The sequence below is a fragment of the Lonchura striata genome, chromosome 4, assembly GCF_046129695.1.
Source record: "Lonchura striata isolate bLonStr1 chromosome 4, bLonStr1.mat, whole genome shotgun sequence".
NCBI lineage: Eukaryota > Metazoa > Chordata > Aves > Passeriformes > Estrildidae > Lonchura > Lonchura striata.
Genome location: NC_134606.1, coordinates 58680688 through 58824866, shown reverse-complemented (window position 1 = coordinate 58824866; position 144179 = coordinate 58680688). Strand labels below are relative to the sequence as shown.

The following is a 144179-nucleotide window of genomic DNA, read 5'->3' as shown; positions in this document are numbered from 1 at the left end:
TGAAGATTGGGGCACAGCAGTCATATGCTCTGACCTGTGACATGAGCACATATAAATGGTTCTGAAGTCTCCCTTTTCTTGGCTACACAGACAGTGGCAGCAGGAGAGCTCATGCCTTGCCCTCCTGCTCTAAATGTTCTTAGACCTTTCTAAGTACAACCTCATTGGTGATCTGACTGAAGGTCTTTAGCAAGGTTTATTATTTTCTTCATCTTTGGCCTGAGTTGGTGAGATGAGTAATTAATTATAGTTTATCCATTTGTCAAAATTATTAAAGCAGCTCTGCTGTGTAGCTTGACCTTCAGGTAACCGGAGAATTCTTTTCACTTAACACTCTCCTACCACTGCATGAAATTTGTGCAGCCTCTTGCACCTAATATTTTCTTCTACATTTTTCTGAATGTTTTGTATTCTTCTAGTATGAATTTTTTTTTAATCTAGAAAATACATAGAATCATTCTCACTAGGATTGGAAGAATTTTTGAGACCCACAAGAACATTCATATTGAATATTGTGAGCAGTCTTGTAGGTTTATTAGCTTTTATACAGATCTGCATCCCTTTTATTGAAACTAATATATAAAACTTCCCTGCCTCCTAGTGATTTGTTCTCTCTTTCTTTACTGAAGCTAAAGATAAATCTTTTGTGATCCTACTCTCTGAGGTTTTATTGAAAACCACACTTTTGCTTATAGAGGTTCCTGAGAGAACCAGTTTAAATACCTCCCAGAGTGGTGGAGGGTACTGAGGGTTTTGTACTGAGACCCCAGACTGACGCTGGAAAGGGTATTCCTCCGATCTTGCTTGTGCTGTAACAGTAAAATAAACTAAGGATATCTTTCAGATTTTGTTTGCCTTTACCATTACTTGGCTTGAAAAGTCTCTCCAATCCTTCCTCTTTCAACTGGTCTAACTAGAAAATTCCAGCACATATTCCTGTTTCTGTCCTGGGAAGGACTTTGGATCTTGGATCCTAAATTGTAATGGTACAGGACTGGCAGCATGATGGAGGACAGGAAGCCTGGAACTTGGCCACCTTCCTTCTGGTGTCCTCTTGAGAAGTGCCTACTATTTACTCCCTGGTGACTTTTCTCACAGCACCATTGTCTCTTAGTTCACCACATGTCAAAGGAAAATGTTCTAATTTAAAATATAATAGTGCCTGGTGCTGATACTGTACTTGTGTGTTCATAGATCACTTCAGAAAATTCCAATACTTGGCAGTGTATTGTGAGCAAAGTTTCCATAAATCATGAGATTGCCTTAAAATCCTGAGACTCCAAGGTATGTGGACGTGTATTTCTCTTGGGTATTTCTTTAGGGTTTATATTTTTCAAGCTTTCCCCTCTCAGCTGAAAAGCAAGTCACTTATGAATAAAAGAAAACTGAGAATTTCCTTCATGTTAGAGGGCTTCAGGAGCCACAACTTGAGTATGAAATGTCACTGGGTTTGTAATGAAATCATAGGAGCTGGCAGGACTACCAGCTTTCTCTCCTTTGCCTACTTCTTAAAAACAAAACCCTTTAAAGTTGAACTACTGTTCCTATAATAATTATAATTAAATATCACTGTGCTTTAATACATACCTCCTATTCTGTGACCTCATGTAATTATTTTGCATTAAACATACGATTAACAAGAGATAGAAGTGCTTGATAATGATAAATAGCTGAGGATTTGGTGTATGTCAGGTGTGAGTCCACCTCTTTTTTTGTGTTGATGTTTTTTAGCTGCAGTTACACATCTGCAATCAAGCTGTAGTAAATACATTGAGGAAACTTTTGCATTGTTCCTTCCAAAATAGGTTTTTCTCAGCAGCCCAAACTTTGCTAATTTAAAACCAAACATATGCATTGTCCGCACATTTCAAGAAGCAGCTGGATTAAAAACTTTTGGATGAGATTTTAATGAATGATTGTGTTCTCTCACTGAATCAGTGCAGGGAGTAAATTTTTAATGACTCATTTAAAAAGTTAATAGTTTTCAAAATCATTACAGTGCAATTCCATTATTTTGTTTCTTTTTGCAGTGGGACTAATGCTCCATACATCATAGTAATGTTTTTCTTTTGGTGCTTCCAACAAAAGTTGTTCTGACTCAGAGTTCCTCTAGGAAATGTGTTATGAAAATAGAAATTTAGAAATATTCTGAGATGCTTAGGAGTTGGATTTAGGATCACAATAGAGGGCCAGACACTACAGTCTATATGGGCCCCTTTAGAAGGAGATATATACCTAGTATGTTTTTCCAGAAGTATTTGAGTAGCCTAACATCTTGATTTAAGTATGAATCAGAGGCCAAATTTCTATAAGCTCTCTATATAACCCTATAAGCTGCCTAGATTTTTTTTTTCCTTCCTTCACTGTTTGAAATATTTTAGATGGTCCTAGGTCTGAATTCATATGCCCACTGACCAGCAGCCTTAGACTGGCATGATAAGAGATTTATGCACATTACTGTGTATTCCCTTGTATCTACAGGCAGCACTTCCTATTGGCTATATTTTATGTACAGGCATAACTTTTATAGGAGCCTTTTTGCTACAGCTGTCGCCATGAAAATAATTCTGTTTCATTCAGTTCAGATCGACTGCTTTGAGTGGATAAAAAAATACCTAAAATTATTTTCTGTAATTTATCTCCTAGTCAAATGCCTGTATAGTCCACTGCCTGCTGAGTGAAGAGAATTTATAATATATGTTAGCTAACAAGCTTCTTCCTTGCTAACTAGAGCATTAAATTCATTGACAAATGTTGTCATGAGTTGGTTTGTGAGGAAATAAATGGAGTTCAGAAGTAAGGAGAAGAAATATGAGGTCACAGAAAGGGACCTGAAGAAATTTGAAAGCTTAGGACTTGTCAGCATTAGAGAAGACCTTTGTCCTGATAAAACTATATAGAAAAATATTTAATAAAGTGAATAATGGAGGTACTACTATCCCTCAAATCATACTAAAAAGTATATAGGGGTTCAGAGATAGCAAAAGGGGTGAATTTAAAACTAAAGCTATGATTCCTATTGATTTGAGGGCAATTCATGGCACTAAATGAGATAAATACAGGTGATCTTACTGTTTGTGAACATTACCTCCCATAGAGTTCATGGCCAGGCTACCCAAGGTGTCTGAAAGCAGCAGGGGATGGTATTTACTGTTTTACAGACAACACCAGTATTGAAACCTGCACTTAGGCAACCTTGCAGCTTGAGCCTAAATGTAAAATAAACCTAAGCAGAAGTGACTTCCTCTCTTGCCTATCAAGCCCCAGACAAGCATTTTGTAATTTTGACCCTTACAAGATCATTGAAATTAAGGAACCTCTTAGCCTGCAGCACAGATTTCTAGTGAGGCCTTAAGGTGCTGTTCTGGGGGCATTACATTTCTGAAAGAATCTAAAGACACGTCATCTCTATTTTGCATGTTCCCTGCTTGTCTTTCATATGCATCTGTGCAATGATGGGGACTGTGATCCGGGAGATTTCACAGATTATATTTCCTTAGCCTGCAGGCAATAGACACTGCAATAGCCTCAGTCTTGAGGTTATTATAATTGGTTTTTATTTATGAGGCTATTATAATTGTTTTGCAGGGACTAAAATCTGCTGTCATAAGAGTGAACTGGGTTACTAGCAGAAATTAAGTGCCCTCAAGGACAGGACTACCGGGAATCAGGGTTTTGTGAACCACCATGGTTTCTACCTACCCAAAAACTGTTTGCAGATCCCACCATTTCAGTTAAACATGGCAAGTTACCCATGTGTCACTTATCCTATCTCATTCCTGCTCCTGGTGCTCCCCAAGTTTGTACCCCTTTGACAGGGACACAGATTTCCTTATCAGTCTCATGGTGGTTGTGCCTAAAACTCAGGCTGGCACTGCCTGTGCCAGGAGCTGGCATGACTGAACAGGTCTTCAGGCAGATTGCTTTCAAAGGAACAAATTTATTTTTTACGTTGGAAGTGTCCCCTGATTTTAAGGACAAAAATAGGATCCATGGAAATAGAGTAACCATCTTGAGGGGTTAGACCTTGCTAAGCAGCACAGACAAAGAAAGGGAATCAAGATTTTTGAGCACCAGCCTGGAACCATCAGGCCTGGCTGTTTCTGCAGGTGCTTTGTAGTTTCATAACAGGTTGTTGCTGTATTATTGTAGGTACTGATACAGGCTGTAGTCAATCTATGCAAACTATCATAAAAGTTGGATTTAGGTGCATGTATGTTTAGGACAATGCAGAGTGAGAGCAATCAGCATTTGGCAGGGAGGCTGCTTCATATGTGCTTCCTGTTACTGGATGTTTATTTCAAGGGGAAATCCAGTGCTTTGTCCTCACCAGAAATCAGTAAACTATACTATACACTAGAAGTTCAGTGTAGAACTGTTTTTAGAATTAGCAGTGCAGAAAAATAAAATGAGCTGATATTATCAGTGGCTCATTCAGCTCTGCTGTATTTTTAATGGTACTTATTGATAATATATAGATTCTAATTGGTAATTCCCACTTTTAATTATCTTACATTTAGTTGCAGCAATGGTCCCCTCGTTCTTTAATGTAAATAAAATTGTGTGAGCATGTGTTTAATGGCCTCTTTCATATTTTCCTTTTAGCCAACACTGGAATTTGTTCTGCTCAAGCTAAGCACCTACATATTTTGTGGCAGTTTACTTATCTATCATTCTTCTGAAAATACCACAGACAAGATAATTGTATTGGCACCAATTTGGTACTTGGGTGATTAATGTCAAAGCTATTTCTAAACCATTCGTTTGTTATACATGGCATTTTATCTTTGTTTAGAAAAATAGATGCACTAAGTACAGATGCTAACTATAGATTAAGAAAATTTATTTTGAAATGTAATGAACTTTGAGAGGGGATTGCCTCCAAAAGTAATGTCCTCACCCTTAGCTGCTCAGTGTTAAAAATTTTTATTTTAAATCCTCTTTTACTCATTAGTTTGAGGTGATTGTCTAAATAACAATACACTACAGAAATACTGATTTATGTCTTGTTTAAAAAAAACCAAACACCACCACTACTCAAAATGCCTTTTTATTCCTGCACATCCCCAGCAACTGAGGGGGCTGAACAATTTGATACTCCAATTCCAGTATCAGATTTTTTATATGTCACTTCTGAGTGAAAATACTTCATCCCCAGCAAAAACTGAAGGCTGTCCTTTAGTGCTTTTTTCACTGATTTAAGTTACATATGTTATTTTATGTCTGTATACAGCCTGGGTAAAAGTTTGGGTCTGGGTCCCATGGGGCCTTCTGTTTTACCAGCTGCAATTTCTACTGAAAGAAGCTAAATTTCCAGCCAGTTCATGCAGAACAAATTTCAGTCCTCACCATGCAGGTGATCAGTGGAAGTCACAATGGTCAGCCAAGGGTGTCACACATTGCAAAATGCCTGGGAGGGAATGGTTCTGAGGAATGCAAACTATGAAACAGACACACATTCACTGTGTGTAGTATGTCACCTGAACCTGCAGAGCAATAAAGCACGGAAAGAGAGCTATGAATTACTGTGGGGAGGGAAGGATGGTCAATAGTGTGATATTAATGAGATTCATGGTATGGATTTCCATTTGCAGCCACAGTGCTGATAGAGAAGTAGTAACAACTCTGATACATCTCATGGAGTCTACATCTTGTGTGCTATTTAAAAACAAATTCTGCCGTCCAAGCCAGTTCTTGGTAGCTATAAAGTTATCCAACAGCGCAAAGAGACCCAAGTCCTTGATTAGCTGGAAAATCGAATGTGGGGTGATGTCCATGGCAAACCAATCCTATGGTTTGGAATAGCACACTCTATTTTGACTTCTACCCTTAAATATTAGTTTTTTCCTTCTGTATTGTGTCCAAAAACACTTTCATATTTAACTCTTGGGGATTGAAATGGCTTAGTTCTTGGAAGTGTTCTCCTAGCAGCAGCCAGGGAGATTGGAGAAGAGTACCAAGTAACTTGATGACATATAATTAGCGCTGTCAAGCACTTTTCTCCAAGGATAGGCCTCTTTAAAAGCATTGATTTCCAGGAATCCCTATGGAAATCAACTTGTGTGTCCCAAGCACTTTTGCAAATTTGGCTGCTTATATTGTCAATGAGGTATCCTTGTGCAAATTTGAAAGGTTGATAGATGTATATCAGGTTTCTGCAGGAATCTTGCATGGTGACTCCTGTGGACTTTGGCCATTCAAAGAATGCACTGACAACAAGAAATGTTTCAGTGTGTCCCACGGTCTGTCTGCATGTGGCATCTCATGTGACAGTAACTGAGAAAATTTTTCAATTGAATACAAATAATTTTGCAAAATGAGAGCTAGTGAGAAAGAAAACTGAACACAGGAAGATAGAAAATGCCATGACAAAATTGATACAGTAATCTGTTCATAAATTACTGTTTGAAGAATATGTCAAGTTTTATTTTGATTTGTATCAGATGTATCAGCACTGCTTCCAGGAATAAAATCATCATATTTTTGTTCTTTTTGCTTTCCTTCCTTTCCTGGCCACATAATCAATATCTATAAATTTCTTCATTTTTAACATTCTGATGTGATTTTTTAAAAAAATACTTTTAATTAAGTCTTAATAAGCAAAACACTTTTTTTCCTAGTGATCACCTTAAGGCATGTTGATCATCTTTCCTGCTCAACACTTGGAGTGAAACCTTCATCTGATAAGAAAGCTAAGAAGAATTGATGACAACGGTGTACTTTAATCTCTATGCAGGAACCTCCTTATTTCTGGATAGGAAATGCTGCAAATGCACTTTCACTAGCTTTCTTGATATAAAATTTTAGGGTTTTCATTTAAAAACTGGCAGCCAAAACATATATATGTTCAAACTTGCTATATGTGTTCCTGCTTTTGGTAGGAATCATACAATTGTAGTAGAATAGTTTAGGACCTCCCTGCCATGGGCACAGACTTCTGTCACTAAATACATCAGTTTACTTAAAGCTATGTCCAATTTGACTTTGAACAATTCCAATGATGAGACACCTACAATTTCTCTGGGCAACCTGTTTCCGTCTCTCCCCCTACACTGTAAAAAAAAAAAAAAAAAGTCTTGTTTACATCTAGTCTATGCCCTTTCAGACATAGAGGTTTTGAATCTTTGTATTTGCATTGCAAACTTGAGCACATTAAATTAAGAACAAAAGCATATAAGCATTTCCAATTACTTGGGTGTCATTAATCTTTGGATTAATTTTCTTTGAGCAGCTATAATTTCCACAGGATGCTATCAAATAGCAGTTGTCTGGGCTGTTGCTCCTAAGAAGGGATCTGCTGCAGGAGTAGATGTGGTAGATGTGAGCTGGAGCACAGGTCATTGTTTGGCTTGATGAACAAAACCTGAGTCATGCTTGGCATGCTGGGAGGAGGAAAACAGGGTGAAGAGCATGCATTTACTGCATTGTGGAATATAAAACAGAGAAAATAGAAGTGAGAGAGCATGAACATGTTCATGTCTGCAGGTGTACTTGTGTTTGCAGACCTCTAACTCTAAAACTATTCATTCTTTGTCGTCTGAATAAGGGTATTCAGGAGGTGTACAAAACACCATTCAGCTGTGAGATAGCTTCAGTTCACTGCTCCTCAGCAGAACACTTGACCTATCTACTTTTAAACTGAGTTGTTTTATCCTGTTCTCCTTCTGATTGCACTGTTCCACTTTGAATGCATAAACAGAGCCTGTTTCTCTCTGGCATGTCAGGTCATTCTTAATTCATGCCATAGGAACATCTGGGAAAGCATTTGCCTGAGAAAGACTGCAAACACATGTGAATTCTCTAGTTACTCAATAGGTTAACTAGTTTTTTTTTGCTGTCCTGTGTTCCATCAATATTTGAAGTTTCCATTGGTTTCAGTTCCTGCTTGAGGATTTTCCCAGTGTAAAAGAAGGAGAATGTACTGCAGAGTTGCAGCATTTCTGGTTGATATTTTCTTCTTGGAGGGGCAGTACTTGGATGTGAATTACTTGTAAAAGGCAGGATTGTGACAGTATGCCTTAGGGCTGACTATCAGACTGGAATGAATGAGAGCATATATGCATTAGCTGTGTGAAACACTGCAGTGCTGAAGCCTATGCTTGTGCATTTGTACAAGATATACAGAAGGCTTTCTTGGACAAGGGGTTACTGAGGTTTTGGACAGGGAGCTCTTATGTGTATTGATAGCTCGCTCAGGAGCTGTACTTGGACCTCCTGGCTTGCACTCTGCGAGAAATTCCATGTACTGCCTTATTCTGCATGGGAGCTGTGAAACCACTGAGGCCGTAAAAGCAAACATAAATGAAAAGCAGGGTGGAAGAGTTCTGTGCTGTAATTTGCTGATCTTTTTGCTGCAAGGGCTGGTAACAGGTCAGCTTGAGGGTATTCCTTTCCTCTTTCCACTATATATGGCCAAAGGCAGTCCTCAGTAGTAATAGCTCTTGTGAAAAATTAATTTACTGTTGCCAGTCCCACTGTATGGGCTCTGCAGGTGGCATTTCCTGGCAGTATCTTTTGGGATCTTTGAAGAACTCAGGTGCCACAAAGGAATGCACTCAAATAGTAGGAATAAATATCAAGTTATCAATAGGCATTTGCTTTCTTCTTTTTTTCATAACCCTTTAACTGCAAATACAGACTGAGTTTTGTGCTGCAGTGCTGCTGAGGTTTGGGTCTGGACTATGGGCAGGCTCATTTATACATCTGTATGTGTGTGTGTGTGTACCCCATAAAGGGTTCAAGTCAGCTCATTCCCTGGTGGGCACAGTTTTGTTCCAGCTCACATTCCAACAACCTTCAAAACAGACTATGAAGTTCTAGGCCAAGAAATAAAAAGGGGCACTTGAACACTTTTAATTTCTAATTTGATCTGACTTTTTGGTGCATGTGGATGTAAGACATTGTATTATCCTATATGGGAGCTGATCAAAGAAGTGATAGATCCCTCACTGTCACTCACGGAGCACAAGATTTCAGGATGCAACACCAGACTTGACAGCTTCTGGGAGAGAAGGTGGGTATCTGCAGCAGATGGGAATCAAGCTGTAATTTTGATTTCCCCATCCTGGGCCATCAGCCCAAACCGAGAAGGGAACTGCTGCAGGCCAAGGCTGCAGGGCCACGTTTGCTGAATTAAAAAGGACTGGAGGAGAGATCAACTGGGGCAGAAACACCCTGCTTTATGCCTCCACACACACTTCTTGAGGGAATGGAGTAATGCTTTGTGTGTGACTGAGGCCCCTCTACAGTCTTGTTCAGAGTTTTCAACTTTGATGTAGTGTATTTGCACTGGATCCTGATAAATTTATTTAGAGCCTTATTGTAAGAAATGTGGTTTGGCTAAAATTCTAGTACTTTACCAGATCATAGCTGATCAAAACACACTTCTGCAAAGCAAAAGAGATATGGAACCTTTTTAGAAATGTGTGGTTTTGATCAAGAAGAGGTTAAAATATACATTTACCAGCATTTCATTTCTCAATTTACAAAGATCTTTTTTAATGGCTTTCAAACAAGCAACAAAATTGAAACAAAAGTCAGGTTCACAGAAGATGTATGATTCCAGAAGTAATTATAGAGAGTGTTACTAAGAGCACCTCAAACAATGCAACTTAATTATCCCAAGATAGATGTATTACAAATCCTCGCAAGATTAATTAAGGTCAACAAACACATTGAAAAGTCTCACAGAGGGTAAAAAAATAGGAAGGTTCTTTAGTCATTAATCCAGTTTTGAACCTGAAGGATCCTATAGAAACAAACTCAATAAGAGAGGGAGACAAAAAGTAGAAGAATGATTTACCCATGGAGCACAAAAGCTGCAATTTAGAGTTTGAAGGTTTTGGTTTAGAGTCACTTTGATGACAGAATAAACCATTTCTATTCTTAACTCTGCAAGAAATGAAAATGCAGGTATTATTAGCATCTTTAAAAAGACATAAGTTTTGGGGCTAAAAATACAATGTAAAAAAGTCTGAAAACAGGGATCAATGTTAGTAATCATGTTTGTCTGCTACCAGGACTGTCCTTTGCTCTCCTTCAGTCTGTTCATGGTAGTGCCACAAGATTTAGTATCCCCTCTTTCCTATCCCTTCTCCACCAAACATGCTTGGAGATGTGGAAGCTCCTTTTATTCATTCAGGTCAGAGCTGCATGTTGGCTAAGAACTTGTGTCTCAGAAGGAGCAGCCACCAGGATTGTTGAGTCAAGTTCCCAGCATCATGAGATTCAGAGTCATGATCATGGACAAGTGTGTGGTAGCCAGTCCTCTCTACATCTTGGGGTTTTTTTGCCCTGTAAATTAACAGTCATGCTATTTGCCATTTTCTGCATGCAGGGTGTATGCCCAATAATGCACTGTGTAGGTGCCAAATCTCTTCACTCTGTTGCTTGGCTATAAATATTAATAGGGCAGAACACTTGACTTGGTGACCTTAAATGGGCATTAACTCAACAGGTTCTCTGCTAATAGCATTAGAATATTAACTCCTTTAGAAGCTTGACCTTTTAATCACATAACATTTTATCGGTTAAATAATAACCTTTTGATGGGTAGAAGAGACTTGGGGTGGTCTAGGTTTTAAAATTCCCTTTGGTGTCTTCAGTGACAGATTTTCATTCAGCTTAGAATGAGATCCTTATCTGCCCTAGCTGAAAATGAAATTATTTTGGCAAATGAGAGGACATTTGCTTGTGTGTTAATATGGACAGAAACTCTGTAGGATAAAGCAGTCTAAAAACATCAGTGAAATACTGGATTCATCAATGTAATGTCATTGGACATTTGCAAAAAGCCTCAACTGAGTTGATGAGTTGGAAAAGGAAGTACAAGACTGTAGGAAAGCCTGTTGATAAACTGTGTTGTGTTTAATGATGTTGTATCTGGAATTTGGGATGGCCACATTCTGATACAGACTTTTTGTGACAGTTACAAAGATTGGTGCTACTAAATCCCCATCAACACACCTCAGTGGCACCCATTAAAAATGCTGTAGCTCTCAAAATTCAACTAAGCAGGGAAATTTCCCAGGAATGATCTGAGAATCTCATGACAGCTATTTGTACTTTGAGGTAAAAGGAGCTGTTGCAGATGATAGATAGATATGATTGTTCTCTCAGCTAGCCGGATGTCACTTCTGCCCTTGGATGAATCCTGGAGTGAAATGGACTGTTCCATCCCACCCCCCAAAAGATTGTGGCTCATCCCACACCTCTATACCTGCCCCTAAAACATCAGCGTCTGTAACCCCATTGGCCCATGCCTTGTCCCAGCCCACCTGGGAACTCCTGATAAGGGAACTCTGAAGGGCCATGCAGCCTCTTGGAACCTCTACCCCCTCTTGGAACCTCTCCCCCCTCTTGGACCTCTCCCCCTCTCTTGGACTTCCTCCCCTCCTGGGGCTTCCCCTCTCCTAAACCCTCCTTTTGTCTCTCCCCTCCCCCGTACTCTTAGGCCCGGCCACGTGCTACGCCTGAGAACACGAAGCACGGACCTTCCTGCACCCCCAATAAACCTCTTTCCCAAGAGCAATCTTCAGAGATCTCTGCCTCCCTCCACCCACACCGTGCTGGAGCGTGATCCCTTCCCGCAAGGAGCCATTTTTCAAAGGTGTTTTTCACCATTTTCCAGCTTCCATTGTTCAGGTAAGAGCTGCAAAACCAGAGGCTCTTGCAGTCATCACCAATTTGCTTACCCAAGAACACAGCAGTGAAGCCCTTTTTTTGCAGTAACAGACTCCATATTTTATATATGCAAATCAGAAACATGTCAAAACAAGGGTTTTCCAGTGGAATAGTGCAGTTTCAGAAAGCAGAAACTTCCCGGGCACATATGTAATTTGATGCCTTTTTCAATTGGAGGGTTTGGAAGCAAATAGTTTGTTCATGTCATTTAAGTACTGCTGAATTGTTTCTCTCAATTGGTTAAAATATTTAATTTCCATGCTGTTTCATTTCATTCCATTGGTACTTTTGTACTGTAACATTCTTTTTAAGCTAAAATGTTCTTTATTTTCTCTTATATTGCTTCAATGTTCATTTTAAGCATCCTCTTCTCTTTTTAAACAGAAAATATTAATCTATATGAAAACGCAGCCTTTTGGTATTTCACAAGTTTTGCGAGCGTTTTTAAGTATTTTTAAGGTTCACAAAAAACATCAACTCTTGTGCTATTTTGCAATACAAATGCATTTCAAAATGACATAAGATCTCACTGAACAGAAATATTTTCTTCACGGTTCTAGTCGATAAATTGCTTTTGGACTGTTACAAGTACTGACAGGATGTATTATTACTTTTACTGGGTGGTATTTTTTCATTATGTCTTCAGTCTGAGTTCTCTCTAGAATGTGTTTAAATACTCATTCTATTGATCTTGTATCACAGGCTCATTTAAAAAAAATAAAAGACTTATGCATTATTCAATTTTCAGTCATCGTGACCACACACTGTATACAAAGGAGGGGGGGTCAATGTCTTTCCAAAGAGGGACTTGATGCAATTCCTATTCAGGTTATCCTATCATAGCATTCTGCTATTTGGTTTTTGTGGTTTGTTCATTGTTGTTTTGGTTTGGCTTTTTTTTGTTGTTGTTGTTTTTTGGTTTTTTTTGTTGCTTCCTCTGGGTGGCCTGTTACTATTTCTAATCACAAATTAAACAGGTATTCCCATTAGTGAGCCATGTGGGCTTTCTGGTTTTGTTTGTGGAGGGTTTGGTAAGGTTACTCACATTCCTGGGTTTTGTCATTCATCTACCTGACACCTTAGGATAGCTGGGGTAGTAGATATGGTGTATGGGGTATTTCAAAGCAAGTTTAGGCAGCACAACCAACATCCTGAGCTAACACCCTGGGTGTTTAGATGTGTGCATACTTTGGAGTGTTCTGCAGCCTACAGTCAGCTCAAAGCCACAGACACCATCCCAACCCCTTTATCTGCAGATGGTGTTTGCCCCAGCCCTGAGGACCATGAGTATTTTGTGAATCACACTTTTGTCTTAGATAAACCAAATCAAATGTATTTAGTGAGGCATATGATTTACATGCTGACCAGTGCTAGTAACTCTTTTGTACTCTCTCAGATCAAAGATAATCAGAGAAGCACTGGGGCAGAGTGGAGAGGAAGTGTTTTACATGAAGCAGCTGAGCAGAACCGACTCTAGCAGGTAGACATCCACTAAATCTCGGTTGGTAGGCTGTTGGCAGGTTGGCCAAGGCTAAAGCCATAAAAACAGCTTTCTGCTAGACTGCTCACACATGACATTTTGATAGTGAGGACTAAGTATTAGCAGTTTGAGAATAGTTTGATTTCAAAATTGCATTTTGAAGTTTAGTGTTCATGCAGTAACTGTGACTGAAGACTTCTGGAGTGATTTAGACTTGTGGTGGGCAAGAACACAGACTTCCCTCTCCCCCATGCTGCCCCAGTGGTTGATGAGAAGAAAATCTACATAAGGTGTGCTCCAAGTGTACTTTCTATACTTACTTTTGTAATCCTTGTAATATGTGAATGCATTTTGTTGTTTTTATTAACTGCAATTAACAAGAAAGGACGAATCTGGTCTCCTCTCTGATTCTCAGAATGGGAAGAAATGTTGCAGGTTTGTTTTCTCTCAAACTAGCTCAGAGCAGTGCAACCAGCCAGGCTTTTAGTGAAATGTGCAGCTAGATGTCCAACCCTTTCCCTGTGTTCCTGCTGTGAAGTCTATCCCTAAGGCTCCTGTGTGTAATGGTAGGGCACAGAAGAGGGAAAAGAGTGGCTGTGAATGTAACTCTTATCCCTGCATGACAGAGTATTTGTAATGCACCTCTCTGTTGTCAAAAACCAAGTACCAGAGATTATATGCTCCCAAATTACTGGGAAATTGTTTTCCTATTTATTTTATGTCCTGAGTGCTCTTAGGATTCAGTATCAGGACTCTGCATTAAATAGGAAGGCTAAAGAAATATATAGTATTTTGATTTGTTATTAATAAATTCAGTTTTATATTAAAAATGTTAATTAAAATGCTTTAAACTGTTCAAACCCCATTAAAATCCCCTTATGTGCACCCCTGTTATGTTTCCCCCTTGCCCCCACTTGCCCTTCACTTTGTGACCGCCGGGATGTTATCGCCACTGCTCCCCAAAATGGCGGCTGTGCCAACTCCGGCAAATATGCAAATCGCGAACCGAGTGCAAAACCCCAAAAAAAGCCCCAAGGACAACGAGCCACACCAAATTCGGGGCCGCGGACTGGACTGGACGATCGGCAAAAGGTCCCCGGACATTGCCGGACCCGAGGAATAACCGCCAACGTGCCACCCTAATATAAACAGCGTGACTGCAGAATCAGGACCCCGGGCAACGACCCGCAAATCGCCTTCCTGGGCACGCCCTTGAGGACGGAAGCCCTGGCTCTGCTGCCTAGCGGACCCTCCTTTGCGTCGCTACGTGGGAGCAGTGGTGGTGCGCGCGACCCCTCGGGCCCCCACCCCAGAGCTGGTCACTCAATAAAGGCCTTAAAAAGGAGCAGGTCTCCTGGCCCATTTATTTCAGCTGGGGGCTCATCCGGGATTTGTGCCACACCTGAAGAGGGCGCCAGGATCGGGACGGCCGCCCATCCTGGGCCTCCAGGACTGCTGGACAGACCCAGACAGCGAGGGACCAGCTCAGGGCAGACGACGGGGCAGAGCCCTGGAGGGTGAGAACCCCGGTGGCGGGCATGGGAGACGAGCGAGTGAGGTGTGAATGAGACGAGGGCCGGCAGCTCGGATCCTCGAAGTGAGTGAGAACCCCCAGTACCGTGGCTCCAGACTCCCGCGAGGGGAGGAGTGAGACAGGCGTCTCCCAGGGTTATTAAGGGCCCCTCCCCGAGCGTGCAGGGGATAGCCGGTGTGAGTGGCACGTGAGGGGTTAGGTTCCCCCGAAGGAACCGGAGCGGCTTGGGTAGGTCCGGGCGTGGGGACTACCCAGGCATTGTGTGGGTCCCACGCAGTCTCAGGGTGCCCCCAGGCACTGCTGGCGTCGAGCGCTCACGAGGGCCCTGACTTCCTAGGGTCGAGACAGAAGCGCCGTAGGTGGCGTGCTGCCACGGTCCCAGGGAGGGGGGCCGTAAACCCACGCCCGAGGGCACTGTGGGGTGGGGAGTCCAGTGGAGGGCGAGGATAGGCGCCACACACACCCGCAGGCGTCCCTATCAGCTAGGCCACTCTGCTGGGGAGGGGTGGTCAAGCCCGTTCGGGCGGACGGCGATAGGGGGAGCAGACCGGAGTCTCCTGGGCCCTTCCTGCCTCCGTGATCAAATCGAGGAAGGGGCCGTACCAGAACAGGGCAGTCTGACCCGGGGGAGGATCCGTCCGACCCGGCGGGAGGTCAGGTCAAGGAAGGTCCTGGCGCAGGCGGCTTCTGGTACGGGGTACCCTGGCTGGTGCGGCCTAACAAGTGCCCAGGAGTAGGCAAGGCATGGGGGTACCTGGGGGGTCATACCACTAGGGTGGGCCCTGTCATGGGACTGGCCTAGGGGGTGGGCCTAGGGAGTCGGTGCCGAAGGAGTGAGTGCGGGGCATCGGGCTGGCCTAGGGGGTAGGCCTAGGGAGTCGGTGCCATAGTTCCCTCCCTCATCTTGTAAAACAAACGGGCAAATCCGTGGGGGCGCCTGCCTCATAGAAGAGGACGGAGGGAAGAGGTGTGAGTGTGATCACCCAGGTGAGTGAGAGTGAGTGTATTTTTGTGTGTGTTTGTTCCCTGGAGTGTAAGGAAGGTGTGAAGTATTTGAGAGGGATTAAGTTAGATTGGGGGGAAACGGTTTGTGTTGGAGTTGAGCAGTTTTGTTTGAGGAGTGTTTTAAGTTAAGTTGTTGGTTCCCTCCTTCATTTTGTAAATCAAACGGGCAAATCTGTGGGGGTGCCCGCCTCACAGAAAAGGAAGGAGGGAAAAGAAAAAGAGATTTTGTGTTGCCCGTCAGTAATTTTCCGTTCAGGTAGGGGCACCTTAAAGGGGTTTAAGTTAGAAGTTTAAAAATGGGAAAGTGTGTGAGTAAGAGAAGAATGCCCCAAGATGAAGAGGTGAAAAATATCCCCCTGGCGGAGGAGTATTGGGATTGGTTCGCCTTTGAATGGGAATATCCAGACAGGAATAGGAAGATGCAATTGAGGTGGACACGCTTACCTCAGGGATTTATGGAATCCCCAAATTTGTTTGGGCAAGCTCTAGAGGAGCTATTGGAGCAATTTCAGCAGGAAGAAGGGACCAAGATATTGCAATATGTGGATGATCTATTAGTATCAGGAGAGCAAGAGAGGAAAGTCAGGACTGTGAGTGTACGGCTATTCAACTTTTTAGGAGAAAAGGGGCTGAAGGTATCACGGGACAAAGTGCAATTTGGAGAGTCAGAGGTCACTTATTTGGGGCACATAATTGGAGGGGGGTATAAAAGGCTGAACCCTGAGAGAATAGCAGGGATTGTGTCTATTCCAGCTCCCAAAACAAAGAGAGATGTGCAGAAACTTTTGGGGCTATTTGGATATTGTAAGTTGTGGCTGGATAATTATTCACAGAGTGTGAAGTTTTTATACAATAAACTAGTGGACCCAGAGCCAATCGAATGGACATCAGATGATGACCAAAGATTGCAGGATTTAAAAAGCAAGTTGTCCTCAGCCCCAGTATTAAGTCTACCTGACCTCAGGAAGGATTTTGATTTGTTTGTGAGCGCAGAAGAGGGATACTTGCCCAGGAATGGGGAGGGTCCAGGAAACCAGTGTCATTTCTATCAAAGCTACTGGACCCGGTGGCTAGGGGGTGGCATAGCTGTCTCCAGGCAATAGCAGCTGCAGCAATCCTGATAGAGGAAGCCCAGAAGTTAACACTACAGGGGAAAATTAAAGTGCACACACCACATGGTATCAGGACAATCCTCAGCCAAAGAGCACAACAATGGCTCACAGACCCTAGAATTTTAAGATATGAGGTGATGCTAATAGACACTGAGAATCTAAGTTTTGATACCTCTAAATGTATTGATCCTGCCCAGTTCCTCTCCGGGGAGCCAGAGGACAAACTGGAACATGATTGTGTGGAATTAATAGACATGCAGACAAAAGTAAGGGAAGACCTTGAGAACGTACCTTTACCGTACGGGCGAATATTGTTTACAGACGGGTCCTCTAGAATGGTTGCTGGAAAGAGAGCCTCTGGATATGCAATAATAAATGGGAAAGATATGGAAGTGATAGAAAAAGGGAAGCTGCCTTCAACTTGGTCAGCCCAGTGCTGCGAGGTCTATGCTCTAAAAAGAGGATTGGATCTATTGGAGGAGGATTATGGCACTATTTATACTGATTCACAATATGCATTTGGGATAGTCCACACGTTTGGAAAAATATGGGAAGAAAGAGGGTATTTAAATTCAAAAGGCAAAGGCCTAGTGCATACTGAGCTGGTGAAATTAGTGCTGAAATCTTTGCAGAAACCATTTGAGATAGCAGTGGTACATGTAAGAGGACATCAAAGGGGGAATACCCTGGAAATAAAAGGAAACAGACTAGCAGACCAGGCAGCCAAGGAAGCAGCTTTGGAACAAGGGGAACCAATTAGGATCCTAAGGTTGGAGAGAGGGACAGAACAAAGAGGGGATGAAGCTGAGCAAATATTCAGTGAAAAGGAAAGAAAGGCTATAGAGGAACTAAAGCTACATCAGGGGAAGCAAGGGGAGTGGCTAACTCCAGATGGGAGGAGATTTTTAAACCAAGCATTAGCCCGAAAGATACTAACTGAGATACACGAACTGACACACTGGGGAACCCAGGGGTTATGTGACCACTTCCTCAGGGAAAACCTTTGTATAGGAATATATGATCTGGCCAAAGCAATAACTAAAGGATGTATAATTTGCCAAAAGATAAATCAGAAGGTAATGAGAAAAGAAGAGCCTGGAGGAAGAGAATTGGCTCTCAGACCTTTCCAAAATATCCAAGTAGACTTCACTGAAATGCCTCCAGTACAAGGGTACAAACATCTATTAGTAATGATAGATCACCTCACCCATTGGGTGGAAGCTTTTCCCACAAAGAAGGAAACCGCAGAAGTGGTCGCAAAACTGATCCTGGAAGAAATCCTTCCCAGATATGGTTTAGAAAAAACTATTGATTCTGATAGGGGACCTCACTTTGCTGCTCAGGCATTACAGCAGGTAATCAAGGCATTGGGGATAAAATGGAGATTACATACTCCATGGCACCCCCAGAGCTCAGGCCAAATCGAGCGAATGAATAAGACCCTGAAAAATGTATTAACCAAATTAATAGCAGAGACCAAACTGAATTGACTCAAGTGTTTACCTCTGGCTCTACTGCGTATTCGAACAAGGCCTAGAGCAGACATAGGAGTGTCCACTTACGAAATGATATTTGGACTCCCCTTTCTGCTATCCCCATACAGTGTTGGCAACTATGATGATGGAGAAGAGGCTACCCGCAAATATCTAAGAGCTATTGGGAGGACTTTAGAGGGTCTCAGAAAAAAGGAATATATACCCCAAACTTCCCCCCATGACACTAATGTGCACTGTATTCAGCCCGGGGATTGGGTACTAATTAAGTCTTGGAATAACACTCCCTTAACCCTAAAATTTGAAGGTCCCTTTCAGGTATTGCTGACCACCCACACTGCAGTACGAACCCAGGAGAAGGGTTGGACCCATATTACCAGAGTCAAAGGGCCAGTGTCATCTTCAAGCCAGACATCTGACTCCTCTGCATCCTCTGAGAAACCAACAGACAAGACATTTCACACTAATCCGGGAGAGTGGACAGTGGTCCGGGACCCAGAAAACCTGAAAATCACACTCAAAAGGAAAACAGGAAACAAGGACTGTGCCAAATGAAATATTAGCATTGTTGCTAAGAACTGTTACAAGTCAGAGTTGTTTTAAGGTTTTAATGTTTTAATGTTTTAAGTGTTAAGAGGTTTGAACCCCCTCTATAGGGAATAATTTCTCCTACTGAGCGCTTTCTAAAGAGGTGATAAGAAAAAAAAATTTAACTAATAAGGAGTGAGGCAGCCAATAGTAAAAGACTCTATGAGGCTCTTAGGGAAACCTCAGACCCAGGAGGCAAGACCGGGGGTTGTCAACAAAAGGAAGAGGGCCCCTACCAGACTCTTGGGGAAGTTAATGTTGCTGCTAATACTGGAGGGCTCTCTCAGTAGAGAAAGAGACCCTTGCACGAAGTGTTACCACCCCATTTATGATGGGAATGACTTGAGGTCCCTATTCAGAGTCCATACCAATATAAATCCAGGCTACTTTAACCACTCCCAATTAATCACTTGTCAGGAAGACGGAAAAACATATTGGACCACAAAGAACACTGCCTCTTATAGGCAGCGCCTGCTTGGGGAGTGCCCAGTAGGAGAGGAATGGTTCTGTTTCGAGCATGAGGGACTAAAAGATCTGGTAAAAGAAAAACAAGTAATGCATGAGAATGGTAATTCTGACAATTTTGTGGGAAAGAACTTATTTATTGATCTGGTGGAAAAGGTAAGTAGGGAATTGAATTTAACTAACTGTTCGGTCTGTGGGAGTACCCAGATGACAGAGATCTGGCCGTGGGAACGGAGTAGCTTGAGCCCATTGGACGTGCTGCAATGGAGATGTGTAGGGGTAATCACTGTAGGGGTAATCAAGCCGGCCTTTGTCCTTCTCCCTAAGAAATCAGGGGCACACCTAGGAGTCCCAGTCTATGATGACTTAATCAAAAACATCTCCAAGGAAATTCGCAAATTGGCATACGTTGGAAATCAAAATTGGACACCCTTAATAAATAGTGACTGGTGGGACGAGTTCTGGTCCCTAAAAGGGACGTGGTAGAAAAAGGTCGCCTTTATTACCATTTGCTCCATAGCAGGGTTATTGTTTCTACCTTGCCTCTTCCCTTGTTTAGTTCGGGCACTAACTTCCACGGTCAGGGGTAGTATCCAGTTGTCTGAGGGATCTAACCAAGATCCAACAAAAATCATGTTAATGAAAAATAAAGAACAGGATCATGAGAATGCCAGGGAGATCTATAATAAATTCCAAAAGCTCAGGAAAGTCTATTTCCAGGAGCCTGAAACAGCTAATTGATGCGGGCAAAAGCCCTATCAAACAAATAGAGGGGGGAGTTGTTATGAATAAATTCAGTTTTATATTAAAAATGTTAATTAAAATGCTTTAAACTGTTCAAACCCCATTAAAATCCCCTTATGTGCACCCCTGTTATGTTTCCCCCTTGCCCCCGCTTGCCCTTCACTTTGTGACCGCCGGGATGTTATCGCCACTGCTCCCCAAAATGGCAGCCGTGCCAACTCTGGCAAATATGCAAATCGCGAACCGAGCGCAAAACCCCAAAAAAAGCCCCAAGGACAACGAGCCACACCAAATTCGGGGCTGCGGACTGGACCGGACGATCGGCAAAAGGTCCCCGGACATCGCCGGACCCGCGGAATAACCGCCAACATGCCGCCCTAATATAAACAGCGTGACTGCAGAATCTGGACCCCGGGCAACGACCCGCAAATTGCCTTCCTGGGCACGCCCTTGAGGACGGAAGCCCCGGTTCTGCTGCCTAGCAGACCCGATCTCCTCCTCCTCCGTGTCGCCACGTGGGAGCAGCGGTGGTGCGCGCAACCCCTCGGGCCCCCACCCCAGAGCTGGTCACTCAATAAAGGCCTTAAAAAGGAGCAGGTCTCCTGGCCCATTTATTTCAGCTGTACTTGTCTCCTGTGCTAACAAAAGAGGAAAACCAGAAAGCATAGCTCATATAAACACAGAACACTATGTCTCTTATTCCTGAGATTCTGCATAGGAGCAAACTGAGTGTAAAAAACCACCCAAAAACTGAAATAATAAAATAAGGTTTTCTAATGGTGTTGTTGTGGGATCATTTGCTGTTGCAGTAACATTCCATCAGCAGGTCTGAAAAAGGTGAAGGATTCCTTGGCCATGTTGGTCCAGGTCTTTTATGGCACATTTTCCACTGCAGATGATCATGTCAGAGCTGGAGGCAGTCAGGACAAAGGAAAAAACAAAGTGCAACCTCCTTCCCACCCCACCCCCCTCCCCCAAATTATAGTTTCCAAGGCTACAAAACTGAGAAATAAAATCAAAGGCATGACTGTCATTTGGTGTCACTGAAAATGTTTTGCTAAGTGTTCCAGTAAAGATGATACAGTAATGGTGTCACATTGTGCATTTACATGTCACAATGCTTTTTACAGTAGCTATAGACTTTCAGATGCACTCCTTGATAATCTGGCAATTTTATCATCAGGGAGTGATAAACTCTCAGATATGAAAGCTGATGTCAGCGTCTTCTGCCACTTTGATCTGTGTGAGCTGATGCCTTGAAAATTAATGAGAATGCTAAATGTGAAATCAAAATCAATCTGCTGTGGATTCTTTCCTCTCTCTGCCTTTCCAGGAGAGCTGGAAGGGGGAGGGGGTTGGTGAGGGACATGCATTATCAAATCTGAAGCGTGGCAGAGTACAAAGGCTGTAATCTCATCTCAGGATTCTTATGGCTTTAATAAACTCTTCATGCTTCATTCTTGCAGTTTACTGCATCATAGGGGCCCCTGTGCAAAATTGCAGCCATAAATTTTCCCTTCTGCTGGACAGATTTTACTCCCTTGCTTTGGTATATATGTCATCGTACTTTCAACAGAGTCGAGACATGACAAAACTGATTAAATACTTGTATTACCTTTTCAAAATATAGAGATAAAAGTAATTTCTTAGATGAAGGGAAAGAAGGCAAAAAACATTGTTGATTATATTTCATGGGGACTTCTTGGTGTTTACAAACAGACAGCAAAAAATAGAATTCAACTTCTGTCACCTCTTGGGATGAAAATTCCCTGTCGCTTGATATGAGATTGGCAAAATATCTCTATTACCATTGGCATTTGGCAAAAGGCATTAGTCAATCATCCAAAAAAGCATTATTGTCCTGCCATCTGCTCCCACATCTGCTTAAGCCCTGATGGCCCCCAAGAAGCTTTCTGCCATTAGCAGTGATCCCTAAAATGAAGTCTTTTTCACTAGGAGTAAGTGAGCTAAGTAGACAATGTTCTCCCTTAAGATGCTCGTATGGCTGTGACTGCACATTAATTATGTTTGGGGCTGACAGTTGTAAGTTGCAATAAGTGTTTTTTGGCCTCTACTGGAGGAGTACGTGGGGTGGAGGCTGTTCCATCTCTTCCTCACCCAGGCCTAGGCATAGCCTCAGCTCACCCTGCTGCTGGCAAACTTCCTCCTGTGCTCCATGTACAGCTCGCTGGGGCCAGCTAATGTGGCACAAGGCTGGCAGCAGCAATTGCTGTTGAATTGAGCATGGCAAGGTGTGACACCTTTGTGTTCTTGCTGCTGTCACCCCTTCTGGGAGGCAAGCACTGAAGGCTGCAGTTTCCTCAGCAGCAGTGCCAAAGCAGAGATGGTTTCAGTGTTCTGCAATGATGGGATGTCTGTGCCTCCCATTTTCCAGCAGGAAAAGCATTCCAGAGCTGCCAAGGGAGGGAAATTGCAGAGTGCAGTTGGAGTCAATACTGCTGGCAGGTATCTGTGACAGCAGTTTGGTGCACACAAGTGAGTGAGCATCAAATCACCAGTCTGAACTGGAAGAAGGCATCTCTGCACTCTGTGCATGCATTTAGATTGTAATCTGCACTACATGGAAACTGTACTTACATCTAGAAGTAAAGTTTTGTGTGTCTGGTCTTCATTGCCTGCTGTTTTCAGTGTTAAAATGGGATGACAGTGTGGCACTAGTAAAATACTTGCTTTATGTTTTGACAACTAGGAGACAAACTAACCAGAACCCTTTTTTGGGGGGGAGGGTTGAGATGATCAGAGACATGTCTTTTTGCATGGACAATGACCTTAAGAACTTCATCTCCATTTTGCTAAAATTCTCCAGTAAGCTGCAGAAAAGGTATTGTGCATCACAAAAGTTTTCCACTATGAAAAACTGCTTAGTACTAAAACTTTGAAGTTAAAAGCACTGCCTTTACATTTCTTTTGTTTCAGAGACTTGTGTTCAAATTTATCATTACAAATATATAGAAGGCTCTTTTACTGATAATGAAAAATATATTTAAATAACCCTGGTTCCTTTGCATAAATGTCACAAAGTTTGAAAATGCAAGTCTAGAACACCAAAATTCAAAGGTCTTCAAATTAAGAGCCAATTTTAAAGTTGCAGTTATCATGCTGGTTTCAGCAGGGAGCAAGTGTAAAAGAATGCAGTGTGTGAATTGAAAAAGCCATGAAGATTTATGTGTCTGCATTACCATTGCCGAAATAATATTTTCCTTCTTTATTTTTAATGTCTAACATAATGTCTGAAGATTCCAAAGGAAAGGAAGAAAAGATACTAACCTTAAATATGAAGACAAGCATGGAAAAAAACATTTCAAAGTTGAGGAGGCATGTACGATGGATAGGAAGCAAGATGGATAGGCAAAATGTAGAGTTTCTTCTGGCCTTATTTCCTCTTGTCCTACAAATCTGATCACTCATTCTGATCATCCATATCCATGCTGGGACCCATTGGTCTGTAGGACACTGCTGCTATTTGCAACCCAGTGTGCTGAGGATGGAACATAAAGCCCTCCTACAGTGTGTGTGCCAGCTGTATGTATATGGTGAAAAGACCTTGAGGACCCTTACAGGGTTTCACAGATGTTTTCCCTAACAGACTGTAAAAAAAAAAAAAAAAAAAAAAAGGTGATTAAAATATGGAATACCAGATTCTCACTCTTAGTGGATAGAAAAAAAATAGGATTTCCTAGTTTTAAAGGATTTAAAGTACTTGTGGTATTTAGGAAGACTGATTTTTTTTTTAGGAATTCATAGAGTTGGACAGGAAAATGTTATCCAAAAGATACTTTAGTGGAAAATATGGTTCCTGCTGAATTGTTAAAGGCATTTTATTTCTAGTGGCAAAGCTGAAAAGTCCATTACAGGTCACTTTCAATACTTGAACTTTAGGGATCTATGGTTCTTTGAATATAAAAGGCTAGGGTGTACATTCTTCTGGTAACTTGTATTTTCAGCCCTTTCCATTTCCTCTAGACAGTGTCCAAAGTACTGGCATTTCCAAAGTGCACTGTGCTAAAATGCATGCAACTGAGCTGCACCTCACAGCCTGACAAAACAGATCCAGTTCTTTAGGACAGATGTAGTTCATAGGAGAATCTTGGGCCATAAGCAAGGCAAAGAACTACAACTTCCAGAGGCCACCTTGGGGATCTCAAATGAAGAAGCAGCCACTGCAGCATTGTTCTGTCAGTTCTAGCCAGACAAAGACTGCACTGATGAGCCTTCACATCTCATTGCAAGGTCTATTTGCTCAAGGCTTTCCTTGAAGGAGAGAGGTTATATGCTGAACTGATTTGACAATAAAAGCATCAATGTCAGTTCTGCAATCCTTGATGAATTCATAATGTTTTAAATTGAAATACATTTGTTCAGAGCCTGCCATGTGTATATATATCCATCAGAGACGAAAATTAAGTACCATGCTATTTCGGATCCACCAGCAGCTGTACAGAGGCTGCTGCTCTTTGTCAAATGTGCTGCTTAACCAGGTGAAACAGGGGCAACGAAAGTTTTCACAGCCATACCCTTCTTCCATTGTCCTGCTGTATTGATTGCTGCATTTCCAAGGTATTGATTTCATAGTCAAAACTTGTCTGAGCATTGGAAATTTTCAAAGCTATCCAGGACAGCTCATCACCCAGCTTCCACAGCAAACCCTACACATTTCAGGATCAAGATGTGAGTCTACTCAGTCAAATAAGATGCTGTTCCTTGCAGGTTTATTCAGTCCTTGTAGTTGCACATGTAGGAGTAGAGCAGGATTCTAGAACAAGTCAATGCAGAATCCAAGGGAGAAACTTATGCATATTTTCTAAGCAGGAGGGTATATTAGGAGAACATATGTCCTGGTTTGTAAGATGAGCTTGTATTCTATTTGCCATCTGTTGGAGGTTGGGCAGGTTTGTTATCTCTTCCAAGAACAATGGTTTGCTCCGAAGAGGTAATGGTTTGTTAATGGGCCATAGACTGACTCACTGCAGGGCTGGTAACATAACACCATCCCATTGTGAGATGCTCCACCCAGAGGGGGAAGCCAAGCACTCTTTTATTGTATAAAGGGGTACCTTTTGGGAGACAGAGCAGCTCTCTCTCTTTGCGGGATTTCCCAGAGAAGCAGCTCCTTCGGCGGGATTCCCAGAGAAGCAGCTGGAGCGCGGTGAGGCAGCGGCGGCGGAGCTCGGAGGCGACCCCGACGCAGAGGAAGACCGGCCCAACTGCCACCAGATCTTCAGAGAAAACTATACCCTTCACCACTTCAGCTGCAATTATCAGCCACTGCAAGAGGAGCAGCTATCATTTCAACTGGACTGCTACCAACACCCTGAATCCTCAGGGTGTCAGGTTGTGGACTTTATCACTAGTTTTGTTTGTACCAATTGCATTTGACTTTTTGAATTGTTATCTAGTTTCTCCTAGTAAAGAATTGTTACTCCCATTCCCATATCTTTGCCTGAGAGCCTTTTGATTTAAAAATCCTGGTAATTCAGAGGGAGGGGGTTTACCTTCTCCATTGCACAGGAGGCTTTTGCCCTCCTTCACAGACTCCTGTCTTGTCAAACCAAGACAACATACTAGCCCGTTTACTCCCCAATACTCTGATTAGACCTGTTTTAGTGAGATTTGTGATCTGTGCTATATCCTGGAATATCAGAGAATTCAGTCAGTGTAAAGCAATTCTTGTTCATAAGAAACAGGGTTTTGAGCTGGATATCTCAGGAACCAAAGGCAGGCTATAGACTTGGTAGAAGTGTTTGGATTGTCTCCTGTCATTGTCATGCATTGTCCTTGTCACTTGGCATTTGCTAGTTTTCTGTCCATTGTGCTTGCTCAGCTACTTCATAAGTTCTCATAACAAAGCTACAAGAAACAGGTTAAGCTACATATTAATGTTTCAGTGCAACACTGCAATTTGATAACAATAAACAGAAGCTTTTATGAGGCTGTAAATGTCTCTTCCATTTATAAATATTGTACTATAACTGCAAGCTCCAGGGTTATCAGGCAGTCAAACCTTTCATCAAAGCCAAATAGTTCCTAAAGTACCACTCTTAAAAATCTTTTGCAGGCATTAATGTTTCATTAGTTCTCTCAAATTAGTCTCCTTGGGAATCTGTATAGCAAGTAAAATCTAGCTCTAACCCATGGAAAAATTAACTGCATTTTTGATTCCCTTCTTTAGAATTTACTCCACATGGCTTGTGCTAGTACATAGCTGGTGTTCCAAATGTACTCAGCTTAAAGGATGGCAGCAAAATTAATAACATATGTACAAGTGTACATTATACCAATGTTATAAATTGAGGCGAATAATTTGATTCAGCCTTTTAAGATCAATTAATAATTTTATTAATTACAGCAAGCGATAGCAAGCAAAACAGCACTGGGTGCAGTTGGGAGCCTGGCTCCACCAAAAGCTGACAACCTTTCCTTCTCTTCAGTCCCTTTTTATCTTGCATAAGTGGGGGTGATGAGTCTCGTTCCACCGTGGTTATTAGTTCTAGCACAATGGGTTTCACAAGTGGGGGTGGTGTGTCTCCTTCCACTGCGGTTATCAGTTTTCAGCAACAATGGGTTTCCGCTGCGGTTATCAGTTCCAGCCAGTCCTGCAAGATCTTTCACAATCTTTGTTTGCAGTTACCAGCCTTGCCCAAGCCTGCAAATTCCATGCCCCGACCCCCCAACCCTTTTATCCTAATTTCATACTTTTGATGAACAAACAAGTCAATGCAGTTCCTCACACCAATGCACTCCCACCCTGCAGCCAGGATTCTTTCTGCCCATCCAGCTCTCTGTCTATCCCAGAGGCAGGACATCCTGCCTCTGCTTAGCCAAACCAAATTTATGGAAACTGCTCTGAAGTTACACCCACAGTGCAACAACCAAGAAAGCTCTGTCCAAGTATTTGACTGATTCACAGATTCTCAGGGCAGCAGGGACCACTGTGACTTCCATGAACACACCCAATGTATTTGAAACAAATTGTACCAGCAGCACACACAGCCTATGTATTCACTGTTCCTTTCTACCTCCAGCCTTGCAGAGTACATATCCTCAATTCCTGCTCAGTGTTTAAATGTGCCTAATTGGCAACCTGTTGTTACTGCATGTTGGCATGGAGTTTTATAATTGGTGTGAAAGAAAATTATTAGGGCATCTGTAATGGCTTTATCTCAATTCCTATCTAGCCTTCCAAGCAGCACTGAATTTTGTGCAGCTTAAACAGGAAACTTTTTATATAAAGCATGGATTGGACCTGCATCTTTGAATTCACAAGTGACTGACAGTGTTTCCTCTGTGAGAGGGTTTTTGGGGAACGGTCAAGGCCTGAACTCATCTGTAGATGTGCTTTGTAAGCATTTGTGGTTCTACAAAGCCTCCTTAGGGTAGAAACAAAATTAACTGCCTGCACACTGCCCTTCTTGGGATGTTGGGATTTAGCATAACAGGTGCTAACAGGGAGGAGAGTGGTGAGGGAAAGGCAGGAGCATGTCAAGAAGGTGCATCTCTGCATGCCTGGCTGCAGCTGTGGGGGTGGGCTTGAGCACATGAAATCCCAAGGTTTATACCCCTGTCCACACTATTAGTTTGAACAGGGTTGTAGTTCAAAGTACAGTGAACTAAGCTGTTCCTTACATGGTCATGCTCTGCTCAGTGTGACCCTGCCTCTCCCAGTTCCGAGAACTTTGGGGTTTGGGATGAAATGAACTGCTAGCATTGGGTAGAAGTGTGAGTTTTTCTTTGAGAGTGAACTTGAACATGTTTATACATGATGTTAGCATGTTTTTAGATTGCTGCAAAATGCCTACATTCATCTCATTCTGCTCACATCTCTGTTATTGAACCAATTGCAAGTGTGTTTACTGATACCCAAAAGCATTGGGAAACAGGGAGTCAGCAACAAAATGGTCACACATCTGACAGGTTCCCCCGGGAACCTGATTGGACTGATATCCAATTTCTTGGATATTTATTTCTTCAGTTTCTGTAGTCTGGAAGAAACTGTTCAATCTCTGACCAAAAAAAACAAAACTAAATTTAAAATTATAGAATTAGTAGAATGAAAAGTGTTAATGGGCACAATCCCATTATATGGATGCTGTGAGACTGTGTGGTGCCATAGCTTGAACTGCCCCTACAGCACCATCAGCACAAGGTTCCACATCCAGGAATGCACACCCTGGTTCCTACTCAGAAGGTGGTGTGGAGTGTCCCATAGAATGGTGTCTCAGGGAAGGAGCTGAGCATTGCAGGAGTCACAGCCCACAGAATGTGAGATGAGGACTTCTGCAAACATCTGCCTGTGGCAAACCATTATAATAGGGCACAGGGATGTGTTCCTGAGCCACATGCTGGAAGCATTTGTCCTGCAATGTCGCAGGATCATTTGCAGTGAGTACAGAGTACAGTTTGTGGAATTCTTTACCCAAGCTTTCCCTCTTTCTTTTTCTCACACTTGATGAAGTTACTGTCTGTGGCAGTGATAAGGCAACATGTAAATACCTTGCAGAAGAGTTATTTGTCATTAATGCAAGCAATTTGAAGTCCTAATCAAACTGCATTTGAAGGGGAAAACTATTTAAATAAGAACGTCATTACAGAACTTAATTTAAAACACATGAAGGGATTCTTCTTTGCACAGACCTCTTCTCAACCTTCCAGCTCTTTTTCTGTCCACTAAAGGGTTAAAAAGAAAAAAAAGAAGGCAATTTGGGGTTCATTGATTTCATATTAAGTCTTTGCCACTTAGTTCCTCACAAACAAGAGCTGTAAAAACTTTCTACTCAGGGAGAAGTGCAGCAAGGATTTTTGATATCAGAAATCTCTAGGGTGAAAAATGGCATCATGAAAATAATTGGCTGGAAAATGAAGCTGGCCAAAATGAGTATATAAATAAAGTGGAAATGTTTAACAGGGAAGGAACAGCTAAGCTCAAGCTGGGGTGAATGATCTTTCTGTGACATCTCTCTAGAGCAGCTTCAAGTGTTCAGTCAGGAGTTACGGGGTCGATACAGAGATTATTTGGTATTGATCTTTGGCCTGGCTTTATGCAGAGCACAAGCCTGTAGAATTACAATGATCCTTGCAAATTTATTAAAATGGCTTAAAATTTTTTAATCACTTTGGAAATGCAGGTCATGGACTCTGAACTAGAATAATAAAGCTTTAAGCCACTACCAATTTTCTGAGAAGTTTGTACAACACAATGGTTCAATTATCCTGTGTGCAGGTTTCCCAGCTAAACTGCAGCCAGAACACATTTACCATCTGTCCTTTCCTAAGTAAATGGGGTTTCAGCCCTTCCCAAATTCATCCCATACCCCACCATCACCAATTATTCTCATCAGTGAGGGATATCTGCAAATTTTTACAAGGTTATTTAAATATATTATTGTCATCAGAATCAAAATATGCCAGGCATGAGAAATGGGAAACATTAGAAAAAGCTATGGGCATACATTACTGTGCAGGGGGTGCTTTCTTATCTACAGAGTAATAATGGTTGTGCTGTCGTATCCCATTGCTCCTGATAAAGGAAGAAGTCATTGTTGTACATATTTTTTGACAGAATGAGGTCGCTGATGTTATCTCTGATTAGTTGAATAATGGTCATGACAGATTCTTAGTTGTTTTACCTAAGAAATGGCAGTCTGCTTTCCTATCCTGGCTGACCTTTTTTTCTTAAAGGGAACTGTACTTGCAAAGCAGCCACTGAAGCTGAGAACTGTGGGAGCTGGGTTTTCTCCTCACTCCTTCTGCAAGGGTAGTGTGAAGAAAAGGGGAAGAAATTTTAGTAGCAACAAGCACTCCCATTTATCTTGCAGCACGCATGCAGGATATGATCTCTGGGAAGGAAATTCCTCCAGCTAGGCTGCGGCAGATTGTTGCCCCTCAGATGAGGAAGGAGAGCTCCTTGCAAGGTTATTCTATTAGATCATCTGCTTTGCCCTCAATAGCATCTCAGCCTTGTGCCCTGCTAGCAAGCATAATAATGTGACTAAAACACCTCTTAACATTTAACAGCCCCATTAATTTTCCATTGATGCACCACACAGACTAAGGGATTTGCACCCTTGACCTTGGGCATCTAACACGTAAAATATTAGATTATGTTTTTGCAACTCTTTTGTACACTCTCAGTCTTTCAGTGCTGGGAGCACAGACAGGTATAACCAGCTTAGTCAGACAACATAAAAATTTAAACTTTTCTGGCATAGACAATGCTGGAGACACAGGAGAAATCCAATGTCCTTGTCTTGTTTAATAAATCTGCAATCTTGAAAGTCTTATTAAGCATTCAGAAAACAGAACGTGACACACTTAAAGAAAGTTTGTGGAAAATACCTTTTCTTTTTTTTTAATTTCTGTTGAAGTCTCCTTGAAAACCGAGAACTGACAACAGAATTCTCTTTTTTGGTGCCTTACATTAATTTGGATTTAATGTGAATGTTTTCTTTTCCTCTTCATTCAGTAAGCAAGCAAATGTAAAACACATTTTGTTTGAAAAACCTTTAGGGAATGAATAGAAATGAAGTTATTCTAAACAACCACTGCATTAGAGAAGTAATATAAATGAGGTTCGGTTTGCCTGTGAAACTTCTCTTGAATTTGACTTAAAATGCAATTAACTAGATCAGAGACATACCCTATAAGGAACAGTTAAATTATAGGGAGTAGAAAAGGATGTTAAAGTTAGAGCTGACCTGTGTCTGTTCTCTGGAACACCCTTCCTCCCTGCCCACCATACTTGGATAAATTCAGAGGGTTTAGTGCATGTTCTTAGCTAGTCTCTTAAGCAGCTCATGGGAACTAATAAATCCCTAAGACTTCGTGAGGACAAACTTTAGTGAGTTAAGTGACTGCTTTCCTGGAAAACTCCTTCAAACACTTCTTTCTTTATTTCCAGCAGGAGCAAGGATGAGATATAGATGCAGGGTATCAGGAAAGCAGGAATAAACTCTCAGGTGAGGCATGGTGCTCTGTTTCTGAGACTAGTGTCCCAAATGCAGCACCTCTTGGGATGTGGCAGGGAGGCTCTGACCTTCTGCAGTGTCTGTGCTGGGTTCTGTCAATCCACACCACCTACCGAGCCCTCAGGGCTTGCTAGACACTGTGAAGGTCTGATGCTGCAGGATTTTTGAGGCATATTCTAAGCAACAACACCTCTTTTTCTTTAAATTGACTCCTCATTTTGCATCCTGTTAGGAAGCTAACTCAAAGAGCTGTAGTGCTCCAGTTCATCAACCTCTATCATCCCCTACAATGAAAACAATGAATGACAGCTTTGTAGAAAACTAGTGGGGTCAGTCTGGGATGGAGAAAAACAGCCTGACAATCTAAAGTTATAACCACAAAGAGAAAGAAAAAATAATATTTTCTGAGGTTGTCATCAGGGAAAGTTAATAAAGCTCTAATGAATATTAATTTATATCCATATAGATTGCTAACTTCTGTGGTTTTGCTGACATGGTGAGCAATCAGTATTTAAATGTCTAGTATTTCTTCTGATTTGCCACAATTAGTGTTTCATGGAGTGTACGTGAGTCTATAAATTAAAAAAACTTAATTACAAGTTGTTCGTCTTGGGTTTTTTTTTTGTGAAGACTGAATGGCAAACAGAGCTGCAAGGCTGTGACATACTCAGAATCAGGATGCTGATATAAATATGGGTAGATGATGCTAAGTTATTTCCTCTTAATATCCTGAATGGAAACATGGCTTTATATGAAAATGCTCATTATAAAAATTAGATGGATGTTATTATTGAGCACATTAATCATTTTTTCTCCAAATGTTCACTTTACAAATGCAATTATTTTTAATCATACTGGTTCCACTAAATTAGAGATTTGGTTTCCTTTTACACTCAAATTCAAGGTCTCTGCATCTAAAAGCACGTTATTTTTTAGAGATTATTTCCCATCATTTTACTTCAAAAGCACCTGATAAAATTTAAGTAAATGTGATTAAATAGCACAGGAAAGTTGCCATGGTATTTTTCTTCCTTTCAGCATCATAAAATCGCTGGTTTCTTTATGGCAGGTTTAATACTTCACAAGAGTGTGGGTGTGTAATTTACCTGATTTCTTAATGAGTGTATTGAAAACATATTTTCTTGCAGTTCAGTGACTGATAGTAAGCTATTGAGTATTTAGCCCTGGCAGAAGATCAGGACAGAGCTTGTTTGACAATAAAATACCTATAGCTTGTTTTAAAGTCTCAAAAGGTATAGTGAACCTTGTTGACACCTCAAGAACAAGCACAAATTCTATTCCATGCTTTAAAAAATTCCAAATCCTCAAACCCACGGGAGATTTTATGACTTGCTTTTCCCCTGGTCATTTGCAGCAGAAAAAGCAACCCAGCATCTTGTGTTATCAACAACCATCTGCCAAAATTTCATTGTCTGAGCTTTTCGGCTGCTTTATGAGGGACAATTTAACTACACGATGAAGACTGTGCAGGCTCACAACTAGATCCAGTCATTTTCAGTGCTGCCTCTCTCTTAGTGTGTATAATTAATATGGACTTTGAGACATTAAGCAACAAATTCTGTTACTGGAAGATATTTCATGTGCAGATTAGGAAGTAACCATCTGCCACATTCTTTATGCAGTGCTGTGGTTTGTTTTAGAAAGAAAAGAAAAATCCCAACATATTCACTGTTTTGCAGAGACCATGTATGTTCCCAAGAGAACCTGGCTTTGCCTTTGCTGGAAATGTACTTCAGTTAGAAGTGTAAATATACACTTTCTACACATGTTTTCTACAGTAATTTTGCTAATATTTTAAGGAATCATACTTCTGCCTCTCCACAATTTGTCTCCTAAATGGATCATGCAAAGATGCAGATGAAGAAAAGAGATTAATTGATGGGCAATTGTAGTTTGTTATGAGGCAGAGATGTGCTATGAATATTTGTATTAGTTAAAGAGAACATAGGCATTCATAAACAGGTAAAAGAGAGCATACACTCAAGAACTGTTCCATGAATAAACACTGTTTGCCTCATTGTGTTAACAATTTACTGCATGTTGAAAAATTGTATGGAAGATTGTTCTTTTTTCATTCTTTATATGACAGTTTGCTGAGCACAGTATTATAGTATTGATGGTTTATGGTTTCAAAGGCATTTGAAAGGCATTGAAAATTGACAAAACATCTATGCCATTTTTGTAAAAACAAGCAAACATCTGTCATAAAGTAGGTTCAGGAATAAAAGGCATTGAAGGCATTGATAGAAAATATAGCTGTGGAAGTTGCTACATGCAGTGGCCCACTTGTAGCCTGTTTGGAGGAAATGTCCACAGTGCAGGAAGGTGGGAAGAAGTCCCAGAGGATCTGGGGTTCTCTGCCTGTGTCCTCATCAATGTTCTTCTGCAAGGGCCTCTTCCTGTCAGCTCAGAGTTAGAAACTCACTCCATAGCCATTTGAATTGATCCACAAGGGTTGTGCATGTAATTCCTGTTTTGATTTTAAAGCTCTTACTGAGATGATTCTCAGTAAGTTGTTCTCTTAAACACATGAAGTCTAAGGAGGCAGGGAGCTGTGTTTCACTGAGTCATGCCTGTCTCACAGGGTCTCATAGGGTTCTGTAAGACCCCAGGAGAAATATTTCTCTTTTGAACTTCTCTTTGCAATTTAAAGCTCATTTTTATTCTTTCTGCTCCATATTGGAGTCACCCCCTCCTCATAGTTCTAAATATAAAACCACTTGGTGAATGGCCACAGAAATCCAGTGCCATAATCTGTCAGGGCAGGAATTACTTTGCCACCATTCTTGCTCCTCACTGGCATTAAAGAGCTGGCAACTCCAGGAGTGGTGGGGTGGATTTAGTTTCATTTTCTCTAGATTTTTGTGTCAGTATTGGCTTGTCAGAGGCTGATGGAGGTGACTCAGCCACATCTGTTCCTTCAGTTGGAGGTAGCTAAAATATCTATTAGCTTTCCCAGTTTTGTAAATGTTTTCAGGAATTTACTGTCTTTAAGATCTCTGCCTTTTTGTCAAACTTGATGGAAATAGTCGCATTTACTGAGGAAGATGTAGATGTGCACACAAAAAGAGGGTGATTACATAGTCTTTGTTTCCTTAGGAAAATTGGATTAAAAATGTCCACTGCATTCCTGGTCCCCATCAGTACAAACCAGTGAAGTTGTCTTTCCTGAAGCGCTTTTAATTGTGTCACAGTTTTAAAAGAGAAAGTGTGATGAGAGTTTGTAGTAAATGGGCTGGCTGGAATTTTTTTTAGTCTTTAGAATCCTTGACATATAACCTTTTGCTTATATAAAACACTTCAGCTGTTCATTCATAGGCTTAACTATGCTGAAGACTATTCAGTGGAAAGAAATCTTATTATCTCCAGCTTAATATTTCATTATCTGGCACAATATGAGGATATTAGACTTTGATTGCTGGTTCTCTTCAGAGATTACAGCATTTAAATTCTTATTCCCATCTGCATTTTAAACTTCTTTTTTTTTTTTAAAACTGTTCACATTTATGTTGCATTTAAATCTTGTCTTTCAAGTTTTCAGGTTCAAAAGTTTAGGTGCAAAATATTCAAATTAGGTTTGTCCTAAATTTCCCAAACTATTCTGATGTTTCATATCCTAACAATATGCAGACATGGTAATGGACATCAAAGAATTGCAGTGGTCATTCACTACACACCAACATCACACATCTGACCAAAAAAAAGTCCGTTCAAGAAGAATATGATGACCTTATGCACCTAAACCTCTTACAAAACTATTAATCTGTGACAATGTCACCCAAAGTTACAGTAAATAAGCTCCTGAAGTAGTTTTATGGGTCACAGTGATGTATCTGTTTGGAATCCGTCGTACTCAGACAGGCATATACATTTGCTGTAAATGGATTTTCAATCTCTGTGAATCATTTTATTCTTTTTATACACACTATAAAATTGCCATTTTTATGGCCAGGCCTGATGTATGATATGGCTGAAGAGCTATATGAGTTAATTAAAGAATAAAGGGCTGTCCCTTCTGCTCTATATGTTCATGACATTAGTATCTGAGAACCATTGTTTTGTACCACATAGAGATTTTGACTTTAAGGTAATCATATAGGTTGAGGTTTGCATATTCTTATACCATGACTGGGTCCAAAATCCAAAGGTTTTGTATCACCAATGCAAGCATTTGCCCTTCTAAGGCACAGAATCACAGAATCACTAGGCTGGAAGAGACCTTCAAGATGATTGAGTTCACCCCATGCCCTCACACCTCAACTAAACCATGGCACCGAGTGCCACATCCAGCCTTTTCTTAAACATATCCAGGGATAGTCACTCCATCACCTCCCAGGGCAGACAGTTCCAGTACTTTATCACTTTTTCCATAAAATCTTTTTCCTTATATCCAGCCTATATTTTTCTTGACACAGCTTGAGACTGTGACCTCTTGTTCTGTCAGTGGCTGCCTGGAGAAAGAGACCAAACCCCACCTGACTACAGCCACCTCTCAGGAAGATGTAGAGAGTGATAAGGTCACATCTGAGTCTCCTTTTCTCCAGGCTAAACACCCCCAGCTCCCTCAGCTGTTCCTCACTGGGTTTGTGTTCCAAGCCCCTCACCAGCCCTGTTGCCTCCTCTGGATTTGCTCAAGTGTCTCAACATCCTTCCCAAACTGAGGGCCCAGAACTGGACACAGCACTTGAGGTGTGCCCTCACCAGTGCCAAGTGCAGGGGAAGGGTGACCTCCCTGCTCCTGCTGGCCACACCATTCCTGACACAGGCCAGGAGCCTTTGGCCTCCTTGGCCACCAGGGCACACTGCTGGCTCATGTTCAGCCAGCTGTCACTGCAACCCCAGGTCCCTTTCTGCCTGGGCACTGTGCAGCCACACCGTCCCCAGTCTATAACGCTGCAGGGGGTTATTGTGGCCAAAATGCAGGACTTGGCATTTGGACTTAGTAAACTTCATCTTGTTAGACTCTGCCCATCCATCCAAACATTACAGGTCTTTCTGCACAGCCCTCCTTCCTTCCAACAGATCAACACAAGCTCCCAGCTTAGTGTCATCTGCAAATTCACTAATGAAGGATTCAATCCCCTCATCCATGTCATCAATGAAGACACTGAACAGAGCTGGCCCCAGCACAGAGCCCTGAGGGACACCACTGGTGCCTGTCCCCAGCTGGATGCAGCACTGCTCACCAGCACTCTCTGGGCCCAGCCATCCAGCCAGTTCCTAACCCAGCACAGAGTGCTCCTGTCCCAGCCGTGGGCTGCAGCTTCTCCAGGAGTGTGCTGTGGGAGACAGTGTCAAAGGCCTCGCTGAACTCCACATAGACAACATCCACAGCCTTTCCTGCATCCACCATGTGGGTCACCTGGTCATAAAAGGAGACCAGGTATAAATTGCTTCATTATCTTGCCAGGTACTCGGGTCAGGCTGACTGGTCAGGACCCTCCTTCCCACCCTTTTTGTGAATGGGTGTCACACTGGCCAGCTTCCAGTCCTCTGAAACCTCACCAGTGAGCCAGGACTGTTGGTAAATGATGGGGAGTGGCTTCCTAAGCTCATCTGCCAGCTCCCTCATCACCCTGGTGTGGATCCCATCTGGTCCCATAGATTTATGAATATCCAAGCTGCTCAGCAGTTCTCTGACTGCCTCCTCCTGGATAACAGGGGGACCATTCTGCTCCATGGCACCATCTACCAACCCAGGAGGATGGAGGACAAACTGTCTTACCACTAAAAACTGAGTCAAAGAAGGTGTTAAATGCTTCTGCCTTCTCTTCATCTCCAGTTACTAAGTTCCCTCCCATCCAGTAGAAAACAAAAGTTGGTCTTACCCTTCTTTTGGCTGTTAATATATTTGTAAAAACATTTTTTTCCTTTTCTTTACAAAGTTGCCAAATTAAGCTTGAACTGAGCTTTGGCCTTATTTTTTTTTCCTACATGCCCTAGCAACCCCCATAAATACTTCCTGAGAGACCTGACCCTCCTTCCAAAGATGATATATTTTTATTCCTAAGTTCCTTCAAAACCTCCTTGCCCATCCAGACTGGACATCTGCCTCACCAGCTTATCTTTCGGCACAGAGGGACAGTCTTCCTGTGCCCTCAAGATCATTGTTTTGAAGCTTGCGCACCTTTCCTGAACTCCTTTGTTTTTAAGGGCAGCTTCCCAAGGAACTCTCTGAATAAGTCTCCTAAACAGGCCAAAGTCTGCCCTCTGGAAGTCCAGTGCACAAATCTTATTGATGCTCCTCCTAATTTCACCAAATATCAAGAACTCTATAATTTCATGATCACTGTTCCCCAAGTGGCTTCCAACCACCTCATCTCCCACCAGCCTATCTCTATTTGCAAAAAACAGGTGTAACACAGCCCCTCTCCTGGTGGGCTCACCCACCAGCTGTGACAAAAAGCTGTCCTCCACACATTCTAAGAACTTCCTGCACTGCCTCTGTTCTGCTGAATTAAATTCCCAGCAGATGGCTGGGAGGTTAAAGTCACCTACAAGAAAAAGGGCTGGTGACCCTGAAACATTCTCCAGCTGCACATAGAATAAGTTGTTCACCTCTTCCTGGTTGGGTGGGTGATGACAGACTCCCAGTAGGATGTCAGCCTTGTTGGCCTTCCCTTTAATTCTTACCCATAGGCATCACTAAATTTCTTTGAAAGCTTCAATAACATCCCAGAACACAAAGCAGAGTAGTTTCTATAAATAGCAATCCCATCAAGAAAACGAATGTGGAAAAATAGGGCAGCAAAGGATCATTTAAATTCTGTCTGCTGCCATCACAGATGCTGTCTCATCCCAGTTAGACACGCAACAGAGCTCAGGCACATCTCTTTCAGCTTCTGCTTTGCTAAGCTCAGTAAGACAAATTCACCGCTCACTCTTGAGAGATAAATTCACCATTTCTTTGATCGTCCTTCACCTGTCACCACTTGAGTTTGTATTTTTGCACAGATCTGGAAAACACTGCCCCATAAACTTCAGTCAGTGTTTCCCCAGGTTGCCTTCTGTGGAAGATCACACTCTTATCTCCTGGAAGGAGAAAATCAGGACCACCAAAATGGTTTATGTTGCATCAGCCTTTGGAGGTGAATGTGTGTACCCAAACACCTGACTCTGAACTTTGCACTAACTGGATATTTCCCAGTTGGTAGCTCTTGTCTTTGTACCAGACCAAAGACGAGCAAAAATCCCATAGTAAGGGAGCATCTTCAATTTCAATTCTTTCCCTTTGAATTCTGGCCATTGTGCATTAAAAAATATATTTTCTTCCTTTGTAACTGTGTGATAGAAGTTCCCATAAGCATTTTCCTTTCATCAAGAGAACATTATTTCAGAGAATATTTACAGCCAAAATGAAGGCAATTTTAGCATAGGATGTAGCATAGGATGATCACTAGGAAGAGAAAAGAACACCTCCTTATATTTACATTTTAGAAAGCATGAAATTCTGCTTCACTTACTTGTCATTATCCAGTATGAGCTAAGACATTTACAGAATATGCACTCTCCAAAACAGTTTTAAAAGATAAAGTATTCTGATTGCTCCGAAGTGTAGAAGAATATTTTTCTCTGTATTAGTGTTAGAGAAAAATAGCAGAAAAATGTCAAGAACCATAACTCATTGCACTTTTTTCACATAACTTAATCATGTGCCTTCATTTTGAAGCCCACATCCAACAAAGCAAGTTCCCTTTGAAAGACATATTTAAGAAATTATCCTTCTTCTGTACAGTCTATATTACTACTGGGCCCCTTCTGTCTTAGTTTTTTCCTTCCTGTAAATGCTATTGTAGATGCAGATCTTTAATATCACATTGATACCTCAGTTTTCTCCTTGAGATGACTTTGTTGTAAGGGAAGAGGAGCAGTCTTTACTTGTTACAGTGACAGACAGATACAACCTCTCACTCCCATGAGGCACTCATGGTTTGCTGCAAACTGGCTAGAAAAGCACAGTTAAAGAAATGAACGCTTGAGATGGCAAAACACTGCAAGAAAGGTTTCAAATGCCATGAAGGTTATAGGTCTTTAAAAGGTACATGGATCTATCATATTCCTTCCCAGAACTCAATTTTGTCTGCACAAATATGACATACAACTATCATTCCTCTCAAATATTAGGCTTATCATCTTCTTGCCCTTTATAGCCTTCCTCATGTCCTCTGTTAGCTCTAATAAAAGCTAATCCATAAGAAAAGGCTCAAAAGACCAAGCAGACCAAGCTCAATTAGTTCTTTGATTAACTTCATAATTGAGCAATAAAGCCACAGAGTCAGACCTTCTTCAGCTGAAAGGGATGACAGTAAGGTAGATCTGCCCAACATGCATTTCTGCACAATTTTATTTATTTCATTTTTTGTAACTTAATGAATGCAGGGGTTAGGGGTGTATGCTTTGGTTAACACCAGGTAGGCTGCCCACAGCTGTGCCCCAAACCTCTCTTGGGCTCGTGACCCTTTCCCTGACATCACACTTCCATTTCTAAGGTTTGGTAAAGGGGTAGTCTGGGTGTGACATGGGCTTTTATTAGGAACACCAGAAGATGAGCAGCCAGACCTAGACATTAAGTTTTAAACCTGCTTTTAAACCTGTAGTGAGACTGTCCCTCTGCAGTGTACTGCAAAAATGCCATCCATTTTGAGGCAGCTCTCTAAAGAAGCATTGTATTAAAGAGGGTGAGGAAAATCAAGGATTTGGGCTGGTCCAGGAAAGGTGCTGAGACACCGGTATTTGGGAGTCAAATCCAGATGTCTGTTCCTGCAGGAGAGAATCTATCCTTCTTGGCACAGTGTGCAGTATGTGGGGTTTTCCATGCGTGTTCCTGCACTGAGTTATCCGCATAGACAAGACACTATCAGTGTTTGCAGATGAGACAGAAAAATATATTTATGAGGACTCTGCAAAGAACTCAGACTGGTTTTCAGAAGTTTTCTCCAGAAATTGAATATTTGAAAAATTCTCTCACAATAAATGTATGGCCATCTGTGATATTCACAGTTTGTTTTAACTTTATGATGCTGGAGGCAGACTTCTAATCTCAGCCGGTTCATTCTCACTGAAGAAATGGCCCTATAAAAGATAATGGGTAATTAATATAATTTAAAAAATCCTCAATAATGACTGGGGATATCAGAACTTGGTTCATATTTCCTTTTGGGACCCTGGAAATAAAATTTTATATCTTATATTTCCTAGCAAAAAAAGGCTGATCTTTGTATTTTGAGTACATGCAACAACAAATAGTGCACTTCCACAGTTTTGTAATATGATGGCTGGAATTTAATTTCTTCCTTTACTAGTTGAGGAAGGAAGATCTAAAACATCCTCAAAGTCTAACAAGATGCTAATATGCTAAAAAGAGCCTTTGAATGAGCTTGTTTTAGTCAAAATATTGCAAGTGTGCTAATTCTAAGACCTCCGATGACACTAAAAAACACTCATTGACAAATGCTTCATTTTCTCTTAATAACACTTGCTTTAATGTTGCTGTAAATGATACCAACTTTGCCATAATGATACAGCACTAGCATTTAAAATCTACCTTCAATGGTTATTTGTATTTTAAAGTTTGCATTTTCATTTGATCCCACATGCTTTTGACAATTCTGGATTGATATAGAGCCATCTGATTACAGAACACTGAATTAAAGTAGAATTGCAGGTACATTACAGAGGTGAAAGAGCAGTTAGATCCTATGCAACACCTGAGCTAATATCTCTTTTCTAATTGAGTGATAGTCAGGCAGTTTGCAGTGCCAGCAAGTATGGTTAAATCAAATTGACTTTTAGTGTTAGACCAGTGGTGCTAATAGACTGGGTTCACTGTCTATAATGGATATGGAAAGACAAATACATTAAAAGCAAAAGTCATTCTTATCTTTTGCTCTTGGCAGCAAAGACTTAACTGTACAAAGTTCATTTACCCTCCTAGAAATTATCGTTTCTACAGTTTATCTCAAATGAGTTTGGTAATGAAAATCTAGGATTTTTTTCTTTCCATGTCATCTTCCATAACTCAAGACTTATCACACTTATACCTGGATGTATTATTTGCCTTTTCTCTTCATACTCAGATGGGAGTATGGGTTTGTTTTCCTTTTTGTTTTTGCTTACAGAATTTATTATAATAATCCCCTGATCTTTGAGTCTAGTGCTAATGTATCAACTAATAAGCAATAGTGGGTCCATGTATGGGAAACAGGAAGAGGCTGTGAGTTGTCTGGAGGAACAGAGCACGTGGTGGGAAATATGGGCCATTGCTTCTTTCATCAGTCAGAAAGAGAAATAGGCATCTTGGTGAATGTGAAACACTCGTCCCCTGCTGAGCTCATGAACTTTTTGTCAGTGCTAATAGCATGTCCTTTCCCTGTAGCTGAATACTGTGGGCAAGGGAGGAGTTTTGATACTGCTTTCAGCATTAAATTTCAGGTACTGAGAGCTGCAGGAGTCTTAGCCCATTGATTTGTGTGGGGCTTGCAGTCTGCTTGGGGTTAAGTATGTGTGTGACTGTCCTGGCTCAGGATGGCAAACAGACAGCTCTGAAAGCTCATGAATTGCAGATTAATAACAATGCAGGTAGCAGTTAGGGTACAGAATAACTTCCTTCAGAACTGTGAAAATGATGCATGTTTACAGCTGAAGTTTTGAAGCTCTGATGATGAGGCAAGATGAAGGGAGTTGCATTTCAGTAAGGACTTCAGCAAAAGACAGCAACAATATCTTATGCTAAGAAAAAGATTTTGTCAGTAATTAGCAGGATCCACTACCTATTGTCTGATGTTGGCAATGTCTGGTTTGTAATGTTATGTTGTGTGTAGGATTTTCTGACCCACAATAGGCTGCTGAGAGCCATCTGGGCAGTGCCATGCCCCACACCAAGACAAAAATGCTGGAGGAGAAATTCTCCTGGGAGTCTGATCTAGTAATGGGATCCACGTGGGATGTGCTTCAAATCCTGACAGCACCCACAGGGTGAGACAGGTAAGAGTTCTCTTACTTCTGTTTTAGAGCCCTCTGATATGGCCAAAATTCAGTGGCAGTTCATCATTGTCTCCCTCAGTGCTGCCTTACCAAAGGGCTTCTCTCCAGTCTCAGACTCCATGGTTTGTTTTCCAGGAGGAAAGTAACTCGTGGAGGGTGTAACTTATGCATGGTTGTATTTAATGAGTTGAGAACAAACAGTGCTTTCTGCAGTGCTTCTGAATCCAGGAAAGGCTGCATCATCCTGCTTGATGCAGTTTTTTTCTAATAGTTTTATTTTATTCACCAATAGTGCTGCCTATCTGTATTAGTTTGAATGATTGGTAATTTTTAAATGCAACTTTCATACTCTGCCTCATGAATTGCAGTGATTCTACCATGCTGTAAAGAAACAGTTTGATGCTGTAAGAATGAAACTTTTGCTAAAATATCTTTGACACTCATAAAGGTAGAATTTTAGTATGGTTTCCATGGTTTTACTATAGACCAGGTACAAAATTCTGTTCCACAGTAAATTTTGAGTGTGCAACTAACATTCCTTACTTGATTTAGGGAGGACAGAATAACAAGCAAGCTGAATAGCAAAAGATTGGAGTTTCTAGCAAGTTAAAAATGCCATGGTTTGTTTTCTGCTAATACCAAGAGAGATAAAGTTAATCTGAAAGTACACAGAAATTCACATTTACAAAATCTGGTCTCCACAAGGCCGTGAAATCCTTAATTTGTTTATTTCTCCCAAAAGAATATAAATCACTGTTGCATCGCCCAAATGTTTGGGAGTTTATCGAAAGGAGCGTTTATTCAGCATTCATTCCATTCTGTCATTAAATCCTCTGGATTATATGGCTGTTGTTGTCTTTTCAATTCCTGATAAATAAGTTGCTGACAGCCAGCTGTTCTTTCCAATGCATCATAATCAACCATCCTAGAGTAGATCACTAGTCTGCTTGCATCCATCTATTTTATTTATGCCATTCAGAGAGATTACAATGGCCATCTGCAGCTGTGGGCACTTTTTGGTTTGGAGGAATGCACCATCAGTGGCACAGGAATGTGAGGGATGGGGCAGAGTTTCAAGGATATCAGCTCTCTTGGAGTGAAAAGGCTTGCCTGCTTAGTAGAGGGACACTTTGGTGTCTCTGGTGGCTTCAGCCCTTTTTCCCCTGAGGCAGTTTTGGAGCCATGCAGACTGGTGACCCTACGTGAAACCTCTTGGGGCTGAAACCCCAGGCAAGGTATGGAGAAATGCCTGGCCCATCACACCACCTGGTTATCCCTGGGAGCAAAAATTTAGGTGTACAAAAATTCTCAGTTGTGCCAAAGACTTTCCCCCCTCATACTCCTATGCTACATTACATATTCTATTGTTTTATAGAATGTAGAATGTTCTTCCATTGTTAAATAGAAGATGAGAGCAGAAAACTGAATTTTCCTGCTGCTCTTTTGACTTCTCAGTGGTCTGAAGCATGAGGTTTGGTTCACTCACAGGTCAAGCTGTCAAACTCTCAGGTACAGAGCAGTTAGAGTTTGTTTCTGCTGGGGAAATGGAACATTTTCCAGTTTGCAGCATTCAGCCCACATGGTTTTTTTCTCAGAAAACAAGGGAATGCTGCCCCTTGCACTTGTAATTTGCAGTAATTAGTAAGGAAATGGTGCTTGCTTTTAGAGAAACAAGCACACTGAGCAACTAAATTCCTAAAAAGAAGATTTGGAAAGAAGGTTTACATTGGGAAGTAATACATTTTTATTCCTGGTGTAAACATATATATTCAACACTTCTTGCAAATCAAAAATCAGAAGGGAGAAAAGCAGTGATCTTTGGATTGACTGATTTTTTTTTTTCCTAGCTTATGCTGAAATGCTTAATATTTCAGCTGTGTGTGACATGCAAGTAACCTGATAGATTGGTTGTATTAATTGAAAAAAAAAAAAAAAACTAACCCAAAAAAATCCTAGCTGAGGCATTTTATTTTCAAAGAACAGATGGCTTTCTTTACTTACAGCTGTAGAATATTTTGCTACAACATAAAGGCATATAGTATATCCTCTGGGGATGAAGGAAAATGAGATGGAGAGAAAATGTTGTAGGGAAAATCATTAGAAGCTGTAGAAATAATAGAAATACCAGGCCTGACTTTTGGTACCACTAACCTTTGTTGCCTTCAGATGACAAGTCCTACTTGAGATCAAGACATCAGCAGGACCCCTACTTACCCTGAGTTTCCCACCCTCCTCCCCATGAGGACAGCAGCAGGAGAAGCCCCATCTGTAGACATTTCTTGTGGCAGAAGACATTTTTTATGTTTTCTCTACCAGCCTGCCTGGCTTAACCTTTTGACCATCCTTCAGCTGCCTCTTAATGTGACCATTTTATCAATGACTGAAGTTAAAATGGCAGTCAGTTTAGCCAGCTCTGTCTGCTGCTGCTTGAAATTTTATGTATTGTGACCTTCTTTTTGCCCTTAATTTCTGCTGAAAATGCTCATCTCCTTGCACTGTAACCAATGAATCAATTTATTTTCTCTGAAAGAGAATTTTTTTTTGCTGAAAGTGTTGGAGGCAGGGGCACAAAGCAAAGTTCCTCTCCCTGCTCCTTATCTGGAATAAGAAAATTCCTGCAGTTTTTCCCTCTTTGTAACTGCCTATTGATTATGTATGTCAACTGTACATCTGTGGGTGCTGATTTGATTTTATTTCTGTTTGCTCAATGATATCTAAAAAGTGACTGCTTGAAGGACTGCTGAGAAGTGGGGGTCTTGTCCACAGGTTTTATAATGCATTATTTGAATCTAAATATATCAGAATGGTGTAATTACACAAGGTATTTCCTTTTACTTGCTTAGGTATTGCTTTTGGATGATACATGCATCTGTAGTCCCAAGGCCCCAGAACTGCCATAGGCAAGATTGCCCCATACTGCCTCACACATGGCCAAATTTAGTGCTCTTGCAGGAGCTGTTTGCCAGTAAATAACAGTAGTAATTTTTATGAGTGTTTGATGGCAGTGGATGCTGTCCTCACTTCTGTTGGTCTGGGCAGTCCTCTGCCACCAAGTGAGTCAGATGTGTGCCTGAATGAAAAAAGGCTGGGAAGGACTAAAAGAATTGCCTAAGGAATGAGAAGCAAACATCAATTACTTGCTCAAGTGAAAAAGTGTTTGGTAGGCTACTTACTTAGATGGCTAAGCACATCTTGCTTCAGCATCCTGGCCTTGCACTTACAGCACATCTCCTGTCATATCAGTGACGCTCAAGCAGTTCAGTGAGGGCTTGTGAAACTTCTGAAACTGCTTGTCAAGGCCAGGCCATCAGCAAAGGAGCCCTGAAAGGAAGTGGCTGAGATGGGCTTTGGTCTGTCATGGATTCAGAACCATCAGCACTAGGGTGGGGTGGTCTGTGGACTTTAACTCCTGTGTATGATTGCTGAATGCCCCCTGTGAGGCTCCCACACTCTGACACCTTCAAAGTCCTGTGTGTGCCCTTAAGGACCTGGCTATCAGGCCAGATATTAGGGTGTGATTCCTGGGGTGTCCTGTGCAGAGCCCAGAGTTGGTCTTGCTGATTCTATTGGGTCCCTTCCAATTCAGCATAATCTGTGATTCTGTGATCCAGTAGCAGGTCATGCAGTAATTCCCTGTGTAACTTGCAATACTCAGTACAAGTCTGTCATGTGTGTGAGTGACAATTATTCTAAAATTGGGATTTCTATGCCAAGTGCAAAAGTGTTTGAGGTACAGCTTCCAGCAAATATTTGCATGTGATCAAATATATTATCTCTTTATTTAATTCTAGATCCATAATCAAGATCGCCTTTATTAGATTTCAGGAAATCTTTATTGCAATCTCTTTTCCTGGGAGAGGTGCCCAAGGTTCTGAGACTGTGAGCAGAAGCCCAAGTGAAGTAGAAGTAGTTCTCAAATTACTATAGTCCTGTTTAGTTTGTCCCTGTATCTGTAAAAGCACAATATCAATCTTCCTTTCACATGCTAGAGCCTGCTAAGTAGGAAAATGTGTCAAACATGGAGGAAAGTGTTGTTGTTTCTATTGTTACAGATTTATGATTTCATAGCAAGATACTAATGCAAACTGGAATTAAACCTCTACTTTTGCAGAGAGAAGTGCCTGAGTAGCTCCAGCCCTTCAGAGGTGAAGAGCAAAGGAAGCAAGGAGAAGCATTTTGAAGCTAGGCTGAGATAGTGCCAGGTATTGCATCTCTTTGCTTCAAGATTTAGCTCTGTGCTTGCAACTGGATTAAGGTGGGATGTTTGTCAAGTCTCTGAATATAGATGAACATTATGCTTCACATTGGAAGGATATCTAAAATGGCAGCAAAGTATTAATGCAATGTGGGGCAACAGGGCTGGAATTGGTTAACTGTATAGAAAAGATTCTGCATCCTCGGTGTTTTGAAATGAAGGGGTTTTCCTGTGAAAAAAAAGCTAAGTAATTAAGAGTTTGAATGACAGTCTTACAAGTCCAATGCAAAGCACTCTCTGCAAAGAGATAATGTAAACCAGAGGGTGGAAGAATACAGTGTGTGTGTATATGTGACAAAAATTCCCTGATGGTTCAAGAATAGGTGCTTTGTTTTTCATTAGCTACAATATTGGAGATGTGTCATCTTTAATCCATTTCTGTCAAGCTCAGTTGTCAGAAAGAGTGACATTTCTTTAAAAAAAAGACATAACTGCTAATCCCTAAAAGCACAGTGCAACCACATTCTGGTCCTTCCAGATCTCTAATCAATATCTCCTTCTGCACAGATGCCCTAGAACCTTGAAAATGTCCTCATAATATTAATAGAAAAGATTAAAAGTACCCTTTCCCCCCTATTCTTACCTTGAGGGAAGTTGCACCTTTTTAAATATTTGTTTCTTTCGTAACTTAGTGTCACAGTTTCATCAGTCAACTGAAAGCTCATCAACTTTTCAGTATGAATTAGAGTTTTAAAAATGATTGATGTGGTGGTCTGTTTCCTTTGGAGCCTGTCTTGTAGTGCTTTAAAAGAGTCCCCATATGGTGAAACTGGCAATTTTGAAACAAAAGCCTTTTCCCATTGAGTATGGTCAGGTACTCAGAATACTGAAAGGAATCAGTCATAAAGTTGTATTACTTTTTCACAGGAATAATACTATGTGTTAGGAAAAAACTGGTTAACAATCAGATTTCTTTGACAAAAGGTGTGAAGTTTGCTTTTTTAAATATGGAACTCATTAGTCTTATTGAATAGCCTTATCCTATTTCTTTTAACTATAAATTATTTCCTCATACTTGGTTCCTGAGTTTTCAAAGGCTTCAGAAGTTACATAAAAGCAGGTACACGATAAAAGATTGGGCATTGTGGGTGTATTAATATATGGCAGATTTGTTTTTAACCTAAGCATACGTATTTCAGGACCCATTATCTTGTATTTTCTTTTGAAAAAGTGGTTTTAAATTGACTATTACATTCCAAGGAAATTCGATACTGATTATTTCAGTCACACAGTGACCAACACACCTCACCTGGACAACTGTTCGTCCAGCTAGACAAGATGGAAAAATAAGTGTTTTCTCCAATGTCCTCTCAGGGAAGAACCAGGTGAAAGGCAGTCTCTGGTGTGCTACACAAAATAACCAAACATCAGGACCATGACCTAGGCATGGAACAGCTCGGCTTTTGAAGCTGATACTTGCAGAAAGAGTTGTAAATGTGAGTAACAGGTGGCAGAAGGATATGCAGAGACCATTAACATAAACATTCTTCTGTGATGCTAAACATGTGTGATGTGAAAATTACCTTTAACTGTAGCTGTACAGCAGCCTCTGTGCACTCACCTATGATAAACCAGACCTTTCATAAAAAAATATTGTTCATATAGGTACTAATCTGTGTTCAGTGACAACACAACACTTCATCTACATTTATTTATTAAATACTGGGATAGTCACAGAGTGTGTTTCTCTAAAAGCTTCCATGAATGTTAATGACAAGGAATATCACTTGTAGACAGCACTTGTGCCTAGGAAAATATAGAAAAGGAAAGCCAATAAAGCATCATGTGAAAAATATTAGCTTGCTAAAAAGCTTTTTATGATTTGAATTAATTTTTAGTTCAGCAAGACTTGTTAAGCATATAAATAGATAATAGTCTCTTGCCTTCCTATAGCTTTTCTCCTCTTACAGTGTGCTTTAGAAGTCTTCACATTCAGTGATTTTTATTTTATTATATTTAGTTAACACTGCAGGCTCTCTTTCAGAGAACTGCTTTGATAACAGGCTGTTTTATCTCAGTTCCTAGTGCGATAAAAGCCAATTTGGAGTCACTTACTTTATACAAAACAATGCAAAGCACAAGATATTTTGATGATAATAACTTTTTAAAAGGATGGCCATCTGCCTTTATTCAATTCTCCTGCTTTCAGTGTCCTTTCAAGCTCCACTTTCCCTATGGAAAGATGAAATCACAGAGATCATTTTCCTGTCAGCTGCGAAGATGTGGTAACCATCTTGTAAGATAAACATAAGGCTGGGTCTTAAGGGCTTTTTCAAACTGGGAATTCAAATATAGGCTGCCAAGTTGTGTACAGAAGCATCTGCCATGTCAGTTCCCCATCACAACGCCTCCCTGTACCACCAGAAAGCCTGAGCTGGCGCCTACTCTTTTCCAGGTTGGCATTTTATGGCAAAAACCAGCCACAAAAATGTAGAGCTGTGTATCTGAAGGCTTAACTTTAAACTCCTTAATCTTGTCGCGGCGCGGCATGCGCCCCCCCTCGCCGCAATACCCCGAGCGGTGGCGTGCTGGGCGGCGAGAGGGAAGAGAACGGGTGGCCGCTCCCCCCGGGATGCTCTGCTGTCCCAGTCGGTGGCGCGGGAACAGAGGGAGGCGACACGGGACTTGGGGGTGAACAAGATGGATTTATTCGGTGAGCCCCAAGACCTTGTGGAGAGGGCGAACAAAGGTTTTATACAGAACTCAAGAGGAGAGGAGTAGGAACAGCAACCAATGAAGGTAGGGCTGGGGAGGAGTTTAAGGCAGGACTAACATATGACAAACCTATCAGGGGAAACAGGGGAGTGGAGTAACACAAAGTAACCAATAGGGTGTTGAGCCTCACTAAATTGACAGGGAATGGTCTGGAAGCAAGGGAGGAGGCTGAGAGGAATGACAGGGAATGTTCTGGGGAAAGGGGCAGGGAAAGGGAGGATTGACAACTTGGAGAGGAGTGGGTTAGGGAAGAGCTTGGGGAGATTGACAGCCGGGGAGAGGAGGAGATTGGGGGGTTGGGGGGTGAACAGACACTGAACAAATATTAAATGAAATAAAACCACACCACCGCATCTCCCCCTTTCTTTTTACAAAAGGAAGGAGAGTTTCGGCGTTTAAACATATCAATACATCATATAAATAAGATAAACTTCATATACAAGATACAGCAAAATCATATGGTAAAATTACAAATTACTAAATGGACATAAGTCGAAAACCATCAGAAAAATATAAATTGATTACGATTACAGGATTACTTAATATAAAATATACAAAATTGTTTTTGATATACAATGCAAAAGTAAATGGACCACATGAAATAAAAATTTCAAAGTACTTATCACATACATTAAGATACAGCTTATTTAGTCTAGCCAAAAATCATAGCTTCATTAAAAACTTAACATAGTGCAATCAAACCAAAAACCTGAATTTATGATCATAAGTGCTTTACTACCTAAAACATTAATCATAGCAAGAAACAGAAATTCGAATCACACAGTACAAAAACCCTATAAATAAATATAAACTACAGTACAAAAGAAATAGTAAATTATACACTTTTCAAAGATTATGGGCTACATAAATAGAAAGAGAAGACTTTTTAGATGTGAGGTGTCAAATAGTAAAGCAGAGGTGTTGCCGACTTGCGACTGCCAACCTATCATCATGAAGGTGGAACGGCAGCCTTTTGTTTCAGGCTTGGCCTCCAGGCGAGCACAGCACAGAGGCCTGGCACTGCAGATGTTCGGTAAACAGTGCTCAGCCTTAGAAAGGAGTCACCTTATGAGCTCCGGTCCTACCCAAGAGGTGGAAATAATTGTGGACCACCTGGACCCTTGCTTCTTATCACAGCAGCCAGTGCACAGAATTAAGTGTCTGAGGCACTGTGTGCTGGAAAGTAAACATGCAGCTTTAAAGTCCGTTTAGCTGAGTTGTACCTAGCGTGATACTTGCACAGAGTTCTTCACTGAGGATGGCCCGAAGGTACTGCGACTCTTTGAATGGTCCCGAGGCCGGGGGGTTGACTTGGTGGCTGCCTGGCGCAGACTGTCCTGCTGGAGCTGCAAACGCTGTGGCTGGGACTGCAACATAGGTTGCACTACAAGGGTCTGTGCCTGCTGGTGGCTTTAAGAGAGCCTGCTGCCGCGGAGGCTGGGCTTGTCGCTGCTGCTTTTGAGCCAGTTGGAGATGGGTGGCTATGTGGAGGAACTGGAACTGGTGGTGCTGGAACTGCTGCTGCTTGGCTCAGGTTAAGGGACTGGCCTCCAACTTTGTCTGGCTAAATTGCTCTTACATCAGACACAAAACTACCCAAAACTTGCTGTTTTGCTGCTCTGAGTAGCAATCCAAAATAATATAAATAATATTAGATGGGATGGTTAAGTGATTGAAAACAAACAAAAATAAATATTGGAATTTAATTGAAACAACTGAAATAAAACAATTGAAATAAAATATTTGAATTTGAATAAAACAATTATAATTAAATTAATTGGAATTAAAATTGCGTAATTGCAATAAAGAAACAATTGTAACAAACAATGATAATAAAGATAAGTAATGCATTAAAATAATTAAAATTAATAAATCTAAGAAACAATTAAATAAAACAAATAGAATTGAAATCAGACTAACCAAGAATAATTAAAAATCAGGTGATTGAAATAGAAGGAAATAATTAACAGGATTTAAACTAAATAATTGAATTAGAATGATTAAAATCACCACTATCCAATTTAAATAGAATGATTAAATAGAATTATTGGAATTAAATAATTAATTTGGACAATTTTTTGTCTAATAACACAATCAAATAAAGTAATTGATAAACTGAAAACAATTAAGATGTAGATTTAATATAAAACTATATTATTCAAATGATTCTAACAAAAACAACTAAATAAGATAATTTGAATAATCTATATTAAAAGATCACTTAAATATAACTAATAAATTTTAAACTTCGCAGCAATGCAGCAAGCCTGAAGTAACGCAGCAGCTACATGATCCTTGTAGCAATGATGATCACAAATACAGCCTTTCTTTCTATAAAATATAACTTAACAAGTAAATTATTCGAAAAATAATTAGAAGCAAAAAGAAGAATTTGTAGTTAAATAAAAAGGAACATTGGGTAGGGTACATTAAGGAATAGGCTAGGGGAATCAGACAATCACTTAATTAGTGATTGCCATGATTAACAGGGGAATCGGTAAGGGGTGGACAGGGATGCCATCATTTTAGGGGGAAGACAAAATGGCGGATCCTCAGTCCCGGCTTTCGGCTCTATGTCCTTGGAGGAGGGTCCCTCCCGACCTTCCCCTCAGAGGACGAGTCCGAAGAAGGATAGGGGAATATCCAACCCCGCCTCCCCCAATAGGAACTGGCCTCGTGCAGGGACGGTGCAGGGCCATTGGGGAAGGGATGGGACTGGCGGGAAACTAGGGGCGGAAAAGAAGGGTCAAGGCAGGAAAGTGGGTTCCAAGCGGCGTGGCCAGCGCCATCTTGGGAGGGGGTGCCAGATACACTGCCCTTGGCCTGAGCAGTGTCCGGCAGGGCACTTGGGGTGGCTCGGCCACAGCAATCCCCAAGGGAGGATAGGAAAGGGTTTAGGAAAGTCCGAGGGGATGAGGGTATGGGGAGCTTCACAGAAGCAAAAGGGAAATGTACAGGAGGGGGGCCCGACTCAGCTGGATATAAAGGGCCTCTTTTAATAACCCTCCCATAATTAACATGTCGCCCTCTTAACTGTTCCCTACTGGTGTTTTTTCTACCCCCTCCGTCCAGCCCAGCATGGGGAGGGGAGGATAGAGAAAACAACCCTTTCAAGAAAAAGAAAAAGTGATCAAATATGGGTCCCCACAGAAGACTAGGGGAAAAGTACTACTCAGGGGTAGCCCTCCCCCAGAAAAAGAAAACCCACCCGCCTGCCAGGGACATGCAGGGATACAGCCCCTGTCTGGGCGCAGACGGGGGTTAAAACGCAAAAAGAAAAGTGGCAGACCCAGCCACCCGTCGGGGCGACCCCCACCCCGTATAGCCCACCTTACCTTCTGGGCCCGGGCGGTGATGACTTCAATCTTTTCCTTGATTTGATGGAAGAATCGCACTCAAACTGGGGATGTTCCCTCTCGGTTTGGCCCTTCCGGAGGCCTGGGTGTTCCCGCTAAACCAAGACTCGTCCCCGAAGCCTTGGTTTCGGCCACTATCGGCCTCCAGTGGTCTCCCTGCGGATGCTGACCGAGGAACCACTTCTCGGTCAGCCCTTCTTCGGGCTCCCCCAAGCTGCTGCCAGACCGCCCCTCTTCGCCCTTAGGTAAGTCTACCCGCCAAAAAGCTTTGCAGCCCGGCCGTGGCTGCTCCCAGGCAGGTAGAGAGCATGATGACAAGGGCGAAAGAGGGTCCCGGAGCCTTAATCTTCTTCGCTCGGCATCCGGCTCCTCTTAGCACCGGGCAGAGCTCCCACGGCCGCAGATGTTCCTCTTCCCTCCTTCTTCTTCTGTGAGGCGGGCGCCCCCACAGATTTGCCCGTTTTTTCTAAAAGATGAAGGAGGGAACCATCCTCTGCTACCATTTGTCGCAGCGCGGCATGCGCCCCCCCTCGCCGCGATACCCCGAGCGGTGGCGTGCTGGGCGGCGAGAGGGAAGAGAACGGGCGGCCGCTCCCCCCAGGGTGCTCTGCTGTCCCAGTCGGTGGCGCGGGAACAGAGGGAGGCGACACGGGACTTGGGGGTGAACAAGATGGATTTATTCGGTGAGCCCCAAGACCTTGTGGAGAGGGCGAACAAAGGTTTTATACAGAACTCAAGAGGAGGGGAGTAGGAACAGCAACCAATGAGGGTAGGGCTGGGGAGGAGTTTAAGGCAGGACTAACATATGACAAACCTATCAGGGGAAACAGGGGAGTGGAGTAACACAAAGTAACCAATAGGGTGTTGAGCCTCACTAAATTGACAGGGAATGGTCTGGAAGCAAGGGAGGAGGCTGAGAGGAATGACAGGGAATGTTCTGGGGAAAGGGGCAGGGAAAGGGAGGATTGACAACTTGGAGAGGAGTGGGTTAGGGAAGAGCTTGGGGAGATTGACAGCCGGGGAGAGGAGGAGATTGGGGGGTTGGGGGGTGAACAGACACTGAACAAATATTAAATGAAATAAAAACACACCACCGCATAATCTGAATGTTTTAGGAATAATTTGGGACAGATGAGACTCATCCTTGTGGAGAGTTCCAGTAAAATCCCAATTGTAAACTGCAGGGTGAGCATAGAAAACTTGGAAGTTGAGCAATCTCTCCATGTGGAACGGGGAGTGATTATTTTGAGATACACTTTAGTCCCACTGGCAATGCCATTCACACAGTCCTTATTAGGCAGGCCAGGAAGGATCTATTTATTTATTATCTATTTACTTATTATTCCATCTGTTTTATTTTTGCACTTCCTGACCACACTCTGGTGTCTGGTCCCTGTATCTTGCTTTATTTGTGGTCTCTTGGTTCCCTCCTAAAGAGGGTTAAGCAGGAATTGCTGCATACATGGGTCTGCACTCATGGCTAACCAGAACATGTTTCCAACTCAACCACTTGATTTTCCTGCTGTCCAGTGCTCCTGCCCTCCTCCCTTTTGTGAGGAATGTTGTCATTTGCCTCTGTGAGCTGTTATGGCTGTTATTGGAGGTTGACTTCCTTTGACCTTGAAACATGGTGTGATTCTGGTAGTGGGGTGGTCTTGCCGATGCTTTCCTTCTATTGGTGGCTCTGGGAAGTGAGGTCTGCACTTAAGAGAAAACACAGACAAAGGAATTTGCAGCTAACTTCCTCATCAGCTCCTCACAGGAGAAAGACCTGGGTATATAGAGCTTAATAAGGAATTTTTCTCCAGGTAACCAGCACAATTATGAGAAACTTCCTCATTAAATTTTTTGTGTGAAGACAACTGTTTTGGTTGAAAATGTGCATGGTGCTTGTGGGCTAAAATCACTGTTGATGTTTTAATATAATACTTCTTTTAAACTGTATGGTTGCTTTTCTTTACTTGGTTTTTTTGGGGGTTTATAAGCAAGGTCTCTGAAATGTTTATCAAAACAGACTGGTAATTTTTATAAACTTTTTGTTTTGAAGAGGAATATTCCCCCCATTCCAGGAAGTTACCTTACTGTTGCAGAGGATAGATAGATATGATTGTTATCTTAGCTAGCCGAATGTCACTTCTACCCTTGGATGAATCCTGGAGTGAAATGGACTGTTCCATCCCACCCCGCAAAAGATTGTGGTTCATCCCACACCTCTGTACCTGCCCCTAAAACAGAGTCTGTAACCCCATTGGCCCATGCCTTGTCCCAGCCCACCTGGGAGCCCCTGAAAATGGGGCTCAGAGCGGCCATGTGGCCTCTTGGACTTCCTCCCTCGCTTGGATTTCCTCCCTCTCTTGGACTTCCTCCCTCTCTTGGATTTCCTCCCTCTCTTGGACTTCCTTCCTCTCTTGGACTCCCCCCCTCCCTGGGGCTTCCCCTCTCCTAAACCCTCCGTTTCTCTCTCCCCTCCCCCGTCCTCCTAAGCCCAGCCACGTGCTACGCCTGAGAGCACGAGGCTTGGGCATCCCTGAATTCTCCAATAAACCTCTTCCCCCAAGAGCAAGCTTCAGAGATCTCTGCCTCCCTACACCCTAACCGTGCAGAAGGAGCATAATCATCCCACACCTTACCCTTCCTAATTGCATGGAACTTGCCCTGAAAATCAGAGGAGGATGTGTAGGAAGGTAAAGGTGCAGGAAGTTAGATTTATTGCTATTTGTGAGGCCATTTAACATTGTTCAGAGCAGTTTTAGCTCATCAACACCCCACTGGTGAAACTCAAAATATCTATCATGTTTATCTGAGACAGCCTTCTGCAATGTATCTTCATTTGTTCTTACCTGGTGTTTACTCTCACCCTTTACTTTACTTTTTAGCTTACTTTAAAACTTCAGTCATTTACTTCAGGAGGCAAAACTCTTTTCTCCCTTACCCCATGTACTGAATAACCAACTAATAAGGGAGTTAACAATTCCAGAAGTATTTCCTCCACCTAAACTGTTGAATAGGAACAAATGTTCCTAGCAATTGGAATCCCACTGGAAATAATGCCTTGAACAGACTTAAAGCTGCAGCCATTGCAATCAAAATATTAATAGATATGTAATTTATTATAATAAGTTACTCTCCGACATTGACTATTTTAAAATTTTAAGATTGCTGAAATAAGACATTTAATAAACATTTAATAAAGGGAAAAGCATTTCAGTAGCTGAATTTCAAAAAAAAAAAAAAAAAACCAGACAACCACCTTTATTCACACATCTAACATTGTCTGGAAAAAAAAGAGTTTTAAAAATATTGTGGCTAAGTAGTTGATTAAAGAGTACAGAAAATAATTTCTCAAAAATAGATCTTTATTAGCAGTCTGGGTCAGAGAACTGAATATTCACTTTGATTAGGGTTTTCCATTGAGAGGAATAAAAATTTTGTTTCACAGGTTGCAAGTTAAAAAATATGGAAAGTGATGTATTTACATTACAAAGAAGAAATTGAATTACAGTGGCTTCTAGGATAAGTGTTGCAAGCTAGACATCAGAAGAGGGATGTGAACCCAATTTACCAGGCAAATTAACTTTGTCAGAGCACTTGAGCTGGCACAAAGATAACAGCGCCTTTAGGAGACAAACTGCTTGCCTTGCTGGTGCACTCCAGTGTTTCTCTAATGACTATAAAATTCTTCAGGCAAGATTTTTTTCACCAGCCTAAGGGCACCAAAAGGTATTGATAAATGTGCAACAGAAATATAATGAAAGCTGAACTCAGTGCCCTACCTCTTTTATCCTAAAACTTGCTGAAACAGTTCTGGTTCTTTTGCTCTGCCTTACTAAAATTGTGCTCCTGCATGACATGGCTGATTTGCCATGCCACTGATTTGCAAGCAGAGCTACTCAGTATTTCCAGGACTTGAATAACAAGCCCAGATAATCCCTTAAAAAATAATGTCCTGGAAAGCAGAGTAGCAGATAGAGCTTGGCCAGCTGAAGGGGAGCTGAAGCCTGTCAGCAGTGTCCATCTGAGGCAGTTCAGACACAGACTGAAATGCATTTGGCATCTCTTTCCTGTTTGATAGTGAGCCATACTCTGTTTCACCTTGTGCCCAAGGATTTCACACTGCTTCATATAAATAAGGTGAATGGTGTGTGGATGCAGCCAGGCATTGAATGAGGGGATCTTACCACACTTGTCAGTGCAGAAGGTTTTCTGCTATTCTGAGACTGCTCAGTGTGAGAAAGGGAAGTGGGCCTCAATGATGTACCCAAGGTTGTGCCACAAATTAGTTACAAGATGGGAAGCGGTTACAAATGGTCCCCTTGTGGGATCGTGGGGATGATCTGCCTGCCTAAAAATAAAAGAAAGACAACCCTCTTTGCAGTGAGAAATTTAAGCCAATTTGTATTAAACACTTTACTATGAGATATGATTTAAAAAAATTAAAAACTTTATGAAGCTAGACTTAACAGTGTTCACAGCATAGTGGTCATCCTTTGATGTGACACTTTGGAGAAGCTGAGGCAGAATGTGCTTTTTTCTGTGTAGTTTAAGGCTGTGAAACATTTTATGATGCAAAAATCGAAGACTCTCAACATCTAATACTGAACCTTAAAATTACCATACCTGAATGTGGCAGATGAGTTGTGTTCATTAATTTTAGCAGCATCTGTGCCCATTTTCACCAGCTAAGTATCTAGCAATTTTGTTGTCCCTTTTCAATTAGCTCCATTACATAAAATTGAATTAAATCATATCTTTTAGCAGGAACCAAGAATTCAAGAGCTAAATTTTTGCATTTAATGAAAACATCTTCATCTTGAACTGTTAATTTCCTGAAAAAGATATCCAGTAGTTTTTTCTCTGTTCCACATAGTGCCTGAATTAAATAGCTCATTTACTCTGAGTTGACTCTTGAAGTGTGCACTTAGGCTCCAACTCTCGTGACAATCTCAGAAGATGATGGGAATCATAGCTGCTTTTCTCCTCACTTCTGGATAAAATCTCTTCAGATACAGCTTGTGTTTCTTCTGGGCCCACAGAGACATCTGGATGACCATCAGGAAAGCGAATATGCCAACTAGCAGGGAAAAAGATTTTAAAGAAAATTATCATGTGTGTTCTTTCACTGCCTGTTTCTGGAAATACAGTAGGGCTTATGGAAACATTTGCAGTCTCTTCTGTGGACAGAGACAACACAGCAGTTCCTCTCAGCCTGGAAATTGCTGATACACCATAGCCAAACTCAGCGTCTACCACGGAATTCGCACAGATAGTCTTCACATTTGTTAGACACACCCTGTACCACCTCTGACTCCACCATAAATCCATATATCACAAGGCCTCCTTGGCCATGATGCTGTCTTAATCCATGGTCTCTCTCAACCATATTTCTAGTTTACTTCTGAACTATAACACTTCTTTATTTCCACTTCTGCTGCCAACCATGACAGGGAGCTGTGCTCTAACTCCCTGCTGTGTAGAGGGAGAGCTCAGCCCCAAAGCAAGTAGGCAATAGCTGCCTGATCCAGCAAATAGGCACCAAACAGGGAATAATTTTACTGCATTTGCATTTTGCATATTCATTATCCTTTGGTTAATGTGGAGGTGGTTAATCAGAAACACCCATTTGGCATCTGGACAAGTTATGTCTGGGACAATTACAGCAAGAATCAGTGTGCTGCATATGTTTCTGCTCCTGCTACCGTAGGGACATTGTCCCCAAACTTTCAGATGATTTCCATATCAAAGCCTAAAATCCAAGAACGTTTCATCTTTTGAAACAAAATTTCAATTTAATTTTTGCACGATGCAGTTTAACCCACTTTTGAAATTTGTTTCTTTTCCATTTGTAAATGACGTGGGGCTACTTCTTACAAGTAGTTTTTATAGATTTCTATTTTGAAATGGAAAAATAATTAAAAACTGAATGTTTTGGAGAGTTCAGTCCCAGGGACCATATTTTTGTGAGTGTTTAGGTCTCTGAGGATGCAGCAAAGTACAGAGCAAGAGTCACAAATTCTACTAAGCAGGCTGCTCTCACGAGCATCTTGGGAGTTTATCTCATATGGCAAATTTGATGGCAGTATTTCTTATGCTATAAACCTTTTTGGCAAATCTTAGATTTCTACAATTTTTTTCCGTGAACACTTTAAATGCTGTCTTCATTCTGTTTCAAACTTACCTGGCAGAGTTTGTGTCATCACTGTGAAACTAATCCAAGACCCAGCCTGTTGCAAAGAAAAAGGTACAGTTAGCTCTATATTTATGTAAAGCAAAATGACAAGTTTTAAAAAGCTCCCCATGGAAAAATAGTGTGGTACTTGTACTGGAAATGGGAGAGGAAAAATAGTAAGAAATTAACCCCTCAGTGTGCTGGATGGGGTGAAGAGATAGGTGAATCTTTAAATCACTGGGGAGACTGTAGTGGAGGAAAATATAGAGAAAAGTCCATGTGATAGTGATGCGAGGGAAGAGGAGGGTTTGGTGGAGAAAGATTTGTGGGAGCAAGGAGACTGATATATGAAGCACAAGGATGGATGTGCAGAGGGAACTGCGTGGAGGTATTGCAGATTTTCTGCAGAAAAAGGCTGAAACAGTAACCACCTACCCTTTGCACATAAGCAGAAGAAAGTCATGTACCTCATATGTATAGTTGGGACAGGATACCAGCAAGAAGAGCCACGTGAAGGGGTTGTAGGTTGGACTTGGAAAACAGGTTCTATTTCCTTGTGAAAGGGGAAAAAAAAAGGGTGGGGAAAATCAGAAGCAGTTTCAGTACAGGGAGAGGGGAACTGAGCCTTATCACAGCCTGCCTACATGACAGCAATCCCCTGGGCCAATACTCTCAGGGCATTACCTGTTAGAAAAGTTTCAGTGAAATCTTTTGAGGTAGCAAAAGCTGTATTTATCCCAGTGGGAAATAAATCAATTTTTTTGGCTCTTGCTGCTTTTAAGCTGAATTAAGTCCCTTCCAAGAAATAACAAGCAGTTTCCTAACCACAGTGCTTGAAAACATTCCATAACAGAAACTGACTTCTGTGTGTGAGGTTCATCATACTGTGGTAGTTTCTTGAATAGGGTGTTCTAGCAGGGAAATTACACTATTAGTGTCTGAAACCATATTTTACTTTCTGGTATATATTCTATAATCTTTATTCTCATGACACAAAAATGCAGAAACCCCAACCTGTTAAGAGCATACATATATACTGTGTAAGTATTCATGAGTCTTTCTCTGTGTATTTGAATATATGCATGTACATCTTTGCCTGAGATGAATGTGTCTAAAAACTCTGCAATATAGTTTAGAAGTTTTTGAGACTTATTTAAAATGAAATACATTTATGTCAGTCACAAGCATGCTTTAAAGAACTTCAGTGCTTAAATCCATATTTAAAGTACAGTTGTGTCTAATTAAGATAAATTTGCTATAAGTTTTGAAACAACAGCAGTGTTACTAATATTTTCTTGTCAACATTTTTTTGAAGGTGTTAGACCAATGGCATGGTTACTACTTCATCTTTCTTTATTCAATGGCTGTAGGTACATAAATTACTGTACAGCAGCAGAAGATGGATAGGTTAAGGAACAGGAATCAAAAACAGACCTTCATTGGTTTGGTGAGCTAAAGCTACATTGATAAAGTGATTTCCAGCTTCACACATCTGCAAGACATTAAAAACATATTTTCAGTCATATGCCTAAAACGTTGTGACAATTGTGTGCAGTGCGTAACCAGAACCCTCCCCATTACAACTCATTCTCTGTGTCCAGGAAATATGTATTCCAAAAAACAACACGTGTCCAGTGTACTGTGGGTACAGCCTGGTGTGAAAGCCCCTGGCACATCCTTCAGTAGGGTTCCCAGCACGTGCAACGTGTTTGGCCCTGGGGAGGTGAGGGAGATTTCCTGGCTCTAAGGAATTCACCATGATGCTCTTCTTGATTTTTTTCTGGATTTAATCCAAACTGGAAAGAAGCAGGTGAAAAGCTGACCTCTGGTTTTGTAAAGATGTCACAAGTAAATGTCCCTACCCCTCTTCCTAGATACACTTTCAAAGGTGTCCAGCAGAACAGGAAGGAAAAAAGGGTGATTAAAAAAGCAGTAGTCTGTAAAAGGCAGACTGGTTGAATAGCCAGGGATTGATAAAGGAAGGAGACAGTACTATTCCTGTTCTGGAACTCTCTGGTTATGCTGTTTCCAGCCATAACCAGTTTCTCAAAGCTGGTCTCTACCATTTAGTTATTTCAAACCTTTGGGAGAGGTATTGTTTCTCTCCATTAGGCTATACAGCCTGTAGCACAGTCTGATTTCAGACTTGCTTTCAGTACTTCATCAGTTGCGACTGCTGAAGAATGAAAATCAATATTTACCCATATTTAAAATGAAAATTGGTAGGAAAATCAGTTTAAATTCCTAGAGAAGATGACCTGTCATCACAACTGTGTAATTTTATGGTTTTCATTTTTTCCCTACTCTGTGAAGAAAACTAAAATTGTGTATACAGTTCAAGCTCAGGCTGAATTGATCTTTTTTCTTAATTTCTGGGTTTGAAGACTGATTTGTCCTCTCAATTTGGAAAAAAAATGCAGTGTTAAAAAAGTTGCATTTTCTTATATAATTTGTCATTCTATATTTTGCAACAGTCAAAAATATTTAAGAAATTAAAACAAGAAGGAAAATATTAAAACCTAGAGATGTTAAAAGTGCAAAGTCACAAAATTAATACAAAAAAGGAAGAGCTTCAACTGTCATTTTTAAGTCAATTCTGAAAGTCCATAACAAATTTTTGTTAAAGATAATTGAAAGAAATATCCAATTTCATTTTATATTGAAATGTGCTATTATCTAAAAGAACATTGTAGATAGAAGAATTGCTGAAGAATTTTTCCCTTTTTGGCAGAGATTTCTATGGGGTTTGTTTAGAAGATTTAAATCAGGTTTAATTCATAAATAGACCTGTTATTGGCTGTTATTCTGCATGGTTAGGTAGTTACAGTTCAAGTCCTGCTGTCCTTTTAAATTCTTTTAATTCCAACTAATTGACAATCCTCTACTATAAATACTAAATGTAAAACTCTAAGCAGGCAGAAAATTAAATTCCATTATAAAATACCATATCAGAAGCTATAACTCTAAGCATAGCAATGGACATAATTTTAATTTACATACTTCCAATTATGAGCTGGTAACCTGATTTGTTTTTTTCTGATTGCTATTATTTTAAAGAAATAGGTTTTGTGGTTAGAAGTGGATTTGTAAAACACTGTAGCTAATGAGATGACTATAATAATGTAGAGCAAGAGATATTCACACACTATAATTAACCCCTACTAATTCTAAGTAAAACAAGCTAAAGGCATTTCTGCAGGGATTTTTATTTGCTTACCTTTGACTCTGCAGCTGCATTCTGCAGTGATTAACTCTTATGTGCCTCTTTAGACATGTGAGTGTTAACGTTCTACATTGATAACCACTGCTAAATTTAAGCTAGTCCTCAGTTTATCATATATAAAATATAAGGCAGCAGGGAACAGCAGAGAAAAAGCTGAAGCTGTTTGTGACTATAAAATATTGAAGTCTACACATTGTTTCCCCTCTTTATATTCCAAGTGTACCTTATGAGAAAAACATCCCTGCAAAGCTTAATTTCTCTAAACTCAAGAATCAGGAGGACCTGCAGAAACTCTTCATATTACTCAGTACTGTTGTTTACTGCAGCTTCAGATCAGGATGCGTAATAAAGACAAGACTTAAAAGAGGGCTAAAAAAATAAATATTCCAAATATTTTATTCATATGTTTTAGAAACCTGTGAAAGCAGCTCAAATTATTTTATTTTGTATGCTGATGTTTTAAATTAATTGCCTGGGAATCTGCCAACACAAAAGGGACAGGTCTTGAGTTTCCATGGGTAGGGAGTTCTCAAAAGAGCTGTAGGAATTCAGAGCCTAGACCGGGTGCTTATGCAGATCTTAAGGGGATTGACATATTTTATAGCAAACACTCCCAACAGGACTCATCCTTTTGCTTGATGGCAACATTTTCCTTACAGGGCATGTTCCACTAATGCAGGGAAGGATGTTTCACAGGAAAAGGAGGCTTTCTCTAAGCAAAGGCTTTGATGAGGACTAGTTTTGCTGGCAGCACTGAATATTTAGGCAAGCAGTTTGCTTGGATTCAAACACCCCCTGAGCCTGGGAAGGGTGCACACAGCAAGGTTCTGGGCATACTACTGGCCACCATTGCCACAGCCTCCTGTCTCTGCAGTACTGGGCTATTCCTTTTGGCTATAGAGCATCATAGAGTGTGTGAACTTCTTCACAGAAGTATTTTTCTTGTCTTTGCTGTACCTTATTAGAGCAAGAAAAGCTGAGAACTGCGTGGACAGACCCAGAGACAAACACTGCCAAAACCATGACCTTTAAGGGTCCTGTTTTACAAAAGCATTTAAATATTGCTAACAAGTTTTTGGATATTCTTCTGAATAGCATTTGCCTGAAGAAACCTAGACATATTATTGTCCCATCACCCTATCATATTTCTGAAAACTGATCTGTATCTGATTTTCAAAGAGGATGCTTTGGGTACTGGCCCAGCAGTTCCAGAGGACAGAGACGATATACATTTCCATGAGAACTTCTTACCAAGACTCTATCTCACTATAAAGTTATGTTCAAAGAGCAGGCTGGGTTTGATGAAAAAGTTTTGATGAAACAAATCTCAGCCATTCTTCATCAGCTGTACTTTCCCTTGGTTTATCCCAATTTTGCAGGGTTTATTTATATCATTTTTAATGGCTGTGGATGTACATTATTCAGGGTACACTGAACTATTGCAAAGTCTGCTTGGCATGTAATTCTTCAGTGTTTTAAAATTACAAGTTTCAGTCTATCTAAATATTAGTGTTCTGACACAATTACCAGTAGCAATAATGCTGATGATGTTCTCACAGCTCTCAAATACAGTACTTCAGTTTAAACTCTGTGTACATAAATATTAGTAGGACACTTCCTGACTGAGAAACCTTAATAGTTAGTAGTAAATCCAGTCAAACTACACAAGGCTGTGGACATGGACTTATATATATTTATACACACAAATGCACAGAAGCATTACTGCGGTTTACTAAATTGTGAATTAATCCTATTCCATTATCATAAATAAAACTTCATTTTTGTACATACCAGAAAAGCAAGAGCAGCGTAAGAAACTTGTTTGTGGCCAAATGCTAGAAAACAGAATGAAATTATAAATTGCATTTTACAGTATGCACATGGTTTGCTATGGATGAAATTAATCTAGTGCTGAGGAGCAGAAATGCTTCTTTCCTGACAGGCTCTGCAGAAAGATTGGATATTATCACACACAGTATGAAGACAATACAACCAGTAACAGCACTCTAGAAATGCCAGTTTTACACCACTGATCTCAAGGCACTTTTCACCCAACTGTTTTTAGTATTTTTCAGCTTCATATATCCAAGTGTTTTTTCAAAGCAGCTGGTGGGGGTGAATCCCTTGAAAAGGCAAGGAGGGGAGTGGAGTTAAGGTCAGTGTCAAAATGAGGCCAAGAATTGCAGCCTTATCCATAGACCCTTCTACTTCCACGAGCAGAAAACTCAATACATAACCTATCCATTACCTTCTTTTTACTTTAGTAGTGAGGCAATATTGAGGCTTTACTACACAGCCACTACCTGCTTCACAGTCATGCAAGAAATACATTTAATATTTGTAAATTTTACCTGCCATCTGGCTGCCCCCTCCTTTTTGTGGTTGTCCCCAAACTAGTGTAGGGCTCTACCATGTTCATGACCAAAGGTTTACAATTCCTAAGCAAACCTTGGTCATAGCTGGGGGACACAAACCATGTGTACATACCTCACTTGCCTTGGCCATATCTCATCAAGACTTTACTTTTGAGAACTCCTTTTTCTTGACTGGCACAGGACTCCTCTGTGGTGCCAAAGGCATTTTAAGGCAGTGGCAAGCAATTAGAAATATTTCTTCTGGATGCTTCCTCTTTTGTGTCTTGAACAAAGAGTTTCCCCTATAAAGAAGCTGCACTTGATTTGATAGCCCAGACTGCTAAAAGCTGTGTCTAGGGAGGTTTCTGCATTGTGTGCAGCATTGTTGTTAAAGCCACATCAAATCCAGCTGTCATTCAATTAATCACATAATTTTGAAATAGAACTTTTGTGCTAGTTTGAAAGAAAAGCAAGTGTCATCTAGGAGAAAATTTTTATTGAAAAAGCTTAGCAATTTAACTAAGTGTAAATAAAAATGGCAAAGCAAATGCTTCTGTCCTGAAGTTCATATAGAAATCTGAGATACAGATGAAAAGAAAGACTAGGGTATAACAAGGAAAGTAAAGTAGCAGAAAATAAAACCTGTGCCAATTATTCTCAAAAGAAGCAAAAGTGCACCGAGCAAACAGAAAAAAAAAATCATGAAGAAGCAGCAGTGCAACAATAAAACACGATAAGAGGGAACAAAATGATGGATGAAATCCAAAAATTAAAAAAATAAATCTTTGTGTTAGCAACAGTATGTGATGGATTTTTACTGGTTTCTCAGGAAAAAAAACAAACAAACAAAAAAAAAACCCTTAATTTTCATGGAAAGGCTGTATCTTTAGCAAATAAATATCTCCTCCAAGCAAATGCAACCAGCTCTATTTCTCTCCTGCCCTCTTTAATACACATGTTGTGAAGGTGAGCAAAATGTATTGATCTTTGTTTTTTCTCTGCTTGTCCAAATTGTCCTGTTCATAAACTGGACAGCGACTGACCATTGCTGAACAGGCACAAACATTCAGTGGCACAAAGCAGAGGTGCTTCTAACATAACAATCTTCCTCCTGACAGGGAGCAAAGACTGATTTCTGGCTGGATCAGCCATATAATTTAATGTGGGAGCAATTTCTTGACTTTGGAGAGCCTCAGGTTACACAGCAAAGACTTTTTCAAAGCGAGTTTGTCAGTTTTGTGTCCTACCCATACCTACATGGCGGCGTGTACCATGGGTGGTTGATGTAGTATGCAATCCAGGATGTGAATCCCCAGTAAAAGGCACAGCCCTGGAACAGAAAAATAATTTTTTTGAAAGGGCAATAAGGAAGTGAAAAGCTTTAAAAGTATAAATTCTGCCAAGGGCAAAACCTGGGTTACCATTGAAAGGCTTTGCAGTTGCTTGTGAGCCTTAGAATATATATCTTTCTAAGATGTTGTGAAGCCAGTAAAAAATAAATTTCAGATACAGTGTAGAATTTTTTTATTATTGTGTTGAATGTGTTTTATTCCTGTTATAGGAATTGGCACTTGTCTTCTTCTTTTTTGATTTTACTGCTGAAGATATTTCTATGAGTAGTGCTATAGAGGGCCCTCTCCAAGTCTAGGGCTGCTTAACACAGCTGAGCTGTTACTGTACCTGAAATTTGCCATTTCTGAGCAAGATAGAGCAAGACAAACAGAACGCTAAACCAGACAAAACAAGAAAGAGTAAAAGTGAAGCCCTGTACCGTAGCCATATGTTAAACTCCTTCACCAAAATCCTATGTTCTAAGGGAGTGTCTTTACATCATATTGAATGGGACAGAGGGGTGATACAAAATGGCCAAAATAGAGCATGTAAAATAAAAGAAAAGAAAGCCTGTGAATAATGACATACTGTTGAAATTCAGGAGGCTTTGGAAGAGAGAAGAGCTGGCCAGCTCAGTATCTTCCTGTCTGAGGCCTCCATCTATAGAAGAAGAATGTTCTTTACCTACTTGTAATTTGATTTTCACTCCCTTGCACAAGGCTGTCTCTTGCTCTGTAGTTATATAGCACCAAGGAAGCAGTGTATGATTTCTGTCAACACTGCTAGATGTTGCAGCAGCAGCTATCACCATAAAATAGTACTGAGTCTGAAAAATATACTGGATTTAACAATCAGCCCCTTGGGTGAATGAGTCAAAGTAGACATTTACATGCAGGAGCAAAAATGAACATGATTTCAATTTATGTCCTTGGGGACATGATCCTGAAATCCATCCTGTTATCTGTATTTTCACTAAACATAATTCCTGGAGCTACAAAATAGATTAATTTTTATTTCCCTATCTTCTTCCAAGGACTTATTTGATATGAGGATATTCTCTCTTACACAAGATGATAAAAATATTGTCACCTTTATCATATTTTTCAAAGGAGTGTGCCCTTCCGAAAACTTGTGAACAAATAATGTCTCCAGAAGATGTCTGATGTAGTGTAAACAGTGACAGAAGCAGGCCAAGCTACAAGAGAAAAAAAGAAAGGAAATTAAAGTAAGTTGTTTTTATTACTTCACAGTTAACGTCATTAAAGGAATAAGACCTAATATTCCAAACTGCAGTCACATTAAAATTGTGGGATTTAAGATACTGTCTCAATCAGTAGCATCTGGAACCAAAGATTAATGGAATAATTTTCAGTGTTAGACAAAGTTGCTTGCATTTTGCAGAGAAGCAACTTATTTTTACTAGCCTTGAAAGAGAAAAAGAGCTCCTCAAGCTCTGAACGTGATACATAGTCCTGACAAGAGATTTAGATAGCACAGCTACGTATACAGCCAGGCATCTGACGTGCTTTTCCAAAGGATGTCTCCCACGTTTTAAGGCCACCTTAATGCTCCTGTAGGATGTGTCTGACATTTAAAAACATTCTGAATAACTTCCGAATGGTTTCCTTGTCCTTTGCCAACTCAAGTAGCTGCATGGAGGTAGTTTGTGTTTCATTTCCTTGTGGACACAAAATGAGATTTTGTTGCAAGTTAATCCATTCTGATGGCATTTTTGTTGCCTGTTATAAAGAAATGAGGCAATTGTGGTAGAAATTATTATATTGATTCTCTTTTGAGGAAGATTATGAAACAATAACAGGCACTGCTGATTTGCTCCCGAGAATGAGCTGCAGCTCATAGTGATTGAGTTTCAGAAACAAATGTCAGGAGTGATTCCTAGTGGCATTTTATCTTGGTTACATTTACCATACTACCATAGCCCCTCTTGCTGCAAACCAATTATAAGACATAAATGAAAAGTGGTTTTCAGCATGTGAAATCTCAAATAATTTTATTATGCATTGTGTATGGTAGCTAAAGTAAAAGATTAAACAATTTCAAAGTAATTAAACCAGAGAGAGTTGAGATAAGAGAATTTTGAGCAATTAACACTTTATCCAAAGGCTGGAGCAAACTCCCAACTTTGCTGGAAATTTTTAAATTAATTTGGCTTAGGATGGGGACTTCAGATGAACCTGTTAAGGAGTAGTCACTGGCAGGATTCTGCACAACCCTTGCCCACATAAAAGAAGTCAAAGACATTGCAGGTTCTGTGCTGCCAGAAACCCTCTCCTTTTAAGCATATGCACAAGAGAAGGAAGAAAAGTATCTTGCAGCTCTGGATTTTAATTCAATTATTCTGTGTTCTCATTCCCAGCTCCACTAACTCCCTTAATGTCTCTCCAAGTGCCTGTTCCTCCATCTGTAAATGGCAGTATTACTCACTGTATTTCTCTGCTGTACCAGTTCCCCTGATTCTGCAATCACAGTGTGGAAGTGTGTGGGAAAGCTGTACAGTCCTTGAGCCTCTTAGGTGCCTGTGTACCCTCCTATAAGTGGTCCAGCTTATGCAGGTGACAGGCTTCCTTGATCACTTGTCACCCTTCTGCCAGGCACTAATCACCCAGAATGGGGACAATTCCACTGAAGGAAAGTTCCTTTAAGTGTGAAAGTTCCCAGTCTGCCTGGTGCATTCTACTGCCATCCTGTGTAGATGCTTCTTTTGAGTTTCTTGACCTGACTCATGACATGCACACCTGTTGAATTTCCTCCATCCCATGCCTAGGTAAGAGCTGGTGTGGGGGTAGTTACCTTCTGTGCTGGATGCTGATGCTTCTCATCTCAATAGCAGGAATGTGCTTTAAGGCAACTGGGAGTGGGGCACCTGAAGTCTTGTCCTCTCTGTCAAGCGTGACTATGGGTTACTACCCACTGTGATTATGATTTCACTTTCTGACTTGATGTCAAAGTATTTGGGGAAAACACTGCATCTCCATGGTGACCAGGTGCAGTGACCATTGCTGGGATCCCATTTTTGGTCCAGCTTATGAGTGTTGCTAAAATGAGTAACAGGTATTGGTAATAACTGAATGTGACACCAGGCAGGCAGCCTCAGACACCCTGTAATATCCTCAGCTCTGGAAATGCAATCTCCATCCCTTAGGTTTCTCATGATCTGGGGAAATAATTCCCACAAGTGTCACTTACTGAACCACTGGGTGGCGGAAGTTCTTCCTGCTTTCCACTTGATCATAAATAGTCGAGAGGCGAATATAAAAGAGCAGATATATGAGAAGAGGCCCGGTGTATTCTGTTAGAAAAAACTAGAAATGGAAAATGAAATAGCTGTGGCAGAGTAGAAAATTGTATCAGGAAAGGTGTGAGAGAAAGAATACCCCTATCCACAACCCCCATTCATCCTTCAAATGACTTTTGGCTTCGTTTTCAGGACTTAAATGATATATATGTGATTCTTCTGCAGTCTCTTTAGCAAAGGAGTAAAATCCATCTAGGAAATGAGAGATAGGTTTCTGTGCAGAGCATTAACCCAGTCAGGAATGCTTCATGGAAGGTGGTCAATATCACAGTTATCTCCTCTTTATATTTTTGGCTGTGCCATCAAGTGCCTATTTGGAATCTAAATAACACTAAAAAACAAGGCCAAGAAACTGAAGGCAGCTTGCTTTCTGCAGCTTGCTTTTTTTCAATTAAGTGGTACAACAGTTAAAAGCCAGCCAGTCATGAGAGAAACAAACACAGCTTTAAAACCTGGTAGCTTGTAGGGTCATCTGGAAGGGAGGCTATCCTTGCTTGAAAATTGGTGGAGGATGGAAGAGCAGGACCAGCCTGCATGGTGCTTTGATCTCTTTTTTTGGTTACTGTGTGGTTCTCCTCCCTGTGGAGGCACCAGCAGAAATAGTCTGTGGTGGGCAGACTGAACAAATTACCCTACTGTGACAAAAACAAAGAATTCATTATAATGACTGGCAAATCATGGCTCAAGTCCCTATCATTGCTTCAGGGAGAAAAATTTATAACTGGTGGGTTATTTGGCTTTATGGTGTCTATTGGCACTGCTGTAGAATTGTAATGAATAAACATCTGTGGCTTAAGAAAGCAACACTGACTTTAGATCACCTTTTACAGAACTGGTATTTCACCCCCCAGCAGGTTGTTCTTCTAATCACCCTTCAGAAGGACACTGAAAGAGAAAGGTTTTCCTGCAGGAATATCTGGCAATTAGGTTCCCTTTTCCTCTGTTACAGGATGAAACCTTTTGAAATGTTATCCTTTTGTAGCAATCTATGAAAGTAACAACAGACTTAAGTGTTCTTTACCAGGAGAACATCAAATTCCCTTTTGTTGCACGTGGCATCATGACTCCTGTGCTCCATTTAGACTCTACAAGATCCCAAGAGCAGGTGTGTGTTTGTGTGTGTGTAAAAATATTTAATCCAGGAGTCCAAGAGCACTCATTGTGCAATGCCTCACAGCCAAGGGCTTATTAGAATTTTGTCCTGATAGCAGTTGTATGGATCTGTTCCAAAATGTGAGCCCACTGTGTTTGGCACTCTGCAAATGCTGTAAGGGATGGCCTCTGCTATTTAAGCCTAACACACTAAATCTAGACTATGGTGGTGTAGGGGACAGAGGTGCAGGTCAGAGGAAGATCCTGGAATGAGCTGCTTTGTTCAGTGTAGCTTTTTCTCTCTGCCATGAGCTGCACCACAAAGTACAACCATAACTGCCAGCTTTCAACATCTGTTTGGCACAAGCACATTACAAAGCTGCCACAAAGAGTTTGGTAGGACTTAGCACCAAGTTGTGTTTACTTGTAACTGCACCAAGAACTCCCCCCACTGCCACAAAGAGTTTGGTAGGACTTAGCACCAAGTTGTGTTTACTTGTAACTGCACCAAGAACTCCCCGCTTACCTCCTGACTGATTTCTGATGTTGAAAAGAGAAGGAGAGTTTTGAGATTTAGTAAAAAATCCAGTCTCTTTTTAAAAGCCAAAGCTCCAGACACAAGATAATCAAATCCTTGTGATGGGGTTTGATGTAGGAAGGGGGGGATGCATGAATGCAACTCAGAGAAGCAGTTGACAGCACTCTAGCTCTTGAGCTGGGGTTTGTGGAGAGGAGCAGCATGAGGATGCTCAGGGTGGGGACAGGGTTCAGTCTTGTCTGTGTGTCAGTCACGTCACCCAAGTTGAGGCAGGTGGTGCAGGCTCAGCCATGAGATTTGCAATCACACTGGGCACTGTCTGGCAGACAGGACTTCTTTGCCATAACTGAGTCACAAATTATGATCTTAACTATGATCAGTAACATTCTGTTTTAGAGGATGAGGCTCAATTTGCTGCAGTAGTTTTTGCTGTTGTTTAGTTTAGCTTAGGTAAGTTTCAGACTCTTTCCTTCTGTTGCATCTCCCATGCTGTGATCACTGCTCGCATTCTCTGGACTACTGATTTTTAATTTGTCATAAATGAAAAACAAGTTCCAGAAAGGCAGGCAGAGAAACTGCTAAAAATTCCCATGAAATCAAGTAGATGAATGGGAAAGTAGTCTTAAATTAACACAACGTTACAATTATTGGTTCTACCCACTGGCACTCAAGGGCAAGCACCTTTCTTTTATTATTGATTCTCAATGGTTATATGCAATTAACCCTAATTAGTATCTTCATACTCATCCTATAGCTGACTAATTGCTGGGCTTGGGGAGTTACTTGTTGTGTCAAGGATCAAGTCAATCCATCATTTATATAGGTGCTCAAAATTAGTAATCTCTGCTGACACACTCTGCAAAAATAATAATCATATTTTAAGCAAAGCCTGAAAGTAATAACATTGTAGCTTGTTGTTTCTGAAAAAAAGTGATCATTTAAAACACAGAGCACATTTACCCTGTAGAAATGTAAAAAGAATCTAGAAAAACAAACAAACAAAAACACCAAACACCAATATTTAGAAAAATAATTTTTTTTCTTTACCATCTTGTGGTCCTGCCTAGATTATTTTGATGTGTTGAGTGCAACCAAATATGGTGATCCATAATAAACACAAATATCTTTTCTGAGAGGAGTGGTATGTCTCTATAACAATGAGCATATCTCAATAAGATTTAACTGTTGAACTCACCATAAACTCCCTGAAGAGATAAAACAGGAGATTGCCCTTTTTTTCCACATCTGTACATTCTTCTTCATATCTTGCACAGTGTCCAGTTCTCTTACCTTCATTCTCTCCTCTCCAGTGTCTGACATTATATACTCTGTAGACCTCTTATTCTCAGTAACAGAGAAAGTGCTCTTAAATGAAAGTATTCTGGAATCAAAACTCTCCCCACCATGGTCAGCATTTAGGGTGCTAAAATGAAGCTTCTTTAACCATCTCAGTTATCAGTCCTCAGAGATCTGATTCAGCAACTCCAAAACTGGAAATATCTACTCTGTAAACATCAAACCTGAGATCCAAAGCCAGTCAGAAGAGAGCTTAGTAGGAGCTTCAATTATCCAAGAGATGATGGAACAAAAGTTAATACAGGAAAGCTAATCTGCAAATCAGCAAAGCATCTTGCATAAGCCAGATTGTACTTTCTTCTATCTCTTATTCAGCTCATCATGCCAGGAACACCTTGCTGAACAGAGTAAAAGACAGGAATTAAAATCCCAGACCTTGTGAGGTATATTTAGGGAAGTAGGAATGCTGCAGAGGTGAAAGGAGTTCTTTAAAGTTATTGGAAGGATTTTCTGGCTGTTAGGGGTGACATAGAGCCTGACACTGTCCCAACAAGTCTGCCAAAGAGAGTGGAAAGGATTTTGATGTGAGTTAAAGTATTATGTGTACTGGTCAGGAAAAGGCAGAACAGGACATATGGAAGTTGTAAACACAGGCAGTGGAGTGGAGGAAATCTGAAAAAGGTCCAACCAAATCTTTATAAATGAACAGCCCAGATATTAGTATCTTCACCTGAGGGCATAGCTAACACTTCTCTGTAATGTTTATGACCTGCCCTTTCTGTAGTATCACACAACACACCCTATCTTGTTGCCTTTTGGCATAGTCTCACATTATCTCATTTATGTCAAGCAGCAGAGCTGAGGAAAGGCCATACAGCCTCTTCCACACTGATCCCTTCCTGCAGCTCTTTCAATGCCTTGTAGGGCCAGTTTCCCAGGCACCAGTGCTGCTTGTGATGTTTTCTCTTTCACTGCCCACGGGATGTCAGGATGGAAGCAGTGGGCATTGGATGAGGGTAATACCTGCAGCCAGGACAATGACTTTGGTCACTGTCTGTAGTCCTCAGCCCAGCAAGAGATACAAAACAGCTCAAGCAGCTGCAGTATATAAATTATCTAATGGACAGGGCTTAGTTTCTCTGACAAATGTGAGACAAAGGCAATCATTGCAGGTCTGAGCCAAGGTCAGACTGGCACAGTACATACTGCACAAAGAGGAGAATCTCCTGCCATCAGACAGACAGACAGACCACTGCTGTGTGTGAGTGTACAGAGCACAGCTGGGATTTCAGAGAAACCCAAGAGAAACAGGCAGTTAAATCCTCCCAAGTCCCCAGATCAGTTTAAACTTAGCATATAACTGCCTTAGACTCATTTTACAATCCCAGCCCTAAGTACTCTTGAGCTAATGATCATTAAGAAACATTATTAATTTCTAGTTTAATTTCTACTTCATACACTTTTTTACCTCATTAAAGGCCATATAGTTACCTGGGGATGATAATGGCATCATTTTAGCACCTCCCCTGAATCTTCACCTTTGTAAATTTTTGTATTTTCATGTTTGCAAAAATCCACAGCAGCAATTTTGCATCCGGTAATACAGTTCTTAAGGGCTGTTTGAATATTCAATTACTTTTTTGTTCCAGTTCTCACAGAACTGGCTAATCCATTCTACAAAACATAAATTGTGCATGGAAGGGCACTTGAAACTTCTCTTGTCTGGACAGATTTTGTAGGGATTCAGTGTTTATGAGTATTTCAGGCTGCTGCTCAGTATTTACTGCAAATACTAGGGATGGGGATGGATTTGTTGTAGAATTTTATAGGTAAATTGCAGCTGACTCTGGCTAGCTTCAGGAGCTGGGGAGTGAACAGCAATGGATGTTTTTAGTCCCTGAGTCAGGGTTGTGAAATAAGGGAAGTGAAATCCCAACTTCCTCCTGTGTCTCTTCTCCTAAGACTGACCTGTCTGAAACCATGGCATCAGACCATTTCTTACTATGGTCAACATTCTTCCCTGAGATTAAAAGCCATTTCATGTTTCTTACTCAAAATGGAAAATTACTGCAAATTAACAAATGTTATTCTTATCCATACACATATACATGTATGTTGTATAGGTCTGTACTGATACATATTCAGTGAAGAATTCAATTTCTGTTTGTAGCCAAACACCAATGTGAGTTCAGATTTGCTACCAAATCTTTCCAGGTCTTTGACAGCATTTTGAAATCTGCCTTATAATGTGCATAATTTTAAAATGTGTATTTATCATCTGCTATGTAGATACGTAAACAAAATAGTACTTCTTTAACACCTGGTTATTGTAAATAACCTTATCTGTGCTTTTCATCCAGAAGCCTCAAAGCACTTTGCAAAGTGGAAAATACTGTTACTTTCTTGCCAATGTTTTGGAAGCTGAAATACAGAGGAATTCAGTGACTTGTCAAGGGCAGTGACTTGTCAAGGGCAGTGACTTGTCAAGGGCAGTGACTTGGGCAAAGGGGCACCAGGTCCTCTCAAACACTAGTTCAGTCTCTGGTTCACTGTGCTGAGCACTGGTTCACCCTGTGGTTCACTCTTCTCTGTGTTCTCCTTACAGTCTGGATGGGGTCAGGAAAAATACCCCATAAAAAAATAATTGGGCCAGACTTATGCATTCTAGAGGGACTAAAACTGCTCAAATTTGCATAGACTGACAAAATGTCAACCTCCTCAGTTACTCTGAATACAAATAGGTAAATGTCTACATTTACCAGTTCTGTACATCAAGCAGCTCTTTGTTCCTTAACTAGCAGGAAAGGGTTTATGTTGCAGATGATAGATAAATATAATTGTTCATAAGTGATACATTGGGATGAGAACAGTTCTCCCAGCTAGCCGGACAATGCCCCTGCCTTTGGATGGGTCCTGGGGTGAAATGGACTGTTCCATCCCACCCCCCAAAAGATGTATGGCTCATATCACACCTCTGTACCCTCCCCTAAAACATTAGTGCATGTAACCCCATTGGATATGCCTCATCCCAACCCACCTCGAAGCCCCCCTGATAAGGAGGCTTCGAGGGGCCACGCGCTCTCTTGGAACTTCATCCCCTCTTGGAACCTCTTCCCCTCTCTTGGAACTTCCCCTCCCTTGGAGCTTCCCCTCTCCCAAACCCTCCTTTTTTTTCTCACCTCCCCCGCCCTCTCAGGCCCAGCCACGTGCTGCGTCTGGGAGCACGAGGCACGGACCTTCCTGCACCCCCAATAAACCTCTTTCCCCAAGAGCAAACTTCAGACATCTCTGCCTCCATTCATCAACACCGTGCTGGAGCATGGTATTTTCTACAGGTTTAAGCATAAAGTTATGCATAACTGAAAGAAACATACTGTTCTATTTATGTTTACTGAATTCCCTCTACCCTCTTTTTGCACTCAAAAGGGTAAAAATTCAAAGGCATCCCTATAAATACTTAGGCATAAATCTTTCAGTCTTTACTGTGCTTAACAGTAACTAGAACCCTCTGAATTAATTTTTCTAGTAGGTCCCTAATTCCCTTTTGGCAACTGAAAAATTGACACTCTGGCATGGTTCAATCATGAGCTAGATGTTGTGGCACTAACCTTCACCTTGAGTGTACGTTTCAACATATTAAGAACTGTAAAGTAGCATGTCCATTGCAAGTGACTTTTAGGAATGCTTCCTAGCCTGTAGTGACCTCTTGGAGAGAGGAACTGGAACTATCACCTGCAAGCTGCTCAAACATCTGACACTCAAAAGCTCCATCTTTGTAGGCACAGCCAAGGAAGGATAGTGGCTTGTAGTGCCCCCATTGAGCAGGGTGGGATCTGTGAGCTGCCTGAGGTAAGAATCTAATAATTTGACCAGCAGCCATGATGCCAGTTAGGAAAAAACTCACTTGCTTCATTAAAAGAATTGCAAGCAATAAGTGGTTTGCTTTCCATTGCTGTGAGTAGTCTTACCATAGCTTTTATGGCTTTCAGAAACTGTAGGTCTGTCTTACCCATGTTTCTCACTGCAGAAATTGGGAATATTATTACCCATTGTACAGATGTGGGCTGTGTGTTACTTCAGCTAGTGCTCTATATGCAAACTGCAGCAAAAGCTTGGTCAGAGTGATTGTGAGATTCCTCTCAGCTCCTCCACATGTGCCTGCTTCAGGACATTGAAAAGGTTTCTTCTTCTCCCATTCCTTCACTGCCCTTTCAAACCCTTCTACTGCCTTCTGTCTTTAGGCTGTGAAATAATTTACTCTTTCACCTCTCACTTTCCCAAAGGAGCCTGTAGGGTTAGAGTTCCCTATATCGCATTTGAGTGGAATGTACTGCCTCTCTCTCAGCACCCTGACTTTCCAACTTCTGCTTATAGGAAAATAACTGAAGTCAAACCAGGTCTACATACAGCATAAGACAGCTATCATGGCAAATGCTTTTGTTTTACAAGGAGATTCAAAGGTTTTTACTCTTGATCCTGGCTGGATATCTTCCGCCTGGAATCCTTGGCCTCTCTCAGAACTGTTCTTTGCTTGAACAAATATTAAGGTATTTCCATCCAATTATTTTCCTGCATTAGTAACAGGATTACTAGAGATCCATTTTTTCTTTGTAATATCTTTCCACTTTCAAAGCTGAGGAGTCTTTCAGAAAATTATTGTATTTGGCTACAGTTCTGCACTGGCATATGAGCCCAAGATAAGCTAAACTATTTTTTTAAATTGGGCTTTTTTCCTCAGGCAATATTTTTATGTTCTCCTTCTAATCTTTAATTGGAAGTCAGAGTTAGCATATTGATAACTTGGCTCACTCTCCATTTAATTCTGTTTTGAGTGCTGATAATCTAATTACGCCATTTTACATAAGGAAACAGGCTGAGGAAGTTGAAGCAGTTTGATGCCAAAACATATTGCCCATTAAGATGTATTATGCTGACTGCTGCAAGGACATACTTACTGTGGTCCAACCAACCTGCTGACCCAGGTCTGTAAAATACAGTGTAATGATGGAGGAGACAGCAAGGCTTTGGATGCTGATGGAATCCTTCAAAAAGGGCCCATCTGCAATGACAAAAATGGAAGAGGAGATGGCATGAACAACAGGTACCCTCTGGAGGGCTCAGCATAGTGCTGAGGCTGCCCTGCTAGTGGTCCAGCTGTGTTCCCAGCTTGGATTCGGATTTACTTTGGTGACTTGGTACTTATTCTCCAGGTTAGCAACTCAGAGCTATTCCATGGGAATTATTCCCTTCCCATTTTAACAAAAGTGTGAGGCTGCCGAGACACAAAGCAGCAATGTGTAACAGTTTATGCTGCTGTCTCTGTTAATGTGGCCTGTCAGAGACAGGCCATGCAATCACACAGACAACTCCACAGAGCCCTTCTTGTGCTAGCTTGCAAAACTAATGGCAAAGTCTGTGTTACAGAGGCTCTCCCTCACTGGCATATTGTGCTGAAGCATTTGCATTCTCAGGCTATTTTACAACCGGCAGTACCTGATGATGAATGCAACTTCTTAGGCAAAAGCTCACGGTACAACATTTCTTGGCTAGCTCTCTGACCTAGGCAGACCAGGTGTATCTGAGCATTACAGTCTGAAGTATTCTGAGGCATCTGCTTTCAGTCCTCATGGATCTAGAGTGTGCAGGCATGACACATGAAATAACAGCTTTGGTTTTCTTTTATTTTTTAACATAGGCAGTGAGCTGGCTATTGTAAAAATCTAATAGCTCCTGGCACAGGATGTTGCCATGGCTGCGACAACTTCTTGCTCTTTTCTTTATGTATGGTCTCCCTTTCAATATATATTCGTTGACTGTTTACATCAGTGAGGGTGCTAAATTCCATCAGGTGCTCATGGAATTTAGCACCCATCATCCTCATTTTCTATGGCTTTGCAATTCTACACATCCACAGACCAAACACCAAACAGTCTCTGGCAGCTTTATTTTCTACTGCCATATCCACCAAGAACTTGTGGACTGACACTGCCTCTGGCAGCCAGCTGCATCTTCTGGTGAGGCAGTGAGCAAATATTAAAACAGGTAGTGCAGTAAGGGAAGGAAGGGAGTGAATGGGCTTAAAACTGGCTTGTCTTCATTGTGAGATAATACACTGTATTTTGGAACATATCACTCAGTATTATGAAAACCATTAGGTTCCTTTATTAATGAGAAAAACTAGTAAGTTAATAATTGATGTTAGTTGATGAGAATGTACCAAGAGGTCACCCAATAACATGCATAGAGAAAGCAATGCTGTGAGGAGGAGAATCTGCCAGGATTAGTAATACATTAGGTGGATTAGTAATTAGTGATACATTAGGTGACTGTATTCAGCCATATGCATACTCACTGCGTTCTAGCTGCAGGCCAACGCGGGATGGGTACCACTGGGGACCTGTTCCAATCACAAAGCATGGCTATTAATTTCGTGATAGAAAAGCTAAATTTCTGTTAGCTGTGGCGTGGGTTTTTTCAGCTGGTAGCTACAGAAGTGAGATGGAATAAAAAACACCTTTATTTTGGTCTTATCTGTAAAAAGAGAATACAGGAGCGCTGGGAGGAACACATAATATACACATTAGAGCAAAAATTCCTTCTCCCATTTGAGTGTTGGAAGGGCAAATCTCAATGCTGAACGCTCCATTAGCAACAGCTTGTGTGTGCAGTACTGGGAAATATAAAGAGGATACTGTTTATTACTGTATTTGCCAAAACTCAGTACTAAATATATCAACCTTGCCCCTCCTTCTAAAAATATGCCTGTGCTAGAGTCTGGTCCAGGAATTTGTGTTCCCATTTAGGAATGTAAAACCTAACTAGGCGTGTGCAGCTTGTATTAGCTCTCAACCACAGATTAATCAGAGAAATAGAGACACAGAAAGTAGAAGCACATGGATAGCTAATACTGGGTGACATGACTTCCTTGATACTCTCAACTGGAGGATGTTTCCTAGTAGATTTTTAAATGCTCTAGTTTAAAAGTCATTCCAAATAGTTGTTGGCTCTTGTTACTGGATTCCCTTTGGTGATTTGGAACATTGACCTGTCAGGTTGGTCAAACAGGTGAGTCTCCAGCTGCATTTGTTTCCCTTGGTGTCAGAGTGAGCAGGGAATTGCAACCGACACACTGCACAGGGGATCATGGCTGTTCAAGCTGCTAATTGCCAGCTCTTTAGTTCCTCTGTGCAGAAGGCTGTGCTTCTACATCTCTGCTGCTGAATGGACAATACAAACACTCCTCCTTTGAATCACAAGCCATCAAAAGTACAAGTAATTTTGCTTAACTCATACACACTCTTTGGCTTGCTGTTGAAGGTTTTTAGGGCTGACCTAGCCCTAAAAATTTCTGGGCTCAGCTGAAGCAATGTGGTGAGAACTTCCATAATCCATCGTGTTGACTGACATTTGAGGGAAGCAAAGATTGTCAGAGAAAAGTGAGGATCCTGCTGTAGTATCACCATCCCCACATTTGTCTTTATTTCCTTTGACACACTTGAGGACAGTTGATAGCCTGAAGGAGATAAGCTTTGTCTTTTCAATTCAAAACCTATGTGAACTTGGTCAGATTTTTAAGATGTATCTTACAACTCTTAGTGATCCTGTGTTTAAGGTACAAATATCCCCCTACCTCTAAATGGAAAACATTGTTTGCAGTGACTGTGATCAAACATGGAAACATTTGCTGCAAGAAGCTGTGGGATCTCTTTCCCTGGAGATAACCTGTTCAAGGTTATCCCCCCTGGTCTGGGTATAACCTTGAACAGTCTTACAGAACTTTAAAGTTGGCCCTGTTCTGAGCAGCAACTGGATCTGGAGATGAGCTGTGGAGGTTGTTTCTACCTAACTTATTTCAGGGTGATGAGGAGAGCTTGTTCACTCCACCAGCTGCCACCTGGAGGGGAAGGAGCTGTACATGGTGTGCACTGTGCAGTGGCACTCAGCACACTCTCATTTCAAAAGCACTTGGCCTAATTTTTGTAGGCAAGAACAGGCATTAGATGAACCCATGAACCAGGGCTAATAGCAGGATGTGAGACATCCATCAAGTAAGTTGCAAACATTTTTTTAAAGGTACCACAACAATCCTTGGCTATTAAAGATAACAAAGGTAAGAAAGAGAAGGAACAGCTGTCTGACTTGTCAGGGAAGTTATGATTTGCTCCAGGACAGCAGATATCAATAGTTATTTGGGAGCCTCAAATGCGATCTATTTGTGTTAAATTTTAATCTTCCCTCCAGTTCCCCCCTTCACATTACAGTATGTTTCAATAAAAGTCAATTTACCTGATCCTGTGGCAATGCTCTTTTAGGTATGGCTCATAATCTTCACAAGGGCAAACAGAGGTTGTGCATTTAAGCACGTCATCCCACATTTACAGTCCTTTAGCCTCAGTACACCATTATGTTCAAACATACTCAAAGATTTAGACAGATGGAAGTGTGCCTTTGCTGCTGCTCGCCTGCAGTGACCTTGTTATTACATCAGTGTGTCTCTGGTTTCCAGGCTATGCTTGGAAAGCTGCGTGTATTCTTCTGGAAGAATCTGGAGTTAGCTGTTCCTTCCCTGCTCTTACTGTTGGTAGGACGCCACTAGCTAATGTCAAGTGGAAATGCTAAATGGAGTAGGGGACAAAGTCCAAACATGTTTCTGCTGGTTTGAGCAAGATCACCAAAGCTTTCCGCTTTCAGTCTTATGGTCAGCAGATTTTAGCAAGGCTGTTCCCAAGTGTTAGCTGTCCAGGGTCCTGCAGAAACCAGCCTTGCTTTCTGGGGAGAAGTGTGACCCCACAAGGAGTCTGCTCTCCTGCCTTGATAAGGCTCCTTTCAGATAGAAAATCTCACACATTTCTAGGCATCCTGCTCACCACTCACAAAGGGACCCTGGCCCCACGTCTCACTACTTATTTGCCTTCCTCCTATGACTATTTTCCACAGGGATCCTCCAAAAATCTCACTGGAACAGCTCTGGATTTCTGTTTGGCAATGTGGGAAGCTATTCCAATCCAGCCTGCCTATGGCAGACACACATTCCTCTCATTCCTGTAGCAGGAAATCTCTCTTTTCTCTAAAAAGTGAAAAGAAGCCAAACCGAGGACTAATTATCACTTGTATAAATTCGTGCTACTGCCTGTCAGAATGAGGGGTTGATGGCTCTCTTTGGTATCCAGAGCCAGAGCTGTCTGCCAGAATAGCTTCACCTGGCACCAGCAGGAGTTCAGGAGTGCATGTGGAGAGTCCTGCTCCCAGGCAGGGTAACCACACTCACTAAGGGCAGAGGAACAGCTGCAGATCTGGGCAGCTCTTGAAGGCTTCTCTGCACTCCCACACCTGGCAGAGCTCCCCTTGCTTCCAGTCTAAAGCTGAAAGGTTTCTTTTTTGCAGGGTTGTTTTGGGGGGGTTTTAGCAGTGTATAATTCCCATCTTTTCTTATTAACGTTTTCCATTGCTGCCTCCTGCAGAGATTAATGGCAATCCACAACCATGAGTGATAGAAGTTTATCTTGTAACTCCTGTTGCATCTAAGATCAGGCATGTATTAATATTTACTTTCTGACATTGTGACAGTGCATCAGAGCTCAGCCACAGCAGGTCACAGTTTCTGTATAATCCTTGTGGTTAGCAGAGCTGTTCAGATCCCTTATGCAGGGTTTATGGGTTTGGATATGAATTTCACTCTTCTAACAAAGTTCTAAAGATAATATTTCAGCTCACTTATATCCCAGACTGTCTTTGACTTGGAAAAGCAGCTACAGACTATCCAGAGAGTAAGAGTGGCCATGGTGGTTCAAACCACAGATCTGTTTAGCCAATATTATATCCTCTAATGTTTAGTCAATATTGTAGTTCCTCCACATCTATTACATTTCTAGCATTTATATAAAACATCTTTGGTTCCTCTCTTTGTAGCATCATTGGATAGCTTTTGAAATGTCTTCCTAGTTTTCCATCTCTGTTTAATTACTTCTAGTCTGCTGGCTTATCCTTCTCTGGAAGGCTGTTTGCCTCAGACCTCAATATGGTCACTCCCCAACTGCAGGCATGTTGGCACCTGAAAGCTTTGTCCATTCAGCAGCTGAAAAGTCATTCACAAATTCCTTGCATTTAAAGGACATCATTCTTCTTCACTGAGCAACCTGATTCAGCTGAGGATGTCCCTGATCATGCCAGAGGGGCTGGACTAGAAGATCTCTCATTATCTGTTTCAACCCAAACTGTTCTACAGTTCTGTGAGTTATTAAAGACATAAACATACCATAACACTGTGTGTTACAATTCTCTTATGATTCAGGCAAAGTTATATCTATGTGTACAGGTTCCATTAGTCTGGAAGTGTAAGCAGTAATGACAGGTCTTAAGTCTTTGACCATATTCCATCTTCTCTAGCAGGAATTTGTTCCAACTTTGCATTTTAAAAAATCCATACATTTATTTTTAAAAACTTCCTAAAATATTTTAATTCTATAATGTTTAAGGCATCATAATTTTCCTAAACAGGATGGTATTTGTTTGGAAAGAAGCTCAATGTTTACCTTTAATAACCTCTTTTAAAAAATGGACCTGAGGAAAAATATTTAATTTTGTTTGGTTTTTTTGTTGTACCTGTCCATATTTAAAAGAGAAATTAAAATATAAGCAAACTGATAGGACACATAAAAATGGACAGCCACCTTTTATTTTCACATAGCCAGCTATGGGATTACCTATTAATATTGGCTATAAAAAGGAGATTTAGTGCTGTCAAACAACCATACAAATACCAGCTAAAACGACAGCTTCAGGGCCATGCCCAGCTGCCAATACCGCTGAGCAGAAATGCACAGAAAACCAATTCCTGCTGGTCCTGCCGCCAACATGGTGGGTTTTTTTCACTGCCTGTATACTAGAATCCTAGTAAATGAATCAGCTAATCAGACAGTCCTAGGAAGCAAGAACAGTAACAAAAGGCCCTATGCAGCTTTAACACCGTCCAAAGGTGCTCTATCCACATGACACAAACTGGCCTTAACGTGTGCTCCACCACTTAAATATCACAAGATGTTATGAAAATTTAACAGCTAAACAATCTAAATATTTGCTAGTTTTCAATAGTTGTGAAATTGAAGGAATTGACCTAATTTTTATTAAGTTTCGTAAAGAATCTTCTACAAAAATATTATTGCACTGTCTGCTCTGCAGTAATTGCACAGTGAAATGCCCATTTGTCACAAAGTATTTATGAAGTTATGTGAGCCTGTATGAGAACAAAGGTAACGTGATGAAGAACTCCCTTGCTGGGGAATTCGGTGTGTTCCTTAGAATGCAAACCTGCAAAAGCTATTCTGCTGGGGAGAGAGGAGTCTAAGAAATGCAAAACACAACTGACAGACACAATTTGGAGATAATTAGCAGATTGACTTCCCATCATCAGCTAATTTTATTACCAGTTAAATTGTTTGCTTCTCATTGTATTTCACCACCCATGCATCTCTAATAATAAATAGCCTTAATAATTACAAACAATACCTGCTGTGATATGAATAGGGTGATATGAACAACAAAATTGCTATAATCAATCATCAGCAGCATGTTGTTTAAATTTGCAGAAATAGTGGAAATTCTAAGGAACCACCGTGGCACCAAACTCCTTTATCTGATCACAAAAATGTTGCACATGAGCTGAGAAGTGTAACAGCACCTCTCATGTGAACTGAGCATGGCTGAAATGCATCCCACCACCTTAACCAGACAGCAGGTTTGGTACCCATGTAGCAATAAGAAGACTTTGCTAGGAAAGATTCACATTTTAATATGTGTGGCTGTTCTGGCTTTGTGCATAATTTATAGAGACAGGTAGATGATCTTAAAACTTGCTGAGATCTTTCCTTGACAAGTAAACACTGAACAAATACAGCTGTCCCTTGTCTGTGACCTCAGACAGTGGCCATGCTGTTGTCTCCCTTAGTTGCAGCCTCTCTGTCTGAGTGTTCCCAGGAACACTTCTGGGAAAACAAGGATAGAGACATTACCATGCTAGCAACCACAGCCTTTGCAGGGCTGAAGTTTGTCTACTTTTTCTTCACTGAGCCAACAGCAGGAAAAGCAGGATGCTGAAATGACGCAAAGCTATTGCTTTCTGCTTCTATTTGGAAAAAAAAAAGCTGTGTGATTGTCCTGGGTTGTAAGATAAGCTTGTATTCTATTTGCCATCTGTCGGAGGTTGGGCAGGTTTGTTATCTCTCCCAAAGACAATGGTCTGCCCCGTAGAGGCAATGGTTTGTTTATACACTATTGACTGACTCACTGCCGGGCTAGTAAATGTAACACCATCCCATTGTGAGGGGTTCCACCCAGAGGGGGAGGCCAAGCACTCCTTTATGGCATAAGGGGGTACCTTTTTGGGGACAGAGCAGCTCTTTACTTTGGGGGATTGCCAGAGAAGCAGCTCTTTTCGGCGGCACTCGCAGCGAAGCAGCCGGAGCGCGCTGAGGCGACGGTGGCAGAGCTCGGAGGCAACCCCGGCACAGAGGAAGACCAGCCCCACTGCCACCAGATCTTCAGAGGAAAACTATACCCTTCTAAAGATCACCACTGCAGCTGCAGTTCATCATCCACTGCAAGGGGAGCAATCGTCCCAGCAGGACTGCTACTGGCACCCCAAATCCTCAGGTTGTGGACTTTTTCACTGGTTTTGTTTGTACCGATTGCATTTGCCTTTTTAAATTGTTGTCTAGTTTTCTCCTAGTAAAGAATTGTTACTCCCATTCCCATATTTTTGCCTGAGAGCCTTTTGATTTAAAACTCCTAGTAATTCGGAGGGAGGGGGTTTACCTTCTCCATTGCACAGGAGGATTTAGCCCTCCTTTGCAGACTCCTGTCTTGTCGAACCAAGACAGTGATTTATTGTGCTAACATTGCACTTGAGTGATTCCTGAGCATGATGGCAGAAAGCAAAGCACACAAAAGAAACCATAGTAAAACTAAGCTCGGCCACAAGATCAAGAGAGAAAATACCTGAAGTGATTACTTACTGTGCTTGCCTCCCCTGTAATAAATGGCAGCTGCTGAGAGCTGCAACCTGAACGATCAGCCCACTTGAGGAATTGCAGCTCTCAGCAGCAAGCCTGGGGCAAGCAGGGCCACAGCATTTCTTCCCATGGCCCCTCTCAAAAGGCCCTCTTTGGCTGCAGGCCAAGAGATGTTTTGACACACTAAGTGCCAGCACAGTCACCTGGGTCTGTTTTCCAAGGCTAGTGCAGAGATCAGCTCTGACCAGGCCCCCTCCAGGTGCCATTAAGTCGACACCAGACTGAGCTCCTGAGCCCAGCTGGGCTCACAAGGGTCAGGCTACCAACTGTGTGCTGCTTCCACCTCTTGATAAATCTTTGGGGCACAGGGCTGACCTTGGGAGGGCACTTTCTGGATCCAGAATCATTCACCTAGGCTGTGTTTTCCTGGTAGAAAGACCTTTGAGAGGGTATATCAGAATATTTAAAGAGCAGGAGCAGATCTTAAGCTAGATCCACGTTTTTATGGGAAGTTAGTGGAAAGAGAAGATCCAGTAAAATCTCAGCAGAGTAGTGAAATGGATGCTGTTTTTAATGGCTTCATAGCTGGGGATTAAATCCGTTTTCTTTTTCAGCTTTTTTCTCTGAATATTCTCTCTGATTTGTTTCATTTGTAAGCCTTCCAGGGAAGATCTTTGGCCATGTGTTTTACAAAGGCACCTTGAACTCTAGTTGCTATGGGGACACAAAAAAGCACTTTCTTAATGGCGTGTGGAATTTGAAAAATTAGCTATTTGATCATAAGCATCCATTTCTTTCCTCTGGTTTTTGCAGTACTTGACTTGATCAAGCTACAACCACACTGCTGGCAGAGAGAGAGCAGGCAGTGAGCTGGGTGAACTGATGTCTCCAGACACATTGGCCAAAGCCAGCACTTCCCGCAGATTACTAAGCAAGTAAACACCAGCTTGACTGAATATCTGGCTAAATGCTTCCAGTTTACCTGTTCATTTCATTATTCCCATTGGCCTTAAGTGTTTAAAATCTGTGACCACCTATTTTTCGTACATAAAATCATGTAACAGTCACCCTGGCAGCTGCACTGAAGCCTCACAAGAGATTGGTCCAGAAGGTTTCTCAGAGCATACCTAATGTCTCTATAGCAAAATGCACATAATTCCTACACCCATTCCCCTTAAAAAAGCTATCAGAATTTTACTTTTCTTTTCCCAGGATCTGGCAAAAAAGGATAGCCCTGTGCATATGTTGGTACCTGGGAGCAATACAGCTATTGTGACTGTGCCCAGATGTGGAGCTCCAGCCTGTAGGACTCAGCACTGCACCTTGAGTCACAAATTTACTTGACTGCATTTTCATTAAAAAAACTTATATAAATGCCTGAACTTGTTGAGGAACAGAACATTCCTCCCATGCAGTTTTTTTCCTCCACTGGGAAAAAAAAAAAAGTCTCATATTTGAGCTATATTCTGATCAGGCAATAATGGACAAATTTCTTAAGAGTCAGCATAGTTTTTCTAATGGAGATTGATTTTTATTAGTGGTAAACAAAATATTATTTGTCATTTGGATGTCAATTTATGTCAGTGACAGATTAACCTTTCAATATTTCTTCTTAAACAGTCTGCAAATGAAAGCAAGTGTGGAATTTCAGACAAGCAAAAAACATCAGGAAAAAAAACAACCAAGCATGCAACATTTAGATACATAAGTTAATATTTTTCTACATTGTTTTTCCTTTGCACTTCCAAAAAATCAAGGAGAAAAGGGAAAAGCCAGCCCTGTGTATTTCCATTTTCCATGTAGCCTGCTGCAGAAAGCATAATTAATTTTGATCTTTCTGAGTGAATTTGCATTTAAATTAATGTGCGTGGGCAAAGGAAGGGAAAGGGAATGAGGCTCACCTTCTATTTCATTAATAACAGCCACAGACCAGAATACAAAGAAACAAGAAAATAGGTGCTCTGACAAGCCTGGAGTTGGAAGGAGATTTCCAGTGGACGACTGCCCTTCATCAATGCAAGGAGGTGAGGAGGTAGAGAGCAGGCAGGGACAGCAGTGTGACCCCCACGGGGCAGTGCCATTGCAGGGCTGGACTGTGGCACAGTCACACACTGCAGGGTGGCAGGGGCTGGTCAGTGCAGCTGGGCTCTGCCTAAGGGCTTCAGGCACTCTTTGGACCAGGGCTCCCATGCAACTGGGGTTGCTTTGTATTCGCAGACAATTGTGTTCTGAAATGCCAGCCCAAATTAAAAGAGAGATGAGTAATTTCTGCCAAGTGAGGATCTGTATTCTGGTAGTTGTCTTTGCCTTTGAGTCTCCCATCTCTACCCTCTCCAGTCTGGAAAGCATAACAAAGATAATTTTTCAGGTATCAGGGAATGTGAGAACTTGAGCAGGACTCTCTTCCTAAAGATAACCTCTGTCAGTGAAGCCTTCACATGAAGGCAACACAAACCTGAGAAATTGCACATTAAGGAACATACATTTGCCAAATTAAGTATGTGTTTCAGGGCTGAAAAAGATCCTTCCTTGTCCATATTTTGGCATGGGATTTCTAAAAATACAGCTTAATACTTGGTGGTTTATGGAATCACTTGTTGTCTATCCCAATCCAAAAATGCTTAACTATCTCTGCTGGTGTGAAGTTGCCAGCCCAGACAAGGTTTTCACTGGCAGCAAAGCAGAGCATTTAAACATTTAAACACAGGTATCTTTCCACCCTCATGGTCTCAGGAAACACAGGCAGTAAGCTATTTAGGCCTGTTCCTTTTAATATATTTGTTCATGCTCATCCCGTGCCAAATTCTGAGGGAACAAACAGTGCTGTGCCTTGAAGTGTCGTAGATCTGCTGTGCTCCAGGGCACTGATAACACAGGTCAGTGCTCCCTCACTTCAGAAAGCTCTGGTGTGGCTACTGCTGCTATCAGCATGGCTGCTGAGTACATTTAGGTAGCAGCTCTCCACAGAGCTGCAAGAGGGACAGAGAGCAGACAACTGGTGAGGTCAGTGTTCCAACCCAGTGCTGTTTGCATGCTGCCTGAACACACTCTGGTACTCTGGTGCCAGAAAAGGTTACAGCAGGACTGAGGCCCTGCTGGTTTTATATTCCAGTATCAGAAAGTACACAGTGGTCCAGCAATCACAGCTGATACAGGAAAGATGGCTCAAAAGCTCATTTGTGCCTTCCCTGCTGATGTACTGGGAAGACTCCTACCCCAGGCTCTAGCTGTTTCTTTAAAAGCATTCCACAGTCAATTAGCTAATAAAGTATGCTAATTAAGTATAATTTTCTTTAATATTGACTATCCAGGGGATATTGCTCTCTCCAGCCACTAAGCTAATCAGGATGCCTTCCCTTGCTGACCCCCAAAGCAATGTGGGTTTTGTATCTAATGGCCACAACAATGCCATCAACAATTAACTGAGTACATTTGAATTGACACAATTTCATCCTCAGAACAAATTAACTTCTCATAAATTCATTGGTAAATTCACCACACTAAAATTAATCCCCACTAAGAACAGGGCTAAACTCTTATTTCTCCAGGAGCAGTGAGAAAAAGGCAGCAGAGATCTGCCCTGCTCTGGCTGCAGATCAGACACGAGCATGGGAGCAAGAGGCTGCCATGTTCCACTGTCCTTCCTGGGAGAAGCTTATTAGGGCTGGTGTAATTCCCCCATCCCACTACTTTACTTAGGTTATGGAAAAGCTTTTGTGCCTCAGAAGCACTGCTATGAGGCTTGAGGGGACCTTATCACTCTCTACAACTCCCTGAAAGAGGTGGTAGGAAGGTGGGGGTCAAGCTTCTCTCCCAGTCAGCCAGTGTCAGGATGAGAGGACATATCCTAAAGCTAAGCTAGGGGAGGTTCAGGCTGGACATCAGGAAGAATTTCTTCATGGAATGTGTTCTAAACATTGGAATGGACTGCCCAGGAAGGTGGTGGAGTCACCATCCCTGGAGGTGTTCAAGAAACAATAGAACATGGTGCTCGATGCTGTGGTCTAGTTGACGAGGTGGTGATCAGTCACAGGCTGGATGCAATGAGCTCAGAGGCCTTTTCCAACCTAAAAGTTGCAAAGTACTTTTGCACATCTTTACAGACACAGCCCATAAGGGACTTGACTGTGGTGATACTGCTTGGTGAGTTTTCATTCTAATATCTGAGGGAGGATATTTCATTCCAATCTATATGTCAAACACTTCGTGGCCTTTGAGCACCTCTACTGCTTCTCCTCTGTAAAGGTGTTAGACACAGCTCATCCAAACTGTTTGTGCACTTTGAACTTGCAGCCTAATGGCAGAACATAAAAAAATATTGCCTTCCACTAGTATGTATTTAAACCAGAGGAACATATGTTGTTCCAGTATGACTCACACATCATTTGTTTCAGCAGTGAGTAATTTTCCACAGCAAATATATTCAATATCATTGCGACTGGGGACAATTTAGAAAGAGGAAAAACTCTGCTACATTATTTTTACTGTGAATCATTTGTTCACCTTCTTGTCTTTGATGCATTGCTTTCATTAAATTGGAACAGTTGTAAATACCAAATTTTGTTTGAAAGCTTTCTTATTTTGGTTGTTCTTAAGAGTTTCTTTCCCACCATGCACAAATAAGAAAAGAAAGACAGAAATAAATTGTAAATATGCATCTAAACAAACACAAAACAAACCACTATCACAGGGTGAGATCTTTCACATGAAATTCTGAACAGCCCCCCTTGCTCTCATGCTCACCTGACCCTACCCCTAGAATTGCAGCTACTTGTTACATCGCATCTCTTGGCCCCACAGAAGGGAGGGGATGCAAAGGCACATCGAAGGGAATCCATGAGGAAGAAAAGACCTGGAGGAAAGTCTGAATTTAGAACCTGAAGCTGCTGCCTCTTCTCTAGCTTGTCCATCAGAGATGACACCATAGGACTTGTCATTTATTTCTCTTGTTCTCACAGCTCTTTCAAGGAGGTAGGTTCCTCTCACTCTGGCAAGGGAGATTCACTTCCTCTCCTGCTATCCAGTGCGTGTTGGCTGTCTTTGACAAGAATTCCTGGAACATTTCATACACATCCATTCCAAGCAGCTCTTTGTAAGAGAAGCTGTTGGACCTTTTGGTAAAGTGTTAACAGCAGCATGTGCCAGCTTCGGTGTTCAAAACTGCAGGGACGCTTGTGAAAAACTTGATGTAGATGCAGAGCACATTTGCAGCCTCAGGTGACCTTGACCCTGCCTTAATCAACAGATATCTGTCTCATTAATGGACATGAGGTTCTTTTCACACTAATGAAGGCCCACTGGGACTTTTAGCCTCCTGAGTTCCTTGAATGAACATTAAGCCCACGAGTCTGCTGGTGAACACTGGAAATGAGTTTGTTCTTCAGACAAAAACCATTAATATCTGAGTTTAAATTGATGTAGGAGCAGTTTTAAATCCAAAACTACGTTGGCATCTCCTCTTAACAGTTGAGTAGGCTTTAATTCCTCAAGACTAGATATTCCTAGGGCCTGGATTACTTCTATAAGGCCTCCTATTCCAATTTTTCAGTTGTGACATTGTCACTAATAGAAGACATATTGTAAATAATAATAGGCAATTGTAGTAAACAAATTTGGATGTTTTTCATCTAGATCTGTCAATTAAATCTACTGTAAAGTAAAGAAAAGAAAATAATCTAGCTATGAAATTTCCTTTTCTTAATGAGGCATTTAAATAGTATCCCACATTTGTTCTCCAATTGTTTACATAGGATGTAATTTGTGATGCATTGTTGGAGCCCTGTAAATCTCAGCTGGGAACAATATCCCAGAGAGCAGAGGGGGACAGTTCTGCTTCAAGCTACATCTCAATAGATTTTCTGCCTTTTCTTTTATTATGTTACTCATCTGAAATGATATCTGTAATCCTGCTACTGAAATGCAATAAAATCAGATGCAGCAGCTGCCAAAAAAAAAAAAAAAAAAAAAAAAAAAAGAAATAATGTGGATTTTCATTAAACTTCTTGAGATGATCTTCACTTTTTCCATTGCTGATTTAAATATTGCTGTTTTTTTGAAGGTCATCTTATTTCTATAAGGCTTTAATGAATCCTGGCTTTTGTGTTTTAGACACCTTATTCCTTCTGGTTCAATAGGTCATTCTTTGTCCCAAGTGTTTCTTATGGGATCACAGCCAAAAGAGACAAAAGATCCCAATGTGGATGAAAGTCAGGTTAATTATTCTTATTTTTTAGATGAGAAAATGAAGCTTAAAAGGAAGAAAGTGTCTAGCACACAACTCACCCCTGTCAATAGCATGACTGCCATTGGTCAAGCCTTAAAGACCTAAATCTTAAACATCACATCCATTTCAGTTTTAATCAGGAGACTTCAAAAGTCCCAGGGGGCCTTCTGGCTTTCATGATTATCTTTTGAAGACCAGAATGCTTTAAACATCTGTCTGAAAGTCTTGTTTACAGTTTTCTGTGCCCCACTTCTAAATCAGCTTGGCGAGCCAAACCTCCACCACAGATTTCAAAGTCAATAATAAAATATTTTTGCAACTGTGTATGCATTTCAGAAAGCAAAATATCATGGATACCTGATCAGATGCTTTTCAGACTGCTTTAGTATCTCTTTCTCCACAGCTTATAATGAGATTCAAGTGCTCAGCAGAGAAATGAACTGCAGGTACCTGGTCTGGTACTCGCTCTCACTGTTGTTATCTCACCAGCCCACCTAGAAATGTCCAAATGCAGAATATGGGCCTTAGCAGTGTCAAGAGATAGGAGCTAGGCTTGAATGGGAGGCTTATAAGCACATATCAGGATGCACAATAGTGTCTGGAAATGCACAGAACCTTCTGGAGGGTGTATGCCATGGGCTCCATGAATTGTTTGTCCCTTTGGAAAATGGCCAGAATAATTTCTTCTGTAATTCCAACACAGAATGGTGTGGAATGTGTGGTGCCTGAGTATAAGATAAACCTTCATTCACTTTGAGGATTAAAATCATGAGGTTAACTCAGTTTGGCTTCTCCTTTCTTTTAACAGTGTTAGGTCAATGATGCCATTCTCATTTCGTAACTGGCTGTTGCAAAGGAAAGAAAAAAAATCCCAGCTTCCACAGGAGGGTTGCAATTTTTTTGACAGCCAAGCCATCAATTCAGGTCACATGAATCTGCATCAGGAGACAGACTCCTGTATTTTGTATAGAGAGATTTGCACAGATATGTCACAAATAAGCTGAGAGGAGGTTACCCTCCTGATGCTCCTCTCTGCACAGGATAGAGATGAAGTTACTGGATGGGCTGGTCTTGTGACTAAAGTCCCATCCTCAGGCAAGAAGTCTGATAGGCACGTGCTGCACAGGCAAGAAGCAATTTACTCATGGATGAGACCTCTGATTGTGAGCTGGGAAGGAAGAGGTTAACAACCAGTTTGAGTTTTGTGCCAGGACCAATTGCTTTCTTTGTGCTTAGAGCTGGGAAGGAAAAAGTAAAGAATTTCAGAAGATACAAACCTCACTGTGGCAGTAACAAGAAATTCAAGGGGGTTCTAATGAACTGGGTTGTACTGACAGGCATCGAGAAGTAAAAAGATCTTAGAATTGTGTCATTTGAGGGATACTGAAATTCATCAGGAGCTAGCATCCTATTGATCTCTGCTGTGTGACTAAGACAAAAGAAAAATAAATTATAAATATAGGATGAAATAAATGCCATGTTTCCTCCTAATCTAGTAATTTCCATTTACAAAGTCAACACAGATGAATGAGCAATTTACACTGATGAAATCACTGTAGTTCTTAGGGCCCGTTTGTAATAACTGGCCATCCCCAGCGAGTCGCCTTCATTGTGTGATTTCCAATTGAGTTGTTATGAATGCAGAGAGGGGAGAATTTATCAAAAACAATAGCTGGATGTGACTGCCAACCCAATGTGCTCTGAGAATCCATACTGGGGAGGTAATGCTGGGACTCTGAGCTCTGCAATCAGACACTGCACAGCAGGATATTGTCTGTCCTTTGGAAAACTCCTTCATATATGGATTCTGGGCTAGTGTGAGCTACTTAGGACACAATCAGGGAAGAAGGAGTTTGAGATCTGATAAAAGCTATAGACTTTGTAGCTGCCTTTCTGTCCAGGGAGTGCATCCAGCTCAAGGCAACTCATGGTGGGATCAGATCATTGCCCTCTTTCAAACATTTTGGCTTTCTCAAAGCCTGATCTCCTAATATAGGACAGAAGAAAGATCCCTCTGGAAGGCTCTGTGCCCTAGAAATAACTTATTTGGGTCTCTTTGGTTTGTGAAACACATGGCTGATTGACAGGCCAAGACTATGAAGTCAGCTTTGCTGAGCCATAAATAGCATAATTCAGCTTCTCTGAGTCCCCAGCAGATGTATTCATCAGGCACGTGAGTCTCTCCAGGCATCAAAATTGACAGATTTCATTAACTTTCTGCTACCTGAGAATCCAGCTGTAATAGACAGTGTGGAGAAATCAGAGGAACTGCAGGTTCTCAGCAGGACTGTGTATAATCAGGCAGTCCTGATTATACAGAGCCGGTGGGCAAGGACTGGCTTAGCAGTCACTGCTCTCCCTGGTACTTCTCTTAATGACTAATCCCCACAGCATCCTTTCTCACCTCTCTGAGCCTTGCAGTTTAACATCACAGCTGGCCTCCAGAAGGGAATTACGTGATGCAGTACAGTCATCCTTTCCAGCAACAGCTCTGCATCTCGCTCGTGTGTCAGCACAGGCCTGGCAAAACCAGTCATTTCTGATGTCATTGCTATTGAAATCCTGCTACTAGGTGCACCTGCCTGCTCAGGTGTCATGAAAACCGGAAAAGTTTCACATTCAGAGCATGAAAACCCTTAGCAGCCTTTTTAGAAAGGAGTAAAGAAAGAGGACTTCCTCCACTAAAGAATTATTTTTAGTACTTCTTGTGCCTTGAGCTGTGCTCACAAAGCCTGCCTTGTGATTTTTAAGTAATGAGAGATTCTCCTCCTTGCTCTTCACCCTGTCAGCTCAGTTTCCACTGTTCAGTGTTTTGAAGATCTGCTTCAGGGTTCTAGGTGAACGAGAACCTGATTTTAAAATGCTGCACTACTGCCTGAGCTGAGTACTACTGGCTGATGGGATCTGCCAGTTTTCCTGTGGCTTCTGGGACACATGCAGGATGACAGCAGTAGGTAAAACCTGGCAGATGACACCTAACACACTGCCCTACTGTAGGGAGGAGGCTGAAAGAGAGATTGGCCCCATCCTGAAAAAGGAATTGCACTTTTTCCTTGTCCTCTCTCTAGAGAGAACCAACAGAAAACATTTCAGTTGCATTCCAGGGAACATGGCTCCCAGGATCACTATAGAAATACCTGTAAGGAGCAGTTACAAGATGGTATAGCAGGGTTCTAAAGTTTCATATTGTTCAGAAACTATGCTGTTTATTCTTGAGTGCCATCTACTGACAATTCCTGTCTTTATGATTTGCTTTCATTGGAATTGCTTATTTTAAATGCCCTATATAACTTCTATTAGCTTAGATGTTCCTTATTCCTTGAGCCCTTTATTTCCCTCTGTGGACCAGGATACCCTTGACATGATATTTTCAGTTATCTCTTGGACTTCCCTTTTTCCTTCCACCCATCACCAGGCTTCCTCCCTTTCCTGCCTGCTCCTTCTGCCTAGAGGGCAATTTCTGGCCTCCCTATGCTCACGCTTCTGGCTTCAAAATGTTGCTGCAGCTGTGCTATTTCCCTTGAGCAGGAGGTTGCCTCTATCAGTTTGTAATAACACTGCTGAGATCTTATTTCCTCCTTTCCTTTCACTTCTTCCTCTTCTTTCAAGAGCTTTTTCAGCAACTTTCATGCAGTAACCTTGAAAATATTTAATGATCACTGACTCCAATATATTATATATTATGTGTTCTAGGAGTATTTTATTTTAGTTATGTGATACTTGAATTAGCATTATTATTACAGTTTTTCATTTTCTATCTGTAAGATTTCCTCCCCCAGCAGTCCAATACATTTTGTAAAGATAAAAATAAATTAAAGGTGAAAAGTTATTGCTAAGGACAAGAGCTCAGGAAGTTTAGCCTACAAGATATTTCTTTCTCTATTGAAAACATAATCTGTATAGATAAAGAAAATGCCAGGTATCTAACTCATTATAAGCAACTGAGAAAATGGGTCAAGAGTCTTTTTTCTTATACATTCTGTTTTTGGCTTGGTTCCATCTCTGCCAGCTAGCCAAGGGAATGAGGAAAATTCTAGAAAAGTCTCCTCATGCACAGCACCATTTTGATTGAGAGCCATACCTCAGACAGCTCAGCATGAGGGCCAGTGACACCCTGACACTCAGCTGCCACTCAATCTCAGGCACAAAACATCAAGCTGTAGATCTGTGGACGTTTTTCCACAACATGCTTTTACTGTGGAACTCCTTCCCAGAGGATTTTGCTCAGGTCAAAACTGTAAGTAGGTTTAAAAAGTATTAGACAGATCCATGGTGGGCAGGTGTGATGTTTGCTATTAAGCATGACAGCCTGGCTCTAACATCTGTTACATAAAGCCCCTGTGGAGCTGCTGGCTGGAGGGGGCTGCAGCAGGGAACCTGCTGTTCTGGGCTGACTCCAGCTGGTGCTGCCTGTCCCTCCCATGGGCAGTGGCTACTGCAGCCAGGGAATGACTGAAAACAGCTTCAGTCTGGACAAGGCCTTTGAATGCTCATGAAACTAGCACTTTGTCTTAAATGGTTATTCTCCACTAAGATCCCTGAACCTCCAGTGATAAAACTGGGATTGCCCCCCTGAACTCAGCACCACAAAAAGCACAAGGTTAGGCTTTTCTGGGGTTGTTTCAGTAGAAACCGTTTTGCTGAAGTGAGGGCTGAGGAGTACTTCAGAGTTCCTGGACTTCTAAATCCATGTTCTGCCTTTTGTATAAACACACATCCAAACTAATATTTGACTAACTTAGAAACTACTTATCAGTAAGATGGCAAGTGTCACTTGCATCTCATTTCTTTTATTTTAGTGACTAACAGCTTGTTCTCCAATTCATAATTCAGTCTCTTTCCTTCTTTCTTGAATCAGGCAGCAAAACCTGATCTGTGACAGAGATGATTCTTGTGAAATTGCTGCACAGGGGTTCCTTTCACTGAAGGGCTGACAAGACACCAGCTGAGGAGAAAGCTTAATTGCATGGGTGATCAAAGGAGAATGTATGCAGACAGGGAGACTGTAAGGGGGTGTGCGTAGGAATGTGTTTTAGTGAGAGATTATAGGGGAACATATGAGTCTGGCACACACAAAATGACAAATGAATGCATGAGCTGGTACAAAATAGCATGCTAACCAAAGGCACCACAGATCAGCTTCAGCCCCTTCTCAGCCCTTGCCTAAGAGAACTGTATTCTATTAGCTGTCATCCCACAAACTATACAAAGAGAAAAAAGTGAAGGTTTGATCTTTGCAACTGGGAAAGGAGGAGCAGAGTGGGGGAACCTCATGAGACAGCAACATCCACGCTGAACCGGAAAAGAGATCAAAGCAGTGAGCTGAACAGAGAAGGGACATGGGACACTGATACAGTGTACTCCCGGGAATGGGATGAATTAACATAAAAAATGAGAACTTAAAAAGCATTGAAGGCACTTGCCAGCCCTTCCATGTGCTGTACAGACAGAGGTTTGGTTCGTGATGTATACTATGCTTTGTTGTATGTTTACTGTCTTACTTTATACTCAGCAATACTTACATCACTGGGGGCACTTGAGGAGTAAGATGCTTCTTAATATCAAAACAGCTTCCATTAAAATGGCTTATGCACAATCTCACATATTTTTAGCCCAAATCCATTAAAAACCTCATTACAGTTATGTTGGCATAAACCTCATTGCCAGTGTTCTCCAACTGATTTAAACTGCATCAATATAAATCCAGTTTCAATTGACTTAAGAGATTCTAGGAAGAAGTGCGTTGCATTTGACAAACTAATGGGAGGACATACTCTTATTGAAATATTAAAACTTCTTCACTCGATTTTTTCATATTCAGCAGTGTGGCTTTTGAACTTTTGCCATTTTGTATTTTACAAGCCCTTACAAGGAGGGAAAATAAGTAACTTTAGAGCAGTCAGGTTAACAGCCTTTCACTTCATCAACTGAACCCATGTGCAACCACAGATGCCTTAAGCTTTAGTGTTTTATAAAATTATAAGGACACAGGAGAAGCATAAAGCTTTTTCTACTTACCGTACTCTGAACTCAAGCATATTAGTGGCTGAAAACCATTTCTTTTTTTTTCCCTGTAAAGGGCATCCAGCCTTTAGTTGAACACACCCTTTTTTGTAAAAATAATGAAAGCTCAGTATCTAAGATGTCACCCACTAGACCAGATTGCTCAGTGCCTCATCTAACCTGGCCTTCAACCCTTCCAGAGACAGGACATCCATAGCTTCTCTGGGCAGCCTGTGCCAGTGCTTTGCCACCATAAAGAATTTCTTCTGTATATCTAACCTAAATCCAGATGTTATTTAATCATTCTGAGATCATTCTCCACTACAGCAGCTTTCTGGTCCACATGGTCAGTTTATGGCCACCTTGAAGCAGTCTATTGTCACTGAAGTTTATCCAATATAACACTGGGAGAAGAAATGAAATACTGGTCTTGAAATGACACCATATAATGTTAAAAACAAGATAAAAACTACTGCCCCTCATGTGCTGGCAGTGATAAATTATGCAGTTCTTGCCTTCCAGTCTCTCCCATCTGCAACAGCTACAATAGAACCTTAGTTCAAACACGATTCTTATTGAGCTCTGGAGCTGTCAGGCCAGTCTCAGCTTTTGTGTGAGATTTCTGAAAAATAAATTTGACAACTTCTCTAAGTGAAAGGCCTCTAACCACGTCTCCAGCCTGGTAACCATAGTACTTACATGCTTTGTGGAATTTGTGTTTCACATCAAGAACAGTAGATGCTGGAGGTACCTGGAAAAGAAAGCAAAGTGCATACAGGTTAATTTTTCTTTCTTCTTCACTTTGGGATCCCTTCTCCAACCCTCCAATGAAGAGATGCTTAAATTTGTCTGCAAGTCCTTCAGGCTAAAATGAAAAAAAATCAGCAAATTTGTTTTCACAGATTGGTATGTTATTAAGGATTGTCCAAATTTGAATTATATATCACCTGTACCACCTCTGCTTGGTCGATGGAAAGTAAAATCACAAGGGTCAAGACTGAAAGCTGCTGGCCCTGCTTGATGCAATAATTGCTCCCTAGATCAAACCAGTGGGAAAACTTGAAGGATTTAGCTTTAAAGTTAGGTTCAAGCATGCTGAGATCCATGCCCTGGAGACATGAAAGGATTCTCTGGAGAAGGCAGTAGCAAAAGTGGTAGGCTCTGAAATGCGTTTGCTTCTGCATGCTTTTGCTCATGTGCACTGAACAATTCAGATGTCACAGTTTTAGAGAGCTGTCTGGAGGCTTTTTAGGCTCTATTTTATTATGTATATTGATTTCTTAATATCCTTTGTACAAATTACCAGAGAAACACATTTAGAATTTACTACAGCAAGATTTGCCTTTTGTTTACAGGGAAAGGCAATGGGACTCTTGAGGAAGTAGCATGCTGAGCTACTTATTAGTGGATTGTGACAATAACCATGCAAACAAATAGAGAAGAACATAAGAAATTCTCCAAGTAGAGATCATTTAGCACCTTAACATAGGTTGTTCTGTCAAAAAGACTGAATTTGGAGAAATACTGATGCAACAAAATAAAATTGCTGACTCTAAAGGAACAAATCAGTGCAGAAAGAAAACTTTACTCTTATGTAATTTGTCACTCCACACAAATATACAGTATATGTGCTTTTAATACTTATGAGTAACCCAACTTGCTTCCAGTAATATGAACAGGCAGAGAGCTCAATACAGATTTCAGTGATTTAAAGATGTAAAATGACACCTGTGCTAAAAAGTAGTAAAGTACAGATCTTTTCTAAGTTTTATCTTGGGTTTAGATGAGAACACTCTATTTTCCACAGTTACAGAGGGTTTCACTGGGCATTTACAGAAACTTCTGTAGATGAAACTACACTTAAACCCTGATTTGTCTCTCTAATCTGGCTGTAAGCAATGTCAGCTCCACCCAAATCAAGGCCTAGACTCCTTGAAACCAAGGATTACCCTTTTACCCTCTCCCCAAGAAGTGTTTTGACTCAAACCATGCTGAACTGTACTAGGCCAGTGTCTTAGGCAAGATACACAGTCCTTGGAGGCCCATTTCTTCCTAGCTACAGGAAACAGTAGAAGAAGCTATTTTATGTTTCTTAATTTAAAAAGGAAAGAAAATATTTTATCTGTATTTTTTGCACTTAAACCATTCCATGCAACACCCAGTAGAACAGCACATCTCCCAAAGCCTCTGTGTATTTTTCCCATCATGTGTGCAACATCTGTAGACTTGGGGGTGTTATGTTCTCAAAACCTCTAAAAATGCCTGAAATTGCTTTCTCACACTTTGTAATCTCACACCTGTGAGGCCTGGAGCCCAAAATCCCCCAGATATGGATGCAAGCACTGTTAGCTGGCAACATCTATTGAGCATACAAGCCTGCAGACCAAAATCTGTCATATATCCTAGCATGGGGCAGGCGCCCAGGTACCCAGAGCTGGCATTGCCAGTTGAAGGATGGGGATGTTTTTTTCCAGTTTGATGAAGGATGAGCTGGCTTTCTAAATGCAGTATAAGCCACACTGCTGCAGGGCCTGCATCCCTACAGATGAGCACCTCACTGTGATGGGTTCTGGGATAGAGTAGCAAGGGCCAACCTATGCTCTGGAGAGCTGATCAACCTATTTAGGCAAAGAAAGCTGAAAAACTGCAAAGTTTAGCATGGTTACAGGGCAGTGCTGGCTCAAAACAGAGCCAAGTCTCCAATTCCAGCTCTCCTGAGTATGTTTTGACTTCAAGGCAGAGCTACTCTCAATCTATTCAAAATGTCTAGCCGAGACCTCGTTAGCAATTCTACCTTTACATCCCTCTCCCTTTTTTCATCCTGAGACAATCAGTGCTTTCTCCCCTCCAAATCCTGCTATGGCAGCAGTGGGGTTCACATCACCTAACTTCAGCTATTTAAAAAATGAATCCAAGCTCATGTTTTAGGTCCACCTGAGGAGCCACCCACATGCCTCAGGTGTTTAGAAGTTACCAAGTGCTTGCAGTGTCCTGCTGCAGTGTCCTGCTGCAGCCCAGGAGCTGGTCAGTGTGCCCCTGGGGGGTGATGGCCAGCAGCACACAGCACTCCCAGCAGCAGCAGCTGGAAGGGCCATGCCCTGCACATCCCTGAGCAAGGCAGAGCTCATTAGCAGGACACTGCTGTGCCTGGCCACATCCAAGCTGCTTTAGGCTGAGCTGGTTTAAGCCCTGCCAGCCCGTGGCCAGGGATGTGCTGGGCTGGCGAGTCACAGTCTGGTGGCTCCATGCAGGCTGTGGGGACCCCGGGAAGGCACAGAGCTCATGCAGCCAGGACAACAGCAGGACACTTGTTTGATATGAGCCAGCTGCCTTTGAGAAGGACCCTTCCACTCAAGACAAACTACACAGGTCACCAGCTGAACAATAACACAAATACTTTCTCCCTTCAGAATGGGCTGTGACATAGAAGAATCACAGTGTCCTTGCTCAGGCAGAATAATGAGGCTATAGCCACAAAAGAATGAAATACATTTTTTTATGATCTTGATAATTCTGTGTCGTTTTCTAAAGACCTCATAAAGCAACCAGTGAAGTTATAGTTTCTAATATTGATCAATGAGAAGATGGATGCTGAGACACCAGCTTACTACTAAGAGTGTCCTCTTCATAGACCATTAATTATCTTTTGTTCTTTTCAATGTACATCAATACAAGCTAAGGAATTGTAAGGACTGGGAAAGCATCTGCTCTTATTACCCTTTGTGCTAAGTGAATAAAACACCCTGGAATACTTCACTGTAATTCTTAGTCTTACTCTCTTTTCATTCTTTTGAATTATTTCTAAAAGTGCTATAGCCCTTTCTTTCCTTTATTTCAGCACTCTAAAAATATGCAGAGCAGAGTGAGAGACCACCCTTGGTTTGTTTAAAGCAAGATGGATTTCTGCTCTTATTTGGTATGTATCTTCTACAGCCTGATGGTCAAGCCAACTTTTCCCTACAACTTCTTCACTTGTAGTCTAACATGTGATTTAAAGTGTCAACTTTCCAGTAAATTACTATCATGTGTAAGGTTCAAGACTACTTTTTTTGGAAAAAAATGTTATGAATACATGCATATTTTACAGCTGTGGATTGCAGTCATTACACTTTTCATTCAGAAAAAGATTATTTCAAAATGTCAAATCCTGGTTTTCCTGTACTTCCACAGCCAGAAAACTTACTTTTCCATTTGAAGCCAATGGAAGTAAACTTTTCATTTACAGGAATTCAAGAATTAAAGGACCTTCTGGGTCATCCACACCAGTTCTATTCTTCCTTCAGACACCAATGCACAAAGCATCACATTTCTTTTTAAGATTTAAAATACCATATCAGTATTTTATGCTATAACTGAAGGAAGAGTACTAAGTGGAAGATATTAAGGGAACTTAACACTGCCTTTTGTGAGTGCAAGTTAATCAAATAGTTATCCACTTTCATACCTCTTTCACATTTATAAGTCAAGGAATTATGCCAAATCTGGTGATCTGTATGTAATTACATCACACAGTTCTTGCGCTAAAGAATTATTGTAGGGGTTAGAGGTCAGCAGAATATCAATAAGAATTTGAATAATAGAATTTCAGCAAATAAGTAATCTTTCATTCAACATTTCTCTCTGAATACCTTTTTCTCTTTGTGACGTGCCAGTACCACTGCACCTATATTGTAACAGGAATTTTCCATAATTGAGAAATTCAGAAATTCTGCCACTCCCATTGCTCATTAATCACTGCCCCATCTTCAGTCAGAGTACATTTGTTCAAAAGGGTGACAGCAGCTTATTGCAGCTGAGGATCTGGCTGCAAAACAGATAACCAGCTAATGGGAAAGGCAGGTAATTTCCAAATTCAGCACTCAACAAATACTTCATCATTACTGCTTTTGCACCCTGTCCTTGTTTTGGGACCATGCTGTATTATAAGAAACCAGTAGCATTCCATAGAAAGTCAATTAGCAAAACACCTGTTCTAGCTGATTTCTGTATTTTGTGAATTTGATTTCTAGATCAGATTGGCTTTCTTATTATCAGTTTTCAAAGTCAGAATTAAAAACTGGGCACTGTTTCGTTTTAACCTTTCCCACACAGCTGTGTCCCACACAGCTCTCTTGGTGTACCAGTGTGCTAGTCATGCCCAAAGAGATATAAATAAATTAGCTCAGCATGGAAATTACGTAGAGGTAACTACATATAGATAAGTGCTGTCAGCAGCTGCACAAAGGCTTTGTGTAGAATCCAGCCTTTTACTCAGTAGACTGCAGAGAAGTGGCTACCAAACAGCTGGCTCTGACCTCAATGCAGCCTTGCCAGAAGCAGCAGATATTCTGAATTATGGTTTGAGCTGAGGTAGTTTCCAGCACACGTACATAAGTAGAGTGCTGTCTCACTGAGCAATCTTCCAGATTATTTATTATCTGGTCACATGAACCTTGGCATATGAGATAATCTGAATGACTAATAGTTCCAGTGATTATGGGCCAAATTAGCTAAGAATACACATAACCACATGCTTGCTGTGTGCAGTCATGTTAATTTACATCAGCCAAGTTTGTCTCTAAAGGTGATGAATTGTTTTTGTACTGCTAGCTGGGTATTTCTATTTAAAAAAAAATCCTCTCTCTTTGCAAGAAATTGCCTGAAAAAGTGTCAGACACAAAAAAGAGCTTTTTCTCTCTCTGCTAAATATGAGAGGGGAAGCAAAGAGAATGTAATTCATTAGCAGAGAGAAGGTGTGCAGAATTCAACATACACACCTATTTCTCAGCAAATCTGACTAGATTGGTAAATCCCCATGCCCTGTGACCTTTTATTAAGGGAGCTGAGTAAGGTTACTGTTCACCTTAGCAGCTGAACAGCAGGACCTGTCAGGAAGCCACTGTCACAACACTTTTCTACCAGGAAAATGGAATTTTTCTGGCAAACCCCTGGATGTGTAAATTTGTGTTGACTTCAAATTTTAAAAATGGAATAGAAATTTATTTAAAAATCTGCTTCTGGCACATGCTGGAATTTTTTTTTTTTTTTTGTATTCATATAATGAATATATGTGCTATAGTCATTACTTTCTGTTTCTCATCTGTATCAAACTTTCATTATTTATGCATTATTTTAAAACACATCTATCATGACAGTGCAAAATAATGTAACACATGGCTCTCATGTCATCAAAAAAAAAAAATCCCGTAGGAAATAATATGCAAATAAATGCACTATTCAGTTGTAAAATAAATTGAACTTGAAATATTTATTGTGTCATAACAGATTGAAATATTTCAAAACTAATTTGTAATGTAATCTTTCCCAAATGTACCTCATCAAAAATTCAAGGCTCATTTTTTTCCACTGTCATTTTCAAAGAAAACAACATTTGGGATATGCACTTAAAACAAAATGGTTGACAAAAAATAAAGTAATATAAACCACAAATAATAAGCTTTTAAAAAATTATAATATTTATTAGAAATAAATATGGTGATGTTTTATTGAACAAAGTATAAACAATAAAGAATAATAAGCAGTAATTTTGACCCATACTTCTCAGAAGGAAAGTGAGGCTTAGGGTGTTTATGTTTTGTGTTGGGATTTTGATTGACAGTTCTAGCACAGATAAAGCATATGGCTGAGATGTGGAACCTCTGAATTTGTCTTCCCTTTTCTATCAAATAGCTGTATAGATTTTTGTTTGCTTTTTTATATCTACACACACTGCTAAAATTAAAAATCAAGAAGGGCACCCAAGAAACTCAGCCAATATTTAGCACAAGATTGTCACAATCTATTTGGGGGACTGCATGAAATAAAAAAAGCCAAAAGATCAACCAACTCAAAAGAAATTTCACAGAAGAATATATTTTAGCAAAACAAGTAAATCAATAAGTAGCAGGGCTAATAAAGCAGGTCTGTGGAGGAGAGTTGGAAGCTGAGAAGCAGCAGAAAGGAATAGGAAATGAGGGTGATATATGAGAACAACCAGGCAGCATCAGGTCTGTTAGAAATCCAAGTACTTTTCATTATTCAATACCAAGTGCAATGAAGAGATACTTGTTGTACTTCTGGTAGAGGTTCTCTGATTGCCACAATTTGTTCTTTTGAAGCACAAGAAATGTAGCTCTTAAGGAAGAATATCTTGCATTTTAAGGACTTTTTAAAATCCAAAATTGTTTAAACATAGTCAGATACAATAATAGCATTAACATATACTGCTGGGTATTTACAGATCCATGACTACATGGCTCGGGTGTTTTGTGAAGAATCACACATTGAATTTCAGAAAGAACCTGAAGCATGTTCTGATGGAGCAATAAATCATATGCAGAAGTATTTTAATGCTAATAATGCCTATAAGAGATGCCATTATGCACCTAAGTTTCCATCATGGCCTTTGCTGTTAAGTATTAGACTAATAAAACACTTACTGCTCCCTATGGTCTTGTATTGCTCTAGTACGTTTATAATTTGCAATAATCTCTGAATTATCTCTGATGCAATAAGGCAAATGTGTGGCTGGGGTAAAATGTCATAACTTTGGTGGGGAAGAGGACATTTTCACACTGGCTTGGAATCTGTCTCTATAGATAAAATTTTGGCAATATTCACTGCTCTGGTGGCATAGCTGGCTTTTGCTGCTGGCCAGAATGTTCAGGAAGAGTTGGAGCACCACCAGTGTCTCATAAATTCACTCTTATTTTTGCTCAACTTTGAAGCAACTTTTTTTTTTTTAATATTTATCATATTTGCTTCTTTATTTCTTCCCCCAGGCTTAGGCTTTTTTTTATCTAAAATAAGAGATGTATAAAATCTGTCATTTAAAGGCACTTCTACGCTTTGATTAGTATCAGCTGAAGCATTAGTCATCTGTTGTAGCTTCTGGAATTCTTTAAATTATCCCTTTGCAAATGCTAAATGCCCTAAAGTTAGCAGCTTCTCCCTTCCCCAGTCTCTCTCTTCTGGAAAAATCAAAGGCCATTTCTCCAGGTATTCCATTTAAAAAGCCATCTCACAGCAAGCAAAAAATAATATGTATAGTTGCCTCTTTTCATCTGAAACCATCCGTAGCTATATTGACATTAAAATTATGTGAAGGAAGAAATAAGTGTCATGCATTGCTACAACAGAATTTGAATATGTTTACCTACTTTACCAAGTATAAGTAATAACTGAGAAGAAAATACTATCACTTCCAGCACTGTGGGCTGTGCATAAGATTCAATGCTTACAGGTAAGAAAAGACAAATATTTTATAAATGTATTTTTTCTCAGTGTCCCCCAGCAGGGGCCAGATCCCTGTTGTGCTGGATGCTGTGAAAACGTACAGTGAAAGACACAAGACACCATGAAATCCTCCTTCCAAAAGGAAGTAAAAAAAGATATTTCCACAGCAATGAGCCTAGATCCAGCTATTTTTGTGTCTGTGTCCCTTCAGCCGTTTTGCTGTGGGAATTGCTGGTATGTGGGACTCAGCATCCATATCTCACTATGGAAGCCCCCTACTTCACAGCTGGTTATTCAGCCCCTTTTGGTATCTCTGGCATCAGAGGTGACATGCCATTAATAATAAATTGCTTGAATGAGAAAAATTATGATAAAAATCCTCTGCATGAGGATGGTCTGCTGTGGATGGTCACAGGTTCTGCTCATTCCCTGCAGAGAAAAATGCACAGTCCTCTGAAATGAAATATTAGAACTGAAGCATTTAGCGAGGGGGAATTCTTAAAATGGCCATGAAAGTATTAATTTCTTTCCTGGGAAAGAAATTTGCTTCCCTAGAATGATGCTAATGGGAAGAGCCTGACATCAGAGGCAATGTTCTGGTGCTGCAGAGTTCCTTTGCAGAGTTTCATTGACTACTTTAATGACTGCACTCACTCACCTAAAATGAATGTGGTATGTCTAACCTCCAAGTCATGATGTGAGAAGTTATTTTTATTTGCTAGAGCTGACTGTGCAAAATAGATGAGTGTTCTCCTCGGCTGTTCACTTTCTGTGACAGAGCAGCAACCCAGAGGCAAGAGAAAGAGATTTCTGATACCAGAGACAGCATTTCTACTTTGCTGACATGCCAGCAGAAATTCATTGCACTGCTAAGCCATAGCAAGCAGATACAAAGACACTGCTGCTTCAGGTGCTTTTCAAACAAGCAAACAAACCAAGCCAAACAGAAACAAACAAACAAAAAAAAGCCTATAACTCCTTCAGAGAAAAACAGGCCTTTCAGAGAAATCAGAATAAGCTCACTTCATCTTTGGCAAAAGATGTAGTGATATACACACTATAATATTTAACTGCAAGAAGTGTTGAATATGTACAAGTGATTGGGTTGATGCATAGACTTGTGTGCAAGAGCATTTTAATTCCCTAAAAATATTAATATTCCCATGACATTCATTGTAGGCATTGCACAGCAAACAATGCCTGGAACTCACAAACATACAGCTAGAAGTTCCTCCAGTGTGTACTGTGAGCCATAAATGTTCAATTATCTCCAACTGGGTTTTACAAAGACGTTTCAGTGGGAGAAGGCACTGGGTAGGAAAATAGCCTCCATTATCTTTGCAACACATCAAGGAAAAAGGATCTTCCTGCACACCTGAAGAAGCAAGATCTCTTCTGCAGGCTTTAGGAAGTGTTCTGAAAAGGGGGGGGGGGGGGGGGGGGGGTCACTGCACAGTAGCCAAAACCTGAGTTTGCACCTCTGTTTACAGCTTAGCTTGCAAAATCGCACAGCACAAAACAACTGAGCTCTGAGGCTTTCTCTGCTGGTTTCTCCAGAGGTGATTTATTCTGTAAAATCTGTACCGTGTAACATTTCCTGCCTTAAAAGCAAGTCATGCAAAGTTAATTACATTGCACTATGTTTGTGGGAAAATACATTTTACTACAAGTTAATTTGAAGAAAAAAATATTAGAGAATGAATGCTATAAAAGAAACAGTTATGAGTTGCTTTAACAGCATTTATAAATCAAATCACTGCACATCAATAACTTTAAAACCAACCTACATCAAGTTTTTGGAACAATGTATGAGGGAAACAGTTTTTGAGTAGCCATGTATTTTTCATAAGTTGTGGGTGGGGAAAAAAATGTGGGTTATTTGTTAAAAAGTACAAAAAGGAATTGTTTTCTTTCATTTATAAGACTTGATGATTTTTGCATGTTCTGCTGTTTTCTGTGGCTTTTTGGAAGCACCACAGAAGCAAAAATCCTTAGACCCTTTGAGATGCTATTTCATTGAAAATATTTCTTACAAGAAATCTTTAATTACATGCTTTCCTCTTTACACAGAGATAGGAATTTCATCCATACAAATTAATAAATTGCAAGGAAAAAAGGGACTTTTGGTTATCTAGGTTCACCTGCTTTTTTACACTGGCCAAAGAAGAGATTTATTCCTTGCTAAATACTTCTTTCACTCATTGAGCAAAAAACATGCATGATCATGTTTAAAATACAGAATATTTTCACATAAATGCAGTATTACTCTGCATGTTAAAGAGTTGAACATTGGCCCACAAGACACTCAACTCTTGCTTGCCATCCTTGCCTGTAAATTCCTTGGCTAAATTTTCCTAACTGTGGCTTTCAGGCCCCAGCTCTTGCAAGGCCTTTGGCTGCTTGGGTAAGAGCCTTTCTGCCCAGAGACATCTTCTCCTGGGTCTGCCTCTCTGGGGAGCAGGGAAAAAAAGAAAGAAAACCCAGGATGCTGTCCTGCAAACCGGCCCTGACACGTGGACTCGTCCTGTCATGGGCAGTGTGTGGAGCAGCAGGCTGCTCATACACCTCCTCAAAACTTCACTGTCTACTCTCAGAACACCTCCTCTGAGCATTTATATACTGCTTTTAAGGACAGTTGCAGCCTAAGTTTAAATAACTCTCTCTACTTCCCTTAGTTTGGGGACATTGTGTAGAATAACTGGGGGAAAAAAAACCTGAAGCTGGTTTGGGATTCCTACCCATGCCCCAAAATCAGAAGTCTCTTCTCCATGGCACATCACCTCAGAATCAATTTCAAGAGCAAATCTGGGGGAAAATATCTCACACTGCTATTATTTCTTACTTCTGTAAGTAACTCACTGGAAAAGCTTGTGTGCACCAAACTACTTGCATAATGCCATATCCATAGCAGAGAAAGTCCCCAGAGCAGGTTGACAATATTAAATAAAAGAAATTGTACTTCTATAAAGATTTTCATGTTCACAGCGTGCTTGTGAAAAATAAATTGCCACTGTTGCTGACTTGTGTGAATTTAAGATTAAGAATTTTGCAAGATTAGGTAATTTTCCTCCAAACCCAACTCCTGTAGGAGATGACTATGGGACCAAAATGTCTGGGATTTTTCTCTTCTTCTGCTTCCTTTCATTATTTTTTTCTGCCTTTCCTGGTTGTGGAAAAGTCTGCAATATGGTGTGAACGTGTTTTAAAGGCTTAAGAAACAAGTATGTATTTATTCTGTTCCTTGAAGTTAAAGACAATCAAGAACTTATAATATATGTGACTGATCCTTCCCAAAAGTATAAGATAAGAAAGAAAACTAAAGGAAATAATGCTAGTTTTCCTTTTTGAAATTGAGAATTAATTCAGAGAATTAATTGTGCTGTATTCAAAACTTTGGATTGATGTGAACTGATTTTTCAAGATGACACAAACCAAACATACCTCTTATAAAATCCTGATATTGCATTGAGGACAGGAAAATATTTCTTGCTAAATACCAGAACTAGTTAAATGTACCATAATTTTGCAGATTTTACAGAACTCCACAAATCTGAATGGGATTCATAGGCACATGCAAGGATCTCAGAGAAACTCAACCTCTTGGAAGCAGCTCCTGATGTTTAACCACAGAGCATTAAGCATTGAATCGCTCTTAGTTTTTATTGGGTGAAGAAAGAAAGGGTTCTTCTCTATGGCATTACAATAGTTTTTCACTTTGAATTTATTAATTTAAGAATGTTATAAATACATTTGCTATATCATAATATTCTGAACCACCAGCAATATGCAATAAGAATCTAAATATATGCATTTTAAAATTTATGGTTCCTATTATCTTCTATTCTGGCAAGCAGTAATTACATGTAAACCAAAGAAATTAAATTAATTATAACTATCTCACAAACAGGAAACAGGCCTTAGAGGTGTCATGTTGGACCTGTACCAGTTATATTGATTTAAACAGAAAATTATGCATAATCCAGTACACCAGTCTCTTGTTTGCTCTGACAAGAAACTGAAATTAAGTTCACCAATACTAACAAGTGATCATGGAAGCAACAAACTCAACTTCTATAACTTCAGGGTTGACTTAGGGATTATCACAGCAAATAAATGGACTTAAACAGCCAGGTGAATGAGCATTCAGAAACCAAATTCTTTAGGCAGTCTTGGAAATCTCAGCTTTGTACTATACCTGTACCAATTCCTTGGTACTGTGCCAAATATATATTTTTTAAAAGCCTCTGCTGCTGGCCATGTAAATTGAACATATATTTCTGTTTCTGAGCAGAGACTTGCAGCTGTTCTTGCTACCCTGTGTGTATTTACCTCTGAATAGAGTTATTTAGCAATCACCACTCATGTCTCTCTTTTCACTACTACAGGGGCAGAGTCCATAGTTTGGAGGAGGTGTAGAAAATTTCCAGGGTCAGAAAAACTCAAAATAAAGGTTAAAACACAGGCCTGGTATCATCCCAGTAGCATGCAGCATGAAAGGATTCCTAAAACTTGGCTCTTGGCCTAATGCTGTTTCTGTACTATACATATTTTAATGACATTTAACAACCCTGGTATCATCCCAGTAGCATGCAGCATGAAAGGATTCCTAAAACTTGGCTCTTGGCCTAATGCTGTTTCTGTACTATACATATTTTAATGACATTATAGGAAAGCTCAAGATAAGAAACAGATTTATCTTTCTTTTGATCAAAACTTAATTCTAAATGTATGTAGATAAGCTAACAACTGTGTAAATACTCAATAAAGTAATGTGAACACTACCATCAAAATTGTTATTAATAGTCCTCTTCTTTGACCATTTTGTGCATGTTTCCTCTTTGGCTAGGTTAGAAAAAATAGCAAAAGATATTTTGCCCCATTAAGAATTAACATATGAGACATTTACCTTTAACTAGGCACACAAATTGCAAAAACACCTTTTAAAAGACCAAGAACACTGGAAATCTGGTAGCATTCCACCCTGCATATTTCAAAGGCATTAAATATTTGAAGCAAACTTATCTACCTGTTGCAGCTGTTGCCAATGAGGATAAGGGATTTTTTTTTTCTAGAAAAACAGTAAGTTCCAAAACTCCACTAATTTGCTGAAAATTTCATAGGCTAAATAGATAAGGATTCCCATTTTCATGGCATGAAAGAGACCAACTCTTTCACTGAGGGACAACGAATCACAAAAACTGTGATGAAAATATTTATTAAAGCATTTTTTAGTTGTTATTTATGGGTTCATGAACTTCCATCCTACACAGTCATCTCATCCTATTTATGCCACCAAACAAAAGTTCAAAACACCTATTTTCGCTAAGACCCTTTGTTTAAAACAAAAAAATTCTTTAATTGCCAGGTCCAATCTAATAAGCAGGAAACAGTTGAGTACATTTAGGTACCAGCAAGTACTCATAGTATTGCAGAGATGGTAGGCTTTACAAATGTATTAAAAATGAGTATCCATTCTGAAATAAATGTTTAAGTATCATGCTCTGAAATGGACACTGTAATCTAAGCATCAAGAGCCAGCCTAAGGACGTAACTTTGTGCCCACAGAGTTGCCAAGAGGTCTAAAACAAACCACTGCAGGATTATTTGCAAAAATCCTGGAGAAGACCAGCCCAGAGTTATGACTCACAAAATTCTTAGTGTGTCCCAGAGAAAGGAATGAAAGTACCTCCACTACAGAACATGACCACACCACACTGAAAACAGAGTCCCTGAACTGGCACCACTGGTGTGAACCAGGCACAGCCCCAGCATGCTGGGATAATGCACTCACCTTGTCCACAATGCAGATCTGCTTCTTGCTTTGCACATCAACAATCTCTACTTCAAAGTACGTGACTTTTGAATGTTTGAGCACTGGTGATGGTTTGATTTGGCCGGCAGAGAGCACCAGCTGAGACAAATTGAAAAAAGAGCGTGAGTCATTGTGAGACATGGACAGAGCTCCTCCATCGGCTGTGAGATCCCTCCTGTGCTCTGGAACGCCAGGATTCTGCCTCTTGAGCATGCTGTGACCCAGCAGCAGCGATCCTCATATCAGCAGGGGACAGTTCCAGGGGAAAATGTTTCCTCCCTGCAGCAGTTAAATACAGTCACAGACCGACCAGACACAAAAGGTCAAGTGGCATTCCATTTTAAGTGTACTGTCTTATTTAGTAGGAGTGAAAACAATGGCTCTGTAATCCATGTCTATATTTAATCTGCTATCCTGATGTCCTGTGTGGATGCTGCTGCTCCTTTCTTTTTTTTTTTTTTTTATTTAAAACAGCATTTGAAACAAGACATCCTGAAATTCCCTATTAGCAGGTATCAGATTCTGAAATTCCAGAGCCCCAGAGGAGCAACCAGAAATAAATGTAGTAAATTCCACTGTTACCTACTGAGACAGATGTTTAAAATATCCATGTACATACACATGTATAGGTACAAATGTCACTTGTTCTACAATCATCATCATCAAATGCCATCTATTCTAGAAATATCTAGTAACAAAATAATATGAGTTCATCAGCAATATTTAGGGGATATTTGCAAATATCTGCTTGGCTTTAGCACTATGGATTTTCTGGTATTTAATGGGGTAGAGCTTTCCTTATAGTTCTGCCAGGGAAAATCAACTGAAGGAAAGGAAATTATAACCTTACAGGCATTCATTCAGGGCTTGGATCATTTTACTATTTTCTTATTCTTTCCAGACAATTTTTATAATGTAAGTCTGCAATAAAACAAAAGCTTTAATGGTAAGAATAAAGACTACATAAAACAACAAATTTTCTCTGAAGCAGCTTCCCCAAGCCTTGTTTAAACTTCATTTCTCCATGTATGGCTTTTTAATAGGATTTAACAGAACTAGCAGCACTTTTCCATCCTGAAATTCTCCCTGTATTTCCCTGGGCTGCCTAGGATTACATGTTAGAAGGGCACCATGAGTTTCTGCAGACAGCTCTTTCCACAGAGTAAATTCTGAATACAATTCTCCATGGTAAAATCTCAGGAAAATGACAATCACTATTACAAAAATCATATGGGTTTGTTACACTGAGGAAATTAATTAAGTGGAAAAAAGCTTCCACAAGGTAAAAGTCAGCACACAATTAATACCTCCTCTGGGATGCAGGGTGGAAACAGAAAAGGTCTCTTTTCTTTGATTCTGCTGTAACTTAGAGAAAATTAGTGGTTCTCTAGACATAGTTCTGACTAAAGGAGCTAACCCAAACTCATAACTAAGATGTTTTATGCCCACATGACATAACAAATTTTGAAGTAGCCTAGACTGAGAGAAAAGTGCCCACTGCTTGGTGATGCAGTCATGCAGCCTTAGAATGCCTCTACTGGATTTGTTAATGGAAAGCCCTGATTGGGGGAATGCAGGTATGCAACAATATTGATCCCCTACTACAAAAAAACAGGGTTGAATTTTGACTATACTGAAATCAGTTTGTGTCCTGCCATTGGTGTAGAACAAGTCAGCGTCTATAGGTTAAAAGCAGCTGGACTTGAACAAGATTATATCACATCAAAATTAACCTGTCTCCAAGGTTAAATGAAAGGGGTTCAAGGAACCATCATCTTGGTGGAGTCAATACAGCAAGCAGAAATTTTGGTATAAGCTAGTCACAACAGGAAGAATGGCAAATTATTGTCTTAATATAAAAGACTTGCTAAAAACAGCCACCTAAAGACACAGAACACACAGGTCCTAAAATCCAAGTGTGAGGTACACTTGTTTGTATGTGCTACTCTAAAGAAACTATACAAATTTTTGTACAAGGGATGAGACAAACTGATATAATATGCCCTTTTAGCTGTAAGATTTATATGAATAAGTGAGCTGTAATAGCATATATTAATAAATTTCTAAATTTATTTCAATTCAAAACCCATAAAGAATAATATTGATCATCAAGGCTAATTTCTGTGTGTATATAAAGGAACTGGTGTTACAGTCATTACTGCAAGTATATTTATAACACTTAAAAAGGATAACATCTGAGCTGCTGCTGCTGCTGAGAAAAAAAGCTTTTGATTTACTGCAGACATTCAAATGATCAGAATTTTATTACTGACCAATGAATGCTTGAATATCTGAACCAAGTCCAGGAAATGCTTACAAAAATATACTCCCATTTTTTTCAATCCAAGCTAATCATTTGCAATTTCAATATTTTGATAAACAACCATCTTTGCAGACTCAAACACTTTGCTGACATTAATTAGGAGAGCTTCTCTAAAGGCTGGCCCTTTCCTCCCTCTATTGTATTATGGATTTAGGATCAGACTGCAGGAAATTTAATGCTTGCATATAAGGTGGATGAGAGCTACTCTACCAAAAATAATCAGGGATAGAGTTACCACTGATAACCCAAGCTCTAAAAGGAAGATGAGTAAAAGCTGTGATGGTTTTGCCATTATTGTAATAAGTGCTGCACTTTCTTGAAATGGCATCAATGGGTTTGGGTGTTCCAGCTCAATATGAAGTCATCCAGCCCATTCTGTTTGAAAATGCACATAGAAAGGAAATATTAATTACTGGACAGAAGGCACATCTTTCCTTTCCAAGCCTTTATTGTACCTCATCTCAGTCCTCAGCACTGGAGATGGGCAGTCCCAGCACATGGAAACAAGTGATCAGCCCTATGGTGAGATTTATTGATCCTCACTACACAGCCATAAGGTGCTGTCCCCAGAGCTGTGGCAGGGCTAGCAGCCAGCAGCCACCCAGCCCCTGACCTCAGCTTCATTCTGGGACTCTGAGAGGAGTCAAAGAGCACTCAGCAAGAATTAAATCATCTCTGACAGCTTCAACTCACACTGAAGTTCAGGCCATATAAGGGGCTCATATTTTTGAGAGGCTGCAACTATGGGCATCACTCTTCTCAAAGTGTGGCTCTGCCTCCTCTCCTCACTTGGCACTCAGTTCACATGAGCTGTTTTGGAGACAGGCAGGCACTTGGTTAAGCCATCCTTCCGAAATGCATGTTTTGAGGAGGCAGAGAATGCCTGCCCCCAAATCACACAGCCTGGCCATCATCTCTGTTTAATGGAACTGCTGATATTTTTAGAAAAAAAGTTACACCTGTAAAGGATTTTTTTCACCCTTCTAATCAATATCTGGAAACAAGCATCAGCCTGTCCTGGTCAGTACAAAATAGTTAACAAACCATTGGTCAGGGGCTAAGGCTTAGCATTCAGTTTCTGCTTATGACACTGATTTCCTGTGAGGTGCTGGGGAGCTGCTGGTTTTCCTGCTGTTCCCTTCCTATTCCACATGCCATCCTAGTGTAAGGCTCTCTTGCACTGTGCATTTTGCAGACAGCCTGGCACAAAGGGATTTCAAAAGATCTCAGCTGGGGCCTTAAGGCGCTTCTGAAGTTCCTTTTCATCTCCGGTTATGTTTTGAACTCCTTCCCTAGTGAATTGGCCATCTCCTTTCAGCCTGCAGAATGTCAGCTGCTAAGTCAGCAGCAGAGGGTCACCTCTGTCAGCCCAGATGCTTGTCAGCAGCCCCTCACATGTCACTTTTTTATCCCACACATTTGGAATGCTTGGCAGGACCAGGGTTATTCCTTTCCCACAGCCTTTGCCCCCAAGACACAGAACTCCAGAACCCAAAGTATGTGGGGTTCAGAACCACAGGTCATTAAATGTAAAACAAAGCAGGTTGCCAAGGTCACACTTACCTTAGTGTGCCATTTTTGGAGATTCTGCCATTTGTCTTGCTGGGGAGGGAGATGTGAACCTGTGTGTTCACATGGCCCTTGGCATCACACCTTTCTCAGCAGCTGTGCAGCCCTTACACCTGGTGTTGTGCTTGATCTAACCACAACTGTTAACATCTCCCTGTTAGATTTCATGTTCTCAGGGCCAGGCAGGAGTGTAGCTGTTCTTCCAGTGTCTTTTTATTGAGCTGTCCAAGGAAGGATTTAAGAACCTGATCTAATTTAGTCATTTGGAAAAACACTGACAATAATTTGTGTGTCTGGATTTTGGTTTCATTTAGCAGAGAGTTTATTAATAGGTTTACCATATTATTTGGGGGGGCAATTGTATTTAAATGTTTCATTTGATTCTGCTACCCACAGCAATTAAGTAACAATTAGAATATATTTCTGAAGCATTGCAGAAATTTAAGCATGAACCTGGCTGCTAGGGAAAAAAAAATCAACAAAAACAACTGTGCATGAACCTCTGGCATTTCTTTGCCTGCACACACCTACCTCAGAAGTCATAAAATCAATTTAAAACATTCTATCTACATGCTTGCATACAAAAATGCCACTTAGAAGCAGCTCCATGGCATTCCTACTAAAACTATTCAGGCCATTTCATTTTCTCTCTTGAAGCTAAGCCTCTTAAATGAGTAGGGGACAAGAGAAAGACACAGAAGTGTGCCCTGACTAACTCTAAACAATCCTAAAGCTATTTTAAATAATGCTGAAGTCAGGACCAAACCCCACCAGCTAGGGGACAGGGTAAAAGTGATATACACCCATGTTCCTCCTCTTCAGCTCAGCAGAGGATGACGACCTTTCTGACCCTGTGAGCTGTGCAATGGAAACATTACACAGCCACAAGCTTCAGGCCACATCCTTCGGAGGCTGGGAGAAGGAAGAGTCAAAGGAGCAGCTTGCAAGCAGGGCCGTGGCATCTCCAGTGCCCCCCTTGTCCCTGCAGGAGCTTTTACCACTGACCAGACCAATGATGTTTTGTCAGCCTTTTAAAATCTCACTCTAGTAGACTGATTTTATCCTTCTGGCTTCGAAAACTGAAAATATTGACTTTAAATTTCGGTGTGGGTGGTGCCAATTAGAAGCAAATTCACAGTGCAAATCAAATCCAAAGGCAGTGTTTGTTTTATCCCCCACAGACAACCATGAGAAACACAATGGAAATAAGCAAAGTTGAAATACGGGATAGTAATTCTATCTGCAAGCAGTAGACAGTGAAACTTCCACCCCCAGCCCCTGTAGCACACAAACACACTCATCTCTACCAAAATAAGTACAGCCTGATACAGAACTCAAATATGATGATGGGCAGAATATATCATAACATGCAGCTGCTGGACTGTAGTATGGAAGAAGCCCAAGAAGAAGTTCATGGTGATGAAGAGACCCAAATGAATCTTCAAAAGTGACCAGTCTTTTAAGGTCACTGACAATAAATAGCATATTCATAGCTGTGAAGTTTCATTTCTTGTTTATATGAAAACAGTGAAAATTGTGCTATTTCATTATTTGAGGCATGAGGTCTTCTCCCCCATGCATCTGGAAATATATGGCTATGTGAAAAGTATTTTTTTTAACTTATATGTTTTGTCATTCTCTTTCACTTAGGTAAATGTGTAAGCCCTTTTCAACACAAAAGAACATCTGAAAACTTGACTTTGAAAAGCCTAAGGAAAAATATTTTTTTCTTAATTTCAAAACAGAGTCTATGATTTTAAGCTAGTCTTGACATTTTGCAGAAAGACAGGGAGATCAAAACACTACATATCAAGTCCTTGTACAGACAATATGCTTTGTAACCCATTGTTTCTTTGAGGCAAAGATTAGAAAACAGTATTAGAAATTGGACAAAAAAATGTCACCCAAACTTGTCTGAAAACTACTTTTAAGGAAAACTCCACTGACCTTTACCTGCAGAATTTTCCTTACAGCATTACACCCATCCTTTAGCATGTCCTCAAGCTGCTTTTGCCTTTCAGTGGCAGTAAGTGCTTTCATACATTTCCCTTAATGTAGTGTGACTCCCCTTACTGCATCATCAATTCTGCCTAATAAAATGGCACCTCAATTAACAGAGGTTAGAAACTGGCTTACAAATGTCTGGCTTTATTTCAGCTTTTCACAACAGGCTTTGTGCTCCTGCGGAAAGCCACTGGGACAAGCTCCCTATCAATCTCAGCCCAGCAGCAAAGCTATCAAACACAGCAGCATCTAGGTGGGTAAGACTCCTCGAAGCATGGGCAGACAGCAAGTTTCCATGGATTTCACTGTGGCTTTATGACATTGTGTCACTTCACATACTAAAGAGAAAGGGCTGAGCAGATTAATGAAGGACAGGTGCTGATAACCTGTACTTTGCAGCAGTGAAGCTTATTCCATGACCTCACTTAATTTCAGCTGAGTACAGCTATTACTGACAGCATTTTTTAAAATCCCCTCTGAGAACATACCCTGATGAGATAATGGATTGTAATTTCACAGGATAAGATCAAGTGACCACATTATTGGAAGCTGATCAGCCACTAAGTAAGGATAATGAAAAGAAATACAGTAAGGCAAAGCCATTTTTCACAAATGGCAGCAGTACAGAACTGGCAAATCCATGTTCTTACAGTTGAGATTAGGTGCATCTTTCATTTGGGCAAAGTTATTACATGCAAGATGAAGTTGGAGTCACTTGAAGTAGTTTCAGGGGAAAAAAATGTTGTTCAAATACGCATTTTTCAGTGACACTGAAGCAGTCAAAAACATTTACTCATTTGGATGAAAAGATTTTGAGGTTCGGAACAATCTGGTCTCTTTAATAATTTCTGACCAGTAGGAGGGAAGAACAGCCTTGATTAGAACACCTACAGATGCCTAAAGAAGTTATTTCAACGTTAACATATTCAAAAGCTCCTGTTTGTTAATGTAGAATGTATAAAATCCTGAAAGCTCAGTAACTGCCACAAAATATAATCACGGTCTTTCAGACAGTTCTATCCAGAGATACATTTAAAGGTTTATAATAACAAAAAGAAACCTAAGTCAAATTTACAATCCTTCTTTATTGTCTGAAGTTCTTGGGGTGATTGGTCTTTCATTGCTTTTGAAATACATGGTATTTCTTCTCATACAAGAAGCCAAACTGTTCTCAGTCCTTTTTATTTCAGGGCTTCATTAATTAGGTTTCTGAAACATCTGTCAGCATAACCTCCTTCTTTCACAAACTTTCAAGTTTCCAGAAAAGTTCCCATTTATGATGACATTTTTAATACTCAGTCTCAGTCCCTGAGCTACATCATCAGTCTTTTTAACAATCATTTTGTGACTAAAAAATATTCTTGTGACTCTTTTCTTTCAAAGCTGGATAATTTTGAGAAACAGTAGAATTACTGGAAACTGGAAATAGACAAGTAAACAAAAAACTACATTATTTATTTCATTAGAGCTGTTGTTCAGTGCTAGGTTTATTCAAACTTGAAATGTTTGAAAAATGTTTCTATGAAGCAAAATCTAGGGGGAAAAAAAAAGCAAGCATGCTCATCGGAATGAAATGTGATTTTTTTTTTTTCTTTAATTCTTTCTCTTGTTAAGGGTCTTCTGCTCCCAGACTACTGCCATTTCGAGGAACAACCCTGATAAAAAAGTGACCCTGCCCCAGTTTGAGTATTGTGCTAGTGCCTTCCAGTTTGACCATTATTTCTGACAAGCCTGCATCAGAGCAGGCTCCTCTCCTCACAAGTGCAGGAAATCTATCCTATTTAAGGTATTGCAAGAAACTCATTCCTTATTTACACTTGAGAAGCAGCAAGAAGCCTCACCTGAGGACAGATCACTTTTCTGCTGGGGCTGGGGTCTGGCCCAGCAGGGAAAGCAGTGCTGAGCCAGGCAGTTCTGCTGGCAGCAGGCTGAGGTGGCAATGTCATGACTTACTGCCACAAACTGAGTAGGTTCATGTGCTCAGGATTACCACCTCACCAAACCTGCCAACCTCACAGCACCTGCAGACACTACATGCCCTGAAATAAAATCTGCCTTTCAACAGGAAGCCCGGGGGAAGTGGAAACCAAAGGAAGTGGTGGCTCCATGGGGAGCCCAGTAGCACAACCACATGTGTCATGCTGACCCATGAGAGTTGGCTCTCCCATAAACCAGGTTTGCTCATGCCTAAACATGATAGCTGCCCACAGACTTAATGAACCTCAGCACAACATCAGGGCATCCTCCCATGCACAAGAGGATGGAGCCCATGGCATTCAAGGCCTCCCCTCTCTTCCATTGTTGACTACCAGAAAAAAATACAGACACAAACAAGAGTGCATTTCGTCTCTGTATTGTACCACACAGCAACCTGGAACAAGTTGAAAAGAACAGGATGTTAAGCTTGAGCTCCAAGGAAAATGGTAATGTTTGCTTCAGAAATTCCTCTGTGGCTTCCTGTGAACCACCTGCACTCCAGTGAATAAAGCATTTTCCACCTGGCTCATTTTTGCTGGCATAACCCAGTTTATCCATGCTTTATTTTATCATACCAACGTCACCACAGAAGCATTTTAATGTAAAAAAATTCTCTTCTGTCCAGCCCAGCTGGCAAGGAAGAAATAATTTGTGTGAGGTTTGAGTGCACAGGTTTCCCTTGTCCTGTAGCAAGTCAAAAGCAGAGAGGCTCGATGCAGCTTATATTAGCTAGCATGTGACAACTCAGTGATAAGGAGTTTGGTTCCAGAGGCAAAGCAAAGCCAAAGCAAAAGATTGATGGCCATGATGGACTCTAAAACCTTGACAGAACTGAGATGTGAGCTTGGGCTGCCAACAGGCAGCACTTGCTGCTTGGCACATGAGTACAGCAGCTCGTCACTCAACACCTCTGGAGTCTGAGCTCCAACTGAATAGCTCTCAGTCAGGCATGACTGCAACCAGCCTGCTGTAGTAGATAGGGACAGGCGAACGGAAGATTTCGGGATGTGACGGAAAGAAAGACCCCTTCCCCCTCTCACCCTGCAACATGTTATCCATTTACCCCAAAGAATGTAACCACACCTAACCCAGTAGTTTTCCACTCCTGACTAACCCTAGAGACCCTACCAACCCCCCCTGACGTAGCAGAGTCCCCCAAGACTATTTAAACCCATGAGATAAGATAATAAAGGCTTTCGACCGTCCACCACACTGGTGCCTGCGTGTGTCGTTGGCCCGAGTGGCCCAGGGGAGACTGGGCTGCCGTGCTGTTCCTTGAAACCAGGTCGCCTTGCCTTCCCCTGAAGGCAACATAACTGGTGCCGAAGCCCGGGAATAATTCGCTCGGGCAGCGGGTGTCGCCTGGACAAGAGCAGCGGCCAGACCGGTGAGACCGTGTTCTCGGCAAGGGAGACGTCCCAGGACCCGCGATCATCATGGATGCCATTGCCAGGGTCGTAAGTGAGGTTCATAAGCAATGGGGAATTGAGTGTAAGCTCAAAGACTTTTATCTTGCTATAGCAAGGCTGCTTGAGCTTGGGGCAATTGAACGCCCTGTAGATGTTTTGCATCCGGAGATATGGGAAAAATGCACAGCCGCGCTGGCCGAGGACACGAAATCCTCAGGCAGCGGCAAATGCCTTAAGGCGTGGGGAAAAGTAGAGAAAGCCCTGCGCAGAGCAATAGAAGAGCAGGAGACATGGAGCGCAGCGCGTACGTGTTTATTGGTTACACCCAAGCTAGGGGTAGGAGCGGCAACGCAAACTACCCCTGAGGGTGACCCGCCCAGGAGCGGGGATCCGGGGGGGCCCGGCGCGTCGCCCCCCTCCTCGGGCCAGGGCCCGGGGCCCCCCGCGGAAACCTCCCAAAAATCCGCGGCTTCCCCATCCGCCCCGCCACCGCCGGTCGGTGACCCGGTACCGGAGGTGCAGCGGCGCGCAGAGTTCTGTCGGCGGGGACTGGCGGGGGAAGCCAGAGGCGCGGGAGCCACGGCTCGGGAGGGGATGCTGCCCACGCCGCCTCCATACGCCTTTGAAAATGGCGCCGGCAGCCAAGGGGAGGGGCGGGGCGCGGGCAGTCTCGGCGCAAAGAGCCCAGAGGCGCGGAGTTTCGCTAATGCGCGTGTGCGGGAGAAAGAGGAGGAGAGCGGCAGAGGGCTCGGAGCCGATCGGCAGCCGCGCCTGATGCTGCCACCATATAAGGGAGAAACCCACCCCTGCAGGAGGCAGGGCGAGCCCGGGGGGCGGCAGCGGCGCCACCCCCGGGGGGAGGAGCGGGGTCGGAGCCGCGCAAAACGGCACCGAGCCCCGGAAGTGCGCTGGCACTCGACTTCCGACTCGGAGTCCAGCAGCAGCTCCGGCAGCTCGGAAGAGCTGACGGGAGCCGGCTGGGACTCTGAGACAAAGAGAATAGAGCCAATGCAATTTAAAACAAAACCAAGTAAAGCTTTAAGCCGCACCGAAAAGCAGCCACAATACGAACCAGCCCAGTTTACCGACTGGGGAGAAATAAAAATAGCCTGCGCTGAGCTGTCCCCAGCTGGCATGGCAGCCCGCCGCGGCGCCTCCACCCCAAGCACGCCCGAGAGGAGCCTGTTTGGGGCTGCGGGAGGAAGGGGCATCTGGCCAAGGAATGCAAGTCCCGGACCCAGGGAAACGGGAGAGGGAGGGGGCGTGCGGGCTGCACCCAGCCTCCTCCCGCTGCAAATGCAAGGCAGCCCATCTATGCCAACCCCCAGTGAGACGGGGTGCCCTTATACCCCATACCCCCACAGGAGGCAGCCAGCTTCGTACCCTCACCAGCGAATTTCGCAACACAGCCTGCGGTACCTTTGTACCCACTACCGCCGCAAACAGCGCCTGTGCCGCAGGGTCAGCAGGGGACGCCCCAGAACGGGACCCCTGGGTGGCCCTGGCCATGAAAATAGGGAAGAAGTCCCTGATGCTGTGGGGGACGTGCCGCCTTTATGGCAGTCAGGACCCCCATGTCATAGGGCTTCAGTTTTGGGCAGACACAGGAGCAGACTGCTCGATTTTTCCCCAAGCACTGTGGCCCCGACACTGGCAATGCAAAGAAGTCCCCCCAGTGAACGGAGTGGGAGGGCCGTCCCGAGCTTGGAAAAGCACCCAATTAGTAGCCATAACGCTTCATACAAAAAAGGGACCAGAACAAACAGTAGCAATCCACCCCTACATTTTGCAAAACTCTCCACCCCTGATAGGAAGGGACATCCTTGCTGTATTAGGAGTCAGGATTACAAATTTATAATAAGGGCCACTGCCGTACACCCACTGCTGCCAATCAAACTGACTTGGAAATCACCAGACCCCGTATGGGTCGAGCAGTGGCCCCTGTCAAAGCCTCGAATAGCAGCCTTGCTAGAACTGGTCGACCTCGAGCTGCAAAAGGGTCACATAGAACCCTCCACCAGCCCGTGGAACACCCCTGTGTTTATATACTAGAAGCTACCTTTCTAACCCTAAACGAAACCAAACCGAACCTGACTAACTCCTGTTGGCTTTGTTATGATGTTAAACCCCCTTTCTACGAAGGCATCGCTTTAGACACCCCCTTCAGTTACTCCACAGCCAGTGCCCCCCACCAGTGCAGATGGGACACTCCCCGCAGAGGAATCACCCTGAGTCAAATCACAGGACAAGGCAAATGTTTTGGTAATGCAACTTTAGCAAAGCAGAAAGGCAACTTCTGCACTAAAGTTGTCAAGCCCAACAGAAAGATCGGTAAGTGGGTGGTCCCATCCGCATCTGGGATGTGGGTTTGCCAGCGATCCGGAGTGAGTCCTTGTGTGTTCCTTGCCAAATTTAATGACTCTATTGACTTCTGTGTCCAAGTTCTGATTGTTCCTAGAGTCCTATACCACTCAGATGAAGAAGTGTACCACCTTTTCGAAGAACCTGACAGACTGCACAAAAGAGAAATAATCACAGGTATAACTATCGCAATGCTGCTCGGCCTGGGAGCAGCTGGTACAGCCACAGGTGTCTCAGCCATCGCAACCCAACAGCACGGACTCTCTCAGCTGCAAATGACCATCGATGAAGACCTGCAGAGGATCGAGAAATCCATCTCCTATCTAGAGAAATCAGTCTCTTCGCTTTCAGAAGTAGTTTTACAGAATAGGCGAGGACTGGACCTCTTGTTCATGCAACAAGGAGGACTGTGTGCAGCTTTGAAAGAGGAATGCTGCTTTTATGCAGATCATACAGGAGTCGTTAAAGACTCCATGGCAGAACTCCGAGATAGACTGGCTCAAAGAAAAAGAGACAAGGAAACCCAGCAGAGCTGGTTCGAATCCTGGTTCAATCAATCACCTTGGCTCACCACTTTAATTTCTGCCCTGGTAGGTCCACTGGCAATACTGCTTTTAGCTGTTACCATAGGACCATGCCTGCTGAACAAGCTAGTCTCGTTTGTTCAGGCCCGTCTAGAACGGGCGAACATTCTGTTTGTAGGCCAGCAACAAATGCTGTAAACCAAAAAGTGCGAACACAGTCAGCTGCAAAAAGCCTTCGAAACTCACCTTGCGAGATTTACTCAGGTTTACCAAAAACCCTTTTTTCCTTACCAAGTTACAAGTTTGTACCTCACTCCAGTGCCTATATCTACGACTACCTCATGTTACTTATGAAAAGGAGGGGGGAGATGTAGTAGATAGGGACAGGCGAACGGAAGATTTCGGGATGTGACGGAAAGAAAGACCCCTTCCCCCTCTCACCCTGCAACATGTTATCCATTTACCCCAAAGAATGTAACCACACCTAACCCAGTAGTTTTCCACTCCTGACTAACCCTAGAGACCCTACCAACCCCCCCTGACGTAGCAGAGTCCCCCAAGACTATTTAAACCCATGAGATAAGATAATAAAGGCTTTCGACCGTCCACCACACTGGTGCCTGCGTGTGTCGTTGGCCCGAGTGGCCCAGGGGAGACTGGGCTGCCGTGCTGTTCCTTGAAACCAGGTCGCCTTGCCTTCCCCTGAAGGCAACACCTGCCAGCAGTGGCAAGACAACCACGTGGTTACAGCCAGCTGTCAAAATTATCTTTGCTTAAAAAAATAAAATAAAAGCTGATGCTGTTCCTAGGCTGAGAACTGTCTCTGTAAGGCATTCCTGTGATTTCTATAGCCATCTCGGGGGCAAGGTCATAGAGACAGATGTGACAAGGAGAGCCCTGACATGGAACAGTCTGGGAAGCAACACTGGAGGATTATAGGTAAGATATCAACATGCTTCACCACGAGATGAGTTCCTCTATCAGAAAGCAATTCAGTTCCCCAAACAGCTTCAAAAATTCTGTAAAATAAAGCCCCTGGTTAGAAACAATGTCCTCTCTATATCCAGCTGCATGAAGTGCTCTAAAAGGCTGAAGGTGCAGTTCATATACAAAGGGTAAAATGAAAGAAGATTCAGTGTCACATCTGCAGTTTTCCAGGGCTAGAAATAAACTGGTGAGAAGGGAATATCCACAGCTGCCTAGTGGGACTTGATGTAGTTATTTAAAGTATGACATTCTGATGAGATACATTAATTCTTTTTTGTTTGTTGGTTTTTTTGTTGGTTTTTAAAATACTAATAAGAACTGTGGCTTACCTGTGCTACCTTCCAGCAGGAGGCTGGGGTATGTCTGCATTTGAAAGGACAGGGAGGTGTGAGCTGTGTGTGTGTGACAGCCCCACTGTGCCTTCACAGTGTCCCTCTTCTTTCCTGCAGAGCTGCAGACAACTGTGGCTACCACAGCCACACAAAAAACACTGCTCTAGCTGCTTTCTGATGCAACTTTCCCCTGAGACCAGACTACATACAAGCAGCAGAGGTGCTGTACCTGAGTCCATCTAATATCAAGGTTTTTGTGCCTGATCTCCAGGTGGTGTGTTGGCCCCAGGAACAACTGGCTGTGCCTGCAAGTTTATTTTCAGATAAGGAACTTGCTTTGCTGTTGCTGCTGTTCATACAGAGGATCTCGGAGTGTCATTAAAACAAAGCTGATTTTGCATGCAAAACCAGAACAGCCAAGAACAGACAAGAAAGTACAAACTTTTAAAAAACTTGATCGCTGTCTTTGTAGGTTTAGGTATTAAAGTCTCAGATTTCTAATTGAACATTTGAATTCACAGCATTTAGAACAAAGTGGACTGACCGCTGGTGTCAACTTCTTGTAAGCAAGCTAAGCATAGAACCTTCCTACCTAGAGAAAACCACTCAAAATATTTATTTCAGAGCACTTCCTTAGAAGACTAATACCCATTTAAACTTAATTATTTGATTCTTCATCAAGAATAAAAATACAGCTTTAATGAACAGGGCCAAAAAAAATTAATTTCTCTTGATGTTACTCCCAGAAAACATTTCTGTTTTCAGCTAGCTGTAGCTCTCAAGGGTGAAAAAGACTGTCAGAACAGGAACATAGCAGCCTTCTATCTTTCTTTTGCACAGCTTACTACAAGGCAAGGATAAAATAATTTTGTACTTGTTCTGCTTTTATCATTTTTATTATAACAACTGCAGCACACACTTTTAAAACACTCCTAAACAGAGAGGGGTTTTCAAGAACACCAGAGGCCCCAGGAATGCTACAACAAAGCCCAGCAGGTGCCCTCTTGTAGGTGATGCACAGGCTGGAGTCATTGCCATTGGCACACTCAAACTGGGAGACAGGCTGAGCTCCCCAGACCCACACCTCCAGTTAGCACTGCTGAGATGCTGATAAAGAAATAGTCAGACATCTTCACTGGCAAAATTCTTAAAGGTTGTTTTTTAATAATGCTCTGTGTGTTTCTGAAAGGCGAGTTCTGAGCCAAAAGTTAATGGTTTCCTACTTGATGCCCTTTGGACTTAGAGAGACAAGCATTCCAGAATCAGTACTTTCTCTCAAGAATATACTTCTCCAGCTCTCTCTTGCAAAATGCAACTCAGAAAGGCAAAATACTCAGCAGCAGCAGCATATGCCTCATTTTCAACACCTCTGTAAGCTTTGTCTCAGAGAAGCTGAAGCACAGTTTACATGTCTCCCTCCTGAAATCCAACAACTGATGGAAACAATGCAGGACAATATAAAAGTGCCAGTGAAGCATCTGTAACTACTTTAAAATGACAGAACAAGCAGAAAGTCATTAGTAAGACTACTGAAACCCACAAATTAAATTATGTACTTCTCCTCTGAGGAAAATGGGAGGTTGAGCATCACAAACTATTCCAGAGGAAAAGACCATTTGGGCAGAATTTTGAAAATCACAGCAAGTGCATTAGCATGGACTAGGCATTTGGCCAGAGGGAATTTACCAAAAACTGAAGGCCTCATGGGGCTCAGTGGACAGGGACCTGGAGGCTGAGCTCTGAAACAAGACAAACTGAGATTAAACTCTGCAGCAAACAGAGGAGACTTGGTTTTGCTTGAACAATACCAAAATGTTTGTGTCCTTGATTAAAGGAAACTGAATGCAGCACTTAAAAAATGAAATATTGTGAAACCTAAAAGAGATACTAACATTTCATGGGATAAAAGGTTTAAAGAGTTTTCAGTTTAGTTATCTCATCCAGATGATTTTGGCCTAGAAATTAATAAAATACAGGTATTCACACCATCCAGCAGAGGAAACAGCATTTTATACCTTTCCTACATACACAGTGAACAGAAGGTAAATCAAGGCATCTGCATCAGGCCTGAGGAAAAAAAAACCTTTCCTTTTCCATGGAATTGCACACCTAAGGTCAGGCTCTTTGAACATCCTTCTAGATGCCCACCAGCAGAAACTCACAAGGAATGGAAGTTCTGTTTTCTGCTCTGCTTTTGTCACTGCATGGCTGAAATGCTGAGACTAGCAGACATCTCAGAAGAGTAGGCAAAAGTCCCATCAAGCTGTACATAATCAGAAACTGCACCTTAGACTTCAACTACAAAAAGCCTTCCTGTAGCTCAGGACTCCTGCTGGACTTAAGTTACTAACCCATTCTCAGAGCAGTGCACATGAACACCGCTACCAGAGAGGGAAGGACAAGGCCACCATTCCAACATCAACACTTCAGACAAGCTTTTTATTAAGGAAACATCTGCACAAATCTGTTAGTCCCAGCTCATTTATTGACACTCCTTAGAGGGTAACTGAGATCAAGATCTGGGCTTTCCCCACACAAGGTCCAATTAACAGCAGATACAAATATAAAATCACAGCCTATTTTGAGAATTGATTTTTAAAGATGGATATTTATTATTTTTCTGCAGAGTAAATGGCTAGGTTTCATTCATGTTTATTAAGGTCCTTGAAAGTTCCTGTATGAGAGACAAATACCATTATCTTTACTATGGGAATAAATGTATAACGAAATCCTGGCTTTCCCTTGTTAAAATAATATACTTCACAATAAGCATAGATTTTGGCAAAGCAATGTTCCCCTGCCACACAGCACATGTTTAATTAAGTTACTCCTCAGCTGTTACTGAACTGAGCCAAAATGAGATAAGCTGAGTTCGTAAGCACTCCTAGTCTATTAAAATGGAAACCTCCACTAAAGAAAAATGCTTTACAGCTTCAATCTAAAAACTATGTCAGCTTATTGAAAAGACAATCATTCTATCTTCTCTTCTCATTCTATCTTCTAAAGTAATTAGATCAGAAAGTAATCACAGAAGGGAATTAAGTATTTGTGGTCAGATTTCCCATCAGGATCACTCAGACCAGCTGTATTCATACAGCTTCATATCTTTCCATTTGCCTTGTCATATCCTGGCGAGCAGCAGCTCTGGCACAGGTATACTGAAACAATGCCAATGTCACTTGAATGCCCAGCAATTAATATGCAAGGTTCTAATCTACATACTTTAAAAATTCCAGTAAGGTAATGAAAAGCCATTTTCTTAACAAAACAAACTATTTTCTCTGGTCTGAACAAGTTATCTCATTATTACACAGCCCATATGAACACAGATGGGAAGATTTTTTGGTTTCAGAAAAAAAACTGGGACTTTTTTGCATGGAAAACCATGTCACTGGAACAGTATGAGCTGCAAAGTGGCACTTTAATAGTCAATAAAGACAGAAAAAAAGACACTGCTTGCTACCTCACAGCTAACAGGTTTTCAAATTATGGAATTCATCTGTCACACTCTACTTAGCATATCTATATCACTTCACCAAGTAATGCCACCCTCAGATAGTTATTTTAATAGTAAACAGGTAAATTAATAGTGTACATATCTATATCACTTCACCAAGTAATGCCACCCTCAGATAGTTATTTTAATAGTAAACAGGTAAATTAATAGTGTAAAGAGTGATAGAATGGGGAGGAAAAACAGACCAGAGAATTAAGTTAAGAGTTTTTTCTTTTTCTCTGACACTGTAGAGTGAAGATTCCTCTCTGGCTCACTTTAAAAGGGGAGAAATGTAAAAAAGAGAGAGAGAGACATACTTAACAAGGTAATTTAATACAGCAGAGATCTTCAGGGGCACCTCTTTAGTGATGCTTGCAAGGTGCTTCCCAAGGGTACACAGAACATACTGCATCCATTTACATAAAGTAAACTGTGGTCCATACTTAAGAGTGTTTAAGACTCATCCCTAAAAATTCAAATCCTTCACCTTTTCAGTCTTGGCTAGTCTGCTGAGTAGCTCTCAAAGTTCTTGAGCAGGCTGGCTGTGCCACCTGAGCAGGCAACATGCACAGGTCTGCTCCACCACGGGACTGGGGACCTGTGGAAATGTGGGCTGCCCTTCACCCCAGGGCCGCGCTCCCGCCCCAGATCCCTGTTCTCAGCCCCGGCTAGCTCTGGGGCGAGAGGGGCGATGGAGGCACCATCCGCTGCTCCCAGCTGGGGTTTGGAGAGTGCCTTTGTGGGTTCCAGGCAGCGCTAGCAAGCCTTGCGGTGGTAAATGAAGAGCGGATCCTGCTGGGGGCTAAGTCCAAGTTTATTGTAGCCCAACGGGGCCAAATATTCCAGAACGGTGCCAGCCAACAGGAACGAGCACAAGGTGCTTGCACCAGCTTATAAACTGTAAGGGAGGGGAAGACCAGTAACCAATGGGGATAGAGGTAGGGAGTGGCCCCGGGATGGGGTGATACAACGTGGTCTAATGGGGGAAGGATATGAGAGGGGCCCCAGGTCCTCGCCCAATCACCCGGTGCCCTGAGTAGAAGCTTCTGGATGGATGGGAAGGAACACCGAGTGACAGACAAGGCACCAGGGAGGGGTAAAGGGAAGGACTGTGCCTCTTCCAGGGTGATGGATAGATACTGGAAAGGCGGGAAGGGAGGACAAGGCGGGAAAACTGGGGATAAACCAAGTTGTACATGGGGGTACAAAGGAATAAACCAATACATAATACAGGGATAATAAAACATACAAATAACACAACTCCACACCCCAGCCCACACTTGTTAGTACAGCTGAAGCTGTCAGGAGATTTTAGTAGCCACTGAGTTTTGCTCCAACAGGTTTTTTCTCTCAGATGCTCTGGCTCCAGCGTGAACTTGGACTCGAGAGGCAGCACAAAACACAAGTGCATCCTGGAAGCTTGGGGCTGTAACATTTCATGTTTTGTTTTTAAGCTGCCTTCGGTTGCTCCTTTGCAGAGCAGGAGGACTGTGGGGAGTAAGGGGAACAAAGAAAGAAGAGCTTTTGCACACAGGGCATGTTTTCTGATGCAAAGCCCCCAGCACCCTCTGATATGTGCAGCCTACTCATAAAATCTGCCTCCTTATAAATTGCTGCTGCACCCATACTGCCACATTTATTAACCACCACCCCACCAGAAAAGAACCCTGTTCTTCCAGTCTTCCCATTCCTTTTCATAAAATATAGTGTACCAATTGCACAAGAGATTATCTGAATTTTGCAGAGATCTTTTGTTCATTATTTACTAGAGGACAATAGCGTACATTCAGGGAATATAAAAATGTTTTATTCACTATCTTCAGCTGACTCTTATTTTTCCTCTACCCCAGTAATAGCGTTAATACATTTGTACACATCCTCAATGTAGCATGTCACATTCCACCTGCAGATATATATTTTTGTCTTTGAAATATCTATGAACTGCATTAAACAACCACTGTAAGCCATCTTCTGTTGAGAACTTTATCATTTTACTGCCCTGAATTATTTATACAAAAAATAATTTATAGAAATTATTTATACCAGATCACTATATTATTACAGGAAAGCAATTAAGTTGGAATGTACGGTTTCAGGAAAATGGAAATCCCTCCATTCTATTGCACAGAGGAGATTGTTCCCACCTTTTACTTAGGTCAGTGTCAGAAAACATCAGAAGTCTGCAGAGCTATTTGGGTGCACGTGTGTGGGAGGGGATGGTTGTTTAGCAGTGTTACCAGTTGCATAGAGGAATAAAGACAGGTTTCTTAGCCCCAGTGCCTGGCTCCAACAGAGCACTTATCATCAACACACGTATAAAGAAGTTGAATGCAATTTTTCCCCTGGCCATAGCTGGTGAAACAGAGGCGTGGCAGAGCTTGCCTCGGGTTATACTCACAGCTCCTGCCTGCTGCAAGGCACCTACAGCTCCCAAATGCTGGCTCAGCACACAAACTGGTCTGCCACACAACCACACCAGCAAACAAAAGCCTAGCCTCATCACAGCAGCTGGGAGCGGCTGATGTTAAAAATGCAGCAGCTGGTTTCAGGTGCCTTTACACTTGTGTATTGCTTTCATGTACCTGTGAAAGCCACTGATCCTTTAACACCAGCCTGGAAATTAAAGTCTACACTGTGACTTAATTCATGGAAGAATATCAGTTCCATCTGAGCACCAATCCTCTATCTGTTTGAAACCTGATTTAGTAAAAACATATTTATTTCCTTCACAGGACACTCCTTATATAAGACTATCCAATAATTGTTGGCTTGTTTTTTTTTTCCTTTTAACTCTTCTAACACTGAATTAAGCAATTCTAAAATACATATTCAAAATCATGGATGTAGTTGATTTAATGAAACCAACTGGGAAATTTGTATAGGTTTTGTGTTTAGACCAGATTTAATGCAAACATGCCAGAACAGAAAACAGGAGCTGTCCCCACACAGCTGTCATTATGTCCTGGTACAGCTAGCTAGTGATAAAAATGTATCCTGGGTGGTACTGACAGAAAAGGGAAACATGCCACAGTGAGACATCTCCCCAAAGCTCCTTGTTTGTCATGAAAAGCTTTTGCTATGAAAAAATATAAATATAAATTAGACGTGTCTATATATATGTATCTGTATATATATATACAAATATATATGTATATATTTGGGGTTTTTTTACAAGTCCCTGTAATGAGTTATTCTTTTCTAGGAAGTACCAAAGAAGTCAATTAAACATTTCTCGCTCTACAGAGACTTATTTGGGATAACTGTAAAATACAAAAGGAAAAAAAAATTAGGCAAAAATAAGAGCAGGGCTCAAATACTGAGAGGGAAAAAAAAAAAAAAAAAAGAAAAGAAAAGAAGTCACTTTCCTTTGAACAGCTGAATTGGTTAAAAAAATGATAAAGAAATTTATCCTGCTTTGCTGCTATCCCCCACAAAACAAACTGGGACTGCATAGTCAAGTTAAAATACATGTGGGAAGTGAAGTGAAGCCTTTTCCCTCTGCCCAGTGCTGTGCAGCACACAGATGAAACCACAGCCCCATGTGAATAGCAAAATGGCAAGGCTGAGCCTCTGTTCAGCACATCCTTGAGGTCTACACATTTCCAGCCTCTCTGGAAATCCTGCTCACTCAGCAGAGTAAACCATTGGGCAGAGAGAAAACATCCCTGTAAGCAACAATTAGGAAAGAAAAATAAACCCTCCTGCCTTTAAGTAGCTCTGTCCTCCTGCTAAGATGTCCTTTCTTATCAACGGGAAACAGCCCTCATGGATGTACGGCGCAGAAAAGTCACCTCTAGGTTTGCAAGAAACTACTTTGGGGTTGATGGAAAGAAAAAAACCTCTCTGTCAAGTCACTTTCTCTGTCATTTGCACAATGAGACAATGGTCGAATAGGCACTATTTGCTTATTCACACTCAGCAGCCCAGAGCATAAAACAAACCAGGGAGCTGGCAGGTTAGCCGAACATAACATGTGTTATTTATTATACACAGCTCCCTAATGAGCTGTGAAATAAATTCAGATGTGGCCATTTTATCAAATTCAGAATAATCTCTGTCTCTCAAATACCTGGGCTACTGATTCACAGTTTGCTCAGAAATGGAAATGTCACTCCCCTAGCATGTTGCTACTGGTTTGAATATAAGAGGAGCAGCAACAATTCTGTATCTCTTCTTTACATCACAGAGATACCTGAATGCTCCGGGCAAGCTTGAGTTTTTCTCCTATCTGGGACTGCATAGTCTCTTTGCACCACCCTCACAGCAGGAAGGATATTTTCTAAGAATTTTGAGACAGCTCAGAAAATACCTTAATCTGAGAATTTGGGCAAGGACTATCCTGTCTGCTCTTCCACATAGTTATCATTGCTTTTCTCCATTTAGCTATAGAACAAGCTCTCTATTAAGCATACCTTGATATGAGATTTCAGGTTAGAGTTATTTCTTGGTTTGGGTTGTGGATTTTTCTTTTTCAAAAGAAAGAGGAGCAGATACACATTAAAGGAAGAAAAAAATATAGTGAGCTTGTATGACCTTCAAACATACATGATGGCATGAAAAAGGTAAATGCACATATTTGAGCCCAAGGCTGCAAGCAGCTATAAATTTACCACACTATAAATTTCTCAACCTTCAAGACACTTGTATTCTGTCACACCCAGTTTTAAGTCTCAGGCAAAGGTGATTTTCAGACTATTATGTTTCATTAGCAAGAAGCTTTCTGGATACTCATTTACAATTTTCCCTTCCTTAATTAAGTCCAACTACTTCTTGTTACACCTTTGTGTGCTTCATTAAATCATTTAATTTCCTCCTTGGTCGTTAATATCCTTCAGTTATTTGCAGACCGCTGGGCCCTGTTCTCACCCTTTAGGTTGGCTAGTGGCCAAAACTAAACTAGCCAGCTCAGATCCTCAACTGGTATAAATCACTTCAGAACTTTTAATCTTTCCTATACTGTACAAGTTGTTTATTCCAAATCAACTATCTGCTCATCAATTTTTTTTCTCTTTCAGCTCTGACCTCTCCCTACTGATAACACAATGCCCAGACTCAGCACAACGTTCATGAAATGAGTGCACCAGGGTTCTTGTGCAAAGGCAACCCAGATTGCCACTGGCTTTTCCTAGGCAGGTTGCAAGCCAATGTCTAATTCTGGTCTGCTATCCAGACATTAGACTCTGTCTCCCTTCAGTATTTTCTTTCCATGCTGTGTACATTTGGATGGCTCTGATAAAAATCATTGGGAAAAATACAATTTAATAAAACTCATCTCACTTCCACATATAATTTTGTGGGTTTTTCCCATTACAATGATTTTATCTGCCTTTTTGAATTACAGACTCTCAGGTCTGTTTATCTCATTCAGTAAAACATAAGCCCCAAACAAATCTCCTTGGAGTGTGCACCATTTAAGTGTTTGGGATTTGCCACCTCTGAAGTGCAATGGCATAGCCTACTCAAACCTCCAAACCAGGAGAGATGTAGGGAACACCCGTGATGCTTACAGATGGCTACAGTGCAAAAGTGAAGGAAAAAAGCTAAAGTCCTCCAATCTGAATTATTATCTAGTAATGCTAGAGCTGCTCTGCAAACAAAAACTAGTCCTTGGCCATGCTGGTTGGAGCATGTGTAATTCAAAGAACTGCAGGCCTGCCTGGGAGTAATTTTACTGCTTGCTACTGAAGGAACTATGCCTGCTGCATAGTGCTGTCACAAGGTGCAGAACTGATCTCTGTAATTTGATGTATTGTCCTCAGTAATTTCCCAGTGACTTCAGTTGAATAGCTGACAGAAGGAAATAGCTTCAGGCTTCTGTGTCTCTGAGGACTCAGCTTCCCTCACAGCCCAGGGCAGATGTTGCTGTTTCTGCTGCTCCAGGGACTGTACTTCTGAGCTCTGCTTCTAAGCATAAATGCAGTCCCAGAGTCCAGAGTGCTCAGAGGTCATTCTGTGCCACACAGCTCCTCAGAAACCTCTAACAAACAGGCTGCGGATGTGGAGCATGACAAATGGGCATGCTGTGAGCAGCAATGGCTCCTCACAACAAAGAAGGCAGGCTTGCTGATAAAAGACATGAAAGACATTTAACATCCAGCTTTTCCATTGACTAAGTAGTGTGATTATTTTCCTCCAGAAAGAAAATAATCATGACTGGGGTATTGCAAAATAGTGAGAGCTGAACACAAATGCCAGGAAATAGTTTTCGACAGAACTGACACAGCTGAGCTAGTGTTTAGCAAACAGGTCAGTAGCTGGGGCTATCCCAGAGGGCCCCAAATGTCAGCATGGCCAAGTAATTTCTGTGTGAGATGAAGGGAATTACATCCTACCCATTCTCTCAGAATAGCAACATAAGGGACGGTGGCGTGACTGTCAGCTTCTGGAAAGATGACTGTAGCTGCTTCTTGCCCTTCCACCCTAAAATGGAACACCTTTTGCATCCCATAAGGCATACATATCTATCCCACAGAGCAGCAACAGGATGGTAAGATGAGAATTACCTGAGTGCAGGTTAACAAAATAAAAACTGTCTTCTAAGACACACTGGAAATAACACTGGTAGAAAACCAGCCCTTCAAAGAGCAGTCAGGGAATCAGATGTTCAGATTTGCTAATTAGACAATTCCTTGCTATGTCTTACTAAATAATCACAATTAATCACGACTGCTTTAGAAAATCCTGTTCTTTACCTTCAGATACATCAGGCTGAACACTCTCAACTTCTCAAAGCAGTCTGATTAACAGGTTAGAAACTGCAGACTGTGAGAAAGCTGTTTCCAACGCATTCATTCTTGAGACCAGAACTGGCCACATTATTTAAAGCTGCTCTGGGGCTGCTCTAAGCTGCACCACACATACAGGATATTAACACAGACAGTACCAGTGCAGGAAACCAGAAGGCCCCAGACAGATATGCTTTATACCTTCCTTCCATATGGACTTATTTTTTCTTTCATTATTAGATGCTAGTAGTATTATAATGAGTGCTAATATTTGTCTCAGCAGTGATCTCACAGGTCAATTCTGCTCTCAGGCACTAAATGTTTGGCCCTGATCTATGCCAAATGTGGGTACGGCCACAGTGATACAGAAATTAATGCTGTTATTAACTCTTGACAGGAACATCTCCCATTCCCATATAAAGACCGTTTTTCACCAGCTGTAACACATCCTAGAGCTTTGGGATGTCTTTCTAACACAAGGAAAATCCACACAGAAACTGTAATTTTAATTCAGGCCCTTAGAGTATCATAAAGTAAGCTGTATATAATAGAGTACAGCCGAATTACAGTATACATAAAAGATTTTTGTTATAAGAAGAGAGAAGTCAATACAGGAAAAAGTTGAAATCTGTGTAGTTTACCCAGCAAGTTATAGGAAGAAAAAGTGTCAAGTAAGACTGAAAAGAAAAGTAGACCTGAGTCAAGAGTCAAGCTCTCATCAGGAGTTCTGACATGCTAGTGCACTGCAAATTATCCTGGACTTTAAAAGCTACAATTTGAAACTAGACAGTTGTTAAGCTTATGAAATACAGGAAAAATTAAGTCTATTTTCTGTTAGACAGGTCTTTCTACCCTAGGAGGGTATCTTTCCTTTGTTTTCCATCACTTAAACTGTTCTAATTCTGCTGCTGACAAAACCAAGTCCCATTATGGCACAGATTCTTTTTCTCCAAAGTTATCTTGTTCTGTAAATCAGATCTGCAGAGACATTAGGCACAAACCTTGTAAGTTTTGAGATTTTCTAGACTTCCTGGAAAAAAATATCACTTGGACTAATCTCTTGGTTATGCAAAACCACACTGATCCCAAATTCTAGTGCTGATTTCTTCCCAGTGTATCTAAGTGTTAGGGTAGTCACAAGCTCTTTGCCTTCAATTTTAGAGTATTTTTACCTCAAGACCCTATCTAATTTGGATGCAGCCACTTCAAAAAGAAGAAATGCAAGAGGGCATTTTCAAATGTCTCCTGCAATGCCTGCTTTAATTAAGCTGTGTTGAATCAACTGCACTTTGAGCTTCCTCTGCCTTTGTTTGCTGGGTATGAATCATCTCCATAATTTCTGATTTCATTCTTTTGCTGATGGAAAAGATAGCAGGAAAGGATTTCTCAGGATTGATTAAGTAAGCTCTCACCCCATTGCCCTTGGTGAGTTTAAAGAGAACTGGAGGTTATAATCATCTTTATCACTGCACGATGCAGAGCCATGCACATTTCCATCTTTCACTTTACCATGACTTTGCACTTAAAGGAGCACTTAGCTGTGCTAAAGCAACCATCCCCTCTCTCTCCAAGACAGTTCTGGATAGGCCTGGACCACATTATGTTGTGCAGCCCCTTTTGGTGAGCATGGCTTTGTAAAAGTGCTTATTGTGGTGTGGAGTACCTGACATTAATTATATGGGAGTTGAATTCGGTGCTTCATCCTGTATAATTTTGGGCTCTTCAGGTTGGATTACAGGGAGAGAAAAATAATCCTGTAGCCATAATGGCAGTTAATTTTTTGTCAGCAGCAGAATTAAAACAGTTTAAGTGATGGAAAACAAAGGAAAGATCCACCCTAGGAAGGAAGATTTCTCCTACAGAAAACATTTCACTGTGTTCTTTTATTGAGCTTGCCTTAGTGATACTAAAGAGATGGCCTGATGGATCTGATGGAGCATTGATTCCATCTCCTGGTTGCCAGCTGGAACTCTGAATTGGAATAAGATTTTACTGCCACAGTAAAGCTTTTTAAGTCTCCTTCTTCTAAGCAGTAAAGCAGAACAGAAAGGAATTACAAAGAATAAACACACAAACTGTGGATTTTTTTCCAGAGTTTAAAGGTGAAGTTGTACAAATATCAGAAACTAATTAAGCTGACTGTGTGATATTTAGTTATCTTAGATCCTGGGAGAAAAAAATTGATTTCTGTTGCACTGAATTAAATTACATTTCACACTGATTGACACAAGCTGACTTTGCTTCTACTTGTCTTACAAAATTACCCATTATCTGACTTTATTTATTGAAACTGGGCTGCTGACCTTCTGCAGTGATGCTATTTTAGCACTGTATTGATGAACAAACACTTTGTCTACGGGTAGCATTGGTCTGAAAGGCCTTATATATATATCTTACCTCACTTGTTCAACGAAGAGCAGGTTTGAAAAGGACATTATTTTTCCTAAGTGAAACAGTATTTTTAACCTGTGCAAGTATGCTGTGCTGCTACTAGCTTCCACATGCAGAACCTTTCATGTGAGAGTATAAATGCAAGTAACAAAAGCTTTTTTCCTCCCTGAATTACAATTAGCTTTTAAAACAAAGTCAGTGCCTGGAAACCAAGCATTGTTACATGTTTGAGCTGCATGGCCCTTGCAGCTGTCCCAGCTGATACCAAACACCCATATTCTGCAAGATGAGCCTCAATCCCCCAGCTGGTCTTAACATCTGGTGCAAGAAGAATGCTGAGCTGCATGATGGCCCTTGATCAGCAATGGGGCATATGTGCTGTGTCAGGGAGGCACAATACCTGCTTTAGCCCACTGCCTGGCCTGCTCTTTCCATGGCCTCTTCCACTGTAGGCTGGTTCAAGCATGAATTAAACTGCTATACAAATATAGGTACAAAATTATGAAGCTCATCTGACAAAACCTCCAGTGATGCTACAGAGAAAGTATTTGATCTCTCATTGCCAGGACAGCTGGTGTTCTCATCCTATGAATGTTGACTGCACCAGCAGTCCACATCACTCCTACACCACAAAGGGAGACGATGCTTGTACCTGTGGATAAACAGGGAAAGGCAAGTGCTCTTAAGTGAACCAAGATGGTCCCAAATAAGTGGAAAAAAAGCACTAAAACATTTTTGGGTGATACTAAACCTGATTTCTTACTGTGAGAGAATTTATTATTTGCTTGGTTGAGGGGGGGAATAAGAAGGTTAATCTGAAAATGTTGTGTTGCTATTTTGATGCACTTGGTAATGAATGATCTTCCTTTGATCTTGTAAAATAATTCTGAGAACCCCCTTGATTCTTATGGAAAGCAGGCAGACCTGGAACAGTCCAAGGATTCCAGTTCAAACAATTTTTTGAATGCTTGACTCCTTCCACTCATTCGCGCTTCTCATGGATTCCTGATGATATCTGTAATGGAAATTGCATGTGACATGTCTTTCACACTCATGGGCTTATCAAGGTAAAGCTGACAAGTTCTCTTTTCTCAGCCTCTGACTCTACATGACAACCTGTAGTAAGCCTTGGCAACTTCCAGACAGATGACTACTTCTGTTTTGCACAAGACCAGAGATGTTTTGTTGCAGCGATAAAGTGCCTGTCACTGAGTGCTGGGGTTAAGTGCTGCTCAAAATACACCAATAGCAATGGGGAATTGGCACAACAAATGATGAAAGGGAGAAAAGGAACTTCACAGACCCACGGACTCTGAAAAACTTGGTCACTTTACTGGGAGACCAGCTCAAATTGAAGTCAGCGGTCAAGCATTGGATGACAGACAAAGATGAACTCCCATAGATTTCTTAGGATATAGCCATGTACTCTGTCTACCTGCTTCCCTAATTTTTAGGTGGTTTTTCTAAGTGCTGTGAATAATTTGGACACAGAAATCTGTGCTCAGAATCTCTGAGGCAGCAATTCAAGAGTTACATTATGTAAAGGTTGTCTAGAAACCTTCCTGTGTATTTGGGTTATTGTTTCTAAGCACTGTGGAAAGAGGTTAAAAGGCTTTATCAATTTGTGGGTGTTTATCTTTCATAAAAACATGTCCTTCCTATCCCATCTTTATCTCAAATAATGTTCATTAAGGCAGTTCCCCTTCCTTTATGAAGGCTGAAGTAGATGCTCTCTTAGAAACTATTTGAAGAAAATCTGGATTCAGTGTATTATGACAAAGGCTTCTTATTCATTTGCTTCATTCTTTTATTTTGGGTAGTTTCCATGAAATGAGTGTAGAGATATTTCCTTTGCTACCAAAAATTACTCCAGTACCTCCTTGTACAGGAATGTACAGAGACAAAAAGTCCTAAAGTCCTAATTTTTAAGACTAAAGTTTGTAAGACCCACTAGCAAATGTGAGATGTTTGCAGATGGTGTTGATAAAAAGTAAAAGTGCCAGGATAAGCAGAAAGGATATAAATAAATTAAGTAGAAAGGACATTCTAACAATACCAAAATAGCCTTCAAAGATCAAGAGGTTGCAGCTGAGACAAATGAATAATGGTGGAAGCACAAACTGCTGATGCAAAACCAGAAGAGAAATGATGGCTACAGAGGTGGCACTGGCCTCCCCCTAAATTCACCAGCTTACATGGCCTCGGTTAGACTAGATTTAGCCGGCAATCTGTTGTTTTTATTCTCATGCCAACATTAGCTCTAGGGCAGAGGTGGACACTGACTTTTCAGATGGGGCACGGTGACAGTGGTCACAGAGCAATGCCAGCAGTGTTTCTCCTGCCCTACACTACCCTGCAACTCACCAGGTGCTTGCTCTTATTCTGCTCAGCCTGTTTCAGAAGTAGTACTCAAGGACTAAATTTCCACTTAATTTAATTGAGAAAGGCTGTAGGGCTTTACTGCTATCATTGTTTAGCAGTTATTTTTCCTGAAGCTGCAATTATCACTGCCAATGCAATTCAGTGGGTAATGGAGGAAGTCAGGACAGTGTATGCTTCACAACCTCCCAGGTGCTACCTACCCATGACACTTATTTATGAGGCTCCCACTCTGCTCTCCGTTTTTTCAGGAAAAATAAATAGCATGAACTCTCCCTAGTTTAAACATCCAGCTCATCTTTTACCCATGTATTTGAAGGAGTAGGGAAGGAGTGCTGGGGGAGGAGGGGAAGAAAGTCACTAAGTTAAACAAGGATAATTAGAGAACAAAGGCAAGAAGTCTGCCCTTGCTAATTTAGCCCTTGAAGAGTTGATGAAGCATCAAAGTAAGAGACAGTTAAAGTCATGGCCAGGAAAGAATCTTAGCTACTGCATTGTGGACCAAATAAAGTTTTTGCAAGAAGTGGTGGTGGAGTTTAGGCTTTGGTAAATACAAGGGTCACTTGGCACTCATTAATTTGTATCGAGGTGCTCCCAGTTTCCCCCTTGAGTTTCCCCTTCAGAATCTGGATCCCAGCCCTTGAACAGAAGGTGTTCCTGTAACAGTCAGCCACTCTCTACATATTTCACGCCAGTCTCTGAAATTTTTTAACTTCAGGCTGTGGTCATTTACATTTTTCCATTAAGAGTCTGCCCATAAATAATAAGTAATACATTCTGCTGATAAATGTTGCAATGCTTTCTTCATGAAGCCGTAAAATCCAACAGACCAGCAAGTTGTTTCTACCTGTGGCCTGTAGCCATCTGCAGCATTCACTGATGTATGTATAATCATGCAGAGAGAAGTGGCATATGTGACAACATTTAATACGCATTAATAAACTCAAATAGACCACTGGAGAATGTTACTTTGATATGAAGTTGAATCATAATTTTATTGCTCAAAGGACATAAACTAATTTCCACCTACAGTTTAGCCAAACTCTGGCATCTCTCTTAGAAATCAGTTTAATTGAAGTTAGACGATTAGAAGGTATAGCTGTTTAGTTTCAATTGCAATTCATTATTTCTTTTGAACTGAAAAGAAAACCCTGAACTACCCATGAACATAGGCAATGAGCAAATCTGCTACAAACCTTCTAGAAGGAAGAATAAAATATTGGGCAAGGAAAATTTTTCCCCCACGTAAGAAAAGGCTCAGCAGGACAGAGGCAAGTTTCTTACCCAACTTACTGAAATAATGAAAAAGTAATGAATTATCCACGCAAACTTCTGGGATTAAAATTGCAAAATACAGGCCTTTCTTGATGTAATTATTTTGTATGCCCTGCTTATTCCTACTCAATACTACAGTGTTAAATTTCTTTAATCAATTAAACAGGTACATTCATGATGCTGAACAAATTAAGTGGGACAACTTTGGACAGGATTTGCATGAGGATTTCTCTTGCCTTCAGCCTGCAGTGTGCTATGCAAGTGTGCCATCAAGTGGTACACAGAGAAAGAGCTCAGCAAAGAAATTATTCTCCACCTCAGAGACAGGAGACTTGAGTGTCCCCTGAAATTACACCTTTTTATCCGTAAATAACCAGGGACAAATATTCACGTGCCACTGTAAAAAGAGATGGAAAAGAGCTGAATGCTTGGGGTTGCTGGGCACGTGGCTACAGGGGCAAATGTCCATGAATTCAAAAGCCTCTGATGCTCTTGTAACAGGCTTGTATAAAAGCCTGACATTTCTTAGTCTGCCAAGGGCCCTAATTAAAGCCCAGTGAGGTGTATGTCCCACATCACAGAACAAAGCAGCCCTTGAATGACCCTTCTGAAGAACTGGTGAGCAGCATGGCTTGACCAGAGAGATGATCCTGATTCCAATGCCGCTCAATTGAGCCCAGAAGGGAAAATGTCACTGCCATCTGGGACCTGCTGGTAGTGCCTGGCTGGTGAAAGACCTCTGCACCAGGAGATTCTCCATCCTCATCCTTGCACTGCTTTCAGCCATGCTGGAGCTGATGAGTTTGGCTCTGACTGGGGTCAAGGATTAGGGATTAATTTAGGTACATAAAGAAACATTTTTTGGTGATTTCTGAGCATTCCATAGTTCTTCCATCACTTCAGCATCTCAAACCTGAATGCCATATAACTATGAAAAAATGTTTTACTACTTTGTTTTGGGGAGTTTGTTTTACATCCAGGTAATTTGAGCACATACAAGAAAATAGCATATTTCAAGAGCTGCCAAGGCACCTGTAACTCAGTAAAATCACTAGAAATTATCTGTCCCTAAATACCTTTACAAATATGATATTAGGTGATTAATTTCTGAGCATACAAATACATTGTACAAACCCACTGGTTTTCTTGGTGGGTGGTGTGGTTTTCTAAGTGCAGTGGGTGGGAAGATCAAGAGCATCTTAAAGCAGATATTTTATTTTTCAGACTAGCCTGGCTTTGCTTTTACCTCATGTATATCTCTCAGCTATGAATTGCCATTGCACTTTCCATTCTGGTGGAACTGAGCATCAAATATTACCCTATTTTTTCCCCCAATATCACCTGATGCCAATCACATCTCAACACTGCCTGCTTCCTTTGGTGAAAAAATTTGTGTTACAGTGCAACTCTGTAAGACAGTGTGTAGTTATTGTTGAAGCAGACATCTGAAATAACACAATAGGAAGACGCCAGTGAACAAGAACAATATGAGCAATAACTGAAAGATTGGTTGGGTTACCATCAGTAACTTGTGATTAGCAACACAGAGATGTTTGAATTGTGAAGACAGTTGGTAATTTTCTAAAAGCAAACAAAACAAACCTTTATAAATCAGCTTATTCTCACTGTGAAAAGCACTAGGACACATCCAGATTGCCTCTTTTTCACTGATTGTGAAGACTTACACTCAGTACAGTTATTCAAGGTCAGCTGAGTTGGGATATCTCTATCTGTATTTCTGTTCTCACCCACAGCCCACTTTCCCTGGCAGAAACAGCCACGGGAGCATAAAGGAAGCCCTCATTTACCCATTGAGGACTATCTGTCACATGGGCATGGTGAAATAGCCAGGTGATCTATTCTCTTTGTTATCAATAAAACATATTGCACACTAGGAGACCTCCTATGCTACCAAGGAAGCATGAGAGGAAATTTCCTCAGAAGACAATGGCAAAGGATGAAAGGTGATTTATTAGGAGACGTATCCCAAATTACCTGGGAAAGCAAGGAAAAGAGCACTCTGCTCACTAAAAACATATACACATCTGAAAATGCTCATTATTAAAACTGCAGATATTCTCTTCTCACCTCAAGTGCTGTTGGAAAAGTAAATCTGCTGATGCATGGAGGCAGGTCTAAGACATGGAAGACTTGGAAAGCAGCACGTGAAAAGTAGAGGTTGTGCTTTAAAGTGATTAAGGAAGTGAACATCAAAATTTCCCTAACAAATTTCCAAGGTGCTGCCTTCCCCTCTCCTGTCTAGTAATGTTCAAGTGACTGCAATGCTGGTTCATGGAAAGGACAATTTGTTCACCCTCTGCTCTTCAGCTCTTCTTTTGTAAGGCACTGGCTTTATTCTCTCCTCTTTAAAAAAGTAAACCTTAAATGAGCTTTTCTGTTCCCCACTGTGTGGCTAATGTGCTGCTCAGTCCTGTACAGCCAGACTGGCCCAGGCTCTTGGTTTTGGTAGAATTTGGTCTGAAATTTGCTGCTGACCGGTCTGTGTCAAATAAGGGCCATCACTGCTGAGGGCAGTGCTAGGGGCACCATCACATAGGTACTCGTGATCTAGCTGTATTTGCTGTAAGCCCTATGTTTAGCCTGCAAAAATGAATGAAAATGCTCCAATTTATAAAAAGTAATAATGTATCATTAAACAGAGAAGCTTTCAAGCATCTCTGTTTGCTATGTGTGCAAACCTCCCTCAGGGAAAACAGGCCGAGTTCAGTGAGACTAATGGTCTCTGTGGAACAGACAGAGCTACTGTGCAAAGGTTCAGAGGACCAGAGCTAATGGTGTTAGGAACCTCAGTGGCAGAGAAGTATCTCACAGCAGTAGGATGGAAGCTGCCCACCCCTCTTCACTGTCTTAAAAATTAGGAAGTTGACCTAGATGGCATTTTAATTGAATATACCTTTTCCTTTCATCTGCTCTTCATGTCTTCTTTCTGCACCTTGTAAGACTTCTCAATTTCAACTCTTCAAATTGATTTTCTCACAATTAATTGGAAAATTAACTGTAACTTAGTAATTATTTATCAAGTATGCTCATTATGCAAATACCTACAGATCTAAAATATATCTACACTCAATGAATTTAATAAGGCATTGCTATAGATATTATAGATTTGTTCTTCACTTGCACCAAATATTTGAAAAGCAAATGTTAGAATTATATTTGGTTTTGCAATCACTTCAGACTTTTCAGATGTGTTGTAGAATGTGTTCACTGTCATCACAGACCAGTATGCAATAGCTTAATTAATGCTGAAAGATCTGTAGAACATCCTTTTCATGTATCCCATGTCTCACCCATGAGCCATAACTGGACTGAGTACATTAATGTTTCATGCAGAGAACCAAGGAACCATAAATGTCAGTTCCTGGTCTTATTTCAGAATATGCCACTGTTGTACCCATACTGAGAGTTCTGCTCC

The 144179-nt window shown here is 41.3% G+C and overlaps 1 protein-coding gene across 1 annotated transcript; it reads right to left on the bottom strand.

The window, feature by feature from the left end:
* Nucleotides 1–55753: 55753 nt before the first annotated feature.
* On the bottom strand, nt 55754–111302 carry TECRL (trans-2,3-enoyl-CoA reductase like). The gene is made up of 12 exons (XM_021549292.3): nt 110971–111302; nt 97665–97716; nt 78085–78129; nt 76688–76791; nt 68698–68813; nt 66580–66685; nt 65416–65488; nt 63596–63639; nt 60016–60073; nt 59049–59134; nt 58591–58636; nt 55754–57486 (listed from the first exon to the last, which is right to left on the bottom strand). Exons 1-12 carry the CDS (start codon nt 111202–111204, stop codon nt 57359–57361), a joined length of 1092 nt encoding a protein of 363 aa, XP_021404967.1. The 5' UTR covers nt 111205–111302; the 3' UTR covers nt 55754–57358.
* Nucleotides 111303–144179: the final 32877 nt, after the last annotated feature.

Coding starts and splice junctions, on each gene's coding strand:
- TECRL (XM_021549292.3), bottom strand. CDS start 111,204: ATGCTCAAGAGGCAGAATCCTGGCGTTCCAGAGCACAGGAGGGATCTC. Junction 68,814..76,687: donor AGCAGGTTGGTTGGACCACA/GTAAGTATGTCC, acceptor TTCCATTTCTAG/TTTTTTCTAACAGAATACAC. Junction 63,640..65,415: donor CCCATGGTACACGCCGCCAT/GTAGGTATGGGT, acceptor TCTGTTTTCTAG/CATTTGGCCACAAACAAGTT.